General features: G+C 40.4%; 1 protein-coding gene and 1 non-coding gene across 2 annotated transcripts; one reads left to right on the top strand and one right to left on the bottom strand.

Annotated features, from left to right (window-relative positions):
* Positions 1-37,939: 37,939 nt before the first annotated feature.
* Positions 37,940-38,060, top strand: LOC133770837 (small nucleolar RNA SNORA26). Its single transcript, XR_009867518.1, has one exon. It is a non-coding gene; the product is annotated as a small nucleolar RNA SNORA26 (small nucleolar RNA).
* Positions 38,061-72,070: 34,010 nt separating this feature from the next.
* Positions 72,071-138,583, bottom strand: SEC23A (SEC23 homolog A, COPII coat complex component). Its single transcript, XM_062205241.1, has 20 exons — positions 138,436-138,583; positions 132,081-132,322; positions 130,613-130,670; positions 130,316-130,402; positions 128,159-128,395; positions 126,314-126,393; positions 125,110-125,254; positions 121,486-121,644; positions 119,009-119,124; positions 115,472-115,595; positions 113,298-113,378; positions 111,022-111,111; positions 108,506-108,612; positions 95,544-95,697; positions 89,359-89,436; positions 87,123-87,284; positions 83,715-83,801; positions 81,893-82,048; positions 78,765-78,830; positions 72,071-73,570 (listed from the first exon to the last, which is right to left on the bottom strand). Exons 2-20 carry the CDS (start codon positions 132,299-132,301, stop codon positions 73,481-73,483), a joined length of 2,298 nt encoding a protein of 765 aa, XP_062061225.1. The 5' UTR covers positions 132,302-132,322; positions 138,436-138,583; the 3' UTR covers positions 72,071-73,480.
* Between the last annotated feature and the right edge of the window lie 5,596 nt (positions 138,584-144,179).

Raw genomic sequence — 144,179 nt, 5'->3', positions numbered from 1 at the left:
TAGTGAGGCCTGGGAATGCAACATCCTGGGAGCCAAGTGAAGAATAAATTAAAATATGTAGCAGTGAATGAACAACAACTGGGAGCTTTCAAGAAAGGCAAATTCTCTCAAGTCCCATCCCAGAACTACAGAATTTGAAAGTTGTTTCATGAAGTCCTTCAAAAGATGATGATACACACTAAAGCTTGAAAACCAAAGAAATTGAGTAAAGAGAAAGTAACAGCCATGTTGAAAAAGAATTATAATGGTCTCTAGCAGTATTAGTCAAGATTCAGACTGAATACATTCTAATTTAAACTCCGAGTTGTGCTAAGCTGAAATATTTTTTTTTGTAGTGTCAAGGGATATTTACATAACTAGCATCTTTGTACAACAAATTCCTTAGGAGTCTCCGTTCAGTTTCACTTTCACTGGATTTATCCAATGCATATGATGGCTGTTGTTTCAAGAAACTTGCATCCTTACACTTCCTTTGCAAACAGATACTACCACATCCACCCCTCCCAAAACCCTGAACCACATTACAATTCACATTGCAAGTTGGAATATAAAAAAACACATGAAAATACTTTTCACACCAGTATCATGCTGTTTTGATTATAACTGCCCTGTAGTATGTCCTGAAATCTGGTATTGTGATGCCTCCGGCTTTGTTTTTGTTGTACAAGATCGCTTTAGCTATTCGAGGTCTCCTGTGCCTCCATATGAATTTCAGCATCATTTTTTCCAGATCTGAGAAGAATGTCTTTGGTATTTTGATTGGTATCACATTGAACCTGTAAATTGCTTTTGGGAGGATGGGCATTTTGATGACATTGATTCTTCCAATCCATAAGCATGGAAGATTTTTCCATTTTTTGATATCCTTTTCTATTTCTTTCTTTACACAAGATAAACATTAAGTTCTTACATAGTTTAGACCACTGCCTCCCAAATTTATCTACTCAACAAAATCACCTGAGAGATTTTGTTGTATGTTTGCTTATTTGTTTGGGGCTCTATTTCAGACCTACCCCAAAAGACAGTCTTGGAGACAGGGCTCAAGAATCTATATATTTTGAATTGACTTTGAAGATTACCTGGGCTTAGAAGCCACTATTATAAATTCTAAGTGCTTTAGAAATTCAGAAACCACCAAAATCTGTCAGGGCTTAGCAGTCAAGTAAAACTCTGTGGCAGAAACAGGACTTGACTGCAGAGTAGGCTATCAACTATAATAGCTCATAAATGGACAGAGGAAAAGGATGGATTCTCCAGGCAAGAGCGATGTTATGACAAAGGTGAGCGGCAACAGGAGATGGTGCTTGTGATCGTCTGAGATGGCTAGACTTTCAGAAAGTAGAGGAGACACAGTGAGGAATGACAGGAGCCAAGCCACATAAGGAGGCACCTTATTTTTAGTTTTAGCAAATAATAGCTCAAGCTTCAACACAGATGGATGTGACACAAAGAACTGGAGAAAGGGAGTCGGGAATTTTAGCTCAGCTCTAAACTAAGCTGCCAAAGTCCCAAGATAGGTGATTCTGGGCTATGATTCTGGATTAAATGAGATTTTTTTCCAGATTGGTGATTGCGGTTAAAATAAAAACACAGGACTAAATAGCATATAATATTTTTTGCAGACCTAGCCTTTTTGATTCTATTTATAAGTCTCACTCTTTCATCATTTCCAGAGGGTCCCTTTAAGTATTCTATGCTGTTCTTTGAATTCTGCTTCTTCACATTATAGAGAGAATAAATTTATACGTAATGTGGCAATGGTGGATGATTTCATTTCATTAATTTCACAATAGGACACTCTGCATGTACATTCCAGTAGCAATCAACCTTGAACAACACACATCTTATCCCAAGATTTGCTCTGGAAAGCAAAAAAAAGATAGATTCGCACAAAAAATAGATTCATATGCCACACTGACCTAGAAGAATAAAATTCTACAGTAAACAACATGTTAGATAAATCTGACATGACAAGCATTTCTGTGGTAGTGGCCATTTTTAATAAAAGACTTACTGATATATGAAGACTAATACACTCATGGGATAAAAACTACACCTTCTATTTCCAAGTACACCTGACACAATCCAAAATCAATTTTCTCCTCTTTTTGAAGTTAGTTCCAATCTGTCAAGATCCATCCCTATTTAGCCTCATCTCTAGTATGTCCCTATTTCCATTATATTATTTAATGACAACCATTGCAAATCACAGAGATGAAGATTGAATGGAAGATAAAAAGTTGTTGCTGAAAAATAATTCAGTGTTTCTTACTTTAATACTGTCTTGCTGAAAGCTCATGAGATTATTCTCAGGAACAATTCTTCAGATTTTTTCTATAAAGTAAGAATGTTCAAAGGAAATTTCAAGGACAAAGGAATTATGATAACGATCTAAAAATGAAGCAAAAAGCAAGAGATGCCTTAAAAGAGACTCTTTTCTTTAATTCTGCTTACTACTATATGAGGATATCTGATGGATTATACAAGCTCCCCATAAGGGACACAGAGGATAAAAACTATAGAGGAAATACAATGATTTATTCTAGAAGTCCTGTTTCTCTTCATCTTGTATAATTTCAGCCCTGAAAAATGATCTCTTTTAAGGTAGTAACAGGATGTAGTAGAACTGACCTTCCTATTAAAAATTTCCCAGGTGGGGGTCCGGCGCTATGGCACAGAGATTAAACCTGTCACCTGCAGTGCCAGCATCCCATATGGGTTCCGGTTCGAGTCACGGCTGCTCCACTTCTGATCCAGCTCTCTGCTATGGCCTGGGAAAGCAGTAGAAGATGATCCAAGTGCTTGGCCCCTGCATGCACGTGGGAGATCTGGAAGAAGCTCCTGGCTCCTGGCTTCAGATCAGCACAGCTCCGGCCATTGTGGCCATCTGGGGAGTGAACCAGCGGTAGAAGACTTCTCTCTCTCTCTCTCTCTCTCTCTCTCTCCCTCCCTCCCTCCCTCCCTCTCTGTAACTCTGCCTTTCAGATAAATAAATAAATCTTTTTAAAAAATCCCAGATAAAGAACCCCAATATCAAAACCATTTATTGTTTTTCTGACATGTTTATTAGGTTTAAGGACTTCCAAATAGCATTAAAAGCGTTTTAAAAGCTAACAAGCAGTGGATTAGAATAACATCAAGACAGGTGTCACAAAACAGTAAAATCCAGTATATGCTTTTAGAAGGTACTTAAAACTAAGTGCTTGTGTGATGCATAGCAAAGACAGGAGTCTTAATTAGCTGCAACAATCAAGACTAGTTTTATGAAAACTCAGATTTGAACTAAACTATGAGTGCTCAGCAAAGTTAAGACCTTAAATTTTGAGGGCACTCTCTGAAAGTCCAGTCTGTTCTATCACCTACATAAATTTTATATTTGTCCCCTCCTTCCCATCTCCTCTGCCACTGACTGTCATCAGCTCTTGCCTGAATATCTGCAACAGCCTTGTTTCTGCTTCCACTTTTGCCCCCTCCAGTCCACTGATGATGTTGGCCTATTTTCAGCTGCTGTAACATACCAAGCCATCTCAACCTCACTGTCCCTGTATCTTATTTTTACTGCTGTATAGTGACACATAGTATCTGCCCAATAAATGTATGTTCATTGAATTAATAATTGTTTCTTCTGATTTGTGAACTCCACAAGAACACAGATCAGGTTTGTTTTATCCCCCACTGTATTCCCAAAACCCAGCAGAGTACCTAACAGAAAATGGGTATGCTAGGAACAGTTATTAAAGGAAGAAAAAAAAGAAAGAAAGATTTAAATGAACAAATATCAAAATCGCTGCATTAGTTTTTCTTTAAGGACTTACTGTTAGCTTTGTCATTATTATAATACTTGTTAGTTTCCTTTAGAAGAACATAATAACACCATGACTCATCATGAAATTAAAAACAGGAAAATTCTACAGAAATAGTTGCCCTGTTAGAATTGCTTTATAGCTAGCTATTTGGCTGTTTGAAAAATAATTAATTTCTATTAAAATTTAATAACTGCACCTAAATTAGCCCCCAAACAGCATCATTAATACCTGCTGTCTTTATTTTCAAATGCTAATATATAAATAGCATGTTTTCCATATTTTAACAAGCCTTTTACATGAATATTAAAAAGACTATGTACATGATAGAAACTGTCTTAGTAACAACCACATAAAGTAATTTGATTCCTATAAAATAATCGTATATGCTCAGGGAAACATCATGTTTCTAATGCTGGAGGTAATATTACTTCAGTGACACTAGCAAAATGAATTGCACTTTATTACATTAAGACATATGCCATTTAACAAACATGCACCACCAAGGATGTTTCATATTTAGTACCCCAGGGTATAACCTGCAATAATAATGCACTATGAAAGGAAAATTATTTTATACTTTTCCTTGTAAATTATTCTTTCTCTCCATGTGTTGAGTCTTGTTAGTAACATTTTTTTAAGCACAAAGACATGCATGGCACTTGACCATAGTTACTAACAAACTTATACTATGTTTCCCACTAAGAAGAGTGCTATGGTATAAATACAGTGTAAATGGGGCCGGCACGGTGGCGCAGTGAGTTAAAGCCCTGGCCTAAAGTACAGGCATCCCATATGTGTGCCGGTTCTAGTCCCGGCTGCTCCTCTTCCCATCCAGCTCTCTGCTACAGCCTGGGAAAGCAGTGGAAGATGGCCCAAGTCCCTGGCCCCTGCATCCATGTGGGAGACCCAGAGGAAGTTCCTGGCTCCTGGCTCCGGATCAGCACAGCTCCTGCAGTTGCAGCCATCTGGGGAGTGAACCATAGGATGGAAGACCTCTCTCTCTGTCTCTACCTCTCTCTGTAACTCTGTCTTTCAAATAAATAAAATAAATCTTTTTAAAAAAAAGTGTAAACACAGACAACAAGATGAGAGGATTTTTTTAGTGTGATATCAAGAGATCTGCAAAGACATTTTGAGCAAGGAATTTAAAAGCATATGATACACCTTGTGGGGTATGTGTAAGTCCTGCAAGGTATAAATTTGGTCTCTGGGAATACTGGTCTAGTTTAAGTATTGCAAGATTTCTCCAGAACAGTACACTGACATCTCAGGAACTGTTTCTCTGGGATTGTACCTGACCTTAATAATTCTCTTTGCTGTCAATTATCTATGGCTAATTCTGCTAGTATGTTAACAACACAGGCCTTCCATTATAGCAAACCATGCAGTTTATTAAAAATTTATTGCTTTGGTGCTTTGTTTCTAACCATCAAAAATAACACAATTAGGATAGGCATTTGGCCTCCTATTTAAGATGCTCATGTCCCACAAAGGAGTAGCAGAGTTCATTAAACAATTCTGGTGCCTAACTCCAACTACCCACTAATGCAGCATTGATGGCTCAAATAATTGACTTCCTAAAACCTATATAAGAGACCTGGACAGAATTCCTGGGTTCCAGCTTCAACCCAACCCAGATGCAGCCACTGTGGGCACTGAAGAAATAAACCATGGGTGCCGGGTTCTAGTCCCAGTTGCTCCTCTTCCAGTCCAGCTCTCTGCTATGGCCCGGGAGGGCAGTGGAGGAGGTTCAAGTGCTTGGGTCCCTGCACCTACATGGGAGACCAGGAGGAAGCACCTGGCTCCTGGCTTTGGATCAGGGCAGCACCAGCCATAGCGACCATTTGGGGAGTGAACCAACAGAAGGAAGACCTTTCTCTCTGTCTCTCTCTCGCTGTCTATAACTCTACCTGTCAAATAAATTTAAAAAATAAAAAGAAAGAAAGAAAGAAAGAAACCAGTGATTTGGGGAGCAAACCAATAGATTAGAGATCTCTCTCTCTCTCTCTCTCTCTCTCTCTCTCTTTCTCACCCTCAAATAAATAACTTTGAAAAAATACACAGTATAGGGGCCAGCACTGTAGTTTAGTGGGCTAAGCCTCCGCCTACAGCACCAGCATCCCATATGGGTGTCAGTTCGTGTCCCAGCTGCTCCTCTTCCAATCTAGCTCTATGACATGGCCTGAGAAAGCAGCAGAGGATGGCCCAAGTGCTTGGGCCCCTGCACTTGTGTGGGAAACCTGGAAGATGCTCCTGGCTCCTGGCTTCGGGTTGGCCCAGCTCTAGCTGTTGTAGCCATGTGCGGAGTGAACCAGCAGATGGAAGACCTCTCTCTCTCTGTCTCTCCCTCTCTGTCTATAACTCTACCTAATAAATAAAATCTCTTAAAAAATTACACAGGATACATTTTTAAAATTCTAAAGGTTTATAAATTAGGCTTTCTATACCAATTTTAATAATTGTCTCCTAAGTAGAGAAAAGATGGAAAAAGTAGAGTAGTTCCAAAATAACATTGTAATTCTGCCTTTAAATGTTAATTGCTGATAATATTTTTGTGTGTCACTTGCTATTTAATTTATCGTAAACAATCATTCACATAATTAATAAATATTTATTGATTGCCTTCTATGTGCTAGTCATTATTCTAGGTATTGGCAATATCACAATGAATAGAACAAAGATGCCGGCTACCCTGAAACTGAAGTAGTGTTAATGAGATAGACAATAAACATATAGATATATGGGAGTACAAGTATTCTGAAGAAAGGTATTTTGGCTACATGGTGTCATTTTCAGAAAAGAAAGCATTGGAGGGGGGCCGGTGCTGTGGCGCAGTGGGTTAACACCCTGGCCTGAAGCGCCAGCATCCCATATGGGTACGGGTTCTAGTCCTGGCTGCTCCTCTTCCAATCTAGCTCTCACTATGGCCTGGGAAAGCAGTAAAAGATGGCCCAAGTCCTTGGGCCCCTGCACCTACATGGGAGACCCAGAAGAAGCTCCTGGCTCCTGGCTTCAGAACGGCGCAGCTCCAGCCACTGCAGCCAGTTGGGGAGTGAACCAGCGGATGGAAGACTTTATCTCTCTCTCTCTCTCTCTCTCTCTCTCTCTCTGCCTCTCCTTTCTCTGTGTAACTCTGAATTTAAAATAAAAATAAATAAATTTTTAAAAAAAAAAGCATTGGAGGGAATCAAATGTCTACTTGATTTATAAGGATTTTTATAAGTTTATAAGGACTACTAGATCATCTAGGTAGTGATGGTATCCTATTGTTTATAATGGTTTCTAGTCTGCTTCTCCCACTTGGCCTTTTGTGGGTGTTTTTTGTAAAAAAAAATACATATTTCTATGTGGCAATCTTAGAAACCTATCTAGAAATTAATCAAAACTTACTAATTAGCTATTGTTGAATATTTTGCACTTTTAACAATTGTAGAAGGCTAGTGCTGTGGCGTAGCGGGTTAAAGCCCCGGCCTGAAGTGCCGGCATCCCATATGGGGGCTGGTTCTAGTCCCAGCTGCTCCTCTTCCAATCCAGCTCTCTGCTATGGCTTGGGAAAGCAGTAGAAGATGGCCCAAGTCCTTGGGCCCCTGCACCCACGTGGGAGACCTGATAAAAACTTCTGGCTCCTGGCTTCAGATGGGCGCAGTTCCGGCCGTTGCAGCCATTTGGGGAGTGAGCCAGCGGAAGGAAAACCTTTCTCTCTGTCTCTCCCTTTCACTGTCTGTAACTCTACCTCTCAAATAAATAAATAAAATCTTTAAAAAAATTATAAATAACTCAGCAGAAATTCTTTTACATACATATTGATACAAATACCTAATTATTTTTGAAATACTAGTCCCTATACATCTTAATGTTTTTGATTTCTTTATTTCTCCAGACTTATGCCAATTTTTGTACCCCCAACCTGCAACTCAAATTTTTCTATCATTCTTCTTTAAAAAAAAAAAAAAACACTCCTTTGCTGTTTTAATGTCATAGAAAAATTGTAGCTAACATATACTGAGAAATTATAAGTTGGCAAACACTGCTAAATGCTTACATGTATCTTTATATTTGAAAGTTAAAAATCTCAGGGCGCCAGATTCTGTCCCGGTTGCCCCCCTTCCAGTCCAGCTCTCTGCTATGGCCCGGGAAGGCAGTGGAGGATGGCCCAAGTCCTTGGGCCCTGCACCCGCATGGGAGACCAGGAGAAGCACCTGGCTCCTGGCTTCAGATCAGCGTGATGCGCAGGCCGCAGTGGCCATTGGAGGGTGAACCAACGGCAAAAAGGAAGACCTTTCTCTCTGTCTCTCTCTCTCACTATCCACGCTGCCTGTCAAAAAAAAAAAAAGAAAGAAAGTTAAAAATCAAAAATCTAAAGTTTTCAAGAGCTAAATAAATGGTAAAATTTCCTCAGCTATTGAGTCAGAGCTAAGATGTGAATTCAATTCATTTGGTTTTATAACCTATTAAATCACAACACTATATGCAACCTAATTAATTTAGAAATAATTACTAGTGTTTATTTGATATTGTATTATTATTATATTGTCATATATTTACTTGTAACCTTGAGGCTATCCATTAATCCATGAATTTCTTCAACTACCCACGTAGTAGACCTTATAGAAATGATGTTGAGTGAAAACAGACATGAGCTCTAGTCTCTGGGAAGACACAGTCTAGAACAAGAAAAGTAGCAAATTCAAGTTAAAAAAAAAAAAAGCTTCAGGCAAGGTCAAGTATAAATTTGTTTTCCAAATCTATTCCCAATGTTGGCAATTTTGGAAGGTCAGGATCACAACTGCTGCTTGGAAGGACTCAAAGATGGACTCCCTAGTATGCTGAAGGCTCTAAGCCCCGTTGCTCAACTAGAAACCCCACACTGTGACTCAGAAGTCAAGTCTGAGTTTTGGGCAGCCATAGGACAAGGACATTGCTTTGAGGGAGAGCTCAAAAGAGGCTGCCCCTCTTCCAGTCCAAATCTCTGCTGTGGCCTGGGAAAGCAGTACAAGATGGCCCAAGTGCTTGGGCCCCTGCACCCACAGGGGAGACCAGAAAGAAGAACCTGGCTCCTGGCTTCAGATTGGCGCAGCTCCAGCCACTGCGGCCATCTGGAGACTGAAACAAGGGAAGGAAGACCTTTCTCTCTGTCTCTCCCTCTGACTGTCTGTAACTCTACCTCTCAAATAAATAAATAAAATCCTTTTAAAAAGAAAATAAATTTATATACCTTAAATAAAATTTTTGGGGCTGCCACTGTGGCGTAGCAAGTAAAGCCACCACCTACAATGTCGGCATCCCATATGGGCACCGGTTCAAGCCCTGGCTGCTCCACTTCTGATCCAGCTCTCTGCTATGGCTTGGGAAAGCAGTGGAAGATGACCCAAGTGCTTTGGCCCCTGCACCCACGCTGGAGACCTGGAAGAAACTCCTGGCTCCTGGCTTTGGAGCGGCACAGATCCAGCCATTGCTGCCAATTGGGGAGTGAACCAGCAGATGGAAGACCTCTCTCTCTCTCTCTCTCTCTTTCTGTTTCTCTCTCTCTGCCTTCCTTCTCTCTGTAACTTTGACTTTCAAATAAATAAATAAATCTTTAAAGTAGAGATAAAATAAATTTTTAAAGAATAAAAAAATCTGGCCGGCGCCGTGGCTCACTAGACTAATCCTCCGCCTTGCGGCGCCGGCACACTGAGTTCTAGTCCTGGTTGGGGCTCCAGATTCTGTCCCGTTTGCTCCTCTTCCAGTCCAGCTCTCTGCTGTGGCCCGGAAGTGCAGTGGAGGGTGGACCAAGTCCTTGGGCCCTGCACCCACATGGGAGACCAGGAAGAAGCATCTGGCTCCCAGCTTCGGATCAGCGCAGCGCGCCGGCCGTAGTAGCCATTTGGGGGGTGAACCAACAGAAGGAAGACCTTTATCTCTGTCTCTCTCTCTCTCTCTCTCACTGTCTTACTCTGCCTGTCAAAAAAATAAAAAATTTTTAAAAAAATTAAAAATCCAATGAAAGAAAGAGAAAAAGAAAGGAGAATAAGATGTAATGACATGACTTCGTGGGTTGGAAAAGGATAAACATGAGCATGAAAAGACTCATAGCTCCTCTGCCTGGAAGGCCCCCCACCATGCTGGTCATAGAAACCAATAAACCCAGGGTGTACTTGCAAGTAGAATAAAGAGGGCACAGAGTAGGCCAACCACTTTGCCAAGACAACTTTTGTTCTCTCTAGTTGAGACCCTTACTTCTACAGATGACCTCTAACTTACAGCTATTGGTTTTCTACAGCCTGGGTCTCTAAATCTACAAGATTATGGGCAAAGGAATCTTGCATCAACTCCATCATCAGAGACTGAATATCATGTATACTTGAAAAATTTTTTCTGAAGGAAAAAATAAATTGAAAAATCTCAGAAAATCCTACTGTAAATGGAACACAGAAAGTATCAGTTGAAAAGACAGCTTAACAGAGGTGTCCACATTATAAACCACTGAGGAATTGCTCTTATCAATTGCTTAGTGTGGGGCCGATGCCGTGGCTCTCTTGGTTAATCCTCCGCCTGCAGCACCGGCATCCCATATGGGTGCCAGGTTCTAGTCCCAGTTGCTCCTCTTCCAGTCCAGCTCTCTGCTGTGGCCCAGGAGGGCAGTGGAGGATGGCCCAAGTGCTTGGGCCCTACACCCACATGGGAGACCAGGAGGAAGCACCTGGCTCCTGGCTTCGGATCTGCACAGCGCCAGCCGTAGTGGCCATTTGGGGAGTGAACCAACGGAAGAAGACCTTTCTCTCTGTCTCTTTCTCACTGTCTATAACTCTGTCAAATAAAAATAAATAAATAAATTGCTTAGTGTGAAGAAACTAGATGTTGGCCAGAAGATCACTGGATAGCCTGTACAGTATTACATTTGTCATTATTTAGCTAATTTAGACTCAATTTTATGTTGTCTCATTACAACATAAATTGAATCATTCTCATCAAATCCTTTTGTCATCTTAATAAAATCTAAGCTGAGGACTCTCCTTCTCTGACTTATTTTATATGGATTCCAGGATAGTTAAATCAAGATTCTAGAGCCCAAAATGAACAGAACCAGAAGCATAACTTCTCTTAAAGAATACTGTCTTGTGGGCTGATTTCTCCTGGGCATGCTATTCTTTCTTATTCATTATTTCATTTCTTCCTAACAACAGTTATGAATTATTCTGGGACAGGTATTATTAAGCCCCTGTTAAGAATGAGGAAAGAGACTAAAAATGAATGGCTTGACCAAGGTCACACAACAAGTAAGTAAGGCCTGAAACTCTGGCTACTATTCAACCACATCATATTTCATCCTTTCATTTCATCAGATGTTTGCACTGCACCAAGATTTGGAAATATGTGTATTAGTTTATTAATTAATTAATTTTTCAGTTCAATATTCTTACCATGAAACTTTATTTTTAAAATAGAAGTATCACGGTTGGTCATGGAAGCTATAAAAACTCCCCACGGCTTTGAGAGACTTGTTTACTGCTCACTGATCTCCAGGACAATGCTACCATAAATAACCTCAGACTGCTATGCATATACGCAGAAGACATCCATATGCATGAGTCACCTGTCAGCCGGCTCTTCAAGCCCATCATTTCCACTACCTGTCAACTGTCATCAAGGACTCTCTGAGTTTGTGACACAAACAAAACTCACTCTCTCAAGAAGTTGAAAAGCATATAGTGGCACAGAGATTTGTGATTAAAAAAAAAAAAAGTAATGCCCACTATTTATGAGAATTATGTATACAGATTTGTTGGTTCACTCATAATTGTTCTTTTTCCCACTTACACAGAGTAAGGATACAATCCCAAAGACAGAAATTCAAATACTTTTTTTTTATTTGTACTTGAACAATATTCACAGTATTCACTTCTTATGAACTACCAAAGGCAACACATAGAATAGAATTATCTCTTGGAATCTTCCAGAACACACTACCAAATGACAATTTATCCTGATGTGGTACCTATAAACTACAGCAATTCTTCAGGAAAGCCTTTGATCATGTGAGCAGGATTAGTTTGATGTGTTAGTATGATCACAAAGATGTTTAGAATGAGGAAGTCATTGATATTACAAGGCCAGGCAAGAACCAGAAGTTAGGACAGAAGGGCCATTCTACAGGCTAACAAGGAATGATTTATGTAATTGTCCAAAACTAGGAACAAGAAAGAAGAAGAAATCCCAACAGAAAAGATCAAAATCAACCACAGAAGAGAAAGACAAGGAAAAAAACCATCCATGCAGAATTCACAAGCAGTAGAAATTTCAGCAAGTAAGAGATGCAAAGCCTGGGTAGACAAGTAAGTAAGTTCAAGGCATCAGTAGTCAAGGCACCATGATACAAATCTGACTGATACTAAATCTGAATGATACAAAATTTGTCTTGTCTAAGAGCTCTTTAGATACTAGCTGCCAAGTCTCAGTACACAGCTGCAAAGAAAAAAGTGGCTTCACCTGTCTCAGACTTGGCTTCTGGTGGTTCATAAATTAAACAACGGTATCTCTGTACAGGAAAAAACTCTCTCTCTCTCTCTCCCCCTCCCTCCCTCCCTCCTTCCCTTTCTCTTTCTCTCTCCCTCTCTGTCTCTCCCTCTCTCTTTCTCTCTCCCTCTCTGTTTACATATGTATGTTTTTGCCTATACAAATATATAGAGAGAAATATATGTGTGTGTGTATATATATATATATAGAGAGAGAGAGAGAGAGAGAGAAAGCGAGACAGACAGAGACAGAGAGAACGGGTTTGGTACTTTCTATGGTTTCAGACACCCCCTGGGGTTTTGGAAGATATATTCATTCCATGGATAAAGGGGATGCTACCCTATCCTCATTTTACAGATGAGGCACAGGGGTTGTAGGTAATTTTCTCAAGGTCACATAGTCATGTACCTGGACTGGAACTCATATTTTCCAACTTCAGCAGCCACATCTAGGAAGAAGGACATAGGGGTAGGGGACTGTTTTCCTTGCAAAGGTTCATGTGGATATTTCTAACATCATTCATGGTCCATACAAAATTATCAAATTAAAAATTAGCCTGCTTTAGATTTATTGGATTTTCTGTCCCACCCGAGGCTGCCATGGCAGGGCCAGACCAAATTATTTCATGGGCCTTCTACGGCCCACAGACCAGGCATTCTCCACCCCTGCATGACACCAGATCTAATAATGAAGTGAAGGAAAGAGAAAAACAATTATTCCACACTCCAAAAATCTCCCTTCTTCACAATTCTGATTCCATATAGCAAACAGCTTAACTTTTTAGCTTTCTTCCACCATCACCTTCTCTGACATCTAAAAGTGCTGAGGATGGAAAGTGACAAGGAATTAACATTCACTGAAAATATACTTAGTGCAGATTCTATGCTCAATACAGCAGCACCTTGGGGCACTTTTAGAATATTCCTGCATTCAGGTTCTTCCAGAGTCAGGGGAAGATAAGGGAGTCCTCTTACTAGCAACTATTTTTGCCCAAAATCAAAAGGCAAACACCAAATATTCCCAACAGTCATAGCCAGAAAGGAAGGTTCTAGAGGGTGCAGTAGGTCAGAAATGGAAGGTAAAAAACAGGAAGGGAACTTAGGACAGTCAATGAACACTACAGAAATGAATTCTGTGGTGGATGCCTACACATTTATATGTTCATGATAGCCCTTGATCTGAGCAGGTCAGAGGTATTTGGAACAGACTAGTTCTCTGAACTCAGGGAGCTTTCTAAACTTCCTATGTGATGATAAGTATCACATTTTCTCAATACCACCTTCCCAACCAATGACAAATATATGGGGGCAGAAACTCTTTGACCATAACCAGACACTGAAAAATGATAACAAACAGGGAATACATTGGAAAGAAAATGAAGAATGAATACTATCATGGGTATGAGAGCAGAGGATAGTTAAGTGGCTTTTTCCATTCAATCTGTCTACTCTAACCTTTCTCATGAGGGCGTCTCACACATTAGGAAAGGACAAGAAAGCAACCAATTAAACATCTGTCACCACTTTCCCTTTAGTGTTTAATTTGAAACAACTTTCTATTTCCTTCTAAATTAGGGTTGATTATTCAAGGGAGAGCTGGCTGCATTGTACATGACTTTGGCTTGGCCCAGACAAGCATTAATCAGCCAACACATCAACAGCAAAGCCTGCAGGTTCAGCAAGATTGAAAAGGAACATTTTCACAATGGTTCAGCAAAGCTGCCTGTGTGAGCACTCCATTCACTGACAGTAACAAGATTAATGAATACAGCCACCTGTGTGGTGCTTTGAACATTTCCCTCAAGCTAATTTTCAAATACTGCTAACCAAGGAGTCAAAAATCACATAATGAAACACATCATATCTGATGTTCATACAGCACTAGACTTTGTTTATTAGTGAATGTAGAAAATGCTTCATGTTTTACTTGAATCTTAATTTTTCAGGTATTCATTATAACAGGCTGACTGCCTCAACTGATTTTGTGATACAGATCTGTTTAGATCATCAGCTCTGTTTAGATCATCAGCTTTGACTTTCCTTGCGTAGCCGAGGTATTTTTCTACTGCTGCTCCTTTTGCTCACAAAAATTCATGATCAGTATTTACAAGCACAGAAGTGTTAACACCAAGTGGCCACTTCCTTCATGATCATCTGCAGCTAGTGGACTGACTGCTCTCTCATTTCCCACCATATCGCCTCACATGCCCTTGCTGCGCATCACAGAGATTCTCATCTTTTCCCTAAATATCGTTTCCCTAAATATATCATGTGCCATTGCTCATTCTATTAGTCTCCTAGGCTGTCATAACAATATACCACAAGCTAGGTGGCTTAATTTATGTTCTCACAGTTCTAGGAGCAAGAAGGCCAAGATCAAGGTGTCAGAAAAGTTGGTTCCTAGTAGGGCCCTCTTTCTGGCAAGCAAGTAATAGCCTTCTCACTGTGGCCTAACATGACCTCTTCTCTGTTATTCTTGGACAGAAAGCCAGTTCTGGTGTCCTCTTTTTACAAAGTTACCAGTCTTAGCAGATTAGAGCCCACCTTTCTGACCTCAATCCATTACACTTTCATGTGCTGTCATCAGCCTGAAAGGTAGTTCTTTCTCTCTTCTCCACTACAAAACGTTCCACTCAGGTTTCCAGATCCATCCAAGTATTTTCCTCCCAAGAAGTCTTCCCCAATCCAACTAAAGAATAGACTATTACCATTGTGTCATTTATTTCATTATCCCCCACACTGTTTCTTGTCAGGTATTTGTTGTTGTTGTTTTCTCTCTCTCTCCTCTCTCTCTCTCTCTCTCTCTCTCTCTCTCTCCTAAAGTACTATGAGTTCCTCAGTGTGGGGAAATTAGGCACACGTGGCAATTCAAAGATGGCACCCAAAGAAAGTAGGGTGGGCGGTACCCAAAGTCGTTTACCACCAAAGCTGATTGGCCGCACAGCATCAGGGGAGGTGACAACTGATGACGAGTGTACAGACATATGGCTGGTCCTGTAAAAAGTCACCCTGTAAAATGACCTTTTAAGTAATTGGTTGGTCCTTAAGCCCTGCCCCAGTAATCATGTGGTCTTGTGCTTTAAAAGGCTTTGCTATGTGCCAATAAACCGAGTTCTTTCTTGCTTGACTTGACTCCCCGCTGCATCTGTCTCCCGGATCGGGAGGCTGGGGAACGGGTGAGCGGCGCACTTACCTTTCTTCGGACCCAGTCCATCCTCGTTCGGGTGGACAAAGACGCTGCACCTCAGAAACAAGACACTGCCAGGCTCATCTTGCATGGACTGTAACACCTTGATAGCCTTGTGTGTCATAGTCACTCACTCATTCTGTATCTGGAATGCCTAATATATTGACTGTAGACAGTAGCCACTCAATAAGAAAGAATAAATGCATTTTCTTTTTTTCCCCAGGACTGATATTTTCTTATTTAATACCATTTTTTCCTTTCCAAACTCACTTCCTTTGTCTTTTTTCTTTCCTACAATATCAATTAACATTTTTCAAATCTCCCTAAAAGTACAGTCTAATATCTCCTGCCTTACCCTGTTCCCTGTGTTGTTTGCAAACAAACTCTGAAAGCCTCAATATTAGCTGATGCCTGTATCCCACTAATCCCAAATTCTGTCTGCATCCCAGACCTCCCTGTGGAGCTTCAGTCCTGCATGCCCAGACTCCTGCCTGACTTCTCTTTTGGATGTACCACAGGCAACCCAAGTACAAACATCCACCTAAATCAACCCCACATCAAATCATTCTCCATTCTGTAGATTAGACATCCTCAACATTTCTTTCTGTCTCATCCTTTATTGAGCCTAGAGGCTAATTGCCAAGATTATAACAATGATGGTGGGTGTGAGGGTGGGATTGAGGGTGGTAGATTATGGTGCAATGGTGATGATAACAATTACAGCACCTTAATTATTTTGTCCAGTGATGGATCTAGGCACTTTCCTACCACTCTCCTACATTTCCTTTTGATCTCACCATATTAAATGCAATTCCCCCAATTACACGTGATATTTCTCAATATGTTTCTTTCAATACACTGTTCTCTCAGCCATTGGTATCATCCTCCAGATTTTATATCCAGTTAATTCTCAGTCATCCTTCAAAACTTGTGTTGTCACCACCTCCCATAGGAAGATTTCCAGGGTATTCTTTGTGTTCCAATGAACAATAAGCATGCCTCTTCCATTACACTTGTGTTGGGGTAAAATCTGGCAAGATGAACTAAGGGTTACCCCTGCCAACTTTTGTCTTCCACAATTTAGACAGGATCTGCTGCTGCCAAAGAAAAGAAACACACACATACTCACACACTCACAAACACACACCATGAACTGAGGAGTTGTTTGACTTTAGAAATAAAAATTGAGGGTCATTTTGTTTTCCCAAATCACTTATTTGAATTATTCAAAGTACATGAGAACTTGGACTCAGTTTTTAATATAAAGCTTATATTCAGTGATATTACGTATCATTGTCTTATACAGAATGAACAGACGATTATTCATAACTCTTTTAGGCTAAAATGAAGAAATGAATGAATTTCAATTAAGAGCTATTTTATAGCACTGACATGTTCTTAGGACCCACAGTTAATCTCAAATGAAGTTAAAATCAGTAAACTATTTGACAGAGTTGCAAGGTTGTCAGGCTTCAGTTACATCTTTCAGACTAAAGCAATTATGTACAAACTACACTATGTGCCTGAGTTCAGCAACTGCCCTGACGACACATGGCTCCTTAAACAGTTTCATCAATGTTGCTAAACACCAAATTATGAGATAGATCACCAGTATCCAGAGCCCAAAATGTAATCAATACTACAACAAAGAAGCTAGGCTTATTATATTTCAAACAGCTAAGTTAAATGGATAACAGAAGAATGCACAAATAGTCCTTTATGTGCCTCCATGAGAGGACACAGAACAAACCCTTAACAAATAGGGTAAAATACAGCCTCACAAGAAAGAACAAATTTTGATTGATTAGCCTAGCCAGACTCAAGCACTACCCTGGAACTAAGGGCTACAATCACTTGAAAAATGTCAGCCCAGCCAGACAAGCAAACATTAGTAAAAAATGTGGGGTATTCCGGTTCTATTTGTTTGTTTTAAGATTTCAAACTGACCAGTCATGAGCATTCAAACTGCTTAACAATAGTGCTCCTGAAAGAAAGCTATTAAATTATCTAGATTTTAGTATGCTTTTAATCACCTCCTAATTTATTTTAAAACACTGTTTACTAACTAATAATTGGGTTTTTAAAATTTAATTCTGCAAATTACTTTCAAAAATTTTTATTGCATTTAATCTACATTATCTTTCACAAACTGATTCTCTAAGGTAGGAGTTTAACTGAATGTGTTGCAAAGAGCAACAGACTACAACTGTGATGACTCAAGCAAGCTGAAAAATGACCCTTCTGGGAACAGAGTGTTGAAATGTTCTCACAGCCCCTATTACATGTGCAAAAAGTAGCAATAAGCCACATATCACCTTCCCACATAAAGGATACAGATCTAGACACATGCATAACAGAAAGAAGTATAAAATGGCAAGACTATCTTATACAACTTATAAGTCTCATTGCTTTATAATTGTACTAGATACACCTTGAATTTTGTACCTTAATATCAAATAAACCTAATTTGTATCATGAGCTATAGATTACCAAGCACTTTCATATGCAAGGATACTTCAACAAAGTTCGTGGAAAATTGAGTTAAAAGGTAAGCTTATTTTGGTGCAGGAAAATTGTGAAATCCATGCATGTGAGTACTTCATCTCAAGAGATCCTCATAACATCACCCAAAAGTACTATTTTTCTCTATTTCCAGCTGAAGAAACCAAGATTCAAAAAGTTAAGAACTTTGCCCAAGATTGTATAATTGGAAAACTTGAAGCCACAGCTTTGCCATTAAATCTTCTAAATCCAGGATTTTTTCTAATATACCCTACATTTATGTCTCTGTGTATACTCAAACACATACACATAGTATGAACCCATTTCACCAAAGAAAAACGTTTAGTGCATATGTACTGTATGCTTAGTACTGTGTTAAATGCTTACTATTCAAAGATTAATCAGATAACCTCATTAAGCCCCTAAAAGCACAGTCCACAGGAATACAGAAACATAACCAGCATTTTCTTTTTTTCTTTCTTTTCTTTTTAGCTTTATTAATATATACAAGTTTCAAGAATTTCATAATATACAAATTTATTAACATAGTGACACTTCCTCTCCTTCCACCCCTCCCGCCCATGCTCCAACAATTCCTCCTCCTCCCTCTCACATTTCCACTCTTAATTTTTACAAAGATCATATTCAGTTTACTTAATGAACGTATAGTCAACTCTACACTAAGTAAAAGAGTTCAACAAATAGCATGAAGAAAGAAAAAAAAAAAAAAAAACACTGTTCCTCAACAGAAGAAACAAGGGCTATAAACAATCACAATCACCAAATCTCAAAATGTCTATTTCATGCCAATACATTAATTTTAGGTACTCTATTACTTAGATCAGGAAAAACATATGATATCTGTCTTTTGTGGACTGGCTTATTTCACTAAGTATAATGGTTGCCAGGTGCGTTCATCTTCTTATAAAAAAAAAATTCATTCTTTTTTACAGCTGAGTAGTACTCTATAGTGTATATATACCATAATTTCTTCATCTAGGAAACAGCTGATGGACATCTGGGTTGATTCCATATAATTGCTACTGTAAATTGTGCTGCAATGAACATGGGGGGGGGGGGGTACAGATAACTCTTTCAGATGCTGATTTCTTTGGGTTTGGGTAAATCTCCAAGAGTAGGATGGCTGGATCATATGGTAGGTCTGTATTCAGATTTCTGAGGTATCTCCATAATATCTTCCACAGTAGCTGCACCAGTTTACATTCCACCAACAGTGGACCAACATACCTTTTTCCCCACATCCTCCCCAGCATTTGTTGTTTGTTGATTTCTATATGAGAGCCATTCTAACTGGAGCGAGGTGAAACCTCATTGTGGTTTTGATTCACATTTCCCTGATGGCTAATGGTCCTGAGTATCTTCTCAAGTGTCTGTTGGCCATTTGAATTTCTTGTATTGAAAAATGTCTGTTCAAGCCTTTTGCTCATTTCTTAACTTTATTGTTTATTTTGCTGTTGTTGAATTTCTTGAGCTCTTTATAGATTCTGGATGTTAATCCTTTGTCAGTTACAGAGTTTGCAAATATTTTCTACCATTCTGTATATTGCCTCTTCACTTTGTTGAGTGTTTCTTTTGCAGTACAGAAACTTCTCAGCTTGATGTAATCCCATTTGTCAAGTTTGGCTTTGATTGCCTGTGCTTCAGGGATCTTTTCCAAGAATTCTTTGCCTATGCCAATGTCTTACAGGGTTTGCCCAATGTCCACTAATAATTCGATGGTATCAGTTTATAGATTTAGATCTTTGATCCATTTTGAGTAGATTTTTGTGTAAAGTATAAGGTATGGGTCTTGTTTCATACTTCCGTATGTGGAGATCCAGTTTCCCCAGCATCATTTGTTGAAGAGACTGTCCTTGCTCCAGGGATTGATTTTAGTTCCTCTTGTCAAAGATAAGTTGGTTGTAGATGTATGGATTGATTTCTGGAGTTTCTATTCTGTTCCAGTGGTCTACAAGTCTGTTTTTGTGCAAGTACCAGGCTGTTTTGATTATAACTGCCCTGTAGTATGTCTTGAATCAGTTATTGTGATGCCTCTAGTTTTGTTATTGTTGTATAAGACTGATTTAGCTATTCAGGGTCTCTTGTGTTTCCATATGAATTTTAGCATCATTTTTTCTAGATCTGCAAAAAATGTCGTTAGTATTTTGATTGGGATCACATTCAATCTGTAAATTGTTTTTATACTATGGAAATTTTGATGATGTTGAATCTTCCAATCCATGAACATGGAAGACTTTTCCATTTTTTAATGTGTTCTTCTGTTTATCTCTTTAATGTTTTGTAATTTTCATCACAGAGATCTCTGACACCCTTGGTTAAATTTATCCCAGGGTATTTAATTATTTTTGGCATTATTGGGAATGGGACTGATCTTAAATGTTCTTTCTCAGCCATGACATTGTCTGTGTATACAAAGGCCATTGATTTTTTTCATGTTGATTTTATATCCTGTCACTTTACCAAACTCTTTATGAGTTCCAAAAGTCTCTCAGTGGAGTCTTTTGGATCCACTAAATATAGAATCATGTCCTCTGCAAATAGGGATAGTTTGATTTCTTCCTTTCCAATTTTCATCCCTTTGATTTCTGTCTTACCTAATATATATTTCTATAACTTTCATGACCATAGTAAACAGAAATGGTGAGAGTTGGTATCCTTGTCTGTATCTTAAGAGGAGTGCTTCCAGCTTTTCCCCATTCAACAGGATGTTCCTTCTATACCCAATTTGCCTAGAGTTTCTACTATGAAAGGATATATTTTATTAAATGCTTTCTCTGTATCTGTTGAGATGACCATATGCCTTTTGTTCTTCAGTTTGTTAATATGATGTACCACATATAATGATTTGTGAATGTTGAACCACCCCTGCATACCAGGGATAACTCTCACTTGGTCTAGGTGGATGATCTTTCTGATGTGTTGTTGAATTCGATTAGCTAATATTTTGATGAGGATTTTTGCATCTGTGTTCATTAGGGATGTTGGTCTATAGTTCTCTTTCTCTGTTGTATCTTTTTGGTGATGCAGGTTTCATAGAAGGAGTTGGGAGGATGCCCTCCCTTTCAAGTTTTTTGAATAGCTTGAGAAGAATTGGAGTTAGTTCTTCTTTAAATGTCTGGTAGAATTCAGCAGTGAAGCCATTTGGTCCTGGGCTTTTCTTTCTTTGGAGGATCTTTATTACTGATACAATTTCCATCATGGTTATTGGTCTGTTTAGGTTTTCTATGTCTTCATGTCTCAATTTTGGTAGATTGTAAGTGTCCAAAAATCTATCCATTTCTTCTAGGCTTCCCAATTTGTTGGTATATGTTCTTTATTGTAATTCCTGATGATTCTTTTATTTCTGTGTTATCTGTTGCTACATTTAGTTTTTCATCTCTGATTGTACTAATTTGGGTCTTCTCCTTCTTTTTTTTTGTTTAGTTGGGCCAGGGGTGTATCAATTTTGTTTATTTTTTCAAAAAAACAGCTCTTCATTTCACTGATCTTTTGCATTTGTTTTTGCATTTGTTTCAGTTTCAGTTTTGTCTATTTCTTCTCTAATTTTCTTTCTTCCTACTAATTTGGGGTTTGGTTTGTTGTTTTTCTAGGTCCTTGGGATGCTTTGATAGTTCATTTATTTGGTATCCTTCCAAATACTTTCTGTAAGTACCAATTGCTATAATCTTCCCTCTTACTACTTTTGCTGTAACCCATAAGTTTCTTTTTGTTTGTTTTCTTTTAAAGATTTATTTTTTTATTTATTTTTTAAAGAGAGAAGGAGAGGCAGAGAGAGGTCTTCCAATCACTGATTCACTCCCCAAATGGCCTCCACATCCAGAGCTACACTGCTCCAAAGCCAGGAGCCAGGAGCTTTCTCCAGGTCTTCCCATGTGGGTGCAGGGGCCCAAGAACTTGGGCCATCTTTCACTGTTTGCTAGGCCATAGCAGAGAGCTGGATTGGAAGTGGAACAGCTGGGACTCAAATTGGCACCCATATGGGATGCCAGCACTGCAGGTGGCGGCTTTATGTGCTACACCACAGTGCCAGTCCCAACCCATAAGTTTTGATATGATGTAGTTGTCTTCGTTTGTTTTAAAGAAATTTTTTTATTTCTCTTTTGATTTCTTCTATGACACACTGTTCATTTGGGAACACGTTGTTCAGTCTCCATGTGCTTGAATATGATCTAGAGATTCTTGAATTGTTGATTTCCAGATTAGCTTCATTGTGGTCTGAAAAGATGCATGATATGATTTTGATTTTTTTTGAGTTTGCTGAGACTTGCTTTAAGGTCTAGGATATGGTCTATCCTAGAAAATAGTTCCATGCATTGATGAGAAGAATGTGTATTCTGCCACTATGGGGTGAAAAGTTCTGTAGATATAAGTTAGGTCCACTAGGTCCACTTGTTCCACAGCTTCAATTAGCTATGTTGTTTCTTTGTTGATTTTCTGTCTAATTGATCTGTCCATTGATAAAAGTGGGGTATTGAAGTCCTCCATTACTATTGGAGTCTATGTCTCCCTTTATATCCATTAACATTTCTTTTAAATAGCCAGTCACCTTATAATTGGGTGTGTATACATTTGTTATAGTCACATCTTCCTGTTGAATTGATCCCTCAATCATTACATAGTGCCCTTCTGTATCTCTTTTAACAGTTTTTAATGCTAAAGTCTATTTTGTCTGATACAAGGATAGCAACACCTGCCCTTTTTTGCTTTCCATTAGTATGTAATATCTTTTTCCATCCTTTCACTTTCAGTTTGCATTTACTTTCTTTGGTTAGATGTGTTTCTTGTAGGCAGCAAATAGATGGGTCTTGCTTTTTAATCCATTTAGCCAGTCTGTATCTTTTAACTGGAGAATTGAGGCCATTTACATTCAAGGTGAGTATTGATAAGTAATGACTTGGCCCTGCCATTTTTCCAACATCATCAGCATTTTCAAAACAGCCAATTTTTTAGTATTTACCATGTGCTAGATACTCTTCAAAGCACTGTACAAATATTAAATACAATTTTATATCATAAAAACACTAAGTTGGGCAGTATTAATATCGTCATTTACACATGAATAAGCAGAGGCACAAAGTATCATGAATATTGATAAATAGTAAAAAAAACAGAATAGTTTAGTGCTAAGATTAAAGAAATGTCAACAAAGTAGTTGTTATTTGAGCTGAACTGTAAAAGACAAACCAGACTGTGGAAAGTAGAAAGGAAGGCATTTCCAAGCAAAAAAGGAATAGCATAAAAAAAAGCTGGCAAAACTAAAGAAGAGTTACTCTGCCTCCTCAAACATGATATGTGCTCTCTGGTGGGCCTAGCTTTGTGTTATTCCAGTAGCTACAATTCCTTTCCTTCTTACCCAACCTGATGTATCCATCAAGGCTTACTGATTAACTGGACATGATTGGAAACAAAAAAGAAACACAAGGATGTTTCCAAAATATTTGAATGAAACATCGGCTGGATGGATCTGCAACTAACCAAAATGGAAACCTATAGGGGTTGCTATTTGAAGGAGAAGATAAGGGAAGCTGAAAATGGCTGTGTGCATGTGTCCAGACAAAGCTGTACTCCCCAAACAGGCACCATCTGCCTAGAGGAAGATAAGCCTTTTTTCTTGTTTACATAAAAGCAAATGCAATAGCAACTCTAAGAAAAAATCAAGAGTTTGGTTTCAGGCTTGTAAAGGGATTTATTAGACATCTAAGTAAACACTTGGATAAACAAATCTGGAGGTCCCTGAACAGGCCCAAAGAGAAAACATAATTTGTGAGTTACCAGCTTAATTATACTATGAAAAGCAGGAGCCTGGATGAGTTCATCAATGGAGCAGGAACAGCTAAAGGAAAGATTCAAAGGCTGGGTGCCCAAAAGAGATCAGAGTGATGTACAGAAAGCAGCAAAGGAGAATAATAAAATGCAACTAGTGAAGTAGGAGGAAACTCAGGAGATATCCTGGAAATTGAATGAGGAAAAAATAAAGCCAAATGTTCCTGACAGATCAAATAGGAAAAGGACTGAGAAACTGCCCCGGAATAACAATATGACAGTCATTGGTGACTTTGACAAGAGCAATTCTAGTGAAATAAAAAGGAAGAATTTTTAATTGTACTGTGTTTAAGAATAGAATGGAAGGTGAGGAACTGGACACAGTGAGAAGACAAGTCTGAAAGTTTTGCTGTAATAAAGGAAAACAGGAAAATGGAGCTGTTTCCAGCAGTGCTGTTAACTACCATTTGTTATGTCTTAAGCTGGGAGAAATAACTACATGCTTGTATGCTAATGGCAATGACCCAGTTGGGAGAGAGGAAATGATGATGCAGAAGAAAAAGGAGAACATTGGTGGAACAGTGTCCTTGTGTAGATATTAAAGGAAGGAATCTAGGACACAAGTGGGATGATTGGCCTCAGCGAAGCACACACAATTCCTCCACAAAAATAGGAGAGAATGAAGAGGACAGCAGGGTGCAGGTGCAAGTAGGCAGGTGGAAGCAGTGGTGGAGATTCTGTCATATCTATTCTGGTCTATCTACTCTGAGAAATGAAAATGTAAGTCAGCAGCTGACAGCAAGCATTGCAAAATACTACAAGTGTTACTGGCTTATTGTCTGATACAAAAAACAAGTTGTCAAGGATGCAGAACAACAGAACCTCTGTTGGGCCTTAAAATGGTAGGACTACTTGAAAAATAGCTGCATTCAGTAAAGGCAATGACATACATATTCAATGACCCAATAATATCACTGCTAGGTTTTTATCCATAGAACTGTGTGTGTGTGTGTGTTCATAATTATACAGGAATGACTATGGCATGATTGTGCTTATGGTAGTTGATAAAAAAATATTTTCCCCAAAGAAATCTTTTATTTAATGAATACAAACTTCATTCATTTCATAAATATAACTTCAGGAATACAGTGATTCTTCCCACCATACCCGCCCTCCCACCCATACTCCCACCCCTTCTCCTCCTCCCTCTCCCATTCCCCACCCCATTCTCCACTAAGATCCATTCTGTGTAACTTTATACAGAAGACCAACTCTACACGAAGTAAGAAGTTCAAAATATGCACACACACAAAAAAACTATTCCTCAATAGTCAAGACAAGGGCTCTTCAAAGTCATTGCATCCTGAAGTTGATAAAATATATTTTTAGGGGCAGTGTTTGACACAGTGGTTAGGCCCTCTCTCAGAACATCCACATTCCATATCAGAGTACTTGGGTTCATGTCCTAGCTCCACTCTCAATTCCAGCTACCTGGCCGGCACACAGCTCACTGGGCTAATTCTCCGCCTGCGGTGCCAGCACTCTGAGGTTCCAGTCCTGGTTGGGGCACCGGATTCTGTCCCGGTTGCTCCTCTTCCAGTCCAGCTCTCTGCTGTGGCCCGGGAGTGCAGAGGAGGATGGCCCAAGTCCTTGGGCCCTGCACCCGCATGGGGGACCAGGAGGAAGCACCTGGCTCCTGGCTTCGGATTGGTGCAGCGCACCAGCTGTGGCGGCCATTTGGGGGTGAACCAACGAAAGGAAGCCCTTTCTCTCTGTCTCTCTCTCTTACTGTCTAACTCTGCCTGTCAAAAAAAAAAAAATCCAGCTACATGCTAATGCACATCCTGGGAGGCAACAGGTGATGGCTCAAGTACTTGGGTCCACATAACACACCTGATTGAGTCTTTAGCTCTCGGCTTCAGCCCAGCCCAGCCTTGGCTCTTGTGAGCATTTGCAGAGTAAACCAGTACACGGGAGATCTCTCAATATCTCTCTCCCTCTCAAATAAATATAAATAAATATTTTTAAGAGTTTAAATAAGATAGTGGTTACCATTAGGAAGGAGGAAAGGAGGTATTATGATCACAAATGACCATACAGGAAGATTCTGAAGTACTGACAAGTCCTCTTTCTTAAGCTTGATTCTTTGTTAAACCGTACGAGTACATATATTGTCCATGCATTTCTGTTTAAACATTTTTAATGTTTAATTTCAACATTAAAAGTTTTGAATACCTCAGTCTTGCCTCCTGACGTTAACTTCTGATTTACAAATGTCTCATCAGATAAATATTCCATCAGTTCAAGATACTCCCACTCTGCTCACGTTCCTTTTCCTCCAAAGACAATTTTTCAAGGGGATTATATGAAATCTTGACAGCTGAAGAGGGGCATCTGTAAATCTGTCACATCCCAGCTGGCAACAGGACAGCATGCATTGCTGTCTAATACTTATGTGCTCACTTCCTGCTTCAACTGTAAGCCAGTCTCAAAGGCAGTGCATTCTGAGTCCTGCTCACTGAAACCTGGGTCTTCATTCAACTTCCCAGTGCTCTCGTCACTTTCGCACGGCCCTCCATGTGTGCATCATCATAGAATCAAATTGGGCAAGGATCAGCCGGGTTACTTTGGGAAAGTTGGTACAAAGTGTTATCATTTAGGAACTGGAGCTTCCGCCCAACTTGTCAACCTTAATAAATTGTAGATATTTAGTTAGTGAATAGGTAAATGCTCTCAAAAACAAGATAGGAGCTGCTCCCATCTTTGATGTAATACAGTTGGGCTACCACAAAGTACAGGGGAAGGGAAAGTTCCCAAAGTAGCCAAAAGTAGTTCTCAAAGCAGTAGCCATTATGAGGATCAAATTCTTCAGCCAGAGTGGAGTAGAAGATTGGAGGTGGGGGATGGCTATGTCCTGGGGGCTTGAAGACACATAGAAGAGGGTTCATTACATGCTAACAAATTACAAAGAAGAAAAAGAAAAAAAAAAAAGGATTGAAGGTCATTGTTTAGGCTCAGCGCTGAAAGGTTCACAGTAAACAAGAAGGGGGAAGATGCAGAGATAAGTGTTTCAAAATATCCTTCTGAAAATGTAAATATATTGTGAAAGAGATAAAATGTCATTTGAACACATTAGGTTGCTGGTCAGGAAAGCCTTGAACAAGAAGTGTTCAAGAGAAGAGGATGCACAGATTAACAGCTCGAGTTGAGGGTGCACCAGAGCTGGGTGAACACCCTATGTGAGGTAGAAGATGGGGACAACAAGGAGACCTCTCACAGGCTATGAAAGTGCTCCAAAGATAGCACAGGGTCCAGAAAATGGAGAGACCCCAAATTTTAGAATCATTATTTCCTTACATTTTAAACCTAGAAAGGTACTCAACAGATCACCTAAATCCAAAAGCTGTCTTTGAGAGACAAGGAAACTGAGTCCCTCACTTTGCCTGCCTCATAATTTACTCTAGAGTCCTGCTTCCCCCGGCACAGTGTTGGTGCTGTCATATTCTTGCCAACCACAGCCTTTATCTGTTCACGTTTGTTTTTTGTCTAATCAGTGTTGCATATGATGGTTTCAGGTCAGAGCCACCCAATCATGCTGAACCATGAAGGAGATTCTAATAAAGAACTTTTTGTTCTTTCTTTGTATAACTTGGAGTTTTAATCACAGCAGAGTTGATTGAGGCTTTTTATTATTGTATATAGTACACCAGGCTCAAAGTCTCTTTTCTAATAATGATAAAACCATGTGGTCTCTCATGGACTGCTTGGCATAGTACCCAGGTATTGATGGCTCATGGGATTTTATAAAGATTATTTCAGATTAGCTAATCAATTTATTGAAGGAGGTATCTATTAGATGTTCCTGTCATATGAGTGACTGCTGTTGACAAGAATAAAATGATGTAAGTTTCAAATTCCCTTCTCCCATGCTGCCTTCAGATTGAACATTAGTCTGAGTCTGCATTCCTACATAAGGCATTCTTTTATCATCTCAAATAAAAATGACAAACTGAGTGAACTTAAGAAAATTTATTTTAAATTCTGCTACTATTTCTATGGGTTTATCCTATCTGCTCAATATTTATAACAAAAGACATCCTCTTTGGGACAAATCAATGTACATTGAGATGACTATCACTGTCTTTTTACTCAATTTACTATATTATATGCATCTAATGACAGCAGTGGCCAAGTGACGTGAGAGTAAACCATTGTTTTCAACCCAAGGTCAAGAGATGTTATAGTTTAATGATACATCATATCCCTCCACCTTCCTTCTAGCCTGTAACAGCCCACTGGTACTACTCAAGTAGTAATTTAACAAATATCTCTAAAGTTCCCAATGTAATCAAAGGGCAACATAGGAAAGGGAAAATAAAAAAAAGTTTTGAAACTTATTTTTATCTCCTTCCCTTAAACAAAAAAAAGAAATATACTTTTAAAATCTCCAAATATTAACCATATTATTTTTGAAGCTGCAGTTGTATAGCTCAAATGTAATTTAAATCTCAGCATTCACAAATAATAAAAACAACCAAGATCCTTTGAGCAACTATTTGAGCAATGTAGTTGATACAAGCTTTGTAATTTCCACAATATGTAATCCAAAGTCATTTATATTACAAATAGAAAGCTAGATCTTGACTATTTGAAGAAAACATAACTAATTTAGTATTTCTAAGCAACAGCCCATGTAAATACACCATGAAGTAAATGTTATCTGATTAAGCAGATTTACAAAATCAGTAACAACAAGCCCCACCCACTGGGCTGTAAGAGAGCATCCACATAGCATAGTCAAGGTCCTGTGTCAGGACCATTACCAAAATCAGTGACCAGCACCAATAAGCTGAGGAAGAAGGGGAGGTAAAGGAGACGTGTTTTTGACATTTTCACAGTATATCTTTCACTCTTTGTTAGATATTTTCCCCATTACGTCCCTGGTAATTACTAGTCACTATTTCCCCTTAGCATGGACAAAGTAGTCAATACCAGCTCCCTTGGACCTCCAGGCAACTTTATCCTATCTGAATATAGTTGTTGTGCAATATTAATTGGACACACACCAATCTGGATTTGTTATTGTTGTTGTTAGTGTCCTAAGGCTAACTCAGAGACTCCCCCTCTCACCAATTATTGAATGTACTTATTCAATGAACAAGTATTTGAATGCCTGCTAGATGTCAAGCAATGTAGAATCGCAGGAACGAACTATACAAAGAAGAAGGAGATGGATGTCCCAGACAGAGGAATGCCACCTGCCTTGTTTTCCTCATTCCAAGCAAGATGTCTCTGGCTGCTCCATTTTCTAACCACTCAACAGCTCTGACCTGTCTGGAGTCTTTGGTGAGCTTATTTCTACTAATCTTGACCCATTGTATCAAGGAAGAAAATAGATTGCATGTAAGTACTTATTCATTTGGGTTTTTTAATTTATTTTTATCTATTTGAAAGTTAGAGAGATAGAAATAGAGACAGAGAAATTGTCCAACCACTGGTTCACTCACCAAATGCCTGCCCTGCAATCACTGATGCTGACCAGGCAGATGCCAGGAATCTGGAACATCATCTGGGTCTCCCACATGGGTGGCAGGGATTCAAGTACTTAAGCCACCATCTGCAGCTTCCCAGGACATTAGCAGGAAATTGGATTGGAAACAGAGTAGCCAGGACTCAAACCAAGCACTCTGATAGAATACAGGAATTCCAAGCAGTAGCTTTACCTGCTGCACCACAATGCCCAACCCAAAGCACTTATTATTTTAGTGGCAGCTTGTAATTCACTCCAAATTATTTCTAATCTTTGACAATTAACCCACTAGGCTAATTTTAAAAAAAAAATGTAATAATCACATAGTAGTGACTATATAAGTGATTATCAGTGTGACAGTACCAGGTTTTCATACAGGAAATGCATTTTTCCATAAATGTATCAGTGGGGTTAATAGCGTAAATAATGAGTCAAAAATCAGATGACAGGTAAGAATGGTGGTATCAATGTGATCTTTAAAAAGAATTTTCTTCAGAGCCTCAAATGCCCTCTGACCAAAATGCTTAAATAAATGAATTGTAACTTTTGGTCCTTGGTAACAAAACAAAAATCTACTTTTCATGTATCATAATTCCTTAAATCTTTATTGAATTAATTCATCTTAAAATGAAAAATATAACTGAAGGCTACACTTGGTTAAACTGGAAAATAATACATTTTCTTGTAGTTTTTTATTTATTAAATTTATTATTATTCATTTTATTTATTTAATTGAGAGAAAGAAAGAACTCTCCTCAGCTAGGTCATTGCTCAAATGCCCACAATGGCAAGGCAAAAGCCAAGAGCTAGGAAGTCAACCCAGGTCACCACATGGGTAGCAGGAACCAAATTACTTGAGCCATCACTGCTACCTCCCAGGTTTATATACTAGCAGGAAACTAGAGTCAGTAGCTGGAGCCAGGCATTGATCCAGGTACTCTAATGTGCGACATGGACATCATAAACATCCTGTTAACTGATATGCCAAACACCTGCTCTTAATTATATTTTTTAAATATACAACATGTTCCTGAAGGTTTTACTTCAGCAATAATACCAGCTAGTCCATCTCAAGACATAATACATATCTATACACATAATTAATGTATTATCATAAGTGTGGTATCACAAGAAAATTTACTGAGTCTCACTTGTAAAATTTTAAAATTAAAAATTTTTTAAATTTAAAAATCTTTTGTATTACACAAAATATTGTAAGCACAATATTTAATATTAAAACTAAAAAAAAAAAAAACACAAAGTTACCTCAAATTCATTCCTTAAGAATAAATTTTAAAGAAAAATATAGTAACCCATGAAGATAGTATCAAATAAGATTATGAATATCCTTGTGGAAAAATTAAAACTGTAATCTTATTTTGAATAGAAATAAATATATATATATGTGCGACTACAGCTCTTCCCTCTGCAGTTTTCTGAAAACAAATGGAAAAGAATGGAACTTCCTGAGTGCCTTTGCAGCCTCTGATTTAGGCCCAGGAGATTTGGTAGGGAACAAGGCAAGTGTGTTCTGCCCCTATGGAATTTATATGAAAGAGACAGACAAGAATTGAGAAACTGAGAAACTGCAGTGTTATAAACAATGGGAACCTTACCCAGTATCATGGGAAGGAATGACAGAAAGCTCTACTTTAGGACCTACTAACCACTGGTTCCCAAAGTTAAACACAGGAAGGCTTTTTTTGTCTACTTGAACACGTTTAATGTTAATAACTGGAGGGTGACAAAAATAAATAGTGTGAAAGCTTATGAAACCACATCTCAGAGTTATAACCCTCATCCCTGGGCTAGGGTTCCTGACTCCTTTTCTCTCAAGTCATAATGAAGCCACCGTGTTTACTCTATATTGAAAAATAAAACTCTTTTATGAAGAAGAAAAGCCCATTTTAAGGGTGGCCTGTCTATATTTGACCCCAGGGCTGGTACCTGACATAATGTATGGCCTTTGGAACAGTCAAAGTGGAAAGTAAGAATGAACATATGTAACATGGTTGCAGTACTCCATCTAGTCTTTTTTTTTTTTAACTTTTATTTAATGAATATAAATTTCCAGTGTACAGCTTATGGATTACAATGGCTTCCCCCTCCCACAACTTCCCTCCCACCCGCAACCCTCCCCTCTCCCGCTCCCTCTCCCCTTCCATTCACATCAAGATTCATTTTCAATTCTCTTTATATACAGAAGGTCAATTTAGTATAAAGATTTCAACTGTTTGCACCCACATAGAAACACAAAGTGAAACATACTGTTTGAGTACTAGTTATAGCATTAAATCAAAATGTACAGCACATTAAGGACAGAGATCCCACATCAGGAGCAAGTGCACAGTGGCTCCTGTTGTTGACCCAACAAATTGACACTCTAGTTTATGGCGCCAGTAACCACCCTAGGCTGTCATCATGAGTTGCCAAGGCTATGGAAGCCTTCCAAGTTTGCCGACTCTGATCATATTTAGACAAGGTCATAAAAAACAGAGTGAGGATAGTAACCAATGATTCTAAGAGTGGCATTTACCAGGTTTGAACAATTATATAGCATGAAGTGGGGAAGAGGACCATCAGTACACACAGGTTGGGAGTAGAGCCATTGGTGGTAGAGTAGAGGTTATGATTACAAAGGAATGAGGCCCAAGTGCGCTAGACAGGGTCTAGAACAAAGGACAGAGTCATTATTAGAGGAGCTAAGAAATGTGCTGTCTAAGCTACAATTAAGTTTTCTGATTGAGAGGCAAATAGAACCTGACAGAAGGGGCTTGATAATAATCTGTTGGGCTTGAGGCCTTGTAAGTTAAGAGGCCCAGACCTATCTATCTCTTCACATGGGGTATATCCTAAGGGAGGTGTGAACCTCCTAGGGGAAGGCACTCTGTTGACTTTCATTACTTGGCTGGCCTTGGAGGAGAGCTGGCCAGATAAAGGCAAGGGGGCATCTCTAACAAGAAATTTACAGTTCTGCCTGCAATGTTGCTGACCCTACTTGACCATCCCCTCAGCTGCAGTGGTCACTTTGGAAGTTGGGCTGAGTGAAGGGCTTTTCAGCTTAGAGCCAAGAAGATCTGTGGCTCTGACCTGGGCATCCTTCGACTCCAGGGCAGGTCCATTTCCAGTGATCCAACTCTTGGCAGAGCTGCCAGGGCTCTTCACAAGCTGACTTCTGCTGAAGCCCAGGCTTACCACATTGAAAGCCACTGCAGTGGACTGGCCTGTTGGGTCTCCTTGAGGGCAGATCACTGTACAGATCAGCCATTAATAGGCCTGCCACCCATTGCTTCTGATGCCTAGCTTTCTTTTCCTCCTGGTTTTTGTTAAAGCAGACCAGAGGATGCAAGTCAAGGGAGTGCCCATGTCCCATCTCTAATCTTCGGTGGCCTGAACTACAAGTCTATAGTCACAGGCATGTTCTGTAGTAGTTTTTCTAAGGTAGACAATGCCCATGAGGAAAATTATATTTTAGTCTTTTAACTACCAATTCTAGGCTCCATAAAATCGATTAGGTGAAGACAGATATGGATCATGCAGACAACTAAAGCAAAGCAATCAACTCTGTCCATTTCTTCTCATTTTCCCACAGCTCCTCAAGGTCAGGGCACATGTCTGCTTCATTCTATAAATCTTCATTAGGTTTAGGACAAGGTTGTCCACAAAGGGAGCTCCTCCACATACCCTTGAGAGAAGAGAAGATATTAAAGAATTCAGTGAGTTATTTTCACTGAAAGTAAATGTGGCATCTTGAAACACCGAATAGATAAATCTGACTGAGAAAAAGAAGCCTGTGAGAAAATGGTAAAAAAGAGGCTGGAATTGTGGGTAGAGGCCGACCTAAAGAAGGTCTGGGAAACCAGTTCAAGGAGCTGGAATGCTGTAGAAAATAAAACTCCGAGGATCCAAGATGGCGGAATAGGAAGGGAGCACATTGATATTCTTCAGCAAGACACAGGTTAATAAAAGTGGAGATACTGCAGGGTCAAGGAAGAGTAGGGGAAGAAACAGCAGAGGAAACTCTTCTGGAACTAGTGATTCACAGTGGACCTGCGTGGAGAGCGTGGGAGCCCAAGTTCGGGACACCAGCGGCAGACTCAACGCACCAGCGCTGGAACGCGAGGTGAGCCGAACCTCCATAGCACGAGACACCAGCGGGCAAGCGGAAAGAGGAGGCTAGAGGGAACGAGGCTTGAAACTCCGTGAGGAAAAGTTCAACAGGCTAACTAGAAGAGAGAGAGGGAAAAAAAAAAGTGACCGAAACGGACACGAGTTTCTCTCTCTCCGCTCACCCCTCAAGGGCGAGCAAGACAAAGAGCAGGCGCCATTTTGGACATACGTCATAAGCAGGGCGACCTCAGGTCTGCACCGGCCCTGAGCCTAGCAGAAAAACCTGACTCTGGGGGGAGGGGTGAAATAACTGGAGATTAGCATCTAACTTGGCAACCCAGTGGGAGACTGCAGGAGAATTGGAGCCCACACCGAGGGCAGCGGAGATTCCCTGTGTGGTCCTTGGGAAAGAGCTTCCAATCTCTGGCTCCTGTGGGTATATCATTTGCCTGCTAACTACCTCCAATTACATTCAGCTGTGCAGAATTACTTCCCTTTTGAATCAACAAAAGAAAGAGACATTTACCACACCTAACCTGGGAGTGTCATCTTGACACACCCTCAACCCTGAGGAACCAAACACAGCTCTCAGTCCACACCCATCTCAAGCCTCTAAGGCTCCACCAAAAGCAGACAGTCCACTTAATCTAGAGTCATAGTGTAACAAGAAAAAAAAAACACCACAGTGAAGAAACCAAATATCTCCAACATGCCAAACAACAAACGCAAAAACCAAGCTAACAAGAACAAGGAAGACACTATGACGCCCCCAAATGAAAAAGACACCCCAATTCAAGATTATGAAGATGATGAGATGGAAGAAATGCAAGAAGCGGATCTCAAACAATTGATAAGAACATTAAGAAGTTCTCAGAAACAAATTCTTGAACTACAGAAATCCTTAAAGGACAAGATAGAAAATCTCTCTCGTGAAAGTGAAATATTAAGGAGGAATCAAAATGAAATGAAACAACTAGTGGAACAAGAAATGGTGATTGTGACGAGAAATCATAATGAAATGAAGAATTCAATAGATCAAATGACAAACACATTAGAGAGCCTTAAAAACAGAATGGGCGAAGCAGAAGAGAGAATATCAGACTTAGAAGACAGAGAACAGGAAAGGAAACAGGCAAACCAAAGAAAAGAAGAAGAAATTAGAAATCTAAAAAATATGGTCGGGAATCTACAGGATACTATTAAAAAATCTAACATTCGGGTTCTAGGAGTTCCTGAAGGCATGGAGAGGGAGAAAGGATTAGAAGGCATTTTCAGTGAGATACTAGCAGAAAATTTCCCAGGTTTGGAGGACAGAGGCATCTTAGTACAGGAAGCTTATAGAACCCCTAATAAACATGACCAAAAGAGATCCTCACCACGACACATTGTAATCAAACTCACCACAGTGAAACATAAAGAAAAGATTCTAAAAGGTGCAAGAGAGAATCGTCAGATTACTCTCAGAGGATCTCCAATTAGACTCACAGCAGACTTCTCATCAGAAACCCTACAAGCTAGAAGGGAATGGCGAGACATAGCCCAGGTACTAAGAGAGAAAAACTGCCAGCCCAGAATATTATATCCTGCAAAGCTCTCATTTGTGAATGAAGGTGAAATTAAGACTTTTCATAGCAAACAGAAACTGAAAGAATTTGTTGCCACTCATCCTGCCCTGCAAAAGATGCTTAAAGATGTGTTACACACAGAAACACAGACACATGGTCACCAATATGAAAGAAGGTAAAGGAAGGAAACCTCACAGCAAAAGATCACAGGAAGCTCAATTTCTCTTTGACATAGAATTAAACTCTGAGGCACTGTTAGAGCAATGTGTTAAAGTAATCTATTATGTTCTCTTGATGTCTGTTAAATTCTAATTGTTCAAAAACAGCTGAATTTTTATTAAGAGCTATGGGTTATTTAACTATGTGCTTATTTTCAAAGACTTGAATAATCACCTTGTAACAATGATCAAATTTGGTCTATGTTATGTCATGATTTTAAGGAATCTTAGTTCAACCAGATATTTTGGATTTTGATATTGGTCTATTATGCTATGTTATATGTGCGTACATATTGTATGTCCACATGGGGAAATTTTATTAAGAGTTTTATTATAAATGGCTTTTAGATAAGATTGTCCATAAATTTAAGCTGCTAAAATCAATCAAAGATACATTTTAATTTGTGTGACCTGAATCTGTGTATCATATGTTTCAAACTTGTTGGTAGAAAGAAACTAAAAACATTTTATATGGTTGTGCTTAAGTTTACTGGTTAAACAAACTACACCATCTTAGATATTGAAGAGGTGTTTTCAAATACATGATTCTTAAAATTTATAGAAGGCATTGGACCTTCTGGTAAATGTTTTATTAAGTTCTTATCTAAGGGTTGAAACGGTTTGCTAAGTATTCATGTAATATTGCTATTGTCAGCAAGTGATCTAGGACTTGCTCCCTCATTTCTCTATTCTAAGCCCAACTTGTTCTTTCATTTCTCTATTCTCTTCAAGGTAGGGAACTAATTCTATTATGAAGGAATCTGTAGGACGCACAATTTAATCTTTAGACCTTATAAGAGATGGCTAACATTTTTCTGTAATAGCATAGCCAAAATAAGAACTTAAATAATAATCTCATAGCTAGATTCACATCGCCATCAGCGAAGTATACAGTAAGAAAAAAAAAAAAAAAAAAACCTCCCTTTCAGACCAAAGGGAAAGAAAGTTTTAAAGTGAGAATATAATTTTCCTCATGGGCATTGTCTACCTTAGAAAAACTACTACAGAACATGCCTGTGACTATAGACTTGTAGTTCAGGCCACCGAAGATTAGAGATGGGATACGGGCACTCCCTTGACTTGCATCCTCTGGTCTGCTTTAACAAAAACCAGGAGGAAAAGAAAGCTAGGCATCAGAAGCAATGGGTGGCAGGCCTATTAATGGCTGATCTGTACGGTGATCTGCCCTCAAGGAGACCCAACAGGCCAGTCCACTGCAGTGGCTTTCAATGTGGTAAGCCTGGGCTTCAGCAGAAGTCAGCTTGTGAAGAGCCCTGGCAGCTCTGCCAAGAGTTGGATCACTGGAAATGGACCTGCCCTGGAGTCGAAGGATGCCCAGGTCAGAGCCACAGATCTTCTTGGCTCTAAGCTGAAAAGCCCTTCACTCAGCCCAACTTCCAAAGTGACCACTGCAGCCGAGGGGACGGCCAAGTAGGGTCAGCAACATTGCAGGCAGAACTGTAAATTTCTTGTTAGAGATGCCACCTGCCTTTACCTGGCCAGCTCTCCTCCCAGGCCAGCCAAGTAATGAAAGTCAACAGAGTGCCTTCGCCTAGGAGGTTCACACCTCCCTTAGGATATACCCCATGTGAAGAGATAGATAGGTCTGGGCCTCTTAACTTACAAGGCCTAAAGCCCACCAGAATATTATCAAGCCCCTTCTATCAGGTTCTATTTGCCTCTCAGTCAGAAAACTTAATTGTAGCTTAGACAGCACCTTTCTTAGCTCCTCTAATAATGACTCTGTCCTTTGTTCTAGACCCTGTCTAGTGCACTTGGGCCTCATTCCTTTGTAATCATAACCTCTACTCTACCACCAATGGCTCTACTCCCAACCTGTGTGTACTGATGGTCCTCTTCCCCACTTAATGCTGTATAATTGTTCAGACCTGGTAAATGCCACTCTTAGGATCATTGGTTACTATCCTCACCCTGTCTTTTATGACCTTGTCTAAATATGATCAGAGTCGGGGAACTTGGAAGGCTTCCATAGCCTTGGCAACTCATGACGACAGCCTAGGGTGGTTACTGGTGCCATAAACTAGAGTGTCAATTTGTTGGGTCAACAACAGGAGCCACTGTGCACTTGCTCCTCATGTGGGATCTCTGTCCTTAATGTACTGTACATTTTGATTTAATGCTATAACTAGTACTCAAACAGTATGTTTCACTTTGTGTTTCTATGTGGGTGCAAACTGTTGAAATCTTTATACTAAATTGATCTTCTGTATATAAAGAGAATTGAAAATGAATCTTAATGTGAATGGAAGGGGAGAGGGAGCGGGAGAGGGGAGGGTTGCGGGTGGGAGGGAAATTATGGGAAGGGGAAGCCATTGTAATCCATAAGCTGTATACTGGAAATTTATATTCATTAAATAAAAGTTAAAAAAAAAAAAGAAACAATAAAACTAATCAGGTATTGACCGAAAAAAAAAAAAAAAAAAGAAAAGAAAACTCCACCGAAAGCAATTTTGGATGCACTTTTCTTCCTTATAATGGAAAGAAGCCACAGAGAGCTTAAGAGGGAAGAGAGACAGAATTTAGGGAAACTAGCAGGATATGATCCAAAGAGAAAGTAGAAAGGAATGAGGGCCAGAGGTAAGACAGTAATGGACTCAGGATAATCAATGGTAAGAAGGAATATGGGGAAGGAGGTGGAACTAAAGAGAGCTCCAAAATACCCACTCACTTCACTCAAAGGAGTGGTAGGTTTAGAATGCTATATGTAAGCCACCCTTTCCAGTGCCCTTTTAGAGCTAACACAGTGCTTTAAGAGGCTAATACAGAAGGGGAAATTAAGTCTCCACAAAACCCAGAGAAGAGAGTGTGACCTCTTCTTTGCATCCTGTCTGGAGTAACAGCTGAACAAAAGAACTGTATATGTAAGTATAATTTATGTATCAATATTTTCCAATGTCTACTCTGACTCCTCTTTGGTGCAGGGTGTACAGGATCAACAATAGAAGGTCTGGAATGCTATTTAAAAGGTGCGAGGGAGGCCGGCGCCATGGCTCAACAGGCTAATCCTCCACCTAGCGGCACCGGCACACCGGGTTCTAGTCCCGGTCGGGGCGTCGGATTCTGTCCCGGTTGCCCCTCTTCCAGTCCAGCTCTCTGCTGTGGCCCAGGAGTGCAGTGGAGGATGGCCCAAGTGCTTGGGCCCTGCACCCCATGGGAGACCAGGAGAAGCACCTGGCTCCTGCCTTCGGATCAGCGCAGTGCACTGGCCGCAGCGCGCCAGCCACAGCGGCCATTGGAGGGTGAACCAACGGTAAAAAGGAAGACCTTTCTCTCTGTCTCTCTCTCACACTGTCCACTCTGCCTGTCAAAAAAAAAAAAACAACAACAACAACAACAACCATATTCGCCATTTCTTGGATGAGGCCAGACGACTCCAGGACCAGAATGAACAGAGATGGAATTTCTGACCCAGGACTGATTGGTGGGAATCCTGGCTATTGTCCCTCCTCAATCCTATAGTTCCTACAATCGTACTGCTTCTCTTTATACCATGTATCTTTAATGTATTTATTTGTTGTGTCTGTAATAGAAACTGTCCAGCTCCAGAGGATCATAAGCCATGACTTCCAGCCTACCCCATCAGATGATGTGACCAGCCTTCTGGATAGCACAGGACAGTCCTTCCCCAGGCCACCTTTGAAACCATAGAAAGAACAGCAAGACTAATGCCCATAACAAGCTCTATGCCCATATGCCAGCTCAAAGAAAACACAGAAGACAAACCTTCACACATGCTTCCTTCTTAAGATTATATTTGGGGCTGGTGCCAAGGTATAGTAGGCTAAGCTTCTGTGGTGCAGGCATCCCATATAGGTTCCAGTTCGTGTTCCAGCTGTTGCTCTTCCAATCCAGTTATCTGCTTATGGCCTGGGAAAGCAGTGAAAGATGGCCCAAGTGCTTGAGCCCCTGCACCTGTATGGGAAACCCCGAAGAATCTCCTGGCTCCTGCTCCTCGCTTCAGATTAGCCCAGCTCCAGCCAATGCAGCATTTGTGGAGTGAGCCAGCAGATGAAAGACTTCTCTCTGTGTCTTTCCCTCTCTGTGTCTGTAACTCTGCCTCTCAGATAAATAAATCTTTAAAAAATTTATAGGTTACTTCTCTTGAGGAGGGAATGTTAAAGTAGTTAGGTAAACATTAGCCTGTGTGTATATGAGGTGCCAAAGAAAATGGGAATTTCTTCTGTGCAGTGGAATGAGGAAAAACGTAGAAGTAAGCTTAGTCTGCAACAACTTTATCCAGTCTCTGTCTTTCAAATAAATAAAATAAATCTTTAAAAAAAAAAAGAAAGAAAGAAAGGGAGTTTGCCACCTTTGAGGGTCAGGGGTAAGAGGACAGGAGGCAAATTCAGAACAAGCAAGAGCCACAAAATCAGGCTGAAGTGGTAAGCTTTTATAGATGAGGAAAATGAAGTTCGAAGAGGTTAAGTAATATACCATACCTTCCCCAGTGGGAAACTGAAAGTCAATCCCAGAATCCATGTCAGTTTAACTCACTGCCTATATTCCTAATGTCTCCAGCAACCTCCTGATATTGAGACCCTTGAGGTTCTTGTTGGCATACAGATTCTAAGGCTCTACCCCAAAATTTCAGTATCAGAATCTCATAAAGAGAAGGATCAGTTAACATTGCACTGGAACAAGTCAGTACATTCATATTCAGTCATTTGAGGAGAGTTTGATAAAGGGTCTGGTTTAGTCATTAAAACAGGTGGGAAGCCCGAGTTCCAAAATTGCATCTGTGCTCCATGCATAAGAACATACAAAATATTCAGGGCAGGTGTTGGGGTGCAGCCTCTTCTTGCAAGCCCAACATCTCATATGTGCACTGGTTCATGCCCAGCTGCACCACTTCTGATCCAGCTCCCTGTTAATGGCTTGAGAAAAGCAGCAGAGGATGACCCAACTGTTTGGGCCCCTTGCAACTGGCTACTGTCTCCTGACTTCAGCCTGGCCCACAGCTGATTGTTGCAGGCATTTGGGGAGTGAACCAATGGACAGAAGATAACTCCATCTCTCTCTGTCTCTCCATCTCTCTCTGTAATTCTGACTTTCAAATAAATAAATAAACCTTCAAGAAAAAGAACATACAAAACATGCACCAACTGAACCAAACATGGTGCCTATATGAGTTCAGCACCATCATTCTGGGAATTACTTTGGTTTCCAGATCTGACTTGTTTTTCTAGAACACAGTATTACTGCATTACGAAATGCTGATTGTTTCTGCTACCATGCATGACCTGCCTGGAGCATGAAATGAGAATTAAAGCACAATACAATTATGGCTGTTCTCATCCTACTCAAATGTGTTCTTCTCCAACAGGCTCAGGTAAGTGTCCCTTATTTTATTTAATTTCCAACATCCTACTCTGCCTGCCACCTCGTGTAGCCTGGAGATCCAGCTGTAGTCAATGTCTAACCTAACCATAAACAAACATGTCAGAACTTCTGCATCCAATTAAGTCTTCTCTTTCTAAATAATCACCTTATGAAGTTAAATATTTAGTCCACATAGCTGCATTTTTATTCTGGGAATTCTCATTAAAAAACTATTTCAAGACAAACCCTGAAAGAGAAAAAAGGAGTCATCAGGGAAGAATGACACCATACATCAGCTTGGGAAGACATAGTGGTATTCTGCCCATACAGCCATGCACAGCACACAGGTAAGCAACAACCTCTACTCATATCTACCAGCCAGCTGTTAAAGCCTTCTCTTAAAAAAAAAAAAAAAAAGGCCGGCGCCGCGGCTCACTAGGCTAATCCTCCGCCTTGCGGCGCCGGCACACCAGGTTCTAGTCCCGGTTGGGGCACCGATCCTGTCCCGGTTGCCCCTCTTCCAGGCCAGCTCTCTGCTGTGGCCAGGGAAGGCAGTGGAGGATGGCCCAAGTGCTTGGGCCCTGCACCCCATGGGAGACCAGGAGAAGCACCTGGCTCCTGCCATCGGATCAGCGCGGTGCGCCGGCCGCAGCGCGCCAGCCGCGGCAGCCATTGGAGGGTGAACCAACGGCAAAAGGAAGAGCTTTCTCTCTGTCTCTCTCTCACTGTCCACTCTGCCTGTCAAAAAAAAAAAAAAAGCCTCCTCTTAGCCTCTTTGCCAGCTACTCACCATAATTCAACTCTGTCATCTTAGGAGGACAGAAATAAATACTTGACCCAGAGAAGTGTTTCCAAAAATGAGAGAGGTAAGAGTGGAGAGAGAAAAGAAAGAAGGGAGGGAGTAAAGGAGGGAAGAAATGAGAGTATCAAGGGGAAATAAATGTATCTGAAATTTGCTATCAGTAAGACATTAAAGGGTAGGCATTTCACCCTAAAAGTTAAGATGCTGGTTAAGACATGTACATCCCACATCAAAACGTTTGGGTTTGAGTTCTAGCTCTTGTCCTGATTCCAGGTTCCTGCTGATGCAGACCCTAGGAGTCACGGGTGATGGCCCAAGTGATTGGTTTCCTGCCAATCTCCTCAGTCAAGAGAATGAAGTTCCTGACTCCCATTCTTGGCCCAGCCCAGCCCAGCCCCAGTCATTGTTGGCATTTGGGCATTGAACAAGCAGATAGAAGTTCTCTCCCAACACCACCTCCCCATTCCCTCCAGCATTCTCTCTCTCCCTCTGTCTCTCAAATAAAAATAAATAAATAAGACATTGAACACTTAAGAATGCTGTAGAGTATGAGCTGTTTTAGCTAAAAATATTTGAAGCTGCTGAAGCAACCACAGTGGACTGGCTAAATAATTTATGGACTACACAATGGAAAACTTTGTTGTGATTTAAAGTTATGATATAGACCTATATTCATTGGGCTGGAAAAATCTTAAGTGAAAAAAAGCAGGTTACAGAATTATATTCACAATGTGATCTCAGTTTTAAAATATGTGTGCCTATACTTATGTATATATGTACCCAGAGAGAGGGCAAGAAAGAAACAAGGAGAAAGAGAAGAGGAAAGAAATATCAAGATGTAAATGGATATCTTCAGAAGGGAAATATATGAATAATTTTTCTTTCTTTTGCTTATTTCTATTTTCTAATTTTTCTTCAAGGAATATGGTATGTAAAAATTAAAGAAGGCTGTCAAAAAGAAAACTGGGTAACTGTGGTTGAAAATTATCAGCCAAGTATTTACTCAACAATTACTATGTATTCTATGTCATCTTCTATTAACTTTTTTTAATAAGATCCACCCTTGGATAGTGCTTCCCAAGTGCAGGTACTGTTTTTTGTTTCATTTTGTTTGCTTTTTAGACAGAGAGAGCTCTCATCCACTGATCTATTACCCAAATGCCCACAACAGCCAGGGTCAGGGCTGAAGTCAGCAGACAGGAACACAATCCAAGTCTCCCCATACAAGTGGGCAGGAACCCAACTACTAAGTCATTACTGCTCCCTCTGAGGATCTACACTAAAAGGAAAGCAGAATCAAGACCTGGAGCCAGGAACTGAACCCAGGGACTCCAACGTGGGGCACAAGAATCCTAACCAGTGACTTAGAATGAACTGCTAGGTCAAAGGCACGTCCCAATATTGTCTTTTTTTAAAAAAAGATTTATTTATTTATTTGAAAGTCAGAGTAACACAAAGAGAAGGAGAGGCGGGGTGGGGGGGTCGTCCATCCTCTGGTTCACTCCCCAATTGGCCACAACAGCCAGAGCTGAGCCCATCTGAAGCCAGGAGCAAGGAGCTGCTTATGGGTCTCCCACGCGGGTGCATGGACCCAAGGACTTGGGCCATCTTCTACTGCTTTCCCAGCCATAGCAGAGAGCTGGATCAGAAGTTGAGCAGCTGGGACTCGAACTGGTGCCCATATGGGATGCTGGCACTGCAGGCAGCGGCTTTACCTGATATGCCACAGTACTGGCCCCCTATGTTGACTTTTAAAGGAAGCCAATACCAAGTCATAGACATAGTGATGAGAATTAAATACTAGCCGGCACCGTGGCTCACTAAGCTAATCCTCCACCTGCGGTGCAGGCACCCCGGGGTTCTAGTCCCGGTTGGGGCACCGGATTCTGTCCCAGTTGCTCCTCTTCCAGTCCAGCTCTCTACTGTGGCCCAGGAAGGCAGTGGAGGATGGCCCAAGTGCTTGGGCCCCGCACCCATGTGGGAGACCAGGAGGAAGCACCTGGCTCCTGGCTTCGGATCGGCGTGATGCGCTGGCTACACCGCGCCGACTGCAGCGGCCATTTGGGGGGTAAACCAACGGAAGGAAGACCTTTCTCTCTGTCTCTCTCTCTCAATGTCTAACTCTGTCAAAAAAAAAAAAAAGAGAGAGAGAGAATTAAATACAAATATCTAGAGTCCATATCTAGTACACGCTAAAATTATCACATTTTGCATCTCCAGCATGCATTATTAGCTGAAAAAGCAAGATGAAAATACAGAAAAATATATAAAGTATTGCAACTGATTGCTTACAGAAGGAAGAAAATAGACATTATTAGCATATGTGCATAAAAATCATCTGGAAGGGTTAAAATGAAATGTATAATAGCCATTATCTGTGGGGAATGGAAACTAAGCTGAATGGGATGAAGATAAACCTCTTCATGTGTTTTGTTGTTTGAAATTCATGAACATATTGTCTTAACATTAATTTTTGTACTTCTCACAAACTTACTTTTAATCATGTTACCCCACAACTGTTCCTATGTGATTGGTTTAGTGATTTAGCCTTGATTTCATATTAATAGTCAAATATTCACATACATTTTTTACATTTTTTTTACTTGTCTTTTTTGCTTCTTTTCAAATGTTAAAGGTATGAAGACCTGAGTAGAAGAGAAGTCTCAGCACATGAGCAGCCAAATGAGTAAACCCTATAGGAAGTTAACAAAGGTCAAATACTCAGAAAATAAACCACAGTTGAGGGTTCATTGCCAACAGTCATGTAGGAGGCACGTGTTCTCATTATCATTCTATTTTGGATTCAATATTAACTTCTCTTGGGTCACACTTCTGCCTCTATTGTTTTTCCATTAACAACGGTGCACCCAGTGGGGACATCTGCCCAACACTAATGAGCCATTCACAAGAGAAACAAGAACAGGGAACCAGGAGCCAAAGTAAAGCAATTAGAGGGAAAGGGAGACTGTCGGCTCCTGACCTAAATTGAATTGCTTTTATGAGACAGAAACAGATTTTTTAATTATGTAATCCCTTTGTTTCTCATTTCCTTTAAAATGTAAAGGTCAAATTCGCCTTGTGAATGCGCAAGACCAGATCTGATGTTATTGTGTCTGTGATGACAGAAACAAGAAGAGGTGCTTTGTTCACCTCAATGGATGCAAGGCCTTTTTTTTCTTTATGTTATAATCCATTATGAGGTTTGGAACAATTACTTAATAACTACCATCTTTCACCTTTTCCATCTTATTTTTCTATCCAAATATTATTCTAAGAGAAATTTAGTCTGCATTTACTAAGTAACAGAATTATATGAAGGCTTAAAGATTGGAGTTAAGTGAAAGTCTAGTTAACAACTTTTGCAAGATTTGCTTTGCTTGAGATTGCTTTAACGTACTCATCTTTCCTCACAGTTTATTAGCATTACATTTCAATAACAAAAAAGATTTTTCTTCTCATACATTTCCCTCTGCCCTATGTTCTGCTTCCCTGCTCCCTCATCCCCAGCTGATATCCCCATACTCTGGCGCCCAGCTAACTGAATCCACCTCTTCCACAGTGACTTCCTCTGTGGCATCAGCACCCTCTCTCTGATTTCCTGCATATTTCTATTTACATCATACACCCTTGCACTTAATTCCCCTTTGTCTTATCTTTCATTGGTAAGAAATCTGATGAAAGGACAGAAAATAAAAGGAATTAAGGCACAGCTGTCCCTGAATTTCAATCAGTGTCATCAAAACCTCCCCTCGTGGCTGGCGCCGTGATGTATCAGGTAAAGCCATCGCCTACAGTGCCGGCATCCCATGTGGGCAAAAGTTCAAGTCCAGGCTGCTCTACTTCTGATCCAACTCTCTGCTATGGCCTGGGAAAGCAGTGGAAGATGGCCCAAGTCCTTGGGCCCTTGCACCCACGTGGGAGACCTCGAAGAAGCTCCTGGCTCCTGGCTTCAGATCAGCCCAGCTCCAGCCATTGTAGTCATTTAGGGAGTGAACCAAAAGATAGAAGACTTTCCCTCTCTCTCTCTCTCTCTCTGCCTCTGCCTCTCTGTAACTCTGCTTTTCAAATAAATAAATAAATAAATCTTTTAAAAAAAGGAACCTCCCCCATCTGTCCATCTCTTGCCTCCGCTTTCTGTCTGCACAGGTTCTTTTTCAAGCAAGCTCTTCCCACAAGGTGGCTTATATAATCCTAGCAATTGAAGACCCTCACAAAGAGAACCTTCTTTCCCAAAGTTATGGCAGGGGTGCCAGGGCCGATGGTAGATGCTCAGCCCTGAATTACAAACTCGCTCCATAACAGCAGTAGAGATCAGCTCCACCCAAATTCCAATTTCTCAAAGGAGAAAGGCATGTACCCCCAAAAGGAAGCAGAGATTATGACAACAAAAGCAACAATGCTGGACAGACACATGCAAAGAGACAACAATAAAAATTGTCCTCCTGGGACTGGCATTTTGGAGCAGTGGATTAAGCTGCCATTTGTAATGCTAGAATCCCATATCAGAGCGCTGGTTAGAGTCTGGGCTGCTCTGCTTCAGACCCAGCTTCCTGCTAGTGTGCCAGGGAAAGCAGCTCATGATAAACCAAGTACTTGGGGCCCTACCACCACGTGGGAGACTCAGATAGAGTTCCTAGGTTCCTGGCTTCAGCCTGGCACACGAGTGAGTGTTGCAGCCATTTGGGGATTGAACCAGTAGATGGAAACCTCTCTTTTACTCTTTCTCTCTCTCACTCTCGCTCTCTCCCTGTCACTCTACCTTTCAAATAGTTTTTTTCATAATATGCATTTGCCACAAAGTTTTGAAGATCCCTCATAAGCATGATCTATTACATATATATATATATATATATAATAGTCACTAAATAAGAAAATTTCTCTTGCCAAAACCATGAGAAGTCAAATATAAACTTCAGTCTCTACAAGGCCCCAGCCTCTGAAGATTTCCTATCTGGAAATCCCAAACATTGGACTTTCATTATGCTTCCTTTTTGAAGCACCTGGAGCAGGAATCAGTGAACTTTTCCTGTCAAGGATCAGATAAGATACATTCCAGGCTTTGTGGGCCATATGGTCTCTGTTGCACCTATTCAGCTTAGCTCCTTTAGTGCAAAAATAGCTTCAGACACTGCATAAAAGAGTGGGCATGGCTGAATTCCAATAAAGCTTTATTTATGGATGCTGAAATTTAAATTTCACATAATTTTCACATGTCATAAAATATTATCCCCTTTGATTTTCTTTCAACCATTTCAAACTGAGAAATACATTCTTAACTTGTAGGCTACACTGAAATAGGCAGGGAGCCAGAATTGGATAATGGGCTTTAGTTTGCCAACTCCTGTCTAATGTATTTTAGTTTTTTTTTTTTTCTATAAGGACCATCTATGACTTTACTGGAATAAGATGGAAGCAAAAACCAAATCTGGAAAGTTGAATGCTTTCACTTTTTCAAGGTGATAGTCAGTTGAAGCATCAACATGCATGATTCTTCAGTGTTAAAGATGACCTCTGTCTGAGGGCCTACAAAAACCAATTAACCATGTTCACTGTGCTGTTCTAGAATTGATGCCATAGAGGCTTGATATGGAGAAAAATCTTTTGCAGATTTAAGTTGTATCACTAATATACTAGATATTGGGGTATCAGTGAACATATGAATAGTCCAGCTAACATTTTTTTTATTTTTAAGGCCCAAATTGAACAACATATCTCATTAATTGGGGGGGAAGACTTTTTCTAAATTAATGTAGAGAGTCAATCAACATTAATTAAAGGCTTCCTGTGTTCTAAACATTGGCTGACAATAATTAACATTTTGCTTTATTCCACAAAGGAATTGAAGTAGCTAAATGACATATACATGATGTTCTACAATTGTTAAATAAGGGCCAGTGGTTGTCACAGCAGTAAAGACATCACTTGGGACACTGCATCCCATACCAGAGTGCCTGTGTTTAGGTTCCCACTGCTCTCCCAACCACAGCTTACTCCTAGAAACCAGCAGGTGAAGGATCACGTACTTGGATCCCTGCCACTCATGTGGGAGACTGGATTGAGTCCCTGGTCCTGGCTTTGCTTGGCCCAGCATCAGCTATTGCACCATTTAGGGACTGAGTCAACAGATGGGGGTCAGTCTCTCTCTCTCTCTCTCTCTCTCTCTCTTCCTTGCTCTCTTCCTATCAAATAAAACAAATTTTTATAAATAAATCTGTCAAATTATTTTGAAAATTATTGTGTAATGTTATTTAATTCCACTTCTAACTTGGTGAATCCACTGAGAAAGTTTACATTATTTACATTATTATGTAAATCAACATTGTTGCAAGGAAATAGAAAGCCAGGGAAGCTAAGGGACTTCAAGGATCAGATCGTAAATCTAAGTCTTTTGGCTCTAAAATTTTTTTTTTTAAGACACTTGCTTATGTTCAAAGATAGAAATTTTGTGTGTAAAGTCAGGCCCTTTGTGAACAAATATCAATTATCTATAGCATATTGATATGATATATATCATGATATATATCAATATGCACCTTCATCAGAGACCAGCAAGAAGCACCTGGATCCTGACTTTGGATCGGCATAGCTCCAGCCATGGAAGACCTTTCTCTCTGTCTCTCTCTCTCACTGTCTAACTCTATCTGTCAAATAAATAAATAACTTAAAGCTAGATATTATCCAAAGCTTAATTTTTTATTTCTTCAACTATGTGAAATCATAACTACAAACATACCAAAATAAAGGTTTTCTTATTTAATAAACTGGAAAAGGAATAAAATCTCAGAACTTTTCTTTGTTAGCCTTTAGTTTAAACATGAATGATAAAAATACATAATCAATTTTATCAGCCATATAAAAGAATGAAATTCTATCATTTGCAGCAAAATGGAACTAGAGGACCTCATATTAAGTGAACTAAGCCAGAAAGAGAGATAAATGCAGCACATGCTCCCTGATATGTGGACAATAAAAGAAAAACTTAATCTGAACACAGAATGGTGATTACTAGAGACTGGGAGTAGTAGCGAGGGTCCAGAGGGTTTGGATAATGGGTACCAGACCAGAGTTAGGTCAAAGGAACAAGTTCCTAGTGTTACACAGCACAGTGGAAAGACTGTAGTTCACAATAACCTAGTCGATGTTATACGAACAAACAGAAGTAGAAGCTCCAAGCCTCCAGTCATAAAGTAATGTCAAAGAAGGGGAAATGCTGATTACCCTGTTTTGATCAGTACACATTGCATACATGTATTGAAATGTTACAGTGTAGCCCATAAATTATTATTTTTAATTTAAAAAAAAAAAGAACCCACCTCATTCACTAACCATGCACCTTGTTTGAGCATTTCATCCCAATATAGCACTCTCTTAGCACAGAGTTTCACTTTAATAAGCCTGATAGCCTTAACCTAGTGTTAACAGTACCTGCATATTCACAATATCTCCAATCAGAATATAACTTTTTTAAAAGATTTATTTATTTGAAAGGCCAAGTGACAGATAAACAGAGGCAGAGACGGAGAGATCTTCCATCACTGGTACACTCCCTAAATTCCAGCAACAATCAAGGCTGGGCTAAGCCAAAACCAGGAGCTCAGAACTCCATCATAGATGGTAACAGCCTAACCAACACAGGTGATAAGGACCTAACCACTTGGACCCCCACCTGCTGCTTTCCCCTATATTAGCAGCGAGCTGGATTAGAAAACAGAGCAACCGGGACTCGAACCAATGTCCTGATGTGGGATACCAGCACATCACAATCAGCTGCTTAACCCTCTGCCCCACAACACTAGCCACAGAATATAACCTTTTGACATCAGTTTCATTTCCTTCTATCCCTGATTCTTTGTCAATATCTATCACAGCAGCAGTGTGAGAGTCTATTATATCAGTGGCCCAATTCGCAGAATCCACATACTTGTGTACTCTCCTGTTTAACTGGGGTTCACCATGTAATTCCTGACCTTGAGCACTTAGGAATTCTGAGCTAAATTCCGCTGGAGCGAATGAGGCCCTACCATTTCAGTGTCCCAATTTAGTGCAGCTTCCAACTGACCCACAAGCAAATGAGCCCTAGAAGTAATTTTCAGTAAAGTCAGCAGAAATATCCAGCTGAGCCCCTCTTGGCAGAACCACAAGAAAATAAGTTCGACTGCTTTAAGCCGCCAAGTTATAGGTTTTTTTATGCAACAATGGATAACTGAAACAGGTACCTGGAAAATTTTCACTGACTGAATGAATGAATAAATGGAATTCTTGATTTTTTTATTGCTTTTGCCACAAAATTACCATACCTGTCGGACTCTCGCCAGCGAAGGTCCAACGTAGTCACGACACGGTCACTGTTCATCGGTTCTCAAGGAACTTTTACTTGTGGGGGCAGAAGGAAAGCGGGGAGAGGAGAAAAGAAGAGGAGGGGCCACGGCAGCGGCAGCCGGCAGCAGCAGCCGCGCCGGCCCGCCCAGATCCCAATGTCCCTTTATGCTGATATCGTCCAATCAGATGAAAGGGCGCGTAAAGCCTCAGGTCAAAAGTTCATCTGTTTCAGCTGGTTCTTCCTAGTTTATGCAGAGTCCATTCTGTTTCATCTGTTTCACCTGGTTGTTTTCGTAGGCCTTGTGGTCGACCGATTGCTGCAAACTATGCAGATGAGGAGGTTCCCACAGGTGGCCAGCCTGCGGTTCCCCACAATACCAACAAACATGACATTAGAAACTCATACAGAGTTGATTGAGAAAAAGGAATGCAAAAAGAGGAAATAGCATTTATTGAGAAGCTTCCATGTCCAATATACTATATAAAGACATTTTTTCATTCATATCTAAATTTCTCAACAACAGCCCATTAAAGCTGGTATGATTTTTCTTATGGTTTTACTAATGAGCAAACTGAACCTCTAGAAAGCAAACTAAGTTGGTCAAGATGAAACAGTAAGAATATATAAAAACTTGGATTCTAATACAAATCTTTGTACTCACAATGCCCATGTTGCTTCCATGCCATTGTACTGCCCTCACAGACACTGGTAGCCAACCATACTCTCGGGTTTCAGTTCTTTATGCATGATACTACTCATCCCAGCTCCCGGAATGGTTACAAAATTCCAGAAACTCTTGTGAACCACACTTATCCATTTAGGATAGTCCGGCACAAGAAGTCTTTGAGACCAGGAGGCCAGACCTGAGACTAGATTCAGTGACCCCCTCACCCAGATGTACCTATGCCAGTAGTACCCCAGAAACTTAGAAAAGCAAAAGGAGAAGGGATGCATTTCTGCTCAATGGCCCCTCTTTAAAATGCATACCTACAGCTTGGCATATCCATGAATATTCTAGATCAGTAAGCCTGAAATGACAGAAAATAAATATGTATTTTGACAAGAGCCTCAGTTGATTCCAATGCATAGCCAGGTTTGAAAACCACTATTCTGGTCCATTTAAAAGCACAACTAATTCAGGAAACACTGTTATCTTTACTCCTCAGAGCACATGTCATACTGATAGTATATGAACAATGATACATTTTTAATTATGTGGATTGACTATCTTGACATCTTCATTTCACTAGATGTCATTAACTACATTCCTTAATGCTGACTTGTTTTTTTTTTAAAAAAAAAGATTTATTTATTTATTTGAAAGTCAGAGTTGCACAGAGAGAGGAGAGGCAGAGAGAGAGAGGTCTTCCATCTGATGGTTCACTCCTCAATTGGCCGCAACGGCTGGAGCTGCGCTGATCCGAAGCCAGGAGCCAGGAGCTTCTTCTGGGTCTCCCAGGCGAGTGCAGGGGCCCAAGGACTTGGGCCATCTTCAATTGCTTTCCCAGGCCACAGCAGAGAGCTGGATAGGAAGTGGAGTAGCCGGGACTCAAACCAGTGCCCATATGGGATGCTGGATCTTCAGGCAAGGGCGTTAACCTGCTGCGCCACAGCGCCGGTCCCTCCTTAATGCTGACTTGTAAAAAATCAGTTTAGTATCTCAAAGTTGAGTTTTGAAAATCTCAGTAGTCATCCTAAAACTGATACCATTACCTCACAAAATGACAAAGTAGATTTAGGTTTGGTTCCTTGAAAAGACACTAATGCATCCTTACTATAATATTTCCAGTTGATATAAAGTCATATGATGCATAATAATGTTTTGGTCAACCATGGACCACATATATACTGCATAACCTAGGTGCGCAGTAAGCTGCACCACTGAGTTTTGTTTAGGTACCTTCTTTGATGTTTTTATGACAAAATTACCTAATGATGCCTTTTTCAGAACATATCCTGTTGTTAAGAGTCCGGTGATTTCAATGTATTTCCTGGTGTCTTATTTCTCTACCTTGTGAATTAAATGCAATATATTATTACTTTCAGATCAAAGTGGAATCTGGCTAACATACTCCCATCACTCTACTTCTCTGCATTGAAGTATCCATGAAAATGTGAGACAAAATCCACATGTATAGGTAGGTAATCAATAACCTCATGCCAGAAACTCCGTGGTAATCAACACAAAGCCCAAGATACTTGGTGTTGCACTGGGAAAAACCTGTTTTTTGTTGAGCATATCAAATACCCCGATTTGCATCATGAAAAAGAAGCTACTTGGGGAAAAAATAAAAACAATGCACAAACTGAAAAAGATATTTCTGTTTTCCCACTTTCAGTCCCCTTACTCAGAGTCCTAAAAATGTAGCAACCAAAGGATAAAGCAATGGCCCACTGTGCTCTCTTGAGTGCTTCTCTATATGCCAAACACAGTATCACAAAAAACCCTCCTTCCTGATCCCACTCTTCCAAATCATTGCACCCAGGCAGAGGCTGTAAATTTGACAAAACTGTGTGGCAATAAGAATGTGTACAGAGGTGAGAAGACATGCAAGGAAGAACTTGTGGCTTCTGCCACAGAAAAATGAATGCTGATGGTAATGGTTGACTCACTTATTACATTATTACTTATTACATTACTTATTACATTATGGTGACTCACTTATTACAGAAATCAAGCATTAGAAATAGATGCTGGGGCCAGCGCCATGGCTCACTTGGCTAATCCTCTGCCTGCGGCGCCAGCATCCCGGATTCTAGTCCCGGTTGGGGCATTGGGTTCTGTCCCAGTTGCTCCTCTTCCAGTCCAGCTCTCTGCTGTGGCCTGGGAGGGTGGTGGAGGATGGCCCAAGTGCTTGGGTCCCTGCACCCATAGCAGCCATTTAGGGGGTGAACCAACAGAAGGAAGACCTTTCTCTCTGTCTCTCTCTCTCACTGTCTATTACTCTCCCCCCCCCCCCCCACTGTCTAACTCTGCCTGGCAAAAAAGAAAAAAAAAAAAGAGAGAGAGAAATAGATGCTGGGGCTGGCACCGTGTTGCAGTAGGTTAATCCTCCACCTGTGGTGCCGACATCCTATATGGGCACCGGTTCGAGTCCTGGCTGCTCCTCTTCCAATCCAGCTCTCTGCTGTGGCCCAGGAAAGCAGTAGAAGATGACCCAAGGCCCCTGCACCCATATGGGAAACCAGGAAGAAGCACCTTGTTCCTGGCTTCGGATCAGCGCAGCTCCGGCCATTGCAGCCATTTGGAGAGTGAACCAACAGATGGAAGATCTTTCTCTCTGCCTCTCCCTCTCACTGTCTGTAATTCTTCCTCTCAAATAAATAAATAAATAAAATCTTTAAAAAATAAATAGATGCTGTGGGGCCAGCACTGTGTCATAGCAGGTAAAGCCACTGCCTATGGTGCTGGCATCCCTTGTGGGTGCCAGTTTGAGTCCCGGCTGCTTCACTTTCAATCTGGCTCTCTGCTATGACCTGGGAAGGCAGCAGAGGATGGCCCAGGTCCTTGGGCCCCTGCACCCATGTGGAAAGACTCAGAGGAAGCTCCTGGCTCCTGGGTTTAGATCAGCACAGGTCCAGGTGTTGCAGCCAATTGGGGAGTGAGCCAGTGGATGGAGGACCTCTCTCTCTGCCTTTCCTTCTCTCTGTGCGTAACTCTGACTTTCAAATGAATAAATAAAATCTTTTTAAAAAAAAAACAGAAAAGAAAAAAATAGATGCTGTGTCTGTTGAAAAAATGCCAATTGAGGAATGAAAAACTGTGTTGACGACTCAGTGCTTTGACCTGCCCTTTACATCTAGAAGAATATTTTCTAGAAGAATATTTTCAAACTCTGATTGGACTTCTAAATAAGTATAGTATAAAAAGACATGGGTTCTGTTAGAGAAGCAGGACAAGAAAATGAGGCAATACAGCAACTGTGATCCCAGTGGAAAGAACGGGGCCATCAAGGTAGGAGGTACCTTTCTCTAAAGGGAGGAGAGAACTTCCACTTTGACTATGACCCTGTCGGAATAAGATCAAAGTCATCGAACCCTAAAGACTTCCATAGCCTCAGCAACTCATGACTAGAGCCTAGGGAGATTACTGACGCCATAAACAAGAGTGTCAAATTGTTAAGTCAACAACAGGAGTCACTGTATACTTATGTCCCATGTGGGATCTGTCCTTAATGGGTTGTGCAATGTGAAATAATGATATAGCTAGTACTGAAACAGTATTTTTACACTTTGTGTTTCTGTGTGGGTGCAAACTGATGAAATCTTTACTTAGTATATACTGAATCGATCTTCTGTATAAAAAGATAATTGAAAATGAAAAAAAAAAAACCTGGTGTTAAATTGGAAATTACATAGAAAATTAATCAATTTTTAAAAAAAAAATATCATGTAGGATCTCTGTCATTAATGTGATGTACACTGTTATTTAATGCTATAACCAGTACTCCAACAGTATTTTTCACTTTGTGTTGCTATGTGAGGGCAAACTGTTGAAATCTTTACTTTATATATACTAAACTGATTTTCGGTATATAAAGAGAATTGAAAATCAGAAAAAGAAAATGAGGCAATAAAATGATGAATGACTTTAAGAAAATTAAAACTATAGCGCACAGCATTGTGCTGATGAATAGTTTGTCAATATATATTCAACCTACAAAGCCTCTCATAGGTGTAATATTTACCCTAAGAAACCTTACAGGGGGATCAGGATACAAATTTCAAGAACATTGCTGCATTATTTAGCCAAAAACCACAGACAAACCAATCATCCAACTGATGACAGATAATATGGTGCTAGACACAAATGATGGAACACTGTAAAGAAATGAAAATGAGCAACTATAGTAATTCAAATGAAAACCACCACACACACAGTGACTTATGGAAGAAGCCAGGCAAAAATTCCATATTGGTTGAATTTATGCATGCAAAGTTTACAAACAAAACAACAATATTTAGGGATCCATACTTAAGTTGCCGAACCATTTTCATAAAAACAAAAAGTGAGGCAGTGATAACAGACAAAGTCAGGAGAATATTACTATTAAGAGTGGCAAATGTCTGTGCTTGGGACAACATATGCAGGAGACTTCGGTTTCTTAACCAGTAGAGATCCTCACAGTTTATTCTCTCAAAATTTTGCAAGATCTCTATTTAGGATTATATACTTTTCTTCATGTGCTCTATACTTCATGATAATTAAAAGTTTTAGAAACATATTAGTCGAATAAAAATCCAGGTTAGGGAAAAGACATACTTGATAAAAGAAAAAAAGATGATAAACTTGTATATTCTTATATAATATAAAAGAATAAAGTTAAAAACAGAGAGAGATGAGATGGTAACCATGAGGAGAGAATGGAGATACTGAAATTTAGACAACTGATATTGTCAGAAAAAAAAAAAAGCCAAAATGAAATAGAAACTAGAGTAGGTACCAAGCTAAGTATTTTATATAAATTAACTCTGTGAGGTTAAATACCATAAATGTTCATAAATGTCTAACTTTCCCAGGCCTTTATGATAAGCAGTAAGCAGATAAGTGGTAGACAGAAGTCTTGTACCCTTGCCTGTGAGCTACAAAAGTCAGTCATCTGAACCCCTGAGGATCACACTGCCTCCTACTTTCCTACTTTGTATTAAAAAGATAATGTACTGCAACATCCCAAGCCAAAGAGAATAAGAACACCTTTCAGAAGATTTTAATGGGGGTTAGCATTGTAGCATAGCAGGTTAAGCTGCTGTCTGTGATGCCAGCACCCCATATAGGCGCTGATTGATATCACAACTGCTCCACTTCCAATCCAGTTCCCTTCTAATGTGCCTGGGAAAGCAGCAGAAGATGGCCCAAGTGTCTGGGCTCCTGCCACCTACGTGGGAGGGAGACCCAGATGGAGTTCCAGGCTCCTGGCTTCAGCCTGGCCCCGCTCCACTCACTGTAGCCATTCAGGGAGTAAAACAATGGATGGATGATCTCTCTCTCTCTCCCTCTCTGTCTTCTAAATAAATACATAACTCCTTAAAACAAAAGATTTTAGGAAAACATATTTTGATCCACAAGTTTTATATGTAGCTATCTTGTTCCATTTGGGCTGTTCTCATAAAATGTCATAGATTAAAAGGATTATACTTAGTGAAATAAGGCAGTCCCAAAAAGACAAATACTATATGTTCTCCCTGAGCTGTAGTAACTAATAGAGTACCTAAAAGGTAATCTATAGAAGTGAAATTGACACTTTGAGATACGATGACCTTGAACAGCCCTTGTCTAGACTGTTGAGGAACAGGCTTTATTTCTTTTCTCATAGTATTTGTTAAACTCTGTACTTAGTGTAGGGTTAATCTTCTGTGTACAAGTTAATTCAAAATAGACCTTAATAAAAAATAAAAATGGGAATAGAAGAGGGAGGAGGAAGAAGGGTTAGAGTGTGGGTGGGAAGGAGAGTAGGGTGGGAAGAATCACTATGTTCCTAAATTTGTATTTATGAAATGCATGAAGTCTGTATAACTTAAATAAAAGGTTTCGGGGGGGGGAGGATTATAAACAACAAAAAAATTATTTATTTCAGCTTTAGACTGGGAAGTCCAAGATGAAAGCAATAGCAGATTTCATGTATGGTGAGAGCCCACTTCCTGACAGTCTTCTCACACTAACCACACAAGGCAGAAGGGGTGAGGGGGTCTCTCTTGGGCCACTAATCCCATTCATAAGGGCCTCACCCCATGACCTAATCACCCCCACAAAGGCTCCACCCCCTGACACCATCACTTTATAGATGAGGATTTCAACATATGAATTTTGAGGGGATGAAAACATTAATGACCAGAACAGCAGTCAAGTTATTTCATATTTGTAAAGCAATTAAGCAAACTTAGCTATTTCAGGAATATATCCATTCCCACATAATTTTTTAAATGTTTGTAGGAAATTTTCAGTTGACCAAGAAAAGAAGCCTAGAAGGAGATAAAAATGAAGAAGTGATGACACAGAGGTATTGTCCCAGAACTCCAAAAACAACTGAAGCAAAGACATTTAAGTATGATGATAATCATTATAAATACTAAACCAAAGCAATAGCAAAACATTCTTGATAGACAGGATTTTTAAATTTTCTACAATAATCTAGATTTTAAAGTCCAGATTGCATGAATAAAAACTTGAAAAAAATTGAGAAAAAATATTCAAACATGTCATCAAAGATAGAGTTTTACTTTTTAACAGAGAAATGTAAGTTACAGAATGCTTTGAAAACTGAATGCTACCAGCAGAATTTAAATGCATGTGTGTCTCTGTGTGTTTATCTCCAAAGAAAGATAAAAGCAAAGAAAATATGATCCATATTTCAAAACAATGGAAATGCAAAGAAACACAAAAACAAAACATGAAACAAGATAACAAAGACCAAATATATTAAAGTCAAAGGGTTTCAGATTGAGTGCAAAACTGCTGTTTTTAAGAGACCTATCTAACATAGAGTGACATAAATGGGACAAAAGTGAAAGAAAAGGAAAATGTATGAAGGACATAGGGAAACATAACAGAAGCAGCAATGAAAATACTAATATCAAATTAAGACAAACATAAGGCCAACAGCATCACATAGACAAACAGGATCATTTTGTATTGTGGTATGACCCTTGGTCCACAATTACAGTTGTCCCTTTATATGCTAACTAGTACATTGAAACACTTTATAGGAAATATTTCCTTAACAATACAAGGATACATTCTCAGTAACTCAAAGGTAATGGGAGAGTTTGATGTAGTCTTCATTTTAACAAATCAAGTAGGCAGGGAAAAAAGATAATGCTTTAAGAAATAACAGGATCAATATTATATAATTATAAAATTACACTCCCACAAAACAAAAATATTCTCCTAAAAACCTTGTAAGTGAAAGGAAAAAAATCTAAGCTAACATTGGGATCAATTTAGTTAATGACCCAACTGAGAGCACTACTTATAAAAGAATGTTCAGGGCAGCGGCTGTGCCGTATAAGGTTAAGCCAACGCCCACAGCGCCAGCATCCAAGTGGGTGCCGGTTCCAGTCCTGGCTGCCACACTTCCCACCCAGCTCCCTACTAATGCAGCTGGGAATGCAGAAGAGGTGGCCCAAGTGTTTCTCCCCTGAACCCACATGGGAGACCCAGAGGAAGCTCCTGGCTCCGGCGGCACTGGCCTGGGGGCCATTGGAGAGTGAACCAGCAGATGAAGACCTCTCTCTCTTTGCCTCTGCCTCTCCCTCTCTGTAATTCTGCCTTTCAAATAAATAAATCTTTTTTAAAAATTGAAAATATCCCTCTCCCCTTCTTTAAAAAATATATCATTCATGAGGTAATCAGAGGAAAATATTCATAAACACTTTAAATAACTAGCAAGAATGTGTCAAAAGAAAACAACTGAGCACTTAGAAGAAAGCAATAAAGAAAGTCAAGGATTGTCACAAGGAATAAACTAACCAGTAAGATAATAATGGGCGCACTGCGCTGGCGGGAGAGGGCGGCCCCAACTTGGGCTGGTGGTCAGTGTGGCGGCCGCGGGGAGGGCACGTGTGCGCAGGCCCGGAGCGGCCCCCTGCCTTCGCTTCCAGACTCCGGGTCTGCACAGGGACGTTCTGGGCTCCCGGCCTGGGTCCCGGTTCGTTTCTGGCTGGCGCACCACAGTCTTCAGATGGCACTTGGACTTGCTCCCTGTCTCTGGCTGCGGACTCCCTGGACCCTCTTGTGGAGCGCCTCGCGTGTTTGCAGGAGAGTGGCGTCAGCAAGGTGGCTGAGTTGAGCTGCCTGCCGCTCAGCCCCTCTGCAGAAGGGATCGCTATGGAGTGAGGGACTGAAGACATAAGCTGGATGGTGGCAGGGGAGTGGCGAGATTCCTGTAGAGCACAGAACTCAACACAGCACCATAGAGAGGACAGCTAGGCGCTCTGTTTGTCCTGGAACCAAGGCAAACATCTCTAAATGGGGAAAAGGTGAGCTGGAGGTTTGCATGGAGTTTGCACGGCTCTAGTGTCACAGAGGAGCCCATTTCGTAAATCCCCATCCCTCGTGACTTCAGCTCCTACGGTTCTAAACCGTCTTGATAGAACCCTCTGCTGGAATGCATCTCATGCTAGGAGTAGCCAGCATGCAACTCGACTTTTGAGCTGTCATTCCACCCTGCTCACACAAGTGGCTGCAGCAGCATAACCCCAGCTGCTCAAAACCTGGGCCTAGGGGCCCAGCTCTGTACAGCAGGTTGAAGCCCCAGCCTAAAGTGCTGGCATCACATATGGGTGCCGGTTTGAGGTCCTGCTGCTCCTCTTCTCATCCAGCTCCCTGCTAATGCACCTAGGAAAAGCAGCAGAGAATGGCCCAAAGAAGCTCTTGGCTCCTGGCTTCCGATCAGCTTTGCTCCAGCCATTGCTGCCATTTAGGGGGTGAACCAGCAGTTGGAAGACCTCTCTCTCTGTGTGTCTCGACCTCTCTCTAGTTCTGTCTTTCCAGTAAATAAAATAAATCTTAAAAAAAAAAAAAAAAAAACTGGGCCTAGAAGAATGGTTGAGACTTAAGCTTCTGAACCCCTGGAGAACAGGTAAACTTCACAGAGGGGAAGCTGACACACAGCGGCAACCTGACACACCCACATATGCCTGCACCCAACCTGCCAGCCAGCTAGGCAGCAGCCCTAACCTGGTGAACCTGCTGTGCAGCCACCTGGCCCACAGCACCCACAGGTGCCTCAGCCCAGCAGCCAGCCAGATCATGGCCCTACTCACTGGGGAGTATGCCACAACCATTGGCCATCAGCTTGTACTGGCACCTGTGTCCAGCACAACAGTCAGGCAGCAGTTCTGTCCCTAGCAAAACTGCACCACATCTCTGCCTTGTAGCCACAGCTACTGGGGCTACCATAGACGTTGCTGACAAGGTCTGAAGAAACCAGACAGAAAGTTCAATGCTGGGGCTGGCACTGTAGTGTAGTAGGTTAAGCATCTGCCTGCGGTGCCAGCATCCCATATGAGCACCAGCTCGAGTCCCTACTGCTCGGCTTCCAATTCAGCTCCCTGCTGATGGCCTGGGAAAGCAGTGGAAGATGACCCAAGTTCTTAGGCTCCTGCACTCTCGTGAGAGACCTGGAGGAAGCTTCAGCTTCAGCCATCGTGGCCATTTGGGGAGTGAACCAGTAGACAGAAGACCTCTCTCTCTCTCTGTCTCCCTCTCTCTGTAACTATGCCTCTCAAGTAAATAAATAAATCCTTAAAAAAAAAAAAAGTGCTGTACTGTGCCCACCTACAATCAAAGCTAACACACAATAGCAAATCAACACCTTATTATTTCCTAAAAGGAATTGTAAAATTGGAAAAGTTCACCTTTGCACCAATGTAGGTATCAACAACATAGAGACGCTAAAAACATTAAAAAAAAAAAAAGGAAATATGCCACTTTGAAGCGAATACAAAATTTTTTTATTTTATGTTTTCGTGTTTATTTATTTTCCTTTCCTTTTTTTAGAAAGCTTTTATTTAATAAATATAAATTTCATAGGTACAGCTCTTGAATTATAGCGGTTCTTCCCCCCATACCCGCCCTCCCACCCCCACTCCCATCCCAACTCCTACTCCCTCTCCCATCCCATTCTTCACCAAGATTCATTTTTAATTATCTTTATATACAGAAGATCAACTCTATACTAAGTAAATATTTCAACAGTTTGCACCCACACAGACACATAAAGTATAAAGCACTGTTTGAAGCCAAGTTTTACCATAAATTCTCATAGCACAACTCATTAAGGACAGAGGTCCTACATGGGGAGTAACTGCACAGTGACTCCTGTTGTTGATTTAACAATTGACACTGTTATTTATGACATCAATGAACACAATGATTTTTTTTTAACAGCACCTTTTGAAGAAAAGGAAATGAAATGTCTGAAGGGAATTCAATATATTAGTCTTAAGGATGCTCCATGAGATAGTATCAGTTAACACTTTAAAGACTTTTTTTAAAAAGTGATTAATAATTTGAGTAATGCATTCAACATAGGGAAAGACATCACAGATAAGAACCAACCAGAAGCCTTGCAGCCAAAGAATTCAATGAAGAACTACAAGAGAGTAGATCAAGCAGAAAAAAGGATTTCTGAACATGAAGAAGGACTTTAAGACTCAATTTCCTTGTCTGTAGAAAGCAGACAATAATGATGAGTACCTACTACATAATAAAAAGTCATAGGGTGGGGCCAGCGCTGTGGCGCAGAGGGTTAACACCCTGGCCTGAAGCGTCGGCATCCCATATGGGCGCCGGTTCTAGTCCCAGCTGCTCCTCTTCCAATCCAGCTCTCTGCTAAGGCTTGGGAAAGCAGTAGAAGATGGCCCAAGCCCTTGGACCCCTGCTCCCACATGGGAGACTCAGAAGAAGCTCCTGGCTCCTGGCTTCGGATTGGCGCAGCTCCAGCCGTTATGGCCATCTGGGGAGTGAACCATCAGACAGGATACCTCTCTCTCTCTCCTCTCTCTGTGTAACTCTGACTTTCAAATAAATAATAAATCTTTAAAAAAAGGCCTCCAGTGACAATGACGACAGCCAACTCTTAACGGGGCATTTATTAAATAGTGGGCAGTGTTCTGAGCAATCACAGACAATCAGTTCATTTTCACACTTCTAAGAGCTGGATACTATCATTTTCTCTATTGTGTGGCAGGGGAAGCAGGCTCAGAGAGTTTAGGAAATGTGCCCAGAGTAACTCAGTCATGGACAGCGAAGCTGAGCCTTGAACCTAGGCAGTGTCCCAGATGCTGAGCTCCTACCCACTTCCTAGGGTCAATCTTCTGCTCTTGGCATTTGTGCTTAGGTAGAGTCAACTTCAGTGGGCTTTTTTCTTTAGAAGACACGAACTATATCTGCTTTCCTTACTAGATGAAAATGTATCTGATTATGCACTTGAAAAAAAAAAATATCTGAACCTGAACTGTTGAATTACTCCTACTGGACATAGGAAATACTCAGACCTTTATGCTTAGAAATAGGTGACACTACTATTTCTAAGGCTTACCAAAGCTGTTTATCCTCACAGGAGATCTCCACTCATTTGGTAAGTAATTCATTCAAGCATGCAAACTGGCACAATGGTTAAAGTGTCACTTAGTGTAACTACTTCCCATACAGGAATGCCTGGTTCAAGTCCCAGCTCCACTTGCAATCCAACTTTCTGGTAATGCATACCCTGAGAAAACAGAAGGTTATGGCTCAAGCTCTTGGGCTGCTGTCACCGACGTGGGACACCCAGATTGAATTCTTGGCTTTAGCCTGGCCTAGCCATGGCTGTTTGTAAGCATTTGGAGAGTAAACCAATGGAAGGGAGCTCTCTCTCTCCCTCCCCGCCTCCCTTAAATAAAATTTAAGATTTTAAGAAAAAAGAAAACTGACTAGAATTGAGAGAATTTTTAACACTTTACAAATTTAACACTTTAGAATCTCCCACTACAGATATACTTTCTGACATAAATTACCTTGAGTGTGGTTCCTGTGCTTTTGTTGAATAAAGAGTAGCACCATGCTTTAAATGTGTGTTTAGATCATGAACAAAATGAAGATGTGATCAAATTATATGCTCTACTAGAAATTAAAGGTCAAAAATGCAGTCAGCCCTGGAAAAGTTAGGAGGTAGCAACATAAAAAATCTACCCAGCCTGTTTTGTGCTCTAGAGCACAGCTTTTAAAAGAATTGACTTAAAGAGAAAATAAAAAAATTTCCATATATTTATCATTTCCTTCTGAGAGCTCGGACTTTAAAGGTTTTCACGCATGATATAGAGCTAAAGTAATTCCTAGCTTTATACCTTCTCAGCAAACTATTTTTTATATTTGGGGTCCAATTACTTCATACAGGAGTAAAGATAGCTTTCAAAATTCAAAGACTAAAGCAAGGGTGTTGATAGAAAAAAAATCACATAAATAATTAGAAGTGTTCAGAATTTAAAGTGGAGAAGAAAGGTATTAAAAGATTTGTTTTTCTGGCTTAGGCAGTGAGCACTGCCTCCCTGCGGTGAAAACATGCTAGTGCCTTCAATGTATATTCACTTCTTAATTGCAGTTTAATTTATCCTTTCTAACTTGTTACTCTGAACTATTTCCTTCTTTATTTTTAGTATATTTTTATTCTTTCCTTAGCCATTCTCTCTTTTGTTCACTGAAAGCTTAATAATGTAAAAAAGTGACTTAAAGCATTCACTCAATTCAGTAATTCTACAAAGACAAGTAAACAGAAAGTGAAAATAATGCAGAGAAATGTAAAGACATGTCTCAAAACAAAAGGGCACGAGTCTTGTTTCAAGATCTCTAAAGTTTAATAGTAAAGAAGACTTGGCTACAAATAAAATTGCAACACCAACTTTGTTAAATCATAAGATTCAGAAATAAAGGACATACACTATAAAGTATGACTCATTAACACATGAGGAAGATTTTTCATTGATTATTTGAGTTGAAATTTTGGTTTGTTACAGGGAGGTTCCTTTCAAGAATACACAATTAAATGCTTTATGCCACTCTTTCTACTGATATGCACCTGGTAGGCTAGTTCCATTCCTAACATTTTAGAGTCATCAGCAGCTGATATTTTTAGCACAAGGCATTGCTCTATAAATTATTTTTATCTCTAGCCTATCAGCGTTTTTTTAACCTACATACTATTGCATAAAAAAAGTTAACCAATAGTATCCCTGAACTATTTTTTAGACGCCAGTACCAAAAAACATCACTGATGCTATACAAGGAGTCAGAGTTTGGCAAGGGAGTGTCCACTTTTGGCTCAAACTCCAAGCAAGGAGGTATTCTTTTCATTGAAACATCTTTCCCATGGCTACAGTCCACAAAGAATCCCTCCTGCTACCCCACAGATCAGCAGAAGAAAAGCCATAAACACACAATATTCTACAGAATGATGCAGCATCATGTCATCATTTTCATTAACAAGAAGAATGGACAGGCCAGCGCAGCGGCTCACTTGGCTAATCCTCTGCCTGCGGCGCCGGCACACCAGGTTCTAGTCCCGGTTGGGGCACCGGATTCTGTCCCAGTTGCCCCTCTTCCAGTCCAGCTCTCTGCTGTGGCCTGGGAAGGCAGTGGAGGATGGCCCAAGTGCATGGGCCCTGCACCCATATGGGAGACCAGGAGGAAGCACCTGGCTCCTGGCTTCGGATTGGTGCAGCGCTGGCCGTAGCAGCCTTCCTGGGGGGGGTGAACAAATGGAAGGAAGACCTTTCTCTCTGTCTCTCTCTCTCTCACTGTCTAACTCTGCGTGTCAAAAAAAAAAAAGAAAAGAAAAAGAAAGAAAGAAAGAAAAGAAAAAAGAAGAAGAATGGACAAATGGTCTTGCCCAGGAGGCTAGTGCTATGGTGTAGTTAGCTAAGCCTCCTCCTGCAGTGCTGGCATCCCATATGTGTGTCAGTTCACGGCCTAGCTGTTCCTCTTCTGATCCTGCTCTCTGCTTATGACCTAGGAAAGCAGTAGAAGATGGCTCAAGTGGTTGGGCCCTTGCACCTTCATGAGAGACCCAGAAGAAGCTCCTGGCTGCTGGTTTCCAAACAGCCCACCTCCAGCCATTGCAGCCATTTGAGGAGTGAACCAGCAGAAGAAAGACCTCTCTCTCTCTGGCTCTCCTTCTGTCTGCCTGTAACTCAAATACATAAAATAAAATCTGTCAGGGGGCTGGCATGTGGCGTAGCTTGTAAAGCCACCACCTGCAGTGCTAGCATCCCATATGGCTGCTCCACTTCCCACCCAGCTCTTTCCTATGGTCTGGGAAAGCAGTAGAAGACCTGGGAAAGGTGGCCCTGTGTAGAGGGAAGCAGAGGAAACTCCAGGCTCCTGGCTTCGGATCGGCCAAGCTCTGAACTTTGCAGCCATTTGAGGAGAGAACCAGCAGATGGAGGAGATTCTCTCTCTCTCTTCCTCCCTCCTTCTGTGTAACTCTGCCTTTCAAACTAGTAAATAAATCTTAAAAAAAAAAAAAAACTAGGCAATTTAAAAAAAAAAATTACCTTGTCCAGTATTTTGGAGGTAAGCACAGCTTTTCATTAGAATTAGTTGATAAGGGCAGGCATTTAGCCTACTGCTTAAGATACCTGTGTCCTGGGGCCGGCACTGTGATGCAGCAGGTTAACACCCTGGCCTGAAGCACCGGCACCCCATATGGGCACTGGTTCTCGTCCCCGCTGCTCCTCTTCCAGGCCAGCTCTCTGCTGTGGCCCGGGAGGGCAGTGGAAGATGGCCCAAGTCCTTGGGTCGCTGCATCTGCATGGGAGACCTGGGAGAGGCTCCTGGCTCCTGGTGCAGCTCTGGCCATTGCAGCCATCTGGGGTGAAAGACCTCTCTCTCTGTCTCTACCTCTGTCTCTAACTCTTTCAAATAAATAAATCTTTGAGAAAAAAAAAAAAGATACCTGTGGCATTCACTGGAGTACCAATATTTGATATCTAACTCCAGCTTCCTGCTGATGCAGGCCAGGCCCTGGGAGGCAGCAGTGATGGTTCAAGTAATTGAGTTTCTAATACTCACATGGGAGACCAGAATTGTGTTCTTGGTTTCTGGCTGCAACTGGGCTCAGCCCCAGCCACTACAGGCATTTGGAGACTGAACCAGCAAAGGGGAGCATGTGTGCTCTTTCTTTCACTTTCTTTTAAATAAATAAAAATTATAAAAATAATTAGTTGATAAAAACTCTTAAGATTTGGCCAGCACCGTGGCTTAACAGGCTAATCCTCCGCCTTGCAGCACCGGCACACTGGGTTCTAGTCCCGGTCGGGGCGCCAGATTCTATCCCAGTTGCCCCTCTTCCAGGCCAGCTCTCTGCTATGGCCTGGGAAGGCAGTGGAGAATGGCCCAAGTCCTTGGGCCCTGCACCCACCAGGAGAAGCACCTGGCTCCTGGCTTCAGATCAGTGCGATGCGCCGGCCGCAGCGGCCATTGGAGGGTGAACCAACGGCAAAAAGGAAGACCCTTCTGTCTCTCTCACTATCCACTCTGCCTGTCCAAAAAAAAAAAAAACTCTTAAGATTTGAACACTTATAAGCAAATCCTCTGACTAGAAAAGGATCTAAAATAAGAACTGCGTATCCTAGAGAAAATATGGGGCAACAATTGGGTAGATAAACTAAAAAAAAAAAATCTTCATTTCCAGGGCCATGAGTACATAGGAGAACAGAACTATTCTCAAGATAGTTTTAAGAAATATCCCTGGCCGGCGCCATGGCTCAACAGGCTAATCCTCCACCTTGCAGCGCCAGCACACTGGGTTCTAGTCCCAGTTGGGGTGCTGGATTCTATCCCAGTTGCCCCTCTTCCAGGCCAGCTCTCTGCTATGGCCCGGGAAGGCAGTGGAGGATGGCCCAAGTCCTTGGTCCCTGCACCCCATGGGAGACCAGGAGAAGCACCTGGCTCCTGGCTTCGGATCAGCGCGCTGCACCATCCGCAGCGGCCATTGGAGGGTGAACCAATGGCAAAAAGGAAGACCTTTCTCTCTGTCTCTCTCTCTCACTATCCACTCCGCCTGTCAAAAAAAAAAAAAGAAAGAAAGAAATATCCCTCAGAGGCCAGCGTCGTGACGTAGCAGGTAAAGCTGCCACCTGTGAAGCAGGCATCGCATATAGATGCTGGTTTATGTCCCAACTGCTCCATTTCTGATTCAGCTCCCTGCTAATGTGCCTGTGGAAGATGGCCCAAGTGACTGGGCCCCTGCCACCCTGGTGGGAGACCCAGAAGAAGCTCCTGGTTCCTGGCTTCGGCCTGACGCAGCACTGGGCATTGCAGCCATCTGGGAAGTGAACTAGCAAGTAGAAAGTTTCTTTCTATGTTGCTCCTTCTCTCTTTCAAACTAAATAAGTAAATCTTAAAAAGAAGAAGTATCCCAGAGAGAAGAACCAGAAAATAACTCTGCTCAGCAGCAAGTGGCTTGGAATAAGGTATTAAGGTAACCCAGAGAGCAGATCCCAAATGAGTGACGAGAAAGACCACCATTCAGAAACAGTTGAGGAATGCATGTTTCCCACCTAGCACATTGTTTAGCCATTGTTTAGCTGGGCCAGGTCTATGAGTTAGAGTGATCTGTTTATTAGATAAGTGTGACTCAAGTATCCCAAGCATCCCAAGCATTCAGGTGATGGATACTCAACCTATGCTATGCCATTTTAGATGAGACTTGAGTGCACGATGCAAAGATTACCAAGGGACAACTACACAATGTTAAGGATTTGAGTACTTTATACAGGTTAACTTTGGATTCATTTATTAACAGATTTTACCTGTTATAGGAACAGAGCCATATGTAACATATAGCATAGCTACATTATTAATCACATTCTATGATTACATTCTTCTTAACAAATAAAAGTAAGCTCTGGACATGTTTAAACATATCTCTATTTGATAATCACAGCTTCAATAACCTGTTTAATCATAAGAAATCCTCACATTCTCCCAGAGAATTATTATTTTGTGGAAGGTCTCACAGAAAGGTGATTTTTTTCAGTTAGTTTCTGACACAACAGATACTAGGGTTAGAAAACTAATGATACTGACTTAGAAGTGAAAAGTGTGTATGGAGAAGCAGATATGGCTTTTAACTTACAGGCTGAGTAAGCACAACCAGTGTACTGGAATGTTCTTTCCAGACAACCCACAATAATAAAAGACTACCTCCTTGAAACCATGCTGGACACTAGACTCCAAATGGAAACTCATGATTACAGTCATTTACAATAAGCCATGTCAGAAGTGTATATGGCTCTCAGTAAGTAATGTAATTGAAAAGACCCAACACATTTGATGATGAGAAAAGCCACCACCCAACAAATGAAAAAGCAGGAGTCTACGGTCCAAAATCAGTCCAGAGGCAGTCAAATTTATTTTTCTAACTCCAAGTAGAGTCATATTTATCTATTCTGTAATGATTATCTAATCACTTAAAAAGCATACCTAGTTCAGAATATTTCATTACATGCCTTGGCAATCTATTTCATGCTCCCCCCTCCACCAAAAATGGGAGAAATCTCCCTTAAAATAACTGAAGACAATTATAAGTTAAGCCATTTCATGATTTATTACTCAGCTTCTTATTTTCTCAATATCCCTATTACAATATAAAATCTAATTCTGGGTATTATCAAAATCCAGAATTCAATGAAAACATCCTCTTCAGTTACATGATATTGTGCTACCACTAATATTTCAGCAATTTGATAGCCTTTTTAATAGAAAGGGTATGTTTTGCTGAAAAAATATATGTGGTAAATCAGTGGGCTCAATGTTCTCACTAAAAATAGAATTTTAGAGTTAAACATTGCTGTCTCTCAGGGTCTGTGTTAGCAAGAATCTGGAATGAGTGGAGCAGTGACTCAAATCCGGGCACTCTGATATGGCATTTGGGCATTCCAACTAGTGGCTTAAGTGCTAAGCCAAACACCTGCTTCAGGTTTAAGTTTTATCATCCCATCCAGGAATTCAAAACAATGTCAGTGATAAAATACTCCAAATTAAAAAACAAAACAAAACAAAACAAAACAAAAAAAACCTTCTATTGATCTAAGATCTATACAATCACTAAGATTGCTGCTAAGTTTTAATATGCATGTTTTTGTAACTTAACACATATTCAGAGAAATCCCAGTTACATAATCTGATCCCAACATTAAGCCTAGACCACCTGTAGTTTTAATAGACTACAAAAAAGAGAAAGAATGGGCCAGCGCCGTGGCTCACTTGGTAATCCTCTGCCTGCGGCATTGGCACCCCGGATTCTAGTCCCAGTTGGGGTGCCAGGTACTAGTCCTGGTTGCTCCTCTTCCAGTCCAGCTCTCTGCTGTGGCCCGGGAGGGCAGTGCAGGATGGCTCAAGTGCGTGGGCCCTGCACCCGCATGGGAGACCAGGAGGAAGCACCTGGCTCCTGGCTTCGGATCAGCGCAGCGCCGGCCATAGCGGCCATTAGGGGAGTGAACCAATGGAAGGAAGACCTTTCTCTCTGTCTCTCTCATTGTCTACAACTCTGCCTGTCAAATAAAAAAAAAAGAGAGAGAGAGAGAAAGAATGAACAGAAAAGAGAGAATGGTTTAATTTCATAAGGTAATCTATTAAAAGCCAGAAAGAGAAACAGAAACATCTGTAATGTTGTTTGATAAAATGTGAGAAGGATATAAATCAAGGACATGAGCATAAAAAGTATATATGCATGTATTTTGAAGAAACAGAAAATGAGGATAAAAAATATAAAGATAAGCATTAGAGAGCAAACAATACCAACTTGTTAGGATTGTTGGAAAAATAAATTAAAATATTATACTCATTTAAAATAAAACCAATTGCAATAAGCCACAGAATTTAATTTGTAGCAATAAAAAACTAGTTACCCCTCTCCAGTGCCAACTTTTCAACTGTATCCCTTGTATATTTCCTAAGGAAAGCTGGGGTCCAATTTGATGCACAGGATACAACACTGCCAGGCCAGAGTGCTGGAGTTCGATTCTGTAAGGTTTGTATTTCATAACTAGCACCCCTGTGCACAGTATGGAAAGTGAGTGAATTGAAGGAGGAATGAGAAAAGGAGACTGGAAAAGCAGGCTGTTTATGGGGCTAATTCACTCAACCAGGTGAGACACAATGATGGTAGAACAACAGTAAGAGGAAGGACAGTAAATTGATTAGGGAGATATCAAAGAGATATAGAAGAGTTAGTAGATCTGAGTTACTAAAGATACTGAGGAACGTTAAAGCTGAAAATGATTGGTTTCCAGCTTGAACTGGACAAGTACATTCATTAGATGCTGTCTCCCACCTAGGGAATATGAGAGGGGAGTTTATCCAGTGGGAAACTGGATCAAGAAATGTCAGTTAGGACAGCTGAAAAAAAAAAAAAGAATAAACTTATCCCATTACTCTGGAATATAAGTGTACATTGACAAGGCCTAAGGTCATGTCAAGAGAGCAGGGAAACAGAGGTGCAAGGGTCAAGAATGAATTCCAAAACAGTTCTGGGCCATACACAAACACCTCTCATTGCTGGCAGCAATTTAGTAAATTTCTTAGCCCCAAGTTGCTTAAAAGGTGCTTGGATCCTCTCAAAATTCCTATGCTGAAGTTTTTATTTCATGTGACATTAAAAAGTGGAGCCTCCAGGAGATGAGAGCTCAGCCCCGTGAGTGGGTTGGGTATCTAAATACTTGCATTTGTGGATTTTAACTTTTTTGGAGCACCAAAACAAACATATTTTAGTTCCATTTTCTGTGAACTTTTAGAAGTGGCCTCACTATAGGCCAGAGTGTGTTCACCCCCCTCCCTTGTGAGGACACTCAGAAGGCCCAGCTATGCAGTGGAGCCCCCACCAGACACTGATTATACTGGCACCTTGACCTGACACTTTCCAGCTACTAGAACTGTGAGAAATAAATGTCTGTTGCTTGTAAACTGCCAAATCTAAGGTAATGTTATAGCTGCTCAAACCGACTAACACAAAGGGTAACAAGTTAAACATATTTTTCAACTGTCTAAACAGCTCGTAATTTAGTGGTAGCTGAATTATGCTAAGAAAAGGACCCACAGTGTTTTCTTTAAAATGGTAAGCTGGGGCTGGCACTGTGGCACAGCGGGTTAACGCCCTGGCCTGCAGTGCCAGCATCCCATATGGGCACCAGTTCAAGACCTGGCTGCTCCACTTCCAATCCAGCTCTCTGTTATGGCCTGGGAAAGCAGTGGAAGATGGCCCACTGCACCCGCGTGGGAGATCTTGAAGAAGCTCCTGGCTCCTGGCTTTGGATCAGCACAGCTCCAGTCGTTGCAGCCAATTGGGGAGTGAACCAGCAGATGGAAGACCTCTCTCTCTCTCTCTCTCTCTCTCTCTCTGCCTCTCCTCTCTGTGAAACTCTGACTTTCAAATAAATAAATCAATCTTTTAAAAAAATAAAGTAAAAAATAAAATGGTAAGCTAAGAGTACGATGATGGGGCCAGCACTGTGGCTTAACAGTTAAAGCCATTGCCTGCGGTGACAGCATCCCATATGGGTGCCGGTTTGAGTCCTAGTTGCTCCACTTCCCACGCAGCTCCCTGCTAATGCACCTGGGAAAGCAGTGGAAGATGGCCCAAGTGCTTGGGCCCCTGCACCCATGTGGAAGACCTGCAAGGAATTTCTGGCTCCTGGTTTCAAATCAGCCCAGCTCTGGCCACTGCAGCCATTTGGGGAGTAAACCAGCAGTAGGAAGATATCTGTCTGTCTCTCCCTTTCTCTCTAACTCTGCCTTTCAAATAAATAAGTAAATTTTTAAATTAAAAAAAAAAAAGTATGATGATACATTTTTTCATCCTTATCCCTTAAATACAGAGGTACTTTAAGCACCTTAAACTGCAATCGACTTAGAAGTAGAGGACAGTTTCGGAGTATCATCTTACCACTTAAAACAAGAAACAGCATCCTTAAAAGACATCACAAAGGGACAGGCAAGTTAAACATATGTTATCATCACAGGGTCATTCCTCAACTCAAAACATGTGAGCTCCAAAACACTGCCTTAAAGCAAAAATGATGCTACTTTTGGGGTGATGAAAATGCTTTAAAATTGACTGTGCTGGTTACCTAACTCCATGAAACTACCAATGTATGTGAATCATATTTCAATAATAAAGCTAATTAGGCCAGCGCTGTGGCTCACTTGGCTAATGCTTCGCCTGCGGCACCGGCACCTGAGTTCTAGTCCCGGTCACTCCTCTTCCAGTCCTGCTCTCTGCTGTGGCCCGGGAAGGCAGTGGAGGATGGCCCAAGTGCTTGGGCCCTGCACCCGCATGGGAGACCAGGAGGAAGCACCTGGCTCCTGGCTTTGGATCAGCACAGTGCACCGGCCGCAGCGCCCTTTGGGGGGTGAACCAATGGAAAAAGGAAGACCTTTCTCTCTGTCTCTCTCTCTCTCACTAACTCTGCCTGTCAAAATAATAATAATAATAATAAAGCTATTTTAAAAAATGAATCATTTTTCAATCCACTAATAGATTTTAAGATTTATTTATTTGAAAGGCAGAGTTAGACACATACACAGGCACACAAAAAGAGAGAGATCTTCTGTCCACTGGTTCACTCCCCCAAATGGTCATAGCAGGAGGGGCAGCGACTCCTGGAAGCCAGGAGCCAGGAAATCCATTAGGGTCTCCAACATGGGTGTAAGAGCCCAAGCACTTTGCCATCTTCGGCCGCTTTCCCAGGAAAATTGGCAGGGAGCTGGACAGGAAGTGAAGCAGCAGGGACTCGAATCTGCACCCGTATGGGCAACAGCTTAACCCACTGTAGCACAACACAGACTCCCCACCACCACCACTAATAGATTTTAAATGCTATAATCTACCTTAGGCTTCTTAGACTTTCTTCGATTTCAAAATTACCAAAACAACAGAGAAAAGTTTATTTTATTGGCATTTAGGCCTAGCATAGTTCAATTCAAATAAAATGGAACAAGGCAATTTATTTAAGCTAACTGAATATAACATATAACCCAAGTTTATTTTATTGGCATTTAGGCCTAGCATAGTTCAATTCAAATAAAATGGAACAAGGCAATTTATTTAAGCTAACTGAATATAACATATAAACCATTTTAACTTTGTTTTATCATATGATTGTGTTCATGCAAGTACAATCATCCAAACTGTCTTTCTAAGCATATATCATAGCACCACCTTTTGTCTGCAGTACTTGATAGGTAAATTTCATTGTCAAAACATTTCAGGCTTTAGTGATGTAAACATGTTTGCTACAAGTAACTTTTAAAAGGTAAAAGTGAATGATACTAATGAATATATCAAGATAGAACAGATAGAACCACATAATATAATTAAACAAACATTATATAATACTGTTTCAATAAGAACCACAACTTAACATATTTCAGAAAGGAAGCAGAAATAAAATGTGTAAACTCCCAAAATAGTGTTAAAAATACTGAAGGATATAATGTAAAATTTATCTCAGTAAAACAAGGGGAAACAACACAACCTTGCAATGAAAACCAAATTTGGTTTAGTAGGTACACCATGCATTTTACTGCAAAGGCTTGCTAAAATGCTCCCTGACCAAACGGTTTATTATTCATCTCCTGTAAAAAAAACTTACCAAGTTTTGTCACCTTTGTTGGGTACTTTGTAGAAATTTCACATTTATTGTCAGTTGTGAGATTGTTACACCCAAAAAAACTTTTCATCTTTACATTGTTTGTCCAAATAATCAAAAACACTAAATTATCTTTTTGAAAATTACCATTAAAGCCAGATAATTCCTAAATAAATCATCATAAAAATAAATCTGCCTTAACAGAATAAGTACAAAAAAGTGTATATGTAAGTGCCGAAAATCACAGAAAATATCCAATGCATAAGCAAAAATGTTCACATTTATCATTACTACTAATATTGTTTTTTTCTGGTAAACTAGTAAGTTTTGAAATGGTCAGCAATGACATTCAGTGCCACTTTGGATTTGTCTTGCAATACACAAATAAGTTCTATTTGTCATAAAAGGCAGACTCTATTTTTATTCTTAAACATTATTAAACTATAGATACCTCAAAATTTTAAAACCAGAAATAATACTGTGGTAAGCAAAACAAATTTGTTCTTAATGCTCTCATTATATAAGCTTCATCTACAAATGTGAACATTTTTCCATATGTTGTCTCAAACCATACTAATAGAAAAAGAAAGTCCAGCAAGATATCTGTTGTTTTCCACAGATAAACTGAAAAGCAAAACAATTTTAACTGAAATATTATTTCCTCATTTTGAGTGTCTTGAACATGTTTAGCATTTCATGCGGCACTGGACACAGCAAGTTTCTTCAGATGATCCATAAATACTTGTAAACTAACATCATCTGTGAGGATAGGTGCTCCAGATTCCTAGAGGGAAAAAAGAAAGTATTATGTAGAGAAATCATTTTAAGTAAAATAGTGTCTATGCCTTTATTGGGTAAAAAAAAGACTCTAAACTGGTCTTCGTCCTGGTTCTTGAGGGAAGCTCTAAATACTTAGAATTCCCTGAGTAACAGGAATGTCATTATTATTCACTGACCACTCAGATCACATGTGAGTTTATGACATGAGATGAGAAGGTTCTGGGTGGCAAGAGAGCACCAGAAAGCCCAGATGTGATTAGAGTTGGAGCTTTCAGAGAGCCTGATCTCCTACCTCTTTCTCTCTAGCATTTTAACAGAAACATCAGCTGAAAGGAAGCAAATTCATAATGTCATTTCTAAAACAAACATACCAAGTTTTCAAGGAATTTTAAATCTATTTCTTTTGAGTTCCAATTAGTTAACAAAAGTTAGAGAAAATGTCTAAAAACCATTTTAACAAAAATTGTGTTGACAGAACAACCCTGGTAACCCCAATCCACTAAGAATGCAATTTTAGGACAGGCATTGTGCCGTGGCAAGTTAAGCTGTCCCTTGGGAAGCCTTGCTGCTCTACTTCCAATTCAGTTTCTTGCTAATGTGCCTGGGAAGGCAGAGAAAATGGCTCAAATAATAGGGTCCCTGCACCCACGTGGGAGAACCACATGGAGTTCCAGGCTCCTTGGCTTCAGCCTGGCCCAGCCCAGATTGTTGCAGGCATTTGGGGAGAGCAGCAGTAGACAGAAGATCTCTTTTGTCTGTCTCTCTCTCTTTGCCTTTCAAATAAATACATAAATCTCTTAAAAAATAAATAATAAATAATAAATACAGAAATCTCTTAAAAAGTTGTACTGTAGCAAGAATATGTATTTCTAGGTAATTTTCTATTAAATTTAAATTTTTTAAAAATTTATTTGACAGGTAGAGTTGTAGACAGTGAGAGAAAGAGAGAGAGACAGAGAGAAACTGGTCTTCCTTCCGCTGGTTCACTCCCCAAATGGCCGCTACGGCCGGCGCTGCACCGATCCGAAGCCAGGAGCCAGGTGCTTCCTCCTGGTCTACCATGTGGGTGCAGGGCCCAAACATTTGGGTCATCCTCCACTTCCTTCCTGGGCCACAGCAGAGAGATGGACTGGAAGAGGAGCAACCAGGACTAGAACCCGGTGCCTATATAGGATGCCAGCACCGCAGGTGGAGGATTAACCAAGTGAACCACGGAACCAGCCCCAAATTTAAATTTTTAACTAAATTTTAAATTTTTCTTCCCACCCTCAAGCTCTTCTGTATTGATAAATACAGGGGCCAGTGATGTAACACAGCAGGTTAAGCAATACCAGCATCACATACAGAGCACCAATTCAAGTCCAGTTGTTCTGCTCCTAATTGAGCCCTCCTGCTTATGCACCTGGGAAGGCAGCAGATGATGGTCCAAGTACTTGGGCCCCTGCCACCCACTTGGGAGATCTAGATAGAGTTCAGGCTCCTGGCTTTGACCTGGCCCAGTCCCAGGCCATTGCAGCCATTTGGGGAGGGAATCAGCAGATGGAAGATGAAACCCCTCCCCTCTCTGTTACTCTTTCAAATAAATAAAATCCTTAAAAAATGTTAATATAAAAGTCTAAAACAAGACAATTGATTTTCAGAAGAGATCAGCAAAATAGTGGCAAATATAAGAGTTAATAGTTCTTGTGATTCTGGTCTAGCACAGCCATAGACATGCCATCAACTTCCCTGAATAAAGGAAAATCAATTTTATGTCATGTCAGTTCATTCACAAGAACTTGAAGAACCTGACAAGGGAGGTAGGCACAGCACTAGGATTAACAGCATTAAGTCTGGGGCCACACCGCCTGAGTACAAATTCCTGACTCTGCCACTTACTCACCAACATTTACACGCCTCCCCCATGACTTGGAGAAGTTATATAACCTGTGTCTGTCCTAGTTTCCTCAAATGTAAAATAAAGAGAACAGGATCTATCTCATAGGTATTACAATGATTAAATGTAAATTAAATGATTACACTGTATAAGGCAAACAGAATACTTCCACATAGTAGGCACACACATGCTTAAGATATTTTTATTATTACTTCCTTTGAAAACCTATTATTTTAAACACTCATACACTTCTATTTATTCTACATTCAGAGTTAGAGAAGTACAGGTCTCAAAAATGTGACCTGAAGCAGTAAAAACTCAGTGGCTCTTGCTGTAACTACTCCTGATTTTTTTTTTATTTTATTTATGTTTCCCACCTATAATCACCCAATCCCAGATCTATTCCTCCTAACACAAAATAGATATGAAGTTTCTAGCTTATACACTGCAGAAATCTTATTTAAACTTATAAATACTAGTGCCTATCTCAAATTTGTTTCAAAAATTAGCAACTGTTTGTCTCGATTTTTTTTAACGTCTCAATATTTTTTTCTCTTCAAAATATATCCAGGATTAGGCAGAAAGGTCCCAGCTTTAAGTCACTTAGTTATATGAAGCACTACAGCAACAAAGGTCTCCAGCACCCTGCCTACCAAAGCAGTGTGGCAGTGGTGCCCTCTTCAGGCCACTCATGGGTAATACCTCTCACTGGGTACTTGATTTCTGACCAGAAAAAAAATGATATGCCATTAATTTTTAGTGAAATGTGTAGGCTACCAAGTTAATTCACTAAATTAAAAATATCAAGTTATCCTACAGATTAAAATATCAGAGTCTGAAGTCAGACAAGCTGGGTTGAATCTGGATCCTCCAGTTTAGCTATGTGATCTTAGGTAAGTTACTTAACTGATTAAGCCTCAATTTCCTCTTCTGGAAAACAGGGTTAATAGCATCTACCACACATAAGTTTTTTAAATAATTAAAGTGCATAAAAATATCAGCATACCAGCAACAACAATGTAAAGATTTAATCTATTAGTTATCATGATTACCTATAAAAATACTAACGTAACTTCTTCTAAAAACTATAGTCAATAAAGACCTTTGTTTATACCTTTTGTGCCCCTATTTTCAGAGAATAATAATTAAACTTCCAAGTGTAACACAGGTTTCCTTTCCTGTGTTAAATATCTTTAGGAAGAGACTTTTCTATCCACTGATATCAGTGAAAACTAATAGCTAAAATTTACTGAGTACTACTGTGCAAATCAAGCATAAATTACTATTAAACTCTGCAGACAAAGAAATGAAGGCAAAGAAATTAACTTGCGGAGTCTACATCCTTAACTACCAGCCCAGAATGATGCCTTTCCACGTTTAACAACTCAGTAAGTTCTTTGTAAGCCTACCAACTACATCGACACATTGTAATTTAAACCCAGAAAAATGAGAAACAAGTCATTATTTTCATGAACTATGTAGTTACAAATTAAACCATGCTCAAATGCAAATTCAGACACAAACAAGTATGTTTTATCTGGTCTGTGTTGTGTTGGTTCTCATATTTTTTTAACTTAATTATGGAAAGGGTAATAATCAGGTGCAGGAGAACAGCAACTGCCTCCTTTAGAGAAGGATTTATGAACTCTCCACACAAACCCTCACTCACCACAGTCCCCAGACTCCCGGGTCTGCTTCCAGGTATTCAGTGTCAGGTTTTCTTAAATCCAGACAGCTTTACACATTTGTTGCTCACCTGGACCCTACATGCATTCCATGTCTGGCCCTTGACAAATAACTATTTTAGTCTAATTTAACTTTCCTTCTCCATGTTGATCAACTATTACTTCCTTAAACTGCATGAATTGATGCTACTTCTCTATCCTGTTGTAATTTCATTCTTTGCTTAACTACACGTAAGTTCCCCTTAAGTTGCAGCATTTGGAATTAAAACCAATATGCAGTTGCCAAGACTAAGTATAATGAAAAGGCATGATACATTTGGTATACCAATCTTCCACATGATAGCATTTTACTTGACTTTTTCTGCCCCCAGCAAGTGGAACAAGGTAGAGGATTATATTGAGAATGTATATGTATATGCATTATAGGAAGATAGCTTTTTCTCTCTGTACCCTTTTCCAAACTTCTATGATTAAGCTCCTTTTCTTGCTATAAAGACTTCCCATCTTTCAATACTTTTAGATCTTGCATTCAACTTATCTCTTAACTCCTAACCAACTCCACACTCTTCCACACTCTATTCTCCACTCTCAAGTCCTGTTCTATTATACTCAATATTTACTATGTTTAAGGTATTATGGGAAACCAAAAATGAAAATCATAAAGGTATTTCTCTTAGTAATTTATAATCTAAAAGGACAAATAAGTGCCTCAAAAAATGTTTAGAATAAAAAAGGAAGACAAGGCAGGGACATTATGCAAATTCAATCATGCAATCATATTCAAAGAAAGAGGTCTTAATCCCAGTTATTGCTTCATTTATCTTCAACCCAACCTGGATCTCATAGTTGGTCAATTAACATTGCCCCCAATTATTCTACTCCCCTTCTAACATGCTCATCTTTCTCATCCCCAGTACTAAATTATCCCCAAGTCTTTCTTCTTTGACCCAGTGCCTGAACCACAAAGCATGATTGAGAAACTTTTTGGAAGTATACTATAAAAATTGTTAGTAAATAAAATGAGCCTTCATACTGATATAAAAACCTCTTAATCATCTTCTATTGATTTCTTATATTCCTTAATCTTTTCATTTTCCAGTCCTTAACCTCGCCTTGCTCACTCTTAGCAAATAATGTATTACTGAAAGAAAGGTAAATATCCAATAGGTATTTACTCTCCACTTCAAAATTTGGCTTAACCCTTCTCATTTTTTGCCTTTTTAATAATCTTTAATAATAGGCTGGTATTGTAGTGTAGCAGGTAAAGCTGCCATCTGCAGTGCCAGCATTCCATATGGTGCCAGTTCGAGTCCCAGCTGCTTCACTTCAGATCCAGCCCTCTGCAATGGGCAGGGAAAGCAGAAGACAGCCCAAGTGCTGTGTATTATATACTTTATTGCTTTTGGTTTCTCGGGTGTGGTGCCACACTTGGAATATGAAGATTCTGTCCATTCAATAGGATTATTTTTCTTCCCCTATATTGTCAAATACTGTTTTCTACTCATTTTTTCCATTACTTTTCCAATAATGGAAAAAATTATTACTAAATACATAGGAGGAAAAATATACCTCTCACTAAAATGATGAACTGTAAATACACAGAGAAATAACTTTTAAGACCTGCTATTTATACTTACCTGTCCCCAGGCATACATATTGTTATGGGTCTGTGAAGGGTTGACTTTTGAAAGCAGAAATCGGGCCTTAAAAGCAAAGAAAAAAAAATATTATCTATTAGAAATATATTTAGTTAACAGTAGCTCAATAAATACATTATAACATCTATAATCAATTTTATTTAACAGGTATTAGTAAATTTTTTAAAGTGCAACTTTTAAAAATGTTAAATAAATTTTAAAATGTATAGACCACTATTATAAATAGTAAATGTGGGGCTGATGCTGTGGCGTAGTGGGTAAAGCCACCTACTGCAGTGCCAGTGTCCCAAATGGGCCCAGTTCAAGGCCTAGCTGCTCCACTTCGATTTAGCTCTCTACTGTGGACTGGGAAAGCAGTGGAAGATGGTCCAAGTCCTTGGGCCCCTGCACCCATGTGGGAGACCCGGAAGAAGCTCCTGGCTCCCAGCTTTCGATCAGCACAGCTCCAACCATTGCGGCCAACCAGGGAGTCAACCAGCGGATGGAAGACCTCTCTCTCTCTCTCTCTCACTCTCTCTCTGTGCCTCTCCTTCTCTATCTGTGTAACTCTGACTTTCAAGTAAAATAAACAAATCTTAAAAAAAAAAGGAGATGGCCCAAATCCTTGGACCCCTGCACCCAAATGGGAGACCCGGAATATACACTGGGAGACATCAATGAGAAAATGAGTCATAAATTTTCAAATCATACTGGAAGAAGACTGGTGATTACAAAAACCTTTTTCTATACTCTAATCAAATTAACTCAGCAGTGAAAAACACTGGCTCTGCAGTCAGAACACCAGAATTCAAAACCCAATTTCTCCATTTACTGTGTCTCCTTGGCCACATATAACCTAAATTTGTTTTATTACCTTAAAATGAAGTTACAGAATTCTTATAAGGATCAAATGAGAAAAGGCATGCACTATGCAAATTCTCAATTCATAAGAACAGTATAATACATTCATGAGAAGTACTCTAAGTACAGTAAAACCCTAATAATAACTGTGATCATTTCTAAATAACAGTCACTAGTATTTGCTATCTATTTTGTAATACTGCACTAAGCACTAGGGATATAGCAATAAGCAAAACATGGTCCCTGCCTTCAAGGAGCAAGTGAAACAAACTTTTAACTATTTTATTATTAAAACTAATAAGATGGCTAATCCTCAGCCTGCGGTGCCGGCACCCCGGGTTCTAGTCCCGGTTGGGGTGTCAGGTTCTAGTCCTGGTTGCTCCTCTTCCAGTCCAGCTCTCTGCTGTGGCCCAGGAGGGCAGTGGAGGATGGCCCAAGTGCTTGGGTCCCTGCACCCGCATGGGAGACCAGGAGGAAGCACCCGGCTCCTGGCTTCGGATCGGCCGTAGCGGCCATTAGGGGAGTAAACCAACAGAATAAGACCTTTCTCTCTGTCTCTTTCTCACTGTCTATAACACTCTCTCTCTCACTGTCTAACTCTGCCTGTCAAAAGATAAATTAAAAAAATAAAAAAAACTAATAAGAATTACCAGGGACAAATAAGAGGTATTTAAGAGTGTATGTTGGGGCTGGCGCCATGGCTCAACAGGCTAATCCTCCGCCTTGCGGCGCCGGCACACCGGGTTCTAGTCCCGGTCGGGGCACCGATCCTGTCCCGGTTGCCCCTCTTCCAGGCCAGCTCTCTGCTGTGGCCAGGGAGTGCAGTGGAGGATGGCCCAAGTCCTTGGGCCCTGCACCCCATGGGAGACCAGGAGAAGCACCTGGCTCCTGCCATCGGAACAGCGCGGTGCGCCGGCCGCAGCGCGCCTACCGCGGCGGCCATTGGAGGGTGAACCAACGGCAAAAGGAAGACCTTTCTCTCTGTCTCTCTCTCACTGTCCACTCTGCCTGTCAAAAAAAAAAAAAAAAAAGAGTGTATGTTGGGGGCTGGCACTGTGGTGTAGCGGGTAAAGCTACCGCCTGCAGTGCCAGCACCCCATATGGGCACCACTTCGAGTCCCAGCTGCTCCACTTCCAATCCAGCTCTCTGCTATGGGCTGGGAAAGCAGTAGAAGATGACCCAAGTCCTTGGGCCCCTGCACCCATGTGGGAGACCCGGAGGAAACTCCTGGCTTCAGATCAGCACCACTCTGGCCATTACAGCCAATTGGGGAGTGAACCAGCGAATGGAGGACCTCTCTTCCCCCCTCCCCCCCGCTTCTCCCTCTCTCTCTCCGTAACTCTTTCAAATAAATAAATAAATCTTTAAAAAAAAAAAAAAAAGGAGTATATGTTGGGGCCAGTGCTGTGGCATAGTGGATAGAGCTGCTGCCTGTGGCACTGGCATCCAGTTCAAGTCTCAGCTGCCCTACTTCCGATCCAGCTCCCTGCTCATGCGCCTGGGAAAGCAGCAGGAAGACGGCACAAGTCCTTGGGCCCCTGCACCTGCATGGGAGACCCACAAGAGGCTCTTGGCTTTGGATGGGCCCAGCTCCAGCTGTTGCAGCCATCTGGGGGGAGTTAACTAGCAGATGGAAGACCTCTCTCTCTCTCTCTCTCACTCTCTGCCTCTGTCTCTCTGTAACTGCCTTTCAAATAAATAAATAGATCTTTAAATTAAAAAATATATATATATATATATATATATGTTAGAGAGAGTTAATCTATCCTTCTGAAAGGCTCAAGACGGGTGTATGTTTGCACATGTATTGTTTTCGGTCCTCATAATTGTAATATCACAATGCTTTCCTTTCACATGACTATTTTTAAAAACTGAAGTGACAGAATGAGAAAAAATGAAAAACCTTGCTTCAGACTTCATAGATTTTTATCACTAAACAAACATCTTTTAAAAAAGAACATTACATTATTTCCCAAGTTATTCACATCTTTTTAGTCAACTAAAGCTGACATACTACCATCCTAGCTCTGAGACCAAGAGCTGGGCTGGAAGCAGAAGATGGAGAGAACTGCCAGCTTCAGGCAACTAGTCAATCACCTGATTGCCTTGCCCTCAAAGCTAACGCAAAAACAAATCTGGATACACCTTCTCCCTTCTCCTTCCTTTTCCATTGACCTTGTAAAGCCAGGTATTCAAATTAAAGTAGGGAATAATTCATTGTAAAACTATCCACAAATAAACACACAAACAAATCAACACTACTCACCTGGCTGCCCCCATGCTCAGTGTCAATGTATCTCGGCATTGGAAACCTAGAATGAAGAATCTCCTGTGCGTCATCTACTGGGGCTTGCAGAAGGTGGCGGAAATTTTCATATTCCGGCATGTCCTGGTATCCTGACTTCCGCCACTGTGCTATTGTCTAATTTTAAAACAATTAAAGGTATCAATTTTAAATTTCTGGACTATCCAAAAATCTTAACATTTTTTCTAAAGGAAACGATTTTCAGCAAGTATTACTCGAGGATAGAGTTCATAGCTCCTGGCTTTGGCCAGGCCCAGCCCAAGCCATTAGAGCCATTTGAGGAGTAAACCAGCAAATGGAAGATTTCTCTCTCTCCATCACTCTGTCATTGGAATAAATAAATCCGAGGCTGACGCTATGGCATAGCGGGTAAAGCCATTGCCTGCAGTGCCGGCATCCCATATGGGTACCGATTCTAGTCCCGACTGCTCCACTTCTGATCCAGCTCTCTGCTATGGCCTGGGAAAGCTGTGGAATATGGCCCAAGTCCTTAGGCCCCTGCACCTGCATGGGAGACCCGGAAGAAGCTCCTGGCTCCTGGCTTCAGATCAACTTAGCCCTGCCATTGTGGCCATTTGGGGAATGAACCAGAGGATGGAAGACCTCTCTCTCCATCTGCCTCCCTGTAACTCTCCCTTTCAAATAAATAAATAAATAAATCTTAGGAAAAAAATCCTTTTTTAAAAAAGTAGAGATACAATCATCTGTACTTCTGAATTGTTAAGCACATTAAGTTATTTGAAGATGAAATTGCCATTAAAAAGCAAAAAAATCAAGCATGTTAGTAAATAGGCATTATTCTTGAACTGAAACATATTAGAAACTGGCATCAGCTAAAAATAGTTATAATCAATGTCTTAAAAGTACTGAAAAATATTATTTAAAAGGAGATTCTGAGCAATTCTTTTACTATTAGAGCAAAAATCTCAGATTATTCACAATTAAAGAAAATGGAAAGATAAATCTGTATAATTACTAAAATACTAGATTCATAAGTTTGAGTACAGGTATGTGAAGAGTCTCTGTATCTTCCAAAGCACCCTGAGTATAGTTCCTTTCTACACAAAGCAAAGCATTTAAATATTGGCTAACTACCTAGATTAAAGTTTAACAGCTACTCAAATATTCCGCTCTTTTCCATCATTAACCATTCCAATTAAGTGAAACTATGAGTATTAGTTGCTTTAGCCTTTCATGAGTTTTCAAGATCATGTGGAACACTTTTAAAAAATGACTGCTTATAATGATTACAGGAAATAATGAAAAAGAAAGCTTGCCACTGACAAAAGCTGATTTTCCCTCTCCCAGTGTCTTTAGGCTTAAGCTGAAATGTCATGTCATTATATTTGTCAATGTTCTTACTTTCACAACACTATGCTTTATGCAAATCCATTTGTCCAACTGTGTGTGGACAGAACAAAATAATCACTGGTGGATCAACTGCAACTCAAGCCTAAACATCTGCAGCAGTAAGAATTACATTTTACACATATTTTACAAAAATGGAATTCAAAGCTTATTATACACGAAACATTAGCCATCTAATGGAAGGAGAAAAGTTTCCCTAAATAAAAAAACTTTATACATGCATAGCTTTATTATTTTTTCCTTTTATTTTTAGCTAACACACAAACTGTACATATTTAAGAGGTACCATGTGATGTTTCTATACATGTTTACATAGCCGAAAGTCCAATTAGGGTAAACATATCTATCTCCTCAAACACCTAACATTTGTTTATGCCAAAAAACATACAAAATTATGCACAGGTGTAAACCTTACCTCACCATGATAAATCAAAATCTGGAAGAATGTGTCCATGAGAAGAATACGATCTGCAAGAATGCTGCTGCTATCAAGAAGAACCGGCTAACATGAAAACAATATCAGAAAAAAATGAAAAATAAATTATTTATTTGAAGATACATAATGGATTTTTCCAGGATACTTTCCAAATTTTTAATTTATAATTTATTACTTAAAAGCTCCTGTTCTTAGGAATTTTCTCAGCTATTTTAATTTAGTTTCCTAAGTAATCTTAAGCAGAGGCAACAAACAATTAAAAACAACTAAAAACCCAGATTTCCATCAACTGTTGACTGGATAAAGAAATTATGGGGGGCCTGTGCTGTGGCGCAGCAGGTTAACACCCTGGCCTGATGCGCCCCAGCATCCCATATGGGCGCTGGTTCTAGTCCCGGCTGCTCCTCTTCCAATCCAGCTCTCTGCTATGGCCTGGGAAAGCAGTAAAAGATGGCCCAAGATCTTGGACCCCTGCACCCGTGTGGGAGACCCAGAAGAAGCTCCTGGCTCCTGGCTTCAGATCTGCGCAGCTCCGACCATTGCGGCCATCTGGGGATTGAACCATCGGACGGAAGACCTCTCTCTCTCTCTGCCTCTCCTCTCTCTGTGTAACTCTTTCAAATAAATAAAAATCTTTAAAAAAAAAAATAAAAAGAAATTTTGGTGTGTGTGTGTGTGTGTGTATATATATATATATATATATATATATATTCAATGATTGTCTACAGCCCTGTCTCTTCCATTAAGGAATAGTATCTTTTTTCTTCATACTATTTGTCAAACACTTTTATTTACTGTAGGGTTAATTTTACAATCATTAAGTAAACTGAAGGTAGATCTTTGTAAAAATTAAGAGTGGGAATGGGAGAGGGAGGAGGAATAAAGGTTGGAATGTGGGTGGGAGGAAGGGTAGGGTGGGAAGTGTCACTATGTTCCTAAATCTGTATATATGAAATACATGAGACTTGTATAACTTTTTTTAAAAATTCAATTTTTAAAAAAGTAAAAAAAAAAAAAAAAAAGAAAGAAAAAAATCAAGGATGACTCCTAAGTCCGATAGTGCAGAACTAAGTGAAACAGGAAACACTTGGGCTAGAGCAAATATGGAGCACACAGGAATATATGAAATGCAATGCAGTGGTTTGAGCTGACAGGTATCACATGCAAAAAGATTTGGGATTTGGCAGCATTACTTAAGAGAGAGGAAAAACCAAGAAGGCCAAAAGATCAAGCCCTGAAGCATGCCAACAAGGTCTAAAAGAGAGAAGTCAGAATCGGGAAACTGAGAAGGGATAGTCAGTGAGTAAGAGGAAAACCAGTAGGGGTTATACGTGTCACAGAAGCCTCAGCCATGATTCACTAATAAATGCTGTTGAGAGCATGTTGAAGAAGCTGTGAGATGTCTCTGGTCTCCACAAGAGCCATTTCAGTACATGTTAGGGACAAAAGTCTGACTAATACAGGTTGAGAAGAGAATGTAAAGTAAGAAAAGATAGACAATAAACAATAATAAACAAGATAGGCAATTAACTTTTTAACTGTGACCAGGAGCAAAGACATAGAATAGTAATTAGAGAAAATGTAGAGTCAAGGTAGGGTTTCTCAAGTTTTCTTTTTTAATATTTGTATGAGTGCTACTAAAGTAGCTATGTAAAGGGCTGGCGTTGTGGCATAACAGGGTAAGCCATGACTCGCAATGTTGGAAATCCCCATGGGCACTGGTTCAAGTTCCAGATGCTCTACTTCTAATCCTGCTCCCTGCTAATGTGTTTGGGAAAGTAGTGGAAGATGGCCCAAGTCCTTGGGCCCCTCTCATGCGGGAGACCTGGATGAAGCTCTTGGCTCCTGGCTTCAGCCTGGCCCAGCCCTAGCCATTGTGGCCATTTGGGGAGTGAACCAGCAGAGGGAAGATCTCTCTGTCTCTCCCTCTCTCTATAATTATTCCTTTCAAATAAATAAAATAAATTTTTAAAGTTTCTATGTCAATGAGAATGACACATATGGACAGAAATTATGACCAAGGAGAGAAAGAAGATAACTCCAAACACACAGCCTTAGGAACATGAAACTAGTGATATTCATGAGTAAAACAAATTTGGAATTTGACCGGAACAGGCTATTAGGAATGATGGGACTCACATTTTCTTCAAAACATCATACATTTTTCAGATGTCTACAATTTACATGTATTACTCTAAAATAAGAAAAAAGTTAACTCTAAAACTGATCAAAGAACTACAAGATAAAAATATATAGGTAGACCAACACTATATTTTAAAATTTTTTCTTAAAAAATAGAAACTATTTCAAAAATAAAGAACAACAAAAAATCCAAGTCTGTAATAACAAAATAGAACACTTTACTCAATACTTTACAAGTAAACAGCGAATAAGGTATCATGAGGGATCATGATCAAATTTTTTTCCTTTATACTTATCCTTTCTAAAGTATTACTTCCAAATATAGTCACTTCATACATGTGAGTGGTAAACAGATCACTTTAGCTACAAAGTGGAAAAACTGCTCGTGTATTAATTTGGCCTCACAGTTAAGAGGCCTACGCCCCTACTGGAGTGTGTGGATTCAAATTCCAGCCCCACTCCAGATTCCAGCTTCCTGATAACACTCAGCCAGGCAGGCAACAGGAGATGGCTCAAGTAATTAGGTCCTTGCCACCCACCTGGAGACCTAGACCGAGTTCTCAGTTCTCAGCTTCAGCTCCCCACCCAGTGATGTTATGAGCAGTTGGGGAGTATGAGCCCGTGGATGCTCTCTCTCTTATCTGTCTCTGTCTCTCAATAAATAAAAATTTAAAAACCAAAATACCTGGGATGGTCTGCCAGAAATGTTAAATGGATGACTTTTTAAAAATTTTTTTAAATGGATGACTCTAACACTCTTCTATCTATATATCTTTATAAACAACTGTATCTTACTTTTTTAAAAGACCAAAAGAAAATGACATTTTATAATACAGAAAACTATAAAGACAGAATGTCCTGTCAGACACTAAATTCAGGAGTAAGTGACAGATTATGGACTCATAATCATATCTGGACATTGTTAAATACATAAAAAAATAATCATACGCTCTAGAGGACTGATCAACCAAATACCTAGACAAAATGGTCTAAACAGCTCTTCCATCTCATTTAAAATAATTTTTAAAAGGAAAAAATATAACCTCTAAAATAATTTATAATCAGCTTAGCAAGATACATAGCATAAATAATTTAAAGTAAAACATGAATAGCTTGAGATAAGTATTCTTTTAATTCAATTCTTAGATGTAATAACTATATTTTTTAAAAAATGAGTTGCTTTTACCTATTTAATGCCATAAATCACAATAACAAGATCAATTTCATTTTTTCCTGCACTCTTACCTCCGGTGGCCCGCTAAAAGAATATGCATACAGAATGGGCTGAATCATGATTAGAGACTGGGTCAGATCTTGACGCATAAAATGGTGACGATAATAGGAACTCTCATCAGGACTATTGTTAAAAATTTGTAAGAAAGGAGATCTTCTTAAATGAAACATAAACTGCAAGACAAGATAAGTAAGAGAGCTTTTAGTGATTTTAATATTGTGATAGTACACTATTAACAGAAGGATTTGATTATAACTATTAACAAAATAAAACAAGTTTTAAGAACATACTAAACTGTATTCCTCAGAAAGGAATCTAATTCATGATATTTACTAGCTGCTTAAAAATATAATTCTAGGAGCTGATACTGTGGCACAGCAGTTTAAGCCGTGGCCTGTGATGCCGGCATATCATATGGGCACCAGTTAAGAGTTTGGGCTGCTCCACTTCTGATCCGGCTCCCTGCTACTGTGTCTAGGAAAATAAGTGGGAGATGACCCAAGTATATTTGGCCCTGCCACCCATGTAGGAGATCCAGAAGAAGCTCCTGCCTCCTAATTTTGGCCTCACCCAGCCCCAGCTGTTGTGGCCATTTAGGGAGTGAACTAGCAGACGAAAGCTCTCGTACGCACACTCGTGCTCTCTCTTCTAACTCTGCCTTTCAAAAAAATTAGTAAATTAAAAAATAAAAAACAGGCAGAGGAGATGAAAGACTGAAAAAGAACAGCTACACTGGGCCTTTAATACAATCCACAGGATCAGCCCCAAGCACTCCCACTTAACTTAGGCACTTCTCTTAAAGCTTCAGCCATTAGGTCCAAGTGCCTGCAGTGGCTCATGACTGGGACTCACTCTGAAATTCCTCTTTCATAGCTTTTATCAATCCAGACCCACCAAGAGGCACTCAGCTCTTACTACTTCATTCATTCCCATTTAACCACAGAGATGTCTGTTAAGTTTTAGGTAATATTTTCTAATGAAGACTTCCCTTTTGTCTATGCCACCTTTCAGAAGATTATAAAGCTTTGAAAACCCAAGAAAAAAGACAGCTGAAGGTTTAGACAAAGTTTCCATGGATAAAAGGCTGAATTTCCATATTTCAATATTAATTCTCCTTCCAGGCTAAACTTCTTGGTAAAGATATGTATCAAATCATCTATTTGGAAGGATTCCTTTAATTTCCTTTAAATTCTATTTATGTTCCATAGCATTTTTCAGTTTGTCTTCTGTGTTCATTGTATTTCAGATCTCATCCTGGAGCCAGAAAGTTCCTTCTAAGTGGGATCCATGCCATCATCTTTATCCTACCAAAGTTGTTTGCACAAGGTACTTTGTTGAACGCAACTGAATAAATGCTACCTCTGTTACTTTCTTATTACGCAAACCTAGATTTTAAAACTGTCTATTAAATTGAAAGATACATGGCGGGATAGGTTCCATGGCTCCAAGTAAAAAAGGTTCTATAAGGTAATTCAAATTAGTTTCTTACTACTTACCTGGTATAGCCCAATTAAGTTGCTCTTAGGTGATGATATAATGCTGGGAAGATTAGCTAATTGGTAAAATTACTTCAGATAAAGTCTTTTGGTACCACTATAATTAGATCCATTTTTATCAAATAGAAACCCAGTTACCCTTATACTTAATTGTAGGGTTCCACTGTAATTATCTATTTGCACCAAATAAATGACGATTTGCAAAGTCAATATAAAAATACCATATACTAGGGCTGGCATTGGGACACAGTGGGCATAGCCACCACTTGCAATGCCAGCATCCCTATCAGAATGCTGGTTCAACTCCTGGCTACACCACTTCCAAACCAGCTCCCTGCTAATAATCCTGGGAAAGCAGCAGATGATGGCCCAAGTATTCATGACCCTGTCACCTATGTGGGAGACCCTGATGGAGTTTAAGGCTCTGGCTTCAGCCTAATCCAGCTCTGACCATTGGGGCCATCTGGGAAGTGAACCAGCAGAAGGAAGACTCTCTCTCTCTCTCTCTCTCTCTCTCTCTCTCTCTCTCTCTCTCTCTCTGTCACTCTTTCAAATAATAAACAAATAAATAATAAATCTTTAAAAAAATACTGTATACATTCACTGATTACAAACAGCACAATATTAAATTTTTAGCTATCCGAAAAACTCCCCTAACAAAATAGGTCCTATAAAAGACAAATAACAGGAAAGGTAAGATCCAATGCTACTGGCAACACAAGAAAAGAACATTCAGCTTTTGCCTACTTACCTGTGGATAAAGGGAAAATGTTTCTGAGAATCTGAAGGAACTTGGATCATCTTTGTGATATTCTCCAAACTTCTGACACTAAATACAAGATAATGTGTTAGCAAGATATAAACCTTCTGAAGTACCCTCATATTGAAAAAAATTAGAACATTACTTACAGACTTACCAAGAGACTAATTACAACCAAAAGAAAACATCTGTACTTCAGAAGCAATACTTCACACCAATGCAGTAAAAACTCCCCAGAAAGTCTGAATTTTTCTTTAACAAAGCATCTCTCACAGCAAATAAAAAACTCTTAGATACCTACCAAGAAAGTTTAATATAAGCCCTTTAAGACTGTCTTAAAAACAGAGCTAACCGGGGCTGTCATTGTGGCAATATAGCAGGTAAAGTCACCATCTGTGATGCTGCCATCCCACATGGTGCCAGTTCATGTCCCGGCTGCTCCACTTTTTTTTTTTTTTTTTTAATTTATTTGACAAAGTTAGACAGTGAGAGAGACAGAGACAGAGAGAAAGGTCTTCCTTCCGTTGGTTCATCCCCTAAATGGCCACTACAGCCGGTTCTGCGCTGATCCGAAGCCAGGAGCCAGGTGCTTCCTCCTGGTCTCCCATGCAGGTGCAGGAGCCCAAGCACTTGGGCCATCCTCCACTGCCCTCCCAGGCCATAGCAGAGAGCTGGACTGGAAGAGGAGCAACTGGGACTAGAACCCGGCGCCCATATGGGATGCCGGTGCCGCAGGCGGAGGATTAACCAAGTGAGCCACAGCACCAGCCCCTGCTCTACTTTCAATCCAGTTCCCTGCTAGTGGCCTGGGAAAAGCAGCAGAAGGCAGTTCAGGTGTTTGGATCCCTGCCACCCATGCGGAAGACATGGATGAAGCTCCTGACTTCTGGCCTGTGGCCTCATACCTAGCCCCAGCACTGGCCATAACAGCCATTTGGGGAGTAAACCAGTGGATGGAAGATCCCTCTCTGTCTTTCCTTCTTTTTCTCTGTAACTCTTTCAACTAAATAAATCTTTAAAAAACAAAGAAGACAGCCAACTGACAGAAAGATGCACTATAAAATGCCACAGCAGCTATAAAAGTAAGTTACTGGTATACCAGAAATACAAGAAAGGCGAGTTGAAGAAAAGAAAACAAGACAGAAGGGTGGTATATGGCACAGTGGGTTAAGTTGCTGCTTGTGATGCCAGCATCCTATGTGGGAGGGTCAGTTTGAGTTCTAGTTGCTTCACTTTTTTTAAGATGTATTTATTTATTTAAAAGGTAGAATTGCAGAGGCAGAGAGAGAAAGAGGGTTCTTCCAGGTGCTGATTCACTCCCCAAATGGCCACAACAGCTGGAGCTGTGCTGATCTGAAGCCAGGAGCCTGGAGCTTCTTCCCAGTCTCCCATGCAGGGGCAGGGGCACAAGCACTTGGGCCATTCTCTACTTTTTTCCCAGGCCATAGCAGAGAGCTAGACTGGAAGTGGAGCAGCCAGAACTTGAACTGGCACCCACATGGGATGCCAGCACTGCAGGAGGCATCTTTACCCACTACGCCACAGCATCGACCCCTGCTTCACTTCTGATCCTGTTTTTTACTAACCCCCCTGGAAAAACAAAGGAGAACAGGTCAAGTACATGAGTTCCTGCCTCCCACATGGGAGAACAGGATGGAATTCCTGGTTCCTGGCTTTAGCCTAAACCAGCCTTAGCTGTTGTGGGCAGTTAGGGAGTAAATCATTGAATGTAAGCTCTCTCTAATACTTTGTGTCTTACATAAATAAATCTAAAACTAAAAGAAAAAAAAACAGGAAGACCAACAGGTAATCAGGTAAAGAAACATAAAGACAGACACTCAAAGAAAATTTTAGAAATGTTGGTATTAAATTTTGCTTATAATATTTTTAATCAATTTGACTTCTATCATTTTTCTTTAATGGCTTCTATCTTTGGTTTCATGTTAAAAAATACTTCCACATCTAAAGGTTTAAATACATATTAACTTATTTTTTCACAAATATTTATCATCATCTGAGACTTCATGGCACGTATACACTGCTTTTACTCAATCAATTAAAGGAAGGACCATGAAGACCACAGCTTCACCACTTTTACTACATATGATAGGAGTTTTCAGTCACAAAGTGTTCTGTAACAGGCTGTGACTTTTTTTTAATTGAACTCTGTGTACTTCATGGCCAGCCATACAGATGGATAGTGTCCAAGCATCCTGCTGGTAATTTCATAGAGAAGCCAGCTTTGTGGCAGAGTAGTTTAAGCCACCAGCTACAAAACTGGCATGCTGTATCAGAGCACTGGTTCAAGTTCTAGCAGCTCTGCTTGCAATCCAGCTCCTGCTAATATGCCTGGGATAGGTCCAACTACTTGGAGGCCCTGCCACTCACTTGAGAGATCCAAATGTAGTTTCTGGACCCTGGCTTTAGCCTGGCCTAACCCTAGCCATTGCAGCCTTGTGAGGAGTGAACCAGCAATGGAAGAACTCTTTCTCTGTCACTCTGCCTTTCAAATAAATAAAATAAAGCTTAAAAAAATTTTTTTCCACAGAAATCTTTCAGCTCCACACAGCAATAGGCAGTATGACTCTGTTCGCTTGGATAACCTCACTTAGTTTCTGGTGTTTTTACAAAGAAGCAGAACAGCAGTCTAATGACATCAGCCTCTCCCTACTAAATTATCTGCACAACTTATACTTGCACACATGCTGCCACCAACTGACTTATGGTGAAGATCTACTGGTGTGACAGATAAGTTCTACTGGTGTGACAGGTAACTTGTGTGACAGACCTGTGCCATGAAAGACCCGTTCTCCAGCCCCAGCCCCAACAGCCCTGCTGCTATGATAACCACTGCAAAATACAAAACCTGTACAAGTTCTACTGTGAGATGTTTGGTAAACTTTCTACTTATTGCAGCTCTCTGCTATTTATTAGGCTCTTCTGTTTTATTAGAGTGTGTTTTACAAACATCTCAAGTAATATGGTAATTTCTGAAGTTGAGGTGTGAGTTAGAAAGACAGATTCCAGACCTAGGCTTGTTGGGAATTCTGAAAATTTACAATCCTTTGTCATTTCACTGTACTCACGCAACAAGGGACTCAGAAAAGATCCATCTTCACAATGAAAGGTACTTATCAGCAGTTTTAATCCAAGTTGAACTATTCAATTTTGCATCATATGTGACAAATTAAATAGAGCAGCAGCTCCAAGAAATTGGAAAAAGTACTTTAGTGGAAATCATAGCCACTTGACAAGGAAAGGTTTTGATTACTTCAAAGAGCTTTTAGAATTGCAAAACAATAAAGTATTTTTAATAAAGTTCTTTTTTAATTTTTTATATTATTATTATTTATTTGACAGGCAGAGTTAAAAAGGGGCAGAGGCGGTCTTCCATCCTCTGGTTGACTCTGCAAGTGTCCACAACAGCCGGAGCTGGGCCCATCTGAGGCCAGGAGTTTCTTTCAGGTCTCCCAAGCATTTGGGCTGTCTTCTACTGCTTTCCCAGGCCATAGCAGAGAGCTAGATCAGAAGTGGAGCAGCCAGGACTCAAACTGGTACCCATATGGGATGCCGGCACTGCAGGTGGCAGCTTTATCTTTTATACCATAGTGCCAGCCCCAACAATAAAGTATTTGTAAAACAAAGTTACATTCAAGGAAGAGGCTTGGGAAACAAGTGTTTCAGAATGCAACTTACTACCAAGACACTGGTTAGTGAGAACCCAACAATGTCAACATGTAAAATTACAGTAAGTAAAATGCTAGCACAAGATGTAGTCTGAAAAATTGAAAAAGTTCCAGTTTAAAACAGTCCAATAGGGGCCAGTGCCGTGGCTCACTTGGTTAATCCTCCGCCTGCGGCACCAGCATCCCATATGGGTGCCGGGTTCTAGTCCCAGTTGCTCCTCTTCCAGTCCAGCTCTCTGCTGTGGCCTGGGAGGGCAGTGGAGGATGGCCCAGGTGCTTGGGTGCCTGCACCCGCATGGGAGACCAGAAAAAGCACCTGGCTCCTGGCTTCGGATCGGCGCACGCTGGCCGTAGCGGCCATTTGGGGGGTGAACCAACGGAAGGACGACCTTTCTGTCTCTCTCTCTCACTAACTCTGCCTGTCCAATAAAAAAAAAAGTCCAATAAGTTAAAGTACTAATGATAAATCATATAATGCTGAAGAGGATTGCATAATAAGCTGGGAAAAAATAGCTTCTCCGTTCAGGTTGATGACTTAGCAGGTTTTACCAATGTCATCTCAGGTTTCTAAATAATAGTGAAATTCAAGAAAACTTTTCTGTTACAATGAGAAACTTCTCTGCCACCCTAAGCAAGCAAAGGACAAAATATTTTTAATGTTTCATATTCCAATCTAGAATCAAAAGGTCCATACTGAAGGAACTGTGTTGGCATTTGTACTGATGGTGTCTCATCAGTGGCTGAGCCTATGAGAGGTTTAATCTCTCTGGTTAAAAAAGTTAATATTGTCACAAGGCTGCTTTGTTCACAAAAATAAAATGCTAATGTAAAACAACTCTTGGAGACAAAAACAAAAAAGCTCTGGATGATACTATAAAAATGGTTTGCTGGGGCCTGTGATGTGGCATAGCGGGTAAAGCCACCACCTGCAGTGCTGGCATCCCATATGGGTGCCAGTTCAAGTCCCAGCTGCTCCACTTCTGATCCAGCTCTCTGCTATGGCCTGGGAAAGCAGCAGAAGATGGTCCAAGTCTTTGGGACCCTGCACCCATGTGGGAGACCCAGAAGAAGCTCCTGGCTTCTGGCTTCAGATCGGCACAGTTCCGGGCATTGCGGCCAACTGGGGAGTGAATCAGGGATGGAAGACCTCTCTCTCTCTGCCTCTCCTTCTCTCTGTGTAACTCTGACTTTCAAGTAAAATAAATCTTTAAAAAAAAAAAAATGATCTGCTTTATTAACTAGGTTACTCAGGGGCTAGCACTGTGGTATAGCAGGTAAAGTCACTGTCTACAGTGCCAGCCTTCCATACGGACGCCAGTTCACGTCCTGGCTGCTCCACTTAGAATCCAGATCCCTGATGATGTGCCTGAGAAAGCAGTAGAGGACGGCCCAAGTATTTGGGCCCCTGCGCCCACATGGGAGATCCAGAAGAAGCTCCTGGCTTCGGCCTGTCCCAGTCCCAGCCATCCCACCATTTGGGGAGTGAACCAGTAGATAGAAGATTTGTCTCTGTCTCTCTTTCTTTCTCTGTAACTGTCTTTCAAATAAATAAAATTTAAAAAAAACAAAAAAAACAAAAACGGAGTATCAGGATGGTTCGTGTGCATAGCAGGTTAAACTGCCACTTGAGATGCCTGCATCCTGTACTGGAATGACAGTTTGAGTCCCAGCTACTCCGCTTCCCATCCAGCATCCTTCTAATACATCCTGGGAGCCCCTGCCACCCACGTGAGAGACCCACATAGAGTTCTGGGCTCCTGGCTTGAGCCTGGCCCAACCCTGGCTGTTGTGGACACTTGGGGAATAAACCAGCAGATGGAAGATCAATCAACCAATTGATAGATCAATCAATCTCTCTCTCTCTCTCTCTCCCCCTCTCTGTTGCTCTGCCTTTCAAGTAGATGGAAGTAAATACATAAATATTTAAGAAATAAGTAAAAATTTAGAAATTAGTGTCAAGAATTAAGCCTAATGAAATTCACTAAGTCCTAATATAAGTAATGAGTTCCTAGCATGTTAAAAAAATGTCAGTTAACATTGCTAGCACACATTTAGCAATCCAGAGCTATATGGTCAAGACTTGTCTATATGTTATATCTTAATATGTACAATTTATGCATCAATTAACTTTTTAAAATATGCATTTCTATTCAAATGCAAATTGAAAACTGAAGCCACAGCAATGAAGAAATATACATAAAGTAATAAAAACAGCTGTAAAAATTTAGAATTTGGAGCTAATTACACACCAGGACCCCAAAATAGAAAAAATAAAGGTCTATTTAATTGTCACTCCTTTGTTTTAAGGAAAAAGGACAGTCTAGTTTATAAGAAGAGATAACTAAATTCTACTATTCATTACTATGTTACTATCTCAGTAATTTTGATAGAAATCCTTCATAGTTCAGGTACACTGTTAAGTACTATTAAGGTTAGCTGAAAATTTATTACAAATTAAAACAAATGGATTCAGAAAGCATTACTTCTTACCAGTCGAATGAGCTGTCTATCCAGCCATCTAAGCACATCTGGCCCTTCTTCCGTTTCTGCTCTATATATGGCCAGCCGGGCCATAAGAATAGCAGCTGCCTCCTGGTCAAAAGATGCAGCGATGTTTTGGATTTGAGTTTGAGCATCTGCCCAGCTACAGACAATAGGAAGTACAGAAAAGCAGCTCAATTACTATATTCACAACATCACAGTTAGCTACAACAGACTTAAATTAAAATGATACCAAATGCTACTTCAATATTTTAAAATTTCAATACTACCAAGACAAATTAGCAATTCTTCTAAAACACTAATAGCAGTTTCAGTAGACTATTCACTGTTTTTCAGAAAAATATAATCTAACCTTAAAAAAAGATTCTAAGAATAAAGGTGAGGAGTTTTCAAGATGGCGGAATAGGGAGGGAGCTCACTGTCTAATCTAGAGGAAGAGAGTTTTAAAAAAGTGGAGAGAGTGCAGCCTCAGGGAAGAGTTAGGGAGAAAGCAGCAGAGGAAACTCTGCGCAAATTAGAGGAACACAGCAGACCCACATGGAGGATGTGGAGGTACACAGCTCAGGACCCCAGCAGCTGAGAGCCTCAGCACCAGCTTTGGAGAGTGAGGTAAGACCAGACTGCAGCAGCCCAAGAAACTGGCAATAAAGCTGCAGGAAGAGCCTGGCATGAGTCAGGGTTGAAGCCTTGTGGGGCACAGTATTCCCGCCAACCTAGACGGAAAAAAAGCGGGGTACATGCCTCTCTCCCTGACCACCTGGCACCAGAGTCCTATAATTAGCCAGGTGCCATTTTGGACATCCATAACAGCTGTGTTAGCTCATGACCACGCACCCATCAATCTGCTGAGAGGAGATGCCTGAGTATGGCTGGGTTCTCATAACTATGGAGCTCCTGTGTACTAGGACGGTGAAAACACTGTGGGTGTGTGGGAGGGTGCAGGGGGCAGCTGGGACTGTGGGCAGTCACTGTGGCATCTCCATATGCTCGGGTTCCCCAATTCCCTGGTGAGGGTCATTGCTGCGGGATCTGTGCTCAGACCTAGGACTGCATGGATATTTTGTGTGGTTCTTATGACAACATGGATGAATAATGTAACCACTAGAACTAGCACCCAGGCACTGGTCTCCTTAGAGGGGAGGAGGTGAGCATCAGAATACACCAATAGAGCAGAACAACCCTGACCTCTCCCCCCCCCAATTAAAAAATAAAAATAAAGAGATTCACCATGCCCAACCTGGGTGTCACCTTGGACACCCCCCTCTCCCTGGAGCACTGAACAGAGCTCCCTGACAACACCCAGCACATGCCTCTGGGTATTCACTGAAAGAACGGACAATCCACTAAGCCACAGAGGCATACACCAAAGCTAAATGCCATCACAGAGGAAAAAAAAAAAAAAAGTATCACCACAAATGCCTAATAATAAATGTAGCAATTTAAGAAACAAGAATAAAGAAAACAATATGACACCCCCAAAAGAACACAACACTTCAATACTAGAATGTGAAGATGGAAAGATTGATGAAATGTCAGAAACAGAATTCAAAAAATTAATCATAGGATTACTTAGAAGTAATCAGAAGCAAGTCACAAACTGAAGAAATCCCTACATGACATGAAAAAATTTTAATCATTAAATTGAGATTTTAAAGAAATCAAAACAGAATATTGGAAATGAAAAATTCAACAGATCAAATAAAAAATACAGTGGGAAGCCTTAACAACAGACTCAGTGAGTGAGAGGAAAGGATATCCAAGTTAGAGGACAAATCTCTGGAAATTTTACAGTCAGACCAAAAAAGAGCAGAAATTAAAAAATTAAAAACCACTGTTGGATATTGACGGGATATTATCAATCAACCCAACATATGGGTCTTAGGAGTTCCTAAAGACATGGAAAGAGAGAATGGGTTAGAAGGCCTTTTTAGTGAAATAATTACAGAAAACTTCCCTAATTTGGAGAAAGAAAGGGACATCCAAGCATACAAAACTCCTAGTAGACATGGCCAAAAAAGATCTTCACCACAACACATTGTAGTCAAACTCTCCACAGCAAAACATAAAGACAAGACATTAAATGTGAATGAAAGAAATGCCAGATTACTATCAGAGGATCTACAATTGAACTCATAGCTGACTTCTCATCAGAAATCCTACAGGCTAGGAGAGAATGGTGAAAAATTCCAAGTCTTAAGAGGAAAAAAAACTGTCAACACAGAATATTGTACCCTGCAAAGCTCCCATTTGAGAATGAAGGTGAAATAAGGACCTTGCATAACAAACAGAAATTGAAAGACTTTGTCACCACTCTTCCGGCCTTACAAAAGATACAGAAACACAGAAAAATGGTCATCACTATGAAGGAAGCTGAAGGCAGAAAATCTCCCAGGAAAAGACAAAAGAAATCCAAAGTAAAATAAAAGTGTTTATGGAAAATGGCAAGGCCAAATGGTTACTTATCAATAGTTTCCTTGAATGTAAATGACCTCAAGTCTCCAGTTAAAAAATACAAACTGGCTGAATGGATTAAAAAACAAAACCCATCTAACGTGCCTAAAAAAAAAAAAATACATCTCACCAACAAACATACACACAGACTGAAAGTGAAAGGATGGAAAAAGATATTTCATGCTAACAGAAACCAAAAAAGAGCTGGTGTAGCCATCCTACTATCAGACAAAATAGACTCTAACACAAAAACTGTTAATAGAGAAAAAGAAGGGCACTATATAATGATTAAGGGATCAATTCAACAGGAAGATGTGACTATTGTAAATGTGTAGGGACCTAATTATGTCATCCAGCTATTTAAAAGAAATGCTAATGGAACTAAAGGGAGACATAGACTCCAATACAACAGTAATGGGGGACTTCAATACTCACTTTCAGCCAGACACAAAATCAATAAAGGAACAACAGAGTTAACTGACACTATAGACCAAATGGACCTAAAAGATATTTACAGCACTTTTCATCCTATAGCCACAGAATACACATTCTTCTCAACAGTGCATGGAACATTTTCTAGGATTCACCACAGGCTGGTGTGGGGCATGATCGCAGCCATGGTGCGGCCAGGCCAGGCCTGGGGGCTCCACATGCACAGCTGCCCCCGGGTGCCTCCGCCCAAGCTGCGCAGAACGGAGCCGCGCGGAGCCAAGTAAGATGGCGCCCAGAGGAAGTAAGATGGGCGGAATCCAAAGTTGTTTACCACTAAAACTAATTGACTGCACAACATCAGGGGAGGTAACAAAACTAGTAACAAATGTATAGACATATGGCTAGTTCTATAGAAATCCTCTCGTAAGGTGATTTTTTAAGTGATTGGTTGGTCCTTAGCCCTGCCCCAATGACTCTGCAGTTTTGTGCTATTAAAGATATTGTTACGCACAAAGTAAAGGAGTTCTTGCTACTAGACTTGGCTCCCTGCTGCGTCTGACTGTCTCCGGGATCGGGAGGCTGGGGAACGGGCGAGCGGCGCACTCACCTTTCCTCAGACCCAGTCCATCCTGTATGGGAGGACTAAGACCCTGCAGGCTGGGCCATAAAGCAAGTCTACACAAATACAAAAAAATCAAAATCATACTATGCATCATCTCTGACCACAAATGCAATGAAACTGGAAATCAATAACTCAAGAATCATCAGAACATATGTAAACAACATGATCCTGAATGAACAGAGGGTCATAGAAGAAATCAAAGAGAAATCAAAAAATTTCTGGAAATAAATGAGATGACAACACAACATATCAAACCTTAGGGAATACAGCAAAAGCAACGTTAAGGGGAAAGTTTATAGTATTTGGTGCCTATGTCAAGAAATTGGAAGGGTACCAAATAAATGCATCTCAAAGACTTACAAAAACAACAGCACACCAAACCCAGAACGAGTAGGGGGAAAGATATAATTAAAATTAGAGAAGAAATAAAGAAAATTGAAACAAAAAAGTACTAAATTTTAGTAAAACGAAGAGCTAGTTTTTTGAAAAAAGAAACAAAATTGGCAAACCATTGGCCCAACTAACCAAAAGAAGAAGAGAGAAGACCCAAATCAATAAAATTAGAGATGAAAAGGAAATGTAACAACAGACACCACAGAAATAAAAAGAATCATCAGGAATTACTACAAAGAGCTATATACTGGGTGGCGCCGTGGCTCAACAGGCTAATCCTCCACCTAGCGGCGCCGGCACACCAGGTTCTAGTCCCGGTTGGGGCGCTGGATTCTGTCCTGGTTACCCCTCTTCCAGGCCAGCTCTCTGCTATGGCCTGGGAGTGCAGAGGAGGATGGCCCAAGTGCTTGGGCCCTGCACCCCATGGGAGACCAGGAGAAGCACCTGGCTCCTGGCTTCAGATCAGTGTGGTGCACCGGCCGCGGCAGCCATTGGAGGGTGAACCAACGGCAAAGGAAGACCTTTCTCTCTGTCTCTTTCTCTCACTGTCCACTCTGCCTGTTAAAAAAAAACAAATAACAACAACAACAACAAAAAGCTATATACTAATAAACCAGGAAGCCTAGAAGAAATGGATAGATTCCTGGACACATACAACCTACCTAAACTGAGCCATGAAGAAGACATAGAAAACTTAAACAGATCTATAACCAAGACAGAAATTGAATCAGTAATAAAGACCCTCCCAACAAAGAAAAGCCCAGGACTGGGTGGCCTCACTGCTGAATTCTACCAGACATCTAAAGAAGAACTAACTACAATTCTTCTCAAGTTATTCAAAACAATTGAAAGGGAGGGAATCCTCCCAAATTCCTTCTATGAAGCCAGCATCACCTTAACTTCTAAATCTGAAAAAGATACAACCGAGAAAGAGAACTCCAGACCAATTTCCCTGATGAATATAGATGCAAAAATCCTCAGCAAAATTCTGGCTAGTCAACTCTAACAACACATCAGAAAAATCATTCACCCGGGCCAAGTGGGATTTATCTCCAGTATGAGGAATGGTTCAACATTTGCAAATCAATTAATGTGATACATCACATTAACAAATTGAAGAACAAAAATCATGATTATCTCAATAGATGAAGAGAAAACATTTCATAAAATACAACACCCTTTCATGATGAAAACTTTAAGCAACTTGGGTATAGAAGAATCATTCCCCAACACAATCAAGGCAATTTATGACAAAACCACGGCCAGCATCCTATTGAACAGGGTAAAGTTGGAAGCATTCCCACTAAGATCTGGAACCAGACAAGTATGCCCACTCTCACTGCTATTCAATTTAGTCCTGGAAGTTTTAGCCAGAGCTATTAAGCAAGAAACAGAAATCAAAGGGATACAAATTGGAAAGGAGGAAGTCAAACTATCCCTATTTGCAGATGACATGATTCTATATATATGGAATTCAAAAGACTCCACTAAGAGAGTATTGGAACTGTAAAATGGCAGGATACAAAATCAACAGGGAAAAATTAATAGCTTTTGTATACACAAAAAATGCCACAGCTGAGAAAGAACTTCTAAGATTAATCCCTTTCATAATAGCTACAATAAAAATCAAATACCTTGGAATAAATTTAACCAAGGATGTCAAAGATCTCTATGATGAGAATTATAAAATATTAAAGAAAGAAACAGAAGACACAAAAAAATGGAAAAATCTTCCATGTTCATGGATTGGAAGAATCAATATCATCAAAATGTCCACACCAAAAGCAATCTATAGATTCAATGTGATATCAATCAAAATAACAAGGACATTCTGCTCAGATATAGAAAAAATGATGTTGAAATTCATATGGAAACACAGGAGACCCCAAATAAAGCAATCTTATACAACAAAAACAAAGCTGAAGGCATCACAATACCAGATTTCAAGACATACTACAAGGCAGTTATAATCAAAACATCCTGGTATTGGTACAAAAACAGATGAATAGACCAATGGAGCAATAGAAACACCACAAATCAACCCACACAACCACAACCAACTTATCTTTTACAAAGGAGCTAAAATCAATCACTGGGGAAAAGACCGGCTCTTCAACAAATGGTGCTGGGAAAACTGGATCACCACATGTAAAAGTCAAAGACCCCTATCTTATACCTTACACAAAAATCTACTCAAAATGGATCAAATACCTAAATCTATGACCCACTACAATCAAATTACTAGAGAACACTGAGGAAACCCTACAACACATTTGCATAGGCAAAAAGTTCTTGGAAAAGACCCCAGAGGCACAGGAAATCAAAGCCAAAATTGACAAATGGGGTTACAAATGGGATTACATCAAATTGAGAAGCTTTTGTACTGCAAAAGAAACACTCAGCAAGTGAAGAGGAAACCGACAGAATGGGAAAAATTATTTGCAAACTATGCAATGGATAAGGGATTAACAATAAGAATATATAAAGAGATCAAAAAACTCAACAACAACAAAACAAACAATCCAGTTAAGAAATGAGCAAGAGACTTAAACAGGAAGTTTTCAAAAGAGAAAATTCAAATGGCCAACAGACACATGAAAAAAATGCTCAAGATCACTAGGCATCAGGGAAATGCAAATCAAAACCACAAGGAGGTTTCACTTCACACTCACGAGAATGGCTCTCATACAGAAATCAACAAACAACAAATGCTGGTGAGGATGTGGGGAAAAAGTTTACATTCCCACTGTTGGGAATGTAAACTGGTAAAGCCACTACAGAAGACAGTATGGAGATATCTCAGAAATCTGAATATAGACCTACCCTATGACCCAGCCATCTCACTCCTGGGAATATACCCAAGGGAAATGAAATCAACATATGAAAGCTTTATATGCACCCCCATGTTTATTGGAGCTCAGTTCACAATAGCTATGATATGGAATCAACCCAAATGCCCATTTACTGAAGACTAGATAAAGAAATTATGGGATATGTGCACCATATAACACTACACAGCGGTTAAAAAAAAAAAAAAAAAGGAAAAAAAGAAGAAACAAAAAAGAAACCCTGTCGTTTGCCACAAAAGGGATGAATCCAGAAAACATCATACTTAGTGAAATAAGCCAGCCCCAAAAGGACAAATACCCTGTGTTAACCCTGATCTGCGATAACTAATAGAGCACCTGAAAAGTAATCTATAGAAGTGAACTTGACACTTTGAGATGCAATGACTTTGAATAGCCCTGTCTTGACTGTTGAGAAACAGTGTTTCTTTTTTCATACAATTTGTTGAACTGTTTACTTAGTATTTGTATAAAGTTAATTGAAAATAGATCTTGGTAAAAAATAATGGGAATAGGAGAGAATGAAAAAGGGTGGGAGGGCAGGTATGGTGGGAAGAATCTCTATATTCCTAAAGTTGTATTTATGAAACCCATAAAGTTTGTATTCCTTAAATAAAAGGTTTCTGGGGGAATAAAATCCTACAAAGTAACTACAAAAGCAGATTCCCAACCACAATCCTTAAAACACTAATTAATATAAGCGGAAATAACAGTACAAGTGTATGACTGGCACCTTTAGACACACAAGTCTCTATGTCAGACTTTAAAATTAAATTTGGGGTCAGGCATTTGGCACAACAGTTATACTACTTGGGACACTAACATCTTGTATTGGTGTGCCTGGGTTTATGGCCCAACTAGACTCCCAGTTCTAATACTGCTGGTGTGAACCCTGGGAGACCCAAATTGAGTTCCCCACTCCCAGGTTCAATTTGGCCCAGTCTAAGCTGTTGCAGGCATTTGGAGAGTGAACTAGCAGATGGGAAATTGCAATCTCTCTTTTCTCTTTTTCTCTCCCCCTTTCTTTCTCTCTCTCTTCGTCCCTCATTCCTTATCCTTCAAATAAATACATGGAAAAAATTTTTAAAACCAGATGTTCATCAAACTTTTTTTGAGTTATCCAACTATGTGAAAGCATAGCTATAAAAACAAAAATAAAAGTTTTCTCATTTGGTAAACCGGAAAGTGAATAAAAGCTCAGATTTCTCCTTGTTGGTTTTTAGTTTAATCTCCAATGATAAAAATCACTTAATTAAAATTACTTTGTATCAACCAATAAAAAGTATGAAATCTTATCATTTGAAGCAAAATTGGAGGGAACAAGAAGACATCATGTTAAATTAAGTAGGCCAGACAGAAGGACAAACAGCACATGTTTTCCCTCATATGTGGAAGCTAAAATCAAAAAACCTCAATCTGAACATAGAATGCTGATTATGATTGACTAGGAGAAAGAAGTATAGAAATATAGAGGGAGTTTATATTCAAAAATTAGGGGAGGCTAAGTGTAGTTCATTAACTGTGATAAATATACTAAAATAAGATCTTAACAGGGAAAGCTGGGTAAATGGGGGGTATTCTTGGTACAACTTCACAACTTTGTTTCATAAATTTAAAACAATTTTAAAATAAAAAGTTTTTTTTCAAAAAATTACTTTGTGTTCTTTTCTCTCCATGTTAACACACTGATCCAAATCAATCAAAAGTTAAGAAAATGTTTTAGTCTAAGGGATTAATTTGGTATTATGTATAAAAATAATACTAGTTTATTAAATTCGTTATATAACTTCAATAAAGTCAAACTGGTATACCCAGCAACAGTTTTTGCATTTTAGCTTAATATTTCACAGATGAAGTTTTGTATCCTATATATTCTAAATTACTTCACTTTAAGGAACAATGGAATATTTCTAGACTTCCTGAAAATAAATGTTAAAACACTTTTTGATGCAAGTGGGATCTCAAGGGAATTAAGGTGGTACTACTTAAAATTGTTCTCTGTTCCTTCTCAAATTTTAATTTCATTCAATAGACAAGTAATTTTTCTGTTTTCCAGGAGGTTAATGAGTGTAAATCTCAATCTAGTAAAATACTAAGAGGCAGAAAAGAATAAGTAAAAGAGGACACTAATAATTTTGAAAGTTGTATTTTCTTGTAATTTAAACATTTAAAGGCTACACTGTTTATTTATTAATTTTTTGGTGCAAGAAATTTTAATGTAAAGATTTAAGATTCACATCATGAAAATTAAGATTTATGAATTCCCCCGGAGATGCAGCTTTGGAATTACCATCTTGTCATCTTTCTCAAGCTTTCCCTTCTCCTTTCCTGGTCTATTGTCACACAGATGAGTCCCCTCCCACCAGTGGCATAGAAAGTTTACTAATTTACAGGGTAGCAATTACTAATTTTTTTTTTTTTTTTTTTACTTTTTGACAGGCAGAGTGGACAGTGAGAGAGAGAGACAGAGAGAAAGGTCTTCATTTTGCCGTTGGTTCACCCTCCAATGGCCGCCATGGCTGGCGCACCGCGCTGTTCCAAAAGCAGGAGCCAGGTGCTTATCCTGGTCTCCCATGGGGTGCAGGGCCCAAGAACTTGGGCCATCCTCCACTGCACTCCCTGGCCACAGCAGAGGGCTGGCCTGGAGAGGGACAACTGGGACAGAATCCGGCGCCCCGACCGGGACTAGAACCCGGTGTGCCGGCACCGCTAGGCGGAGGATTAGCCTGTTGAGCCATGGCGCCGGCCGCAATTACTAATTTTTAATCTTAAAAAAATCAAAGAGAGGCCAGCACTGTGGGTGAAGTCATAGCGGGTAAAGCCACTGCCTGCAGTGCCAGCATCCCATACGGACACCAGTTCAAGTTCCAGCTATTCCACTTCCTATCCAGCTCTCTGCTATGGCCTGGGATAGCAGAAGATGGCCCAAGTTCCTTGGGTCCCTGCATCCGCGTAGGAGACCTGGAAGAGGCTCTGGCTCCTGGCTTCAGATTGGTGCAGCTCTGGTCATTGTGGCCATCTAGGGAGTGAAACAATAGATGGAAAACCTCCCTCTCTCTCTCTCTGCCTCTGCCTCTCTGTAACTCTGCCTTTCAAATAAAAAAAAAAAAAATCTTTGTAAAAAAAAAAGTCAAAGAATGACAAACAAATTATTTAAACCCGAACTTTTTCAATTTGGATGCCCGTGATATTTAGTTGCTTTAAACTAAAATAAACACGTGATTTTTTTTCTTCTGAAAATATAATGATGTTCAATAAATGGAAATACATTAGCAATAAATACAAGTAAATTTCTTAGAGAGAATTCATGCTCTTAAAGCTAAGATGTTTATTTTTCATTTTGAGACAGGGAGTGAGAGACTGGCAGAGATAAAGACATTTAGAGATCTCTCATCCACTGGCTTACCATCACCACCCCCCACCACGCTACCATCCCAAACAGACCTACAACATCCAGGGCTTGGCCAAGCTTAAGCCCAGAACACAATCCAGGTCTCCTACACGGGCTGCAAGGGTCCAAGCACTTAAGCCATTACCTGCTGCCTCCCAGCGTGCACATTAGCAAAAAGTTAGTCTAGACAATAGAGTTGGTATTCAAACCAACTACAGTATGGGGCGAGGATGTGCCAAGTGGCATCTTAACTACTATGCCAACCACTCAACCATAGTAAAATCTCTCTTTTACATTTCTAATACTTTTTCACTGTGATTTTTTTTTTTTTTTTTTTTTTTTTTTAGATTTATTTGGAAGTCAGAGTTACACAGAGAAAGGAGAGGCACAGAGAGAGCAAGCGAGAGAGCGAGAGGTTTTCTATCCGCTGGTTCACTCCCCAGATGGCCGCAACGGCCAGAGCTGTGCTGATCTGAGAGAGAGAGAGAGAGAGAGAGGGAGAAGAAGAGAGAGAGAGAGAGGTTTTCCATCTGCTGGTTCACTCTCCAGAAGGCCGCAACGGCCAGAGCTGTGCTGATCCGAGAGAGAGAGAGAGAGAGAAAGAGAGAGAGAGGAAGAGAGAGAAAGAGAGAAAGGTTTGCCATCCGCTGATTCACTCCCCAGATGGCCGCAACAGCCAGAGCTGCGCTGATCCAAAGCCAGGAACCAGGAGCCAGGAGCTTCTTCCCAGTCTCCCATGTGGGTGCAGGGTCCCAAGGACTTGGGCCATCTTCTACTGCTTTCCTAGGCTATAGCAGAGAGCTGGTTTGGAAGTGGAGCAGCCAGGTCTCGAACCAGTGCTTCAGGCCAGAACGTTAACCCACTATTAACCAGCGCCAGCCCCCACTTTGATTCTTACAATTGCAAGGCAACCTTTCTAGATCAAACTTATTTTCTACAGAGAAGACAGAATAATTTGACTGTCAAAGACTGAGTCATTTATTTTCACACAGCTTATTTCACTTAACAAAAGCACCAGCCCAGGCCCCTACAGTCATATTCTTAGCAAATAAACAAAGCAGTAGGCCTTGATTATCAAAAATGGCCAAGACAATTTGAAAAGATGGATGCTTTAGTGGGATACATGCTACAGATGATATCCTAACACATAAAACACCTCTTCAAATAGGAACAGAAATTCTGTAAATAAACTGAAAAATATAGAAATCCATGAAGTTTTTCACAAGAAAGCTTCCTTTCTCTTTTATAAATTAATTAATTAGTTAATTTTAGAGACCAAGACAAAGAGTTCTCATTCACTGTTTCACTCCCCAGATGCCCACAACAGCTGGGCCTGGGCCAAGTCGAAGCCAAAAGTTCAACCTGTTTCTCCCACATGGGTGGCAGGAATCCAACCACCTGAACCATTGCTGGTGCCTCCGAAGGTCTGCTTAGCAAGAAGCTGGAGTAAGGAGCCAGATCCAGGAATTGAACCCAGGTACTCCAATGTGAGACATGGGTATCAATAACCATTAGGCTAGACACAAGGCTAAACCCTTCATTTACCTTGAAAGATTAATGTAATTTTGAAAACTGTTCATTTTAAAAAGTTAAAACACAAAAGCTACAAGAATAAACTATATACTCATCACCTTCAATCGTTAATATTTTAACATGTTTGCTTTATCATTTTGTCTCCCTTTACACATACATACTTTTGCTCTTGCAGAGCTTTTCAAGATTAAGCTGGAGATATTATGACCCTCTCCCCTAAATACTTCAGTGTGTATCTCCTAGGAACAAGTCATTCACATAGGGTACTTCAAGTGGATAGAAGGGTCAGAGCTGTGGCATAACAGATTAAACCATCACTCACAACGACAGCATCCCATATGGACGCCAGTTCAATTCTTGACCATTCCATTCACTCCAGCTCCCTGCTGGTGCTACTGGGAAAGCAGCAGAGAATGGGCTAGGTGTTTGGGCTCCTGTCACCCATAAGGGAGACACACATGGAGCTCCTGGATCCTGGCTTTAGCTTCATCCAACCCCAGCCATCACAGCCATTTGAGGAGTGAACCAGTATCTCATTCTCTCTCCCTCCCTCACTCTGTAACTCTGCCTTTCAAATAAAAAAAAAAAAAATTGATAGACAGGACTTAAAATAGTAAGCTTATTTTGGTACAAAAAAAATCTGAAATCTGGGCCAACACTGTGGCATAGTATGCTAAGCCTCTACCTGAGGCACTGGCATCCCATATGGGCGCCAGTTCGAATCCTGGCTGCTTCACCTCTGATACAGCTCTCTGCTATGGAAAGCAGTGGAGGATGGCCCAAGTGCTTGGGCCCCTGTACCCTCATGGGAGACCTAGAAGAAGCTCCCGGCTCCTGGCTTTAGCTTGGCCCAGTCCCAGCTATTGTGGCCATTTAGGGAGTGAACCTGCAGAGGAAAGACTTTCTCTCTGTCTCTCCCTTTCTCTGTAACTCTGTCACTAAAATAAAAATGTAAATCTTAAAAAAAAAGTTTGAAATGCATGCATTATTTTTTTCATAAAATGCGTTTCCATGAACTTTGTAAAGATACTTCAGATAACCCCAATTAATAAATTCGTGACATTTAACAGTGATGCTTTCATCCTATACAGAGACCATACTCAAATATCTCCAATTGTCTTAAAAGTGCTCTGTATAGCAATTTTCTTTCTCATAGGATTTTATTCAAGATTATACATTGACTTTAGTTATAACCCACCTCAGAAGCACAATCCAAAGTAGTTTTGATATTAAAACTACTACAAGTTAACAGTTTTGGTAAATTAAAACTCTTACAACTTACTTCCTAGCAATGGTGGTCACTCGGATGCGTCTCTGCCCGCTTGAATGCTGATACTGAGTCACAAATTGGATTGCACCACGCCCTCCTTGAGGAATTGGAGCATTATGCTGTGAAAAAATGGAGTAAAAACTAAGCAAAATCTACTACATATAAAAATCACAGGCCACATATCCTAGCGCCAATAAAATTCATTCTGAAATTGATTTAGAAGGATGCTTGTTTCTAGTACTTACAAAACAGTCGAGATTTACCACATAAAACAGAAATAATGGATTTGGGAGAGAGGAAAAATGACAAAGGATGAAAGGACTTGAGTGAATCCTACTGAGGAATCAATTTTTAAGTAATATATAATTCGGAAGGACATAAAAAATAAAGTGAAAGGAAGCGTTTAAAAAAATTGACAAGGAAAGGCCTACATAAGGATATTGAAGCCCAATCATAATTGGATCTAGTAAAATTGAGCTAAGCCGTCCTCCCCTGGGTATAACAAATGAAAGCAGAACTCTTAGAAAGATGATCACATGGTCAAGAGAGGACCAGTGGAAAACTATTAACAAAAAGAGACTAACAATGATACATAATGATGAGATTATCAGAAAGAAGTAACAAGTAGTCAATGGGGAAACTTTCTTGGCTTTACCCCTAGCCCACAGCACTAGACCCAGTAAATAAAATCTCTAGGCTGGCACCGCAGCTCAATAGGCTAATACTCCGTCTGTGGCGCCGGCACCCCGGGTTCTAGTCCCGGTCAGGGTGCTGGATTCTGTCCCGGTTGCCTCTCTTCCAGTCCAGCTCTCTGCTGTGGCCCGGGAGTGCAGTGGAGGATGGCCCAGGTTCTTGGGCCCTGCACCCTCATGGGAGACCAGGAGAAGCACCTGGCTCCTGCCTTCGCAACAGCGTGGTGCGCTGGCTGCAGCACGCTGGCCACAGCAGCCATTTGGGGGTGAACCAACAGAAAAAGGAAGACCTTTCTCTCTCACTGTCCATTCTGCCTGTCAAAAAAAAATTTTTTTTCTAAAAAAAATTTTTTTAAAAAGTATTGGAAAATAAATCAGTAAGTTTTATCATTATTTATGTGAACATTTCCTCCTATAGCAGAAAAAAAAGCTTTACAAATACAAATTCCTTCTTAACTTTTTCATCAATATGAATGTACTGGACTTTCTCATAGGAGTTATCAATATACACCTGTGCCAAACTGTGCCAACCAGGAGACAGACATCTAGTTACAAAATTGCATAGCTAGGGGCTGGCACTGTGGCGTAGCAGGTAAAGCCACCGCCTGCAGTGCCAGCATCCCATATGGACACTGGTTCAAGTTCTGGCTGCTCTATTTCTGATCCAGCTCTCTGCTATAGCTTAGGAAAGCAGCAGAAGATGGCCCAAGTCCTTGGGGCCCTGCACCTGCATGGGAGGCCCAAAAGAAGCTCCTGGCTCCTAGCTTCAGATCAGCATAGCTCCAGTGTTGCAGCCAGTTGGGGAGTGAACCAGCAGATGGAAGACCTCTCTCTGCCTCTCCTTCTGTGTAATTCTGACTTCCAAATAAATAAATAAATCTTTAAAAAAAACAATTGCATAGCTAGAAGGGAATTTAAATAATTTTATTAACGCTTCAATTTTATATAAAAACAAAGAAAGTAGGGAACCTGCACTGCGGCACAGTGAGTAAAGCTGCCGCCTCCAGTACTGGCATTCCATATGGGCACCACTTACAGTCCTGCTCTCTGCTATGACCTGGGAAAGCAGCAGAAGATGGCTCAAGTCCTTGAGGCCCTGCACCTGCGTGGCAGACCTGGAAGAAGCTCCAGCCTCCTGACTTCAGATCAACCGAGCTCCAGCTGTTGTGGCCATTTGGGGAATAAATTAGTGGATGGAGGACCTCTCAGTCTCTCTCTCTCTCTCTCTTTCTCTCTGCCTCTCTGTAACTCTGCCTTTCAAATAAATAAATCTTAAAAGAAGAGAAAAAGAAAAAGAAAACTTAGACTGGAAGGTAGACTGCCCAAGTGTTGCATTTGTCTTCTCACCAAGGAGTTTATCCTTCAGAAATAGAAAATGACAAATAAGAATTATAAAACAAAATGAAGGGGCCGGCGCTGTGGCGCAGCAAGTTAACACCCTGGCTTGAAGCGCCAGCATCCCATTTGGGTGCCAGTTCAAGTCCTGGCTGCTCCACTTCCGATCCAGCTCTCTGCTGTGGCCTGGAAAAGCAGTAGAAGATGGCCCAAGTCCTTGGGCCCCTGCACCCACGTGGGAGATCCGGAAGAAGCTCCTGGCTTCGGATCGGCGCAGCTCCAGCTGTTGCAGCCAACTGGGGAGTGAACCAGTGGATAGAAGACCTCTCTCTCTCTCTCTGCCTCTTCTCTGTGTAACTCTGACTTTCAAATAAATAAATACATAAATCTTTTTTAAAAAAATTATAAACTCTGGATGTTTACTAGTGAAAGAATATGAAATACTCATGGCCTAACTTAAATACTTGTCTACTTTTCATTATTCAATACAGAAAATCATACCTGATTGACAACTTCAAAATATATGGCTAAGGTTGTAGTGGGACTGAGTCCACATATCTTCCACTGACAAGTGCCACCTGTTCCTATTTCCTGTAAAAATATAATACAGTATATTTACAAGCTACAGAACACAATTTGTTAGTATAATATACATTAAGGAGAAAAGAGAAGGAGATAAATTTCCAATGAAAAATTCTTTTCAGGTTTCAAACTAATTCAGTGAATATTAAAAGCCTAGGCTTTTTTGTTAAGATCCTATCATAAATATAACATGAAATAAAATTATGCAACTGTTACACAATAAAATTATAATATCAATTTTTGAATGTATAAAAGTATTAATACAAATTGTTTATATTTGTTGCCTTCAGGAGCATGTGCTGTTTAATAAAATCATTACAACTAACATTATCTTTCTATCCAACTACTTGACCTGTGTAAAGAGATACTGATTGCACACACAATACATGTACTTACTGATACAGATTCTCTGGATCAGAACTATAAGCAGTGTGATTTCCAAGAAATCCTCTTAGATATAGATCTTCCCTTTGAAATGTGATTATGAATTAATTTTTATCTGTCATCTTTAAAGCTGATGACCCACTTTGGGTTATTTGCTCCATCATCTTCTCTACAGCTCTATGATTTTACCACTACAAAGTGCATTAAACTTCTACTACATGTGATAAAGAAAAAGGAATGGAAACTTAAATCTAGACAATGAAGTTATTTTCTGGAAATTCTGGTACCAAAAGTCCATTTGGAATTAATATTAATTTTCATAACTCTCCAAAATTCAAAATCATGAAGTTTTTTGTTTAAGTACACTGAGTTGCCTCTGTGGTATAGCAGGTTAAGCCACGGCCTGCAGTACCGGCATCTCATATGGGGACCAGTTAAAGTACTGGCTTCTCCATTTCTGATCCAGCTCCCTACTAATGCTCCTGAGAAAGCAGCAGAGGATGTCCCAAGTCCTTGATCCCCTGCCACCCATGCCTGAAACCTGAAAAAAGCTCCTAGCTCCTGGCTTGGGCCTGGACCAGCCCAGGTCGTTCATTGCGACCACTGGGGGAGTAACCAGCAGATGAAAGACCTCTCTCTCTCTCTCTCTCTGTCCCTCCCTCTCTCCCTCCCTCCCTCTCGCTCTTCTTTATAATTCTGCCTTTCAAATAAATAAATCATTTTAAAAAAAAAAAGAAAGAAAGAAAGAACTTAGAAACAAAAAATAGAAAACTAGTCAAACTCTAAAATGTTTAGTTAGGGGTGGATGTGAAAGCATATACGAAAAGAACCACCACAAATAGAGACACAGCAATGTGTAAACCATCCTATACAAGAGTTTTGAAAGGTGGGACTGGCACTGAGGAATAGCTGGTAAAGCCACCGCCTGGGGTTCCAGGATATGGAAATATGAGTATCGGTTCATGTTCTACTGCTCCATATCCAATCTTGCTCCCGGCTAATGGCCTGGGAAAAGCAGCAGAGGACGGCCTAGTGTTTGGGCCTCTGTCACCTGTATGGGACAGCCTGATGAAGCTCCTCGCTCCTGGTTCCTGGCTTCAGCCTAGACCAGCCCTGGCCACTGCAAAGATTTTTTTTTTTTTAAGATTTACTTTATTTATTTGAAAGACAGTTACAGAAAGAGGTAAAAAGAAGGGGATGGAGAGATCCTCCATCTACTGGTTCACTTCTCAAATGGCCAAAACAGCCAGAGTTGAGCCAATCTGAAGCCAGGATCTTCCTCCAGTTCTGCCATGTGGATGCAGGGGCCCATGGACTTCGGCCACCCTCCACTGCTTTTCCAGGCACACCAGCAGGAAGCTGGTGTGTGGAAGTGGACTCAGATTCAGGACTCAGACTGGTACCAATAAGGGATAATGGCACCACAGGCCAGGGCTTTAACCCACTATGCCACAGCACCAGCCCCCCGTTGAGAACATTTTGGGAGTCAACCAGCAGATGGAAGATCTCTCTTTCTCCTCTCCCCTCCATCTCTACAAATAAATATTTAAAACAAATAAATATAGGAAGTTATGGGGGGGAAAAAGCCATTGTAATCCATAAACTGTACTTTGGAAATTTATATTTACTAATAAAAGTTTAAAAAAAAGAAAAAGAAAGAAAGAAAGTTAACTTTAAAAAAAAAAAAAAAGAAAACAAATAAATATAAAACCAGAATTTTGAAAGGAATTCTATAGGCTGCTATACCACTAAATCTCTATTGGTGCTGTCCTGAAAATTAACTATTTCCTTTTTAGAATAAGGAGACTTACATTTTCAGACACACATGGTCCTTTAGAATTAAGCGAAACACAGGGTCCAATAGCTCCCGAAATCTTTATTTCCCTTGAGGTCTGCAAAATAAAAATACAGTACATTTGGTTTCCTCATAGATGAGCCCAAGTGCCCACCTAGAATTATATGAAAATATGATATTCTTCTATATTTAAACACAAAACCAATGAAAATTTATTAACATTAAAAATAATATATCAGTGAGCACCTACATACTGATATAAAATCCACCCCTAAACCTACTATTAATCTTCTATTTCTTTTACCCAAAAGAGGTCTCCATTTGGGATCCACACCCTGAATTCAAACTCATATCATACTCAAAACTCACATGTCCTAATACAAAACTTTAGACATCACTTTCTAATTTTGCTCCCAATGAAAATCTGTCACAAAACTGGTATCTCTTCCAGTCTCTACTGCCACCAAAATTAAAGTTATTACATTAACTTCCATCCAAAAAAATTAATAAGTCTGTTTTCTTGAGGTTTTTTTTTTCTGACATATCCTGAATACCACTAGCCAATAAATCTTATTCAGAACACTATTTATTAACCTACAATGACTTCTGCCTACACATGCAATCAACCCACAAAATTACACCGTCTCTCTGTCTCGCTCTCACTTTCTTTCTCTATGTGTGTATGTGTGTATGTTTCCATCTTTCTAGGTCACTCTCTCAAATAAATAAATCTTTTTTAAAAAGAAGAAATATTTAAGGAAAACTCAAAATCAATGTACTTGTAATAAACTTGTAACAAACACCTAAGGCTTTCGGATTTTATACACAAATTTGATGTGAATGATAAAATTGTGTAGTAAAAACTGACTGACCACAGAACAAATATTGGATTATCCAAATGACACAGAATAGTTCTCATTTAAGCTATATAATTCCTGCCATTAAAAAAAAAAAAAAAAAAATACTACCGGTGCAAACATTTAGCTGATTCCTGACTTCAGCTTCCTGCTAATGCGGACCCTGGGAGACAGCAGTAATGCCTTAAGTAACTGGTTTCCTGACATCCAAATGGGAGATCAGATTGATCCCTCCAGCTTTGGCATGGCCCAGTCCTAGTTCCATGAATGACAGCATTTCAGGGGAGTGAACCAGCAAACGGGAGTTCTCTCTCTCTCTAGTAAATAAATTTAAAAACAATTTTAAAAATTACTACTAAAATTAATAAATTTAGTACCAAAAATGGTTAAACATACTTAAAAAGTTAAACCCAATATTAGAAGGAAGAGTTACGATACAGGTTCTGTGGCACGGCAGTTTAAGCCATTGTTTGAGATGCCCACATCCCATATCAGAGTGCTGATTCAAGTCCCAGCTGCTCTGCTTCAATCCAACTACCTGCTAACATGTCCTGGGAAGCAGCAGATGATGGCTCAAGTGTTTGGGCCCTGGCCACCCATAAGGGAGAACTGATGGAGTTCCAGGCATGTGGCTTGGGCTTGGCCCAGCCCTGGTTGTTGTGGACATTTTTGGAGAAAACCAGCAGATGAAAAATCCTCTCTCTTTTTTTTTTTTTTGACAGGCAGAGTGGACAGAGAGAGAGACACAGAGAAAGGTCTTCCTTTTTGCCGTTGGTTCACCCTCCAATGGCTGCCGCGGTAGGCGCGCTGCTGCCCGCGGACCGCGCTGATCCGATGGCAGAAGCCAGGTTCTTCTCCTGGTCTCCCATGGGGTGCAGGGCCCAAGCACTTGGGCCATCCTCCACTGCACTCCCTGGCCACAGCAGAGAGCTGGCCTGGAAGAGGGGCAACCGGGACAGGATCGGTGCCCCGACCAGGACTAGAACCCGGTGTGCCGGCGCCGCAAGGCGGAGGATTAGCCTATTGAGCCACAGCGCCGGCCTCTCTTTCTCTTACTCTGCCTTTCAAATGGATAAAAATAAATAGTAAAAAAGAAAAAAAATAAGAGCAAAATGAAACATGACCTACATAATTCTACTTTTGTAACAGCTGTTTAGAAATGCTCAAAAGAGGTCTCACTGTACATTTAATGATGACAAAATCTCTAAATTGAGATATCAACACAAAACAACTATTTTTAAAGCATAATAATGAACTTGATTAGTGATATTTGAGAATTATACAAGTTTCTCTCTTGATCAACATATCAGATATATCAAGTACTGGTTCTTACCTTTATTTCCAGTGTACCACCAAAGCCCATTTTAAACTGTCCATGCATATCTTTGGTAAAGACTCTCTGAAAAGTTTGTTTGAATAAAGAAGTGTTGAAAGAGTCACCCATTACCATGTATCCACTGCATGGAAAGAACAAGACACAAGGTGTATGACACAGTTAATGGCTTCACATATTAAAAACATTAAAAAAAAATGACATCTCAAGACAACCAATAAATTTTATAATTAAGTTCCAAAATATGCTATGTTACCATTAACTTTCAAAACTCAAATATATATGAGAAAATTCTCACCCCACAAATAATCTCAATTCTGAGAGTATCAGAAAGTTTGTAACACTTGCATTTGTCCTCAGTAATTATTTTAATTTTTTTTAAAGATTTATTTTATTTATTTGAAAGACAGAGTAGTTACTGACATAGGTAGAGTCAGAGAGAGAGGTCTTCCACCTGCTGGTTCACTCCCCAGATGGCTGCAACTGCCGGAGCTGCGCCAATCCAAAGCCAGGAGCCAGGAGCCTCCTCTGGGTCTCCCACATTGATGCAGGGGGTCCAAGGACTTGGGCCATCTTCTACTGCCTTCCCAGGCCATAGCAGAGAGCTGGATTGGAAAAGGAGTAGCTGTGACTAGAACCAGCGCCCATATGGGATACCGGCGCTTCAGGCCAGGGCTTTAACCTGCTGTACCACAGCACTGATCCCATTTTAATTTCTTTTTTAAAAAAGTAACACTGAAGTTAATATTGGCGGAGCTGGTGCCTGCACTGTGGTGCAGCAGGTTAAAGCCATGGCCTGAAGCGCCAGCATCCCATATGGGCACCAATTCTAGTCGCGACTACTCCTCTTCCGATCCAGCTCTCTGCTATGGCCTGGGAAGGCAGTAGAAGATGGCCAAGTCCTGGGGCCCCTGCACCCACATGTGAGACCCAGAGGAGGCTCCTGACTCCTGGCTTTGGATCGGCTAAACCATCTGGGGAGTGAACCAGCAGATGGAAGACCTCTCTCTCTAACTCTGTCTTTCAAATAAATACAATAAATCTTTAAAAATATAAATATAAATATATATATTGGCAGAGCTTCCAAGATGGCAGAGTAGGGAAGGAGCTTATTGCTCTAGTCTAGAAGACAGTTTTAAAAAAGTGGAGAGAGTGCAGTCTCAGGAAGAGTCAGAGAGAAAACAGCAGAGGAAACTCTACCCAAATTAGAGGGACACAGTGTGGCCGGCGCCACGGCTCAATAGGCTAATCCTCCGCCTGCGAAGCCAGCACACCGGGTTCTAGTCCCGGTTGGGGCGCCAGATTCTGTCCCAGTTGCCCCTCTTCCAGGCCAGCTCTCTGCTGTGGCCCAGGAGTGCAGTGGAGGATGGCCCAAGTGCTTGGGCCCTGCACCTGCATGGGAGACCAGGAGAAGCACCTGGCTCCTGCCTTCGGATCAGTGTGGTGCGCCGGCCGCAGCGGCCATTGGAGAGTGAACCAACGGCAAAAGGAAGACCTTTCTCTCTGTCTCTCTCACTGTCTGCCTGTCAAAAAAAAAAAAAAAAAAAGAGGGACACAGTGGACCTATGTAGAAAGCATGGATACCCACAACTCAGGACCTCAGCAGCCAAGAGCCTATACACCAGTGTTGGAGAGTGAAGTGAAACCAGACTGCAGCAGCCCAAGCCACTGGCAATAAAGCTGCAGGAAGAGCCTAGAGGGAACCCAGAGCCATGTGGGGGATAGTGTACTTGCTAAACTAGAGGAGGGGAAAAAAAAAAAAGGAGGGACACATTTTTCTCTCCCAGCTCACCTTACAATAGCATCCTGTAACAAGCTGATAGAGCATAGGCCATTTTGGACATATGTAACAGTTGTACCGGCTCATATCCCCACTCTAGCCAAGTGGAAACTTCTGACTCTGACCAAACACTAGCAGGAGTTCACAAGGATGTGGAGAAATGAGAATCCTCTACTACTATGGTAGTGAAAATGTAAACTGGGCCAGTTACTTTGAAATACAGTTTGACAGCTGTGGTGTAGCAGGTAAAGCCACCTCCTGCAGTGCCAGCATCCCATATGGGCACCGGTTCGAGTCCCAGCTTCTCCACTTCTGATCCAGCTCTCTGCTATGGCCTGGGAAAGCAGTATAAGACAGTCCAAGTGCTTGGGCCCCTGCACTGCATGGGAGACACAGAAGAAGCTCCTGGCTCCTGGCTTTGGATCAGCCCCGCTCTGGCTGTTGTGGCAGTTTGGGGAGTGAACCAGCAGATGGAAGACCTCTCTTTCTCTCTCTGCCACTACTTCTGTAACTCCAACTTTCAAATAAATAAATAAATTAACCAAAAAAAAAAAAAAGAAAAACAGTTTGAAAGTTCTTTAAAACATTAAGCACCAATTGCAATGGGACCCACCAATCCATTCCTGGGTATAAATTAGCCACTAAAAAGAAACAAAAACATGATGTCTTCATAAAAATTTAAACATAATGCTTGGCCAGCGCCGTGGCTTAACAGGCTAATCCTCCGCCTTGCGGCGCCGGCACACCGGGTTCTAGTCCCAGTTGGGGCGCCGGACTCTATCCCGGTTGCCCCTCTTCCAGGCCAGCTCTCTGCTATGGCCCAGGAGTGCAGTGGAGGATGGCCCAAGTCCTTGGGCCCTGCACCCCATGGGAGACCAGGTGAAGCACCTGGCTCCTGGCTTTGGATCAGCCCAATGCGCCGGGCGCAGCGGCCACTGGAGGGTGAACCAACGGCAAAAAGGAAGACCTTTCTCTCTGTCTCTCTCTCTCACTATCTACTCTGCCTGTCAAAAATAATAATAATAATAATAATAATAATGCTCAAAGCAGTATTCATAATAGCCAAAAAGTGACAAGGAGACATTCATTAATTGATGGGTTGGTAAAATGTAATATATCCATGCAATGAAACATTATTAACATTAGAACCTTTTTTCACTTTTTATTCACCAATAAGTAAAATGAAATACTGATACATACTACAATATGGACAACCCTTGAAAACACAATGATAAATAAAAAAAAGTCAGTCACAAAGAAAGGTACGTGTGATTTACAAGAAATGTCCATCATAAGCTATAATTAGCAATTGCCTACGGGTAACTTAGGGTGAGGAAAAGAGGAAAGAGTAAAGAATGGGGACTGACTGCAAATGTCCAGGGTAATGCATATGCTGTAAAATTATATTATAGAGATAGTTGTGCAACCCATAAATATTCTAAAGATCACCAAATTGAACACTTTAAATGGACACATTTTATGTTATATGAAGTATATCTCAAAAAAACTGCTAAAATAATAATCATTTTAGGATATCAAAACAAACTTTATAAACCAAATTTCTACCTCTATAATCCTGTATTTAAAAAAAAACTGAAAAGTGAGCTTTACTTAAGGAATATCCAAACAGCAGCAGATGTTGTTCTGAAGTGGTAGGACAGAAACTTTTTTCTGTAAATAGTCATTATTGGTATTTATCTGTAAACTGTCATTAGTAAGATTATAGCTGCAAAGACTGGAAAAATGCAAATACATACCCAGTAAGGTTGGGACAGCATTTCATTTCCAGGAGCCCTGTCTGATCTAACGCACATGCGTAGATGTCAATAACATGGCCAGTTGTAGCAGCTCGATTAGCCAATGCTTCAAAATGCTACAAAAGATTTATTAAAATTCAATCAAAGTAATATATAAACTGAATCATCCTATAAAACCTTTTCCTATTAATGGATCAAAATGATCTAAAGTAGACTAAAAGAATAATGCATAATAATCTAAAATCATTTATTCTTATTTAATTTTCTGTCTCCTAAAATGATATCATATCTTCTATTGCTCCTACATCTCCACATCCTTTTCATTAAATGTGCGCATAAATTTGTTTTTTTCAAGTTTTTCAGATGTAACTGTTAATATAAATAAACAATGAATCCAATTTTTCAAAAAAGATAACAGTATCCCATTCCACTACAGAAACACATACTGAACATTTGCTTCTGCGTATATAAATATGGTAGCAAAACAACACAAAACTCTTTTTCCTGTCTAAACTCACATTCAAATCTTCCAAAAATAGAGGTAGGCATTTTGTCTGTTTGGATACCAGTATCCTGTTACACTTGTGTGCATGAGTTTGTGTCCCAGCCCACTCCCAATTCCAACTTCCTGCTAATGTACACCCTGGGAGGCAGCAGGTGATTATTCAAATAGCTGGGTCTCTGCCACCCACATGGTCGACCTGGATGGAGTTCCCAGCTCTGGTCTCAGGCAAGCATTTGGAAACAGAACCAGAAGAGGGGAGATCTCTCTCTGATTCAATATCTCTCTCACAAATAAATAAATACATATGTAAATTTTTATTTTATCTTTTAAAATTTTAAAAAAGATTTTATTTATTTCAAATGCAGAGTTACAGAGAGAAAGATATTGAGAATCTGATGGTTCACTTCCCCAATCGCCAGGGCTGGGATAGGCTGAAGCCAGGATCTAGGAACTCCATCTGGGTTTCCCAGGTGGGTGGCAGGGACCTAGGCACTTCAGCCATCTTCCACTGCCTTCCCAGGTGCATTAGCTAGATTAAAAATGGAGCAGCTGGGCCAGGATTCAAACCAACACTAATATGGGATGCCAGTGGTGTAGGTGGTGGCTTAAAACCACTGCACCACAATGCTGGCCCTGTCACTATTTCAAATAAATAAAAATAAACAAACATTAGAAAATATATAACTACCAAAAACATTAAATAATATAACACAATTAAAACTGTGAACTCTAGAGAATTTCTTTAAAAAAATTAACAGGGATATTAACAAGCAGAACCACTGTTAAGATAGTCAAGAACCAGCATCAGTGAAATGCACTTTCACAAACCCAAAAAATATGAACAAAAAACAAGTCACAAGAAAATTTTGGGCTATTCAAACTATGAACATACACATACACACATACATATCTAGAGGAAACATGAGGGACTGTCTCTTGGAAATGAAAAACTAGAAAACCTAAGAAATTTTTCCAGAAGAGAAAGATATGATTAAAAAAGGCACATAGGAGTTCCTCCCAGGAGTTGTATTTAAAGACCTACCTATTTGTACTTACTATTAAGACTAAATATTTCAAATCAGAAATGGTATAACTTATCTAGAAAAAAGAGGAGGGCTGGTGCTGTGGCATAGCAGGTAAAGCTGCCATGTGCAGTGCCAGCATCCTATATGGGCATGGGTTCATGTCCCAGCTGCTCCTCTTCTGATCCAGCTCTCTGCTATGGCCTGGGAAAGCAGCGGAGGATGGCCCAAGTGCTTGGGCCCCTGAACCCATGTGGGAGACCCAGAAGTAGCTACTGCCTCCTGGCTTCAGATTGGCCCAGCTCCAGCCGTTGTGGCCATTTAGGGAGTGAACCAGAGGATAGAAGACCTCTCTCGCTCTCTGTCTCTCTGTAACTCTACCTCTCAAATAAATAAAAAAATCTTAAAAAGAGAGAAAGAAAAAAAGAGGATATTTCTCCCATTATGAATAGTAGCTTAAATAGTATCAGACTTTGTAATACCAGGTTTCTATTAAAAAAAAAAATCTGTATTCTTCCTCTTCCATCAAATGAATACCCGGGCCGGCGCTGCGACTCACTAGGCTAATCCTCCCCCTGCGGCGCTGGCACACCGGGTTCTAGTCCCGGTTGGGGCGCCTGATTCTGTCCCGGTTGCTCCTCTTCCAGGCCAGCTCTCTGCTGTGGCCCAGGAATGCAGTGGAGGATGGCCCAAGTGCTTGGGCCCTGCACCCGCATGGGAGACCAGGAGGAAGCACCTGGCTTCTGGCTTCGGATCGCCGCAGAGCGCTGGCCGCAGCATGCCAACACGCCGGCTGTAGCGGCCACTTGAGGGGTGAACCAACAGAAAAAGGAAGACCTTTCTCTCTGTCTCTCTCTCTCTCACTGTCTAACTCTGCCTGTTTAAAAAAAAAAAAAAAAAAAATGAATACCTGTTTTTCTACCAAAGTAAGACTTAAAGATCAAAATTACCTTAGTTCCCTTTTTAACATATTTTGCGTTGTCTTTTTCAATGTCATGCCACGATCTTATGGGTGTCTTCAATTCATCTCCAACCACCATTCCAGGTCCCTGAGTAGCAGGACCGCCAATGAACATCATGATGCGAGCACCAGTGTTGGGGAAAGTACACTATGGGGAAAAAAGTAACTCGTCAAAAGAGTTTAAAGGAAAATGGAAAGCACATGGATATACATTTCTTATGACAACTGATATATTATTTCTAAAAAAAAGTATATATTCTCCACAAAATAAACTTGATTGTACTGGATTGACAAGAGAATTTTTAAAAAGCATATCCAGATATCAAAAATAAACCACATCTTCCCAAGGGAATACTTGAAAAGCTCCATATTTGGAATCAAAAACAAAAACTGCAATGGACCAAAGAAGATACAGTGTATCTGTACCTCCAGATACAGCAGCTGATGACAAATCCTGACATCAGCAATTCCTGAGACACGCCCTCTGTGCAAAGTAGGCCATCTGCCTGAGAGGGATTTTAGCACTGATATTGGGGGCTAAGGACACAGAACAGAGCATGCGTTACAATGCATATCAGAGCAAACACGGACAACCACAAACACGTTTCTGGAATTAGAAGCATTGCAAAAATAAAACAACATTAATGGATGGACTAAAAACCATGTCAGAAGATCGAGTTATTGACGTGGAAAATAAATTTGAGTAAATCAGCAGAAACAGGAGCAAAGAAGGAAAACACAAGAGGAAACAATAAGGATATAAAGCTATCCAGCATTAATCTAATGAATACAAAATAAGGGGCCGGCACAGTGGGTTAACGCCCTAGCCTGAAGCGCCAGCATCCCATATGGGCGCTCCACTTCCTATCCAGCTCTCTGCTATGGCCTGGGAAAGCAGTAGAAGATGGCCCAAGTCCTTAGGCCCCCGCACCCACATAGGAGACCAGAAAGAATCCTGACTCCTGGCTTGGGATCGGCACAGTTCCAGCCGTTGCGGCCATCTGGGAAGTGAGCCATCGGATGGAAGACCTCTCTCTCTCTCTCTCTCTCTCTCTCTCTCTCACTCTCCTCTCTCTCTGTAACTCTTTCAAATAAAAAAAGAATTTTTTTTAAAAATGAATACAAAATAAAAAAGATAAATAAATAAATAATGATAAAGTCTTCAGGATGAAAAGGCACAACAAGAATCAAACATAGTTAATGAAACAAGAACTAAACCTAAACACAGCTCAATGAAATTTCAGTACTTTAAAATTAAAGAGAATGTTTGGGGCCGGTGCTGTGGTACAGCGGGGTAAAGCCCTGGCCTGAAGTGCCGTCATCCCATATGGGCGCCAGTTCTAGTCCAGGCTGCTCCTTTTCTGATCCAGCTCTCTGCTACGGCCTGGGAAAGCAGGAGAAGATGACCCAAGTCCTTGGGCCCCTGCACCCACATGGGAGACCCAGAAGAAGCTCCTGGTTCCTTGCTTTAGATCAGCACAGCTCCGGCCGTTGCAGCCAATTGGGGGGTGAACCAGCAGGTGGAAGACCTCTCTGTCTCTACCACTCTCTAACTCTGTTTTTCAAATAAATAAAATAAATATTTTTTAAAAATTAAAGAGAATGTTCTAAAAATGTCCAGTTGGAAAAATAAGTTTCCTTAATAAAAAGAAAGGAAAACTCTATCAAATATCACCAATAAACTTTTAGAATAGTAAAGGAATGCTTCAAATTTTTGAGTGAAGCTCATTTTGAACCTAGAATTCTACAGCCACCCAAACTATTAATGAAGCAAGGGCAATATTTTAAAACATTTTTGGATATGCAAAACCCAAAATATATATATAAGAAACAAAAGGGTAACTGAGCATGATCCAAAGGAAATGAGAGAATACGGAAAAAAAATTTTAAAGGTACTCTTGAACTCTGGTACATGAAATAGAGTCCACCAAGAAGGAAAGTTGCAATAACCAAGGATTACATCTCCTCTACATATATAATCTGCCTTATTCACCATTAATATTTTAAAATCATATTAACAATGCTATTTTATTTCCAAATTCTACAAGCATTTATCAGATAAAATATAGCATTTAGGCCGGCGCCGCGGCTCAATAGGCTAATCCTCCGCCTGCGGTGCTGGCACCCAGGGTTCTAGTCCCAGTCGGGGCGCCAGATTCTGTCCCGGTTGCCCCTCTTCCAGGCCAGCTCTCTGCTGTGGCCAGGGAGTGCAGTGGAGGATGGCCCAAGTGCTTGGGCCCTGCACCCGCATGGGAGACCAGGAGAAGCACCTGGCTCCTGGCTCCGGATCAGCGCGGTGCACCAGCCACAGCGCGCCAGCCACAGCGGCCATTAGAGGGTAAACCAACAGTAAAGGAACCTTTCTCTCTGTCTCTCTCTCTCACTGTCTAACTCTGCCTGTCAAAAAAAAAAAAAAAAAATACAGCATTTATTTTTAAGATACATTATAACTTTACAACAGAATGTAAATGATATAAAATCTGATGGTAATTTTAAAAAATAATAATTTTTAAAAATAATATAATTAATAACTTTGGGAGGCAATAAAGAAAACTTCATTTTACTTTTCATTTTCATACATCCTTCCATATCATTTGAATTATTTTTACAAAGTAAGCTTATAACTTCTGTAACTTTCTTAAACTAGTTTAGTCACAAAAATATTCTTTTCATCCTGGTTATCTGGGTTACTATTAGCCATGTTAAGATGAAACAACAGTGAAGAACAAGACCAAATAAATATACATAAACACACACTTCACAGAACCAGAACACAAATCACATCCAAACTTAAAACTACCTAAAATCCAAAACAGCAACAAAGAAAGAATAAAACCCTCTAAATCCAAGTGAGTTAGCTCCCTGCACTCTCACTGCAAGCCTTCACACAGCATTAGTTCAATTTGCAAAAAGGATATGCAAGAGAGGAGAAAGAAGCTTCTAACAGGCCTAGAACTACCACCAAGTTCAAATGAAAACTTAGGAAGGAATACTGAAGAAAAACAATAAAATAGCCAAGAGAATAAAAATAAAAGGAAGAAGTGAAAAGATAAGTAATGAAACAGAAAGCAAGCAAAAATGATCTGATTTATATAACTGGAACTCTGAAGAAACAGAAAAATGGAATAAACTCTTAAGTAACCCAAGAAAATTTTATGGGAATAAAAGACCTGCCTATACATATCAGAAGCTACTAGATAACATTAATCTACAACAATCATCCTACCAATACTATAATAGTCTAAAAATAAAGAAAAATTATTCGGGGACTGTGATGTGACACAGCAGGTTAATCTGCCACCTATGAAGCCAGTATTCCATTTCAGAGCACTGGTTCAAGTCCCAGCTGCTTTGCTACCAACCCAGTTCCCTGATAATGCACCTGGGAAATCAGTAGAAGATGGCCCAACTACTTGGGCCCCTGCCACCCACACAGGAGTCGTGGATGGAGTTCCAGTGCTTCTGGCTTCGGTTTAACCCAACCCTGGCCACTGTGACCATTTGGGGAGTGAACTGGCAGACAGAAGAGCTCTGTCTCTCCCTTTCTCTCTCTCACTCTGCCTTTCAAATAAATAAAATAAATCTTTAAAAAAAAAAAAAAAGTCATCACTACCTCTAGCAGTCCTACAGCTATGGAAAGGGCCACCCCAGAGGAACGCAAAGGTCTCTTTCCCTGTGGTACAGGCCAAGGGTCTCGCTGAAGTTCTCCAAGAAGATCTGTGAGATTCATGTCTATTTTCTGTACTGGCTGTAGAAATCTGCAAATTAAAATTAAATAAAAAGTCACTTATAACATGTTTGTGGGTAAGGGTATAAGAAACAAATGGCTTACTTTCCTAAAAATAGAGAAAAATATTTTGAATATACAGCAGGCCAAGAGTTCTCAAACTTTCATGTGCTTCAGAATTAACTGAAGGTTTAACAACAATTGCTGGGTCCCAGTTCTAGAGTTTGTTTTGAAAAGTCTGGGAATTTGAATTTCAAACAAGTTACCAGGTGACACCAATGCCACTGATCCAGGAACCACACTTTGAATACAACTGCTATAAAAGAAACACTCAAATCAAGTATTACTTTGGGACTTCATGGTTCATTTACTAATCTAATGGGTTTTAGGGTTACTGAAATAATGATGAGAAGATACATAACGCACTTTTAGTAATAGTACCTCTGATAAGAAAGTTTAAGGGAAGGGAGCAGGCATCTAGCCTAGCGATTAAGGTGCCCACATCCCACAGTGGATTGCCTGGGTTCAATTCCCAGTTCCAGCTCCAGACTCCAGTTTCCTGACAATGCAGATTCTGGGAGGCAAAGGTGATAGTTCAAGAAATTTGGTTCCTGCCATCTATATGGGAGACCTGGATTGCATTCCCAGCTCCTGGCTCCTGCCCTAGTCCAGCCCAGTAACAGAGGGTATTTGGGAGGAAACCAGCCAATGGGAGGTCTCTTTCTGCCTCTCAAATAAAAAAAGAAAGTAAATTTGGACAGAAACACTACCTATAAGGCTACGAAAAAAATGAAAAGATTTTTGAAACCCTATTTTTGCAAAGCTTCCCTCAAAGCACAAAAATTACATTTTTCCTGAAATTAAAAATATAAAATCAATACGTCAAAACTAATGTAACTCCTTATATAATAATGAAAAACCATTTCAGTGACATGGCTCTACTGCAATTCTTCAAAAAGCTTATTAATATAATTATATTCCTAAAAATATATAACAATATGGTAGTGTTACTATGTTTAAGTTAAAGGTATGAGATGTTTAAAATAGCTGCATGAATTGTAAAATCCTGTTTGCAGTATTTAATTATTACCTGTTGGAAGGAGGTGGCTGCTGTACCTGAGGACCACGTGTTGCTTGAGTAACTGGCACTTTAGAAAGTCCCAGCATTTCCTGTAAACAGAATATTTGTGTGATCTTCACTTAATTGCTTCTACAGATTTATCAACCATTAAACATGTACAAGGTGCTGTGCTAGACATTAGGAGCACAAAAATAAAGAATACAAAGTGTCTTTCCTCAGAAAGCAAATAGTCCTTCTGGGAAGACTATCAAAAGAATAGTAACAATACAGTGAAATGATCATCAAAAGAAAGTATAAGGTGTTATGTGAGCAAAGATACTAGCTCAGATATACCTTATATCTAGATAGAGGTGAGCATTTAGCCTTGTGGTTACGATGTCAGTTAAGAGATCTATACCTCATATCAGGGTAATCAGGATACCTGGCTTGATATACAGCTCTGGCTACTGATTCTAGCTTCCTGCTAATGTACACCCTTCAAGGCAGCATTGATGGTTCAAGTTAATTGTGTTCCTGCTATTCACACAGGGGACTTGGATTGAGTTCCTGGTTCCTAGCTTCTAGCTTGGTCCAGCCTCAACCAATGCAGGCATTTATGGAGTAAAGCAGCAGATGGAAGACCTCACTCACTCACTCACTCTTCTCAAGATTAAAAAACACATGTTTGTAATTAATGGTCAATATAAGTTATTGAATCACTTACACATCCATACTTAACTTACATTCATCCATTCCTTTCAGCAACTCTGTCTCAAGAACCTTTAATATGCCAGAATATAATGGTAAAAAAATAAACGGTCCCTACCCTTATGGAAAATGTGGATATGCAAAGAAGTAAATCAAATCATCTGCTAAATAAGTATAAATCTGGAATTCTACTAAGTCCTATGAAGGAGAGGTATTGGAGTAACATACAGGTTTTTAGATATAAGATACCCATATCTTGTACAATTTCAAAAAGTTCAAGGAAAATGCATACCATGAAAACATTATGCCTGGCTTTCAAAAATATTTTGCACCAAAATAAACTTTTAATTTTTAACAAACTTTCATAGCATCCTTGTATACATGGATTCCTTCGGGATCACAGCATGTATATAAGGTATCTGCTGTGATCTTGAAGGAAACCATGCATGTCTTCTGAAACTTCACTCTCCTCATCTCACTCTTGCTTTCACTTAATCTTTTCTTTCCCTTATCTGTATAACCACACTCAAGTGTCTCTCTTCCTAAAATAAGTATCTTTTAATTCAATTATCTCTCAGATTCCCACACAATCTCCTTTACTTTCAACAAACCTCAAATGAGGAAAACCTCTGGGGAATAAAAGATGTTTGAAAAATATCCCTAGATGTTCCTGGTATGCTACACAAAACTCCCTTGCCTAAGGGGGAAAAAAAGCTTTAATTTTCCCCAATGATAAGATCACTGGGAAAAAAATCACAAACCTATAGTTCACATACTGATAACTCTTACATCTCCAAGTATACCCAACAGACTAAAAGTATTTAGTTCCTATATGAGATGTCAAGAAACAAAAGCTAACATTCTGTGGTTGCTCCCTCTTAGTCTTCAACATGACTGTTCTTTGAGTCCTTCCAATATCATCTTCAGTTTCATTTTAAACTTTAAAGATACAGTTAAAAGTAAAGGATCTTCAATCTGTATGACAGGAATTTAAGGCACATGAGTAAAGTTGATGGCAATGCTCAACTTAAAGTCATTGCTGCAATACAATTATATTAGTCACTCATAATAAAAATAGTTTCTATTAACATATATCCAGAAGGAATCTATAAACATATCTACTGTGATGTTCACAGACATGTTGAAAAAAGCATTCTTGCTGTTTACCTGCAGCTGCTTCGCAGATAGATCTTTTGTTCCTCTGAAGACATAGCTTTTTGAAATACCTTCACATCCAAGTTCATGAACCTGCACCATTCTCCCAAAAGTAATTAGTCCAACCAAAGCTGTAGGTGGTAAAAGACTTAATGACATCTGCATGGACTCTTTCAGGGCTTGTAAATCTTCATCTTCCATACAAGTATCAACCACATAGAGGAATATCAAAGGCATCTGAGGACCACGCTTTTAAAAACGTTTTAAATAAGAAAAATAGTTATTTAAAAGGTACTAACACTTCAGCACAATATATGAGAGTCAACAGAAGTAATTAAGTAATGAATACAATGGAATCCTAATAAAGTCATTTCAGAAATGAAACTGACTGTATGTGCTGTCAAGGACAGAAATCCAAGACATAGTATAACTAAGTGAAAAATCAAGTTTAAAAACATTATGTACAGTTATAGTTACATAGAGAGAGTTTTCACTCTCCATTTCATTTAAGTACATGAGGTTTCATTCCTTTTTTTTTTTTTTTTTTTTTTTTTGACAGGCAGGGTGCACAGTGAGAGAGACAGACAGAGAGAAAGATCTTCCTTTTTCCGTCGGTTCACCCCTCAATGGCCGCTGCAGCCGGCGCACTGCGGCCGGCGCACTGTGGCCAGCGCACTGTGGCCAGCACACCGCGCTGATCCGAAGCCAGGAGCCAGGTGCAGGGCCCAAGGACCTGGGCCATCCTCCACTGCACTCCTGGGCCACAGCAGAGAGCTGGACTGGAAGAGGAGCACCCAGGACAGAATCCAGCGCCCCGACCGGGACTAGAACCCGGTGTGCCAGCGCCGCAGGCAGTGGATTAGCCTAGTGAGCCATGGCACCAGCGAGGTTTCATTTCTTATAGCAAATTTTTTTTATTTTTAAATAAAATAACACCTATAAAGTTCATCACAAAGTGAAGCAACTTTTATAAAACAATTTTCTAAACCCGAATTGAATTTCCAGAGAACCATAAACTAGCAAAGCTGGACAAATTACTGATTGGCGCAAGGGAATAATTCTGTTTTCCCTACAACATTCATAAACAATATTATTACTCCCGCACTTAAATATATACACAACTATGTGACACTTGTCAGAAAAGAAAAAATATTTTTCTAAAAAAAAATAACACAATAGGGGCTGACACTGTGGCATAGTAGGTTAAGCTTCCACCTGTGACACCAGCATCCCACGTGGGAGCTCCAGCTGCCCCACTTCTGATCCAGCTTCCTGCTAATGTCCCTGGAAAAGCAGCAAAGATGGCTCAAGTGCTTGGGACCCTGCACCCATGTGGGAGACTTGGAAGAAGCTCCTGGCTCCTGGCTTTGGATTGGACCACCTCTGGCCATTGGAGCCATTTGGTAAGTGAACCAGTGGATGGAAGACCTTTCTCTTTGTCTCTCCCTCTGCCTGTAACTCTGCCTCTCAAATAAATAATAATAAATCTTCAGAAACAAAAAGAGGGGCAGATGCTGTGACATAGCGGGAAAAGCCACAGCCTGCAGTACAGGCATCCCATGCTGGTGCCAGTTCAAGTCCTGGCTAATTCATTTCTGATCCAGCTCTCTGCTATGGCCTGGGAAAGCAGTAGAAGATAGACCAAGTCCTTGGACCCCCAGCATCAGTGTGGGAGCACACTGGAAAAAGCTCATGGCTCTTGGCTTCAGATTGGCCCCTCTCTAGCCATTTGGAGAGTGAACCAGCAGATGGAAGACCTATCTCTGCCTCAGCCTCTCTGTAACTCTGCCTTTCAAATAAATAAATAAATCTTTAAAAGATAAAAACAATAATATTTTCATTACTGAGAGACACAGCAATAGATTCCAGCATCATATTAAGTATTTGTAAACTGACCTTCCAACTACAAACCAAGACTAATACTTAATTGCTTACTGATCCACCCAGAATAGCAAATAACACCACCCTAACCAGTATCTTGGTCACCCATCAAATAACTAAGAGAAATCATCTTGCTCCAATTGATCTTAACAATTTTTGCTTTTGAAATACTCCATCAGTTCAATGTGTGAGGATGCTTTAAGTCATCTCAACTTAACAACTACTTTGGTATAAAGTAAATTACTGGATATTTAAAACCTTCTTAAATATTTGCTCTTATGTTCTTACCAGAACTACATATTCAATGCTAGAAAACTGAGGTAAAAGTTCAGCAGGCTGATTCAGTTCAGATATACCAGCATAAGTAGGTGGAAACTACAGACAGAAAAAAAAAAAGAACCAAAAATTTTAACAAATTATTTGCCAGAATGATAAAATTTAAAACTAAAAATATTTGTTTACAATTTAGTTACTAAAAGTAGGTATTTTAATTACATGAAAAGTAATGATTTAGTCCTTTTTAAATATGCATTTTTCATATGACTATTTTTGTAGCACTGACATCTGCAATGGAGGTTTTCATACCTGATTTCTTTGATAACAAAAGTTGCAAGCCCAGAGTTTTGCTCGATAATCCACTTGACTATTTTAAGAAAAGAAAAGATGTACACATTTCAGTTCAATTTGATAAGAATCATAATTTCAATGAAATAATTTATTTCTAAAAGAGTAACATTCAAATTGATAGTCAAAATGATCTTTAAAAGCTATGTAGTTTTAGTTGGTGACAATATCTCATTCATACTTTCTACATATAATTAAAAACTGAATATATAATAATTTAATTATATGCCACACGAACAATAAAAACAATCCTATTTTTTTTCAAATGGCTTTAGTAACACTACATTCAGACCACCTAGAAAACATCTGTTCAAGTCAAAAATGTATTCATTGATGGCCTAACATGTACAAAAAGTACTTTAGGTGGATGTGATAGAATAGTAACCAAGAAAGAAAAGATCTCTGCTCTCATGGAGTTTACATTGTAGAAGAGAAAGAGACAAAAGACAAGTGGATGCATAAACACAAAAAATACATTTTAGGAATATAGATGAAAGAAAATAAAGCAGGATCTGTTTGGGAGAGCTACATTAAAGAAAAATCCTTCTGAAATAGACAACTGAAGTATGATCTGATTGAAAAGGAACTTACAGTCATAGGAAAATTTGGGAGCAGAGCAATCCAGACAGAATCCACAACTACTGCACAAATTCCAAGGTATAAGTTTGGCATGCTCAAAGGATCAGAGGAGAGCACTAGGGTTAAGGTATTAAATAAGAAAAATGGATGATACAAGATAAAAGAAATATTTAGAAACTAGATCAAGTAGAGTTTTACAGGACTTGATAAAAGAAATGGATTTTTAATTCAAGTGTAAGGAGCTATTGGAGGATTTTATTAATCTAATTCTCATTCATAAAACCTTAGCATCTTGGCAGAGACAGCCAGCTTGAAAGACAAGAATGGAAACAAGGAGACCAGTTAGAAGGATGTTGAAATGGCTCAAGAAAAAAATGCTGGTATCTTGAAATAGGGTATGCTACCAGAGATCAAGGATAACACAGAATCCATGCCATTCTGAAGGCAGAACTGAAGAGATTTGCTAGTGGACTGGACGGAGAGGAAAGAAGGATAAAGATGGCCCTTGAGATTTTTGGCTTAAGCAACAAGAAATAGCATTTCGCAAATCCAAGCCACCTAATAATTATGACTTTTCTGACATAATACAGTGTGATACACAGCCAGCACAAGTATCCAGAAAATACTGATATAACAGTTTTTATAGTGACACTTTTCCACTTGGTCTCCTTATATTATCAAATCAGTACAAACAGAATTATTCTAAAATTTTACAGCTCTTTGGATACTTTGCCAATCATAATTTCAAAAATAACTACCAAACAAAGAGATTTTCATATAAACAAGCAAGAAAGAAAGTAAATTTTTGAATCATAGTGCCACATTAGTTTTTCTCATATATTTTAATTACCATAAAGGATTCAAAACTGCACGGCAAGTGGTCCTACTACAAAGTACAGGTTCATATTGAATAGGCGGTAAATCAGGTCTCTCTTTCAGTGGTGTAAACAGGGCTGCCACCGGAACAACCATTCTTGTAGCTTCCAGTCGACTTGATGGCCAAACATTCCAACTAAATCGGACTCCATCTCGCTCTTCATTTTGTTGGATAAATTCCAAATAGGTTGTCATTGTGGAGCTTGATTCTTATTTCTGTAACAAAATTAAAAGACATTTTAAAATCTAGGAACCTCTTAAGAAGATGGAGCCAGCGCTGTGGCGTAGCAGGTAAAGCTGCCACCTGCACTGCTGGCATCCCATTTGGGCACCAGTTCAAGACCTGGCTGCTCCACTTGTGATCCAGCTCTCTGCTATGGCCTGGGAAAGCAGCAGAAGATGATCCAAGTGCTCGAATCCCTGCACCCATGTGGGAGACCGGTTAGAAGTTCCTGGTTCCTTGGCTTGGGATCAGCCCAGCTCTGGCCATTGTCATTTGGGGAGTGAACCAGCAGATGGAAGACCTCTCTCGCTCTGCCTCTGTCTCTCTGTAACTCTGTCTTTCAAATAAATAAATAAATCTTTTTTAAAAATTAAGTATATTTTCCCCATATTCAGCAATACTAACACATTAGAACTCAATTCTACTCTCTTATTACCAAACTTAAGACTGGAGTTTAAAGCCCTTCATGAGTTTGAGAGCCAAATTATATTAAACCATAGAGGCAAATAATTCTTGTATTGTACCAATACAAAATATTTATGGCACAATAAATAAAATTCTTGATAAATCAGTTTTCCCATGATTTATAAATCATTTATATATCATTTAATATAATTCCCATGATTTATAATCATAATTTAAATGACATATCATTTAAATCTCAGAAATTTAATTCAGAATTTTTTAAAGATTTTCCTTTATTCATTTATATGAAAGACTGATAGTAAGAGAGAGACAGAAGGACAGAGAATGAGCCTCCATCACTGGTTCACTCCCCAAATAGCCCCAATGCCTAGGGCTGGGCTGGCTGAAACCAGGAGCCAGTAACTCTACCCTGGTCTCCCTGGAGCCTAAGTCCTTGGGCCACCTTCCACTGCTTTTCCCAGGCACATTAGCAGGAAGTCGGATCACAAGTGGAACAGCCGGGACTCCAATTGAACTCCAATACAGGATGCTGGTGTCACAAGTGGCAGCTTAACCTGATGAACCACAACACTAGACTCTTGGAATATTTTTAACATTACAACTTATGAGAACATAGCAAACTTTCATTTGAATATATATATAGATATATATATATATATATTTTTTTTTTTTTTGACAGGCAGAGTTAGACAGCGAGAGAGACAGAGACAAAAAGAAAGGTCTTCCTTCCGTTGGTTCACCCCCCCAATGGCCGCTGCGGCCAGCGCTGCACCAATCCAAAGCCAGGAGCCAGGTGCTTCTTCCTGGTCTCCCATGCGGGTGCAGGGCCCAAGCACTTGGGCCATCCTCCACTGCCTTCCCGGGCCACAGCAGAGAGCTGGACTGGAAGAGGAGCAACCAGGACAGAATCCAGTGCCCCAACTGGGACTAGAATGAATATATAATTTCAAAAAATAATTTAAATTTACTACCAGGAAGAGGATGCCACTCTGGGGAGGGACTAATATCAAGAGACATCTCTATCTTGTTACTCTCTAACTGCCAACCTGGGATGCCAGCTTTCCTCTCTAGGCAACAGTTCTACCTCATGCTCTCAAATGCCAACAGTGATTAGTCACTAAAGGAAGTTGAAGAATTTAGAGCTGTGGAAAATACTTTCAAGTGCTATGTAGCAAAGATGAAGGCCATCAAGTTAAAAGAACTGAATTATGAACCTACAATGCCAGCACAGATGTTCAAATTGCTAAGAACAATGGTAGAGCGAGGAACTAATTCTAATAAGTAAGAGAAAGAGAGGTAGTTGAAAAACACAGGGGGCTGGCACTGTGGTGTAGTAGGTAAAGCTGCTGTCTACAGCGCTGGCATCCCATATGGGCACCACTTTAAGTACCAGCTGCTCCACTTCTGATCCTGCTCTCTGATAATGCACCTGGGAAAGCAACAGAAAATGACCCAAGTACATGGGCCCCTGTACCCACATGGGAGACTTGGATGAAGCTCCTAGCTTCAGACTGGCCTAGTCCTGGCCATTGCAACCATTTGAGAAGTGAACCAGAGGATAAAAGATCTCTTTCCCTCTGCCTTTCTTTCTTTTTTTTTTTTTTTAAGATTTATTTATTTATTTATTTTGAAAATCAGAGTTATAGAGGGAGAGGAAGAGAGAGAGGGGGATTTTCCATCTGCTGGTTCACTTCCCAGATGGTAACAGACGCCAGGAGCATCTTCCAATCTTCAGGGTCTCCCAAATGGTTGCAGGGGCGCAGGCACTTGGGCCACCTTCCACTGCTTTTCCTAGGCCATTAGCAGGACGCTGGATTGGAAGTGGAGCAGCTGGCACTCAACCAGCGCCCATACAGAATGCTAGCATCAAAGGTGGCAGCTTTACCGACTATGTCACAGAGCTGGTGGCCCCACCCGCCTTTCAAATAAATAAATCTTAAAAAAAAAAAAAAAAAGAAAGAAGAAAATAAAAATTAAACACATTTCCTCCTATCATACCAGAATCTTGCAGACAATTAGCTAATTTTATGCTAATAAAGAGATAGTAAATTTTTCAAAGGCATTTAAAGGGTGAAGAGGAATCCTAAGACTAAACTTGTTTAGAAAAAGGCTATCTTGAAAAACTATAAAGGAGATAGCTTTGAAAAGGATGGCATGAGCTTTCAATGAAAAATGGTTGTTGAATGATAATCATTTTTCAGAAATATAGAACAGAAGGGAATTGAAACAGAACAAACAACCTCCCCAGGTCAAGAAATCCAGTTTTTAGCACGTTTCCATATAAGACCATGAGATTCCTCTCTTCTACAGAACATATGAAATAAAATGTTCTACTTATTACTTAATTGTACCTATAGCCTATGATGCATCTAAAATGCATCTTCATAAAACATTACAATATTCACTAAAACATACCAGACCAACCATGATGACTTATCTGAAACACAGAACACAAAAAATACTTGGAGTGACTAGTTTCTCATATCTCCCAATGGCAGTACATAAAGAGTATTTATGTATTTGTCAGATATTTTTCTCAAAATTGGACAAAATGAATATATCATTTTACTTCATGGAAAAACAACTGCCATCTTTCACCAATGACAAAATTTGAACTTCCATGCAAATATTAAAATTTTCTGGAAACTTTACCAACAAAAGTTTGACAGCCTCCTAAATATGTAAAAATTTTTCTGATGAAATCAGTGTTGTGGTTTTTCTTTGTTTTGTTTTGTTTTGACAGGCAGAGTTAGACAGTGAGAGAGAGAAAGACAGAGAGAGTTATAGACAATGAGAGAGAGACAGAGAAAGGTCTTCCTTCCCTTGGTTCACTTCCCTAATGGCCGCTAAGGCTACACCAATCCGAAGCCAGGAGCCAGGTGCTTCTTCCTGGTCTCCCATGCAGGTGCAGGGGCCCAAGCACTTGGGCCATCCTCCACTGCCTTCCCGGGCCACAGCAGAGAGCTGGACTGGAAGAGGAGCAACTGGGACTAGTACCCAACGCCCCAACTGGGACTAGAACCCGGGGTGCCGGTGCTGCAGGCGGAGGATTAGCCAAGTGAGCCACAGCAGCGGCCTCAGTGTTGTTTTTAATAGGATTTTAAAAACTTATATTGTTATGATGAACTATGTCACCATTTGGAAGATGCATATTACTTAGTGAAGCAACATCTCCCCAATGGTCGATTCACAATGTTAGAGCAACTTGCAGGAGCAGATGATCCTATATCCTATCAAAGTTCAGGATGGACCAATGGGTTTTAATTTAACAGTACAAGGGGCCAAGGGGTTAACGCCCTGGCCTGAAGCGCAGGCATTCAATGTGGGTGCCGGTTCTAGTCCCGGCTGCTCCACTTCCAATCCGGCTCTCTGCTATGGCCTGGGAAAGCAGTAGAAGATGGCCCAAGACTTTGGGCCCCTGCACCCATGTGGGAGACCCAGAAGAAACCCCTGGCTCCCGGCTTCGGATTGGCGCAGCTCCGACCATTGCGGCCATCTGGGGAGTGAGCCATCGGACGGAGGACCTCTCTCTCTGTCTCTCCTCTCTCTGTGTAACTGCTTTCAAATAAATAAATAAATCTTAAAAAAAAAAAAAACAGTAAAAAAGCTTACTTCTGAGTTTTCAGATTCAACGCTGCAACGCTGCAATTAACCTTTAATTTCTTCATTAAAATCACTGAGTTTCAGTGTAGTATCAAAAAAGAATATGCACAATTATCTGAAAAAACTATTAAAATATTTTTCCAACCATATATCTACCAGATTTCCTTCGTACAATTCAACTAAACAACAAAATGCAATAAATTGCAGAAGTCTGTATGAAACTTACACTATCTTCGAAAAAGCCAGCTTTTTTCCTTTGGATTCTCAATAATGCTTAAGCGCATACTGGATCCTTAGAACCAGCCTTAGGACTCCAAGGGAACCCCATTGAGAAAGGTTCTAACAGTCTTAGCAGAGAGACATTAACATACAGGAAAAAGCCAGGGGTAAGTTTCTACAACAGGTTAACAGGCTGGATGGTTACTTTTTATTAAGATATTTTAAATAATCTGAATGATATTTGAGCACGTTTCTCCTCCTCTTCCACTTTTCTCTCTCTCCACTCTAAGATTACATTTACTCCCTAAATCACATCCATATTTCTAAGATTCCCTCTTTTCAGCAGTATTTTGAAGACAGTACTACCTGTTTCTTCGTAAGTGTTTGATCCCATTAAAGGGCCATGAAAAACACTTCCCTGACTTCCCCCACCTTTCCAAAGCAGGAATTGCTCAATCTTAGAACATAAGAATTGTAAAGCCTTAAAATTACTGATTTGACTGCAAAAGTTCTTTTGCATAGCAGCTTTTCTTAAAATGGCATTACTTGACAAGCACTCCTTTAATATTAACATGTTCACATACAAATATAAAACCAAACATTACTCACATATTATATTAGAATGCACTAAACATACCAGCCTTTTTTTTTTAAGGAAAAAATAGAAAACACAAAAGGCCATCAAGAGCATTATGTCACCTCAACATGGTATATCAAATATATGCCCTAGTATTTTTATTTTACAAAAACAGTTTTTATAGTGATAGTTTTTCAGAATTACAATTTTAGCCCTGTCAAACATATTTAAACGGAAAACACAAAATTGCAAGAAAAATTTGAGTCCCTTCCAATCAGAGATATTTACTAGTCAAATGTATTTCTCCTACTTCTCAGTTGTAAAACTCTCAGTGAAGTGTTTTCAGTTACTTCTGACTGCTAGCTTTGTGATCGTGGAGTTTAACCACTCCTGATTTTCACTTTTCTCATCAGTAGTGAGAGATTTGGTATAGACAACCACAGGGTCCCATCTAAATCTAAAATTCTGACTCAATTAAACGTGGGTCGACCTCTGAAACAATTACACTACTGGAGAAGCGAGAGAAGGGAGATGTAACATGCATCTACATTTAAATCCAATACTTGCTTAAAGAAAGTTAACTTTCAGCAAATGATTCGTGGCTGAGGAGATGAAGTGAAAAGGTGGACTCAACACCCCTCAAAATCCGCGATTCCATGTATATTTACTCTGACTTTTCCTAAGGGAAAACATTATGGCAAAATAGCAACCCAGCGGGGTAAGACGGGTCCCGTCTGAAAACCTAACTCCGCTGGGAACCAAGGCCCAAGGCATTAGCTGCACCTGGCACTTTCCTCCTTAACCCCTTGAACTCCCAAGGCCGCGTTACTGGTGACGAAGTTACCTGGGTTCAAAGTCTAGGACACCGCGGATCACGCCCGAATGAAAGAAGCCCCGGCGCCCGGCAGCGACGACGGGCTGGGGTGGGAAGGCGGGGCGCCCGGGGCGCTGGGTGGGTGTGGGGCGAGATGCGCGGACTGCCATTTTCACCCGACTCCCACCTCCCCACCTAAGGCAGGGACGCCGGGAGAGGGGCAGGGCCCCCAGGCCCCGGGAGGCCGGAGCAGTACGTGGTGGGCGACAAGGGTGACAGGCTCGGGGCGCAACGCTCACCCGCCGCCCCGGACCGCAGACGCCCGCGCGCTTTCCCCGCAGCCGAGCACCGAGAGCCAGAGCGGGGGGGACCACCGAGACCCCAGCCCCGATTCCCGCTGCGCACCGTGCGCCCCCGGGGAGCGCAGAGGAGGCGGCCCCTAAGTCGGCGTTTACCACACTACTTACTCTTTCCCCCAGATCCGCGCCGGACGCCAGCCTCAGCCACACCAAATCAGCCCTCTCCGCGCAGCCCGAGCACCGGTGGCACCGCAATCAAGGCCGGCACCGCCCCGCCCCCGGCCTCCGCGAGGACCTCGGCCCGGCCAACATGGCTGGTGCCGCCTCTGCCACGTCAAGGGGAGGGGGCCGGGGCGGGGCCGAGGGGAGGAGGGGCGGTGCTAACGGAGGAGAGGGCGGGGCGTGAGGGGAGGCGAAGGCGGGGCGACGGACGCTACAGGAGGGATAGGCGGGGAGAGAAGGGGCGGGGCGCTGGAGGGGCGGAGTGACCCGGGCAGTGAAGCAGGAACCTGGGAGTGGGGCGGCGCCGAGCGACCGCCCTTGGGCTCTCGCCGGAGGCACGGTGGATCCCGCTCCCTGCAGATCGCTGGAGGGCTGGAGCATTTCTTCCATTGTCACGCAGACTCCTCAGCTGCTGAGAGAATGGAGCCGTCCTCTGGCAGTCGTCTTCTGGAGAGTCTGGGTGTTGCTGAGAACCGTAAACCACATCTCTGCAAGGACAACGTGGGAAGTTGGGTCTTTCACTTAGTGCAACAAATGTTTACTACTTTACTATGTGCCGGACACAGTTGAGATGCAGGTGATACGATGTAAGCAAAACAGGCCAAAATCCCCCTCCTGGAAGAATTTTTTTAAGATTTATTTATTTTGAAAGAGTTACAGAGAGAAAAGAGAGACACAGAGATCTTCCATCCTTTGGTTCACTCCCCAAATGGCCGCAATGGCCAGGGCTGGGCCAGGTGGAAGCCAGGAGCCTCTCCTGGGTCTCCCACGTGGGTGCAGGGGTCCAGAGACTTGGACCATCTTCTACTGCTTTCCCATGTGCATTAGCAGGGAACTGGATCAGAAGTGGAGCAGCCAGGGACTCAAAGTGGCACTCCCATATGGGATGCTGGCATTGCAGGTAGCGGCTTAACACCCTATAGCACAACACGGGCCCCACTTCCCAGAGGCACTACTTCCTAACATGATCACCTTAGGAGTCAGAATTCCAACATACGAACTTGGGTGACCCAAACATTCAGACCATAACCAGATAGATGAGAAGATCCAAGAGGATACAGGAATTCAGGCAGGAATAAATCAAAGTATAACACTCTGGTAATTTCATTCATTTCATGATTCTCAGAAGGGCATCTTTACCAACTAGCTCAAAGAACCTAAAAAGTCATAATTCCTTTCCTCTCAGCTGAGCCAAGCCTTTTATTCCTATGAAATGCCATCACGCAGCACACAATGATGGTTTAGTCAATGACAGACCACATATACAATGATGGTTCCATAAGATTACAAAGGAGGTAAAAAATTTCCTAGTACCTAGTATTTTTACTCTACCTTTCCATATTTAGATACACAAATCTGTGGTGTGACAGTTGCCTACAATATTCAGTATGGTAAAAAGATGTATAGGTCCGTTGGTAGCCTAGGAGCAATACACTACACTGTATTTCCCAGATATGCAAAACCATCTGGTTGTAAAAGTCCACCCTATGATGTCCACACAATGATGAAATTGCCCTAACAATGCATTTCTTAGAATGTTCCCCTGTTATTAAGCAAGGCATGACTGTAGAGGTCAGGATGGGTAACAAATTTATCTGGATTTATCCTTACATACTTTACAATTAATGAGTTTAACCCTTAGATATACCAAGAGGATGTACTGAATCCAACTTTAGTTTTTCCGGTTTTCTTTCTAATTCCTTCCTTCCTTCCTTTTCTTTCTTTCCTTTTTTTTTTTTTTTTTTTTTGAATTCTATTTGCAATTATCACATGCATCCACTGGACTCTTATAAATGGGGCCGGCATTGTGGCATAGAGGTTAAAGCCACAGCCTGCAACCCTGGTATCCTATATGGGCACTGGTTCAAGTCCTGGCTGCTCCACCTCCAATCTAGCTCCCTACTAATGCACCTAGGAAAGCAGCAGAAGATGATCCAAGTGCTTGGGCCCTGAGCACCCACGTGGGAGACCCCGAAGAAGCTCCTGGCTCCTGGCTTCAGTCTGGCCCAGCCCATTGTGGCCATTTGAAGAGTGAACCAGCAAATGGAAGATTCCCCACCCCATTTCTCTCTCTCTCTCTCTCTGTAACTCTGCCTTTCAAATAAATAAAAACTTTGAAATGTAATAAGAAAACAAATAAATCTAGGATATAGCATGGGATTTTAGTGACATTATTTTTCTATAATATGATACATTCCATTTCATCATCTATAGAATCATTTCATCATTATTAATCAACTGTTCCAAACCATGCTTTAAATAGAAGGATGGTGGAATTGCCTAAGAAGATATAATAGTGAAAAGTCATCATTATTCATCTTCCTTTAGTTTTCTTTTTTGCAATGCCCAAAGTACAGCAGCATCCTTCAGGACCTTTGTATCATGCTTTTAGCTTTTATTATAATATGCCTTTGGCTTTCACTGAACATTCCTGAGAATTCAGAAGATGAATGCAATGGAGTATTACTCAGCCAAAAATCAGACAGAAATCTTGACATTTGCAGCAAAATGGATGGAACTGGAGATCATATGGTAAGCAGAATAATCCAGACACAGAAAGACAAATAACTGCATGCTCCCTCTCATAAGTGGAAGTTAAAAAAAAATAAATAAAGTCTATCTGAACTTTGAAGGGTTTGGGGAGGATAGAAGGAGATTAGCTAAGGAGTGAAAAAAGATCAGCTAAGAGGAGCTGAGTAGGCTCTAAACACAAAGAAAAGATAGAGAAATGGAAAGGCTAGTTGCCTGGTTTGATTGGTTTACACTGTGTATAAGTGTTGATATATACTGTATCTCATAGAAATGTAAAAGTATTACATTTCAAAGTTTTCAAAGAATTCTTCAAGAGGTGGGCATTGTGGCACAGCAGTTTGGAACACCCCATCCCAAATAGGAATGCCTGAAATGAGCCCCCCCTCTGCTTCAGATCCAGCTTCCTGCAAGTGCACATCTTGGGGGGGAGGGGCCAGCAGGTGGATAGCTCAAGAATTTGGGTACCTGCCACCCACACAGGAGACCTGGATTCAGTTCCTGGCTCCCAGCTCCCAGCTCCCAGCTTTGGTCTGGCCCAGCCCAGGGCCATTGCAGATATTTGGGGAGTGAACCAAAAGTGGCAGATTTCTCTCTCTCTCTCTCTCTCTCTCTCTCTCTCCCTCTTTCTCACTTTGTCTTCAAATAAATAAAAATAATAAAATAAACTTTTAAAAACTTCTTTAAGTTATTTTTTATAATGTGAGAAGAACCAGAAATAACAAGTTAGGATTTAGTGGTGATGTACCTGAAATCTGGAATTACTATCTCCAGGATTGCTATGTTTCAGATTCACAGATTACAGGTGATGAGCAGTTTAATGGCATTCAGGGAACATTGTCAATTTTGAGTATTTTATCTTCAAAATCAGGAAAATAGGGAATAAAAACTAGGATTTGCTCTGTTTAAATGCTTTTTAAAAATTCTAATTTGTTTTCTACTATTTACTTATTTAAATAACAGCTTTACTGGATATCTCTTTATTCTAAATTGCATAAATTACTCATGAAATGACTTAAAGATATAAAACCTGAGGGCCAACTTTGTGTTATAGCAGGTAAAGCCACTGCCTGCAATTCCAGCATCCCATATATGGGCGCTGGTTCAAGTCCTGGCTGCTTCACTTCTGATCCAGCTCCCTGCTAATGAGGCTGAGAAAGCAGTGGAAGATGGTCCAAGTCCTTGGGCCCCTGCCACCCATGTAGGAGACCTGAAAGAAACTCCTGATTCCTGGCTTCAGACCAGCCCAGCTCTAGCCAATGTGGCCATCTGGAGAATAAGCCAGCAAACAGAAGACTTGTCTCTCTGTCTTTCCCTTTCCCTCTGTAACTGTGTCTTTCAAATAAACAAATCTTTCTTTAAAAATATACAAAATCTAACACAAGCCTCTTTCCCTTAAAAGGTCTTTTTTAAAAGCAAGTATCCTTAATATCATTGCATCCTCAAACTGACAATTCTAAAAATGCCAGATTAAAGAAAGAAGAAGAGGTTCTATAGTGAAACCAAAGTGGGACATACCAAGTTAAATTATGTAAATTAGGTCTCATGTGTGTGCATGTGCATGTGTGTGTATATGTGTGTGTATTGTGGGAGGTTTAAATGCTAATATTCCCTGTGAATCTTCAAGAATAGGATTTAAGTACATTTTTCAAAGATATTTAACCTTGGGATTTTTTTTTCTGTACTATAAGGGACAAGTATTCTAAACACCCTATGAAAGCCTTTATCTTCCACCCTGAATTGTTTTAAATATTAGTTAATATGTAACAGTCAGTAGGTTCCTTACCACTTCATAACCCACAAAGATTTCAAAACTGGAGATTCCGGTACTGCATAATCTGGTGAAGTATGATAATATAAAGTTTTGGAATTTTATATTTAGCCACAAGGTGGCGCTTTCAGCTCTATTTTTTCTTTTTAGTTAACTGTTTCTAATATGAATGAAATACTTGAAGTTTTTTCAACATGAATTTTCTTCCATTTGTTCAAATGGTAACAGATGAAGTCTCTGACCAACTATTTTTGGAGTACTCACTAGAAAAAGCAATATTTGTATTCTGCCACATTGGAATTTTCAGCAACAATAGTGTGCCTCATCTATAACTTAGGAATAATACCCACATTCAAAAGGACTACTGAGGCTGGTACTGTGGCTTAGAAAGTAAAGCCCACGGCTGCAGTGCCAGCATCCAATATGGGCGCCAGTTCGAGTCCCAGTTCCTCCACTTCCAAACCAGTTCTCTGCTATGTGTGGGAGACCCCAAAGAAGCTCCTGACTCCTAGCTTCGGATCGGCGCAGCTTGAGCTATTGCAGCCATTTGGGGAGTAAACAGTGGAGACCTCTCTCTCTCTCTGCCTCTGCCTCTCTGTAACTCTGGATTTAAAAAAAAAAAAAAAAAAAGACTACGATTGGAGCCGGCATTGTAGCACAGTGGATTAAGTTACCACCTGCCACACCAGCATCCTATATGACCACCTGTTCCAGTCCTTGCTGCTCTACTTCCAATCTAGCTCCCTGCTAATGTGCCTGAGAAAGCAATGGAGGACAGCCCAAGTGCTAGGGCTCTGCCACACATGGGAGACCTGGGTGGAGTTCCAGACTCCTGGCTTTAGCCTGGTCCAACCCCGGCTGCTGTGGCCATTTGGGGAGTGAACCAGCAGATGGATGATCTCTCTCTCACCCACCCACCACATAATTCTGACTTATAAATAAATAAATAAAGATTATAATCATGTAGGATAAAATAAATAAGGCTAATTAAATAAACCACACTTGAAAATTACAGAATTATAAACTGAAATGGACTTTAGCTATCCCTGTACATGATAAGTGACAAGAGAAGTAAATGCCATATGTGGAACTGTAATGAATATATTTTCCTCTCCTTTTTCACGTGCTGACTAACCAAAGCTAACTGCTGATCCTGTGACTAATTAGAATATCTTTCCAACTCAACAGATAAATAATACTTGCCTAAGAATTCCAGGAGCTAACTTGCAAGGAAATGGCTAGAATGGCAGATATCAGATAAGGAAGAAATTTAGTCACCAGCTACAAACTGCAAAGCCTCACACCAAACCAGCCTCCAACTAATTGGCATCAGGATGACTCTCAGAAGCGACCTTGGAAAATACCTAAAAATCAACCAAGTAGACCCACT

Source organism: Lepus europaeus, chromosome 11, assembly GCF_033115175.1.
Source record: "Lepus europaeus isolate LE1 chromosome 11, mLepTim1.pri, whole genome shotgun sequence".
Classification (NCBI taxonomy): domain Eukaryota; kingdom Metazoa; phylum Chordata; class Mammalia; order Lagomorpha; family Leporidae; genus Lepus; species Lepus europaeus.
Note: the sequence above shows the minus strand (reverse complement) of the source record. Positions and strands in the feature narration are given on the sequence as shown.

Excerpts from the sequence above, each read along its gene's own strand:
- SEC23A (XM_062205241.1), bottom strand. The coding sequence starts at position 132,301 with ATGACAACCTATTTGGAATTTATCCAACAAAATGAAGAGCGAGATGGA. Across the intron at positions 125,255-126,313 it reads CAGCCACCTCCTTCCAACAG|ATTTCTACAGCCAGTACAGA; the intron begins GTAATAATTAAA and ends TTTAATTTGCAG. Across the intron at positions 82,049-83,714 it reads TTTTGATTTATCATGGTGAG|ACAATAGCACAGTGGCGGAA; the intron begins GTAAGGTTTACA and ends TTTTAAAATTAG.